At 38.4% G+C, this 144,179-nt stretch overlaps 1 protein-coding gene across 5 annotated transcripts; it reads right to left on the minus strand.

The window, feature by feature from the left end:
- Window positions 1-28,470: 28,470 nt before the first annotated feature.
- On the minus strand, window positions 28,471-109,005 carry FUT8 (fucosyltransferase 8). Of its 5 annotated transcripts, none has more exons than XM_081937725.1 (11): window positions 95,049-95,210; window positions 92,512-92,772; window positions 71,354-71,765; window positions 66,524-66,639; window positions 66,244-66,409; window positions 57,868-57,982; window positions 55,644-55,881; window positions 39,581-39,827; window positions 37,998-38,174; window positions 35,520-35,670; window positions 28,471-30,909 (listed from the first exon to the last, which is right to left on the minus strand). In XM_081937725.1, the coding sequence occupies exons 3-11, from the start codon at window positions 71,554-71,556 to the stop codon at window positions 30,592-30,594; spliced, it is 1,731 nt and encodes a 576-aa protein (XP_081793851.1). In that variant the 5' UTR covers window positions 71,557-71,765; window positions 92,512-92,772; window positions 95,049-95,210; the 3' UTR covers window positions 28,471-30,591. The 5 variants fall into 5 exon arrangements, with proteins under 5 accessions (XP_081793851.1, XP_081793852.1, XP_081793853.1 ...); XM_081937726.1 differs by having other exon boundaries at window positions 92,508-92,772; XM_081937727.1 differs by lacking the exons at window positions 92,512-92,772; window positions 95,049-95,210 and adding an exon at window positions 108,576-109,005.
- Between the last annotated feature and the right edge of the window lie 35,174 nt (window positions 109,006-144,179).

Genomic DNA, 144,179 nt, shown 5'->3' on the forward strand with positions numbered 1-144,179 from the left:
TTATTTGGAACGAGCTAATGAGCTTTTTTTTAACTTTACCAATTTTGCACCTGGAGTACACACTAAACAATACACTAAACTAAATAAGCTACCTGTTTACAACTTGTTTTCCCATTGTGGGAGTCCATTTAATATAAATTACTGTAATTATTTCTAAAGGAACATCAATTTAGCATACATAAATTGTTGGCAATTTTGGGGTAGACAAGAAGGAGGTTCATTAAAGAAGGCACGGGGGATAACTTAAACCATGACTTTTAATACCAGCAAAAATAGGAATAAATGTTCCTCTGCTAATAGTATGAATTGTAGTAACCTTCCAAGCCAAGGGTCCTGCAGATCATTTGACTGCAAAATTTAACAACAATTCTAGACAATAGACCTAGAAGAAGTCCTATTAAACTGTAACTGTATCGCATAATAATGGAAGCAATAACTCATTTAGGCAGAAAAGAGCAAAAACTGAAGAAATTCCAACATGTATCAGTTCATCCTTGAACAGAAGAAGAGAAAAAACGAGATTCATCTTTGACTTTCTAGCTCGCAGTATATAATAGAAGGTAGAGCAAACAAAAAACAAAAAAACCTATGGTTGATCAATTTTCCATTCTTTGTCTTTGGAACCATGTAGCCAAGTCTCATGGTCCTTTGCTCAACTTGAATGGCATTTCTAACTCATTGGCCCACTCAGGTAATTGAAGTGTAGTCCTTAGACTAGGATCAGAGGCTGGATCAAGATCATCAGTCTTAAAAGCTCATTGGATGACTTTAGGGTGGTTATTCTCTCTCAGCCAAACATTTCTCAAAGGATTGATTTGGTGGGGGGAAATGAAGGAAGGATAGGTCTCAACCTGAACCTCTGCAGGAAGGCAGTACACAAATCTAACTAAAGAAACAAAATTAAGATATATTTGTTATGGCACTCCTGGGAGCCATAACATAAAGCTCCCAATTCCCTGCCGAAAGAAGGGAATGCAACGGTATCCCCAAACAGCACCTTCTCCTTACTTCCATCATAACTAATGCTTGCCTGCAACTACTGACAGACCAGATGCTCTGAGCACCATTGGTTGTCACAGGTACTGATGACAAGGGTGACAAAGGGAGGTTTTAAAGTAAACACTGCTATGTTAATCATGGCATTTCCATGGAATACATGGCATCAAAGGAAAAGGTTAGACAGCTCTCACTATTTTTCTTTTTGGGGAAGAAGGAAACAGAGAACCATGAGAGTTATATATTGCTGGTCTTTTTTCAGCATCCTCTCTTTCTCTTTGGTCTGTTATTTGGCAAATGATGGACGGCAGGTGCTTGTTGAGAGTCAAGTCCAAATTAATAATTGTAGACTTGAGGTTTGATCCAAGAGTTAAATTGCTACAACATTCTGGCTGTGAGGCAACATAATGCCTGATTCTAAAGAGCCAAGATAGAAATACAAAAATTAATGTCCACAATTAAAATGCTAAACCACCAAGACAAAACATTTTAAAACTTTAAAATAGTGCTATAGATGTCATTTTGGTCCATATTTAGGAGAAACAATTAAGAATTTTAGGATGTCTATTAATAATAATTAACCCTAACAGATAAGAGACAGTTCTCCAAGTTTCTAGACAAATCTGGGAAATATTGAAGGATCTCATTTGGATCATCGTGCTTGAATAGATTGGGGTCTGATCAGAATGTTACATGGTTATTTATCCCACCTGGAACAGCACAGCACTTCACAGCCTTGTGAACTGATAATATCAAAGAAGTCTTGAGAATTTCCAGAAAGGACTAATTTTTCCTTAGTGGTCACTTGATGCGAGATAAAACATGGAAGGTTCAACTGACATTCACATTTTACAAATGTCTAAATTTTAGTTGCCAATCATTTTAGTATGCCTCCCAGCACAATGTTTTCATAGCTTTCATTACTCACATATCCAGATTTATGCAAGAGTTCTCTTAAACCCCACCCTTCCTTGGTGCTATGATTTGAGGGAAGAAACAAAACATGCTCAAACTCCAAAAAGCATATATGAGACATGAATATGATTTTAATGGCTTGTTTGCACATATCATGCTAAACCAGAATACGGGTCATTTTCTTTTGGTTTGGCACAATGTCCAAAATTGCCCACTGTGTAACAAAAAATAAATAAATCCATAGTTTCTTTCTGGGTATGCTAAGCCAAACACAAACAAGTCTGATTGGGTTTTATTTGCTTGGCTTGTTTTATTTCCGTACTGATTTAAATTATTTGCTATTCACACCCCAGCCAAAGTTCTCTGAGGAGCTTATAGGGAAAACAAACACTTAGCACAAAACATCTAAAGCATAAAAATAATTAAAGTGTAAAAACAGAACATGTTTTTTTTAAAAAAGAGAAATGCAAAAGTAAATTAACCAGGCAGAGCAAATGACAAGCTTTTTACCAGATAAAGAAAAGCAAATCAAGACAGCATCATTTAAAAAAAAAACCTGGGGGAGAACATTCACAAAATGGAATGACCCAGAATTCAGCCTCTGCCTAAGTTTCCTTCAGGTGGTGTGGTAATCCTGGATACCACCCTTTAAGATGCTTTGATGGTTAGGCAGATTCATATACATGGAAAGCTTCTGTAAAATGGAGGGACCTTCCACTGTTCAGATTATATTTCACTTCTCCAGAAGCATCAACCATGAGGCTTGCTCAGGAAAGTCAAGATGATCACCACAATAATGTAATCCCAACCCACTCCTTTTTTACATGCAACATGCATAAAAAGGGACAGGGCTTAAATCACATGGTCATGGCTGTCATGTTGACATTTTTGTCCCCCATGCAATTTTCTATTATTTCGTCTACTTTTTTTTAAAAAAAATAAAGTGTTTAAGTTGCCTCTTCAACCAGGGGATTCACAATAATTTATTGAACACCAAAACAGCAACCAAATATGAATAACACATCTGTACAATTTTTAGGTAGATCAGTATTTTTCAAAGTTGGCAACATTTAAGCTGTGTGGACTTCAACTCCCAGAATTCTGACGCCAGTTGGAAATTCTGAGAATTAAAATTCACATATCTTAAGGTTGCCAAAAACACCGTTGTTGCCTATGGTCCAGGGATAATTGTTTCTACAAGCCACTAGAAAAAGAAGCAGCTCCCATCGACAAAGGTATCTCCAGTATATGTTCAAAAAATCAAGACGGCATCCACATCATAACTCTACTTGTGTTTTAAGTATGCTGAACATGCAGATTTCTTAGTCTTAGCACTCACGGCCACTGCAGAAATTAGCACCCTTTCCTTGATATCCTCACAGCCACCCTGTGAGGAGGGTTAAGGTGAGGGATAATAATGGCATTCTTCAAGACTATGTGGGAATTTGAGCCTGGTTCTATCTGGTCATATTCTGACAACTATATGCTCCTCAACAGAGGTTGCATTCAGCTGGTTCAAACCGGTGCACTCGAACCGGTAGTGGAAATCGCAGGTGGGGCTGCCCTGGCTCTATGTCGTCCTATTTAGGCACATTTTCAAGCCGCACACGTGCGTGCAAGCCACGGTCAAAGCCCATGCGTGGAAGGCTGAGAGCATTTGTGGACGTGCGGCACATTTGTGAACCAGTAGGGAAAGTAAGTGAATACCACCCCTGCTCCTCAACCTCCTCTTCTCTCCCAGTTTAGCATTTGGTAAATTATACACCTTTTCTCATCTATATAGACTCTGAAGAGATTGGTTATTGTCTCGTGAAATCTTTGAGGTTTCCTAAGGTCTAAAAGATCATAAAAATGCCAAGCTTTCATTGATTGTTTCATCAAACCTCAGCAGGAGTCCCCTTCCTGCTAAACCTGCAATTTCTCTGGGGATGTTTCATGAAAAATAGCAGAGTCATAAAAGTATGTTAATTGAATTAAAGTGGCATCAAAGGCAAGGAAGAAAGCTGGACCCTGAATAATTCTCCTTTCACACCTCCCATATGCTAATCGTTAAAAAAAGCCGTCTTTGCCTTGTTGCAGTGTCCAAACAGGCCAAGCCAGCTTGCACTGAACACATGAAGCTTAGCGACTCCATGCCAAGAATTAAATGTGAGAGCTGCTTGATGAACAAGTCATGAATTGCCCCTATTTAGATGCACAGCTTCACCTCTAGAGGCTGTAGCCTATTCTCCAAAGTCTCAGAATCAGTCCTCTGTTTCTAAAAAATGTGATTAACAGCTTGTGTTAAGTACCCTACTTGACCATAATTCGGTCAGCTCTGGGAATCCTAATCACCAGAGTGAAGGAAAACACAGACCTGAAAAGAGTCATTGGTTTCTTTCTTTTCAAATCACTTTATTATTAAATGAAAATTTCCCCATTTTCATCAATTGTGCAAAACTGTCTCAATTCTGGTAAGTGAATAATAAGAAAGATTACACACACTCTCTCTCTCTCGATTTCCAAAATTTTGAATAGACTATGTTAATAGCAAATTTTGTTCTGCAGAATATTAATATTGTTCATTGAAGAAAGGCAAACTGACCTAATTTTCAAGGTAGGAAAAACAGCACTGCTATTAAAAAAATAAATATAGCTTTAGGGAAACAGGAATATCCACTTTATTGCTGAATCCATAAAAGGAAAAAAAAGTTAAACAATCCCTCCCAAGGAACAAATTAAGCATATGTCATGACCTACTTAAATGTGTCATGTTAAAGAAATAGAACTGCTCATTTAAAGGGCCCAGACCATAGAAACTTAATAAATAACAAACTAAAGGCAAGTTAGTCCTTAAAATCCTCCTAGGCACAAAACTTTTGACGGATTCCTCCTTAAGCGCTGCTTAATATGGCTCAGAAGTCAAATTCATATGGACATTTGGGTTTGCTTTTTCTATGTCTAATTGTGCTGTAGAGCAGAAGAAATGACTGTGGGGCAGGTGTACAAGCAGACAGCTGAAGCTCCCTTGTTTTTTACACGCATGTGATGTATACCACACAAGTGAAAAGGGGGCAGGGCTTGGTGGCCTGCCATTTTGACCCTGTTGCCCCCATTGTAGGTGCCCCTATGGCAGAAGAGGAGAAAACAAGAGAGAAAAACCCATTCAGATGTTCATCATAAATTGCAATTTCTCAGCTTTGCCCCCAACTGCTAATGTCACAATATTCTCACAAGTCTCGCCCCTGGAGACTGACCACAAAATTTTCCCTCTCTACGATCATTTTGTAGCAAAAGAATATAATTGGGCTACAAAATTACAGTGTCAAGGGTATACTGACCTCCACATCAGTTTCCAAAAATATATTAATAGGACCTTAGTGCACAATATGGCAATGTAGTATTTTGGATTCATTTCCAAACAGGTGCTTTAGACTATGCATTAATATGAAAATAACACCTGTCTGTGACTTTTTTAAAAGTAACGTTTTTTTTCCAGAATCCCTTGGTAGCCATGCAAAACGATGCAGCTGCTTTGAAGAGTTGCAGACAGATAGTATATTCTCACCTCAAACCACTTCAAAACAAAACTTATGGCAACTGAGTCTGAGGAGCCGCACAATCCATTAAACCCCAAGAAATCAATCCTTTATATATCCACTCAGAAGTCAGCTATGTCATATTCAGTAGGGTTTATTTTCAGACAAATGGATATATCGCCATAGGGTGAATTTTTTTTTAAGAGTCATCAGAAATTCTCAGAATTAGACAAGCATGCTGACTATTCTTCTTTTCCTCCAGAGAGGCGATGCAAGTTATAGTAAAACAAATGTTAGCATATGCAACACCACGTGATCAACAGCTTTGCTTTCTGTGATCCATAACTCTGGAATATGAAATGAGATGTCAATAGCCTCTGTTAACTGTGTGTTGAATAGTTCTGTTAAAATAGTGTGTACTGTTTTCTCCTTACTTTCCCTGAGGACAGCTGCTTCGTTAGCACATCGTAATGAAAGATATTAATGAAAAGTAATTTTAAGGAAAAAAATGCCAGATTGATCCTTGGAAATATGGAAAAGAGAAGTAATAATTGAAGTTGATATTTGTTTTCCGCATTTATAAAGCTGCACAATTTCGTGATTATACTATGTTTAGAGTTATAAAGTGAAACCTAAAGAAAGATAACATCAGAGTAATTGAGTGAAGCAATATAAAAGTTTAATATGTTATTATTATGGTTGACTACATATGGTAGTTAACCAGACGTTTAGACTGGATTTGGCATTTTAATCCATCTATCGAGTTCTTACCAAGGACTTGGGGTAGGCAAATGTTTGATGACATGAGGTGGGTTGTTCCCAGTTCGGCCGAACCAGTAGTGCCAACGGCGGGAGGCTCTGCCCACCCGCCTAGAAGCTTCTTGTGCATGCACACGAATACAAGCAAACCCATAATAAACCGGTTAGTAACCCACCACTGGTTTGATGGTGTGACTGGTACTGTTGCAGGATGTAAGCTATTCCAAGGAAAGTTGCCTATTGCAATTGACTGGTGGTGATTTTATCAATGCTGATGGTGTTCAAGTGGTGCTCCAGTTGTTTTGGGGTTGCACCCAATGTACCATCTTTGTTTTCTAAGTTATTTTGCTTCTATTTGCAATTTTTTTTATTCTGTGATTTTTTTTCTAGTTCTTTCTCTTCTAAGCTGTCTCCAGTAATTGTCACATTCATTATCCAGCTATTTTGCCTTTTAAAAAAAATCAACAATTGGGGTGCTTGTGTGTTTGAATTCAAACGTCCCAGACCAGTTGAGTGTTTTCATTTTCTAATTGTCTATTTTGGAGTCCCACAAAGCTATGTTGCAATCTATTTTGGGGTCTCAATTTTTGCTTTCAGGCAAATGATATTTTTGTAGAATTTCCAATATACCATGTTGCCATTTTGTCATGCATTTGTATGTAGTCAGTCTGTACCAGGGGTGAGTTCCTGCTGGTTCTAACTGGTTCGGTAGAAGAGCTTCCAGAAATCTACCGTACCGGTTAGAAGAGGTTCGTCACAGAGCGCCTGCCCCACCCCCATTGCGCACTTGCTCCGCCCATTTCATTGCCACTCACAGGCAGTAGCTTGTGCGGCACGGCTGGCCTCCTAGGACCTCCCCGAACTTGCCTAGGAGGCATGACCGCCAGCAAAGCATGGGGGTGTTCCAGGGCTTCCCCGCCCCCCACCGGTTCCCTGCCTCCCTTCCTGGTGAAGTTTTCCAAGGGGTGGTTTTCCTCCCATCCCTTGTGCCCAGCTCCCCCTGAGCTCCGGTAAGGAGGAGAAGAGCCTTTGGGGAGTGAAGAAGAGGAGGAGGGAGGAGGAGAAGGTGCGCACATGGGGCCATACAGCTGGGCAACCGGCAGAGGCAGGAAGGTTCTTGGGAGCACTGAGAACCTTCCTGTCTCCGCTGGACTTTGTGCGCTCTTCGTGACTGCAATAGACGTCCAGAAGCAGTGGGGGCTGTTGGGCTGGAAGGCCAAACCCCATTAGACACAAAAGCCGCTCCTGGACATCTATTGCAGGAGTACACGGAGAAGAGCGCGAAGTCCAGCAGAGGCAGGAAGATTCTCGGCGCTCCCCAGTCGTTTTCACGGCCTCCCAGAGCACTGAGAACCTGCCTCCCTCCGCTGCACTTCCACCTCTTCTCCATGCTTCCCGGCGAGCGAGGGAGGGAGGATCAGGCTGCCTGATCCTCACTTGCTCGCCGGCTCACCCGGCTCTGGCTACCTCCCTCCTTCCATGCCCAGCAGCTGCAGCGACATCATCAAGACAAAGTTCGGGAGTGGCGAGAAGCTTTCTGCCTCCGCTGGACTTTGTCTTGATGACGTCGGCACAGCTGCTGGGCGCGTAAGGACAGAGGTAGCCAGAGTCACGCCGAGGCAGCCCGGCAGGCAAGTGAACGAGGATCAGGCAGCCATTCTGGCTACCTCCATCCTTCCACGCCCAACAGCTGCGGCGATGTTATCAAGACAAAGTCCAGCAGAGGCAGATAGCTTCTCGCCACTCCCAGAGAAGAGCATGAAGCTTCTATGCTTAATTTTATGTTAGGATTATTAGCATTATATAAACTTGTTTGAGATCGGTGGCCATAGAAATTGAAAAATAAATAAACAAACATTAGGTTTATATTCCTTTCTCTGATTGGACTCTTTTGGAGTTTCAAGTTAAAAATGTCTGCCTTGTTCACAAATGTAACTCTAGGCTCCAGCCAGGTCTGATTTAAAGCAGGGGTATCTAACTCTGGAAGCTTTAAGATGTATGGACTTCAACTCCCGGGAATGCTGGCTGGGAAATTCTAGGAGTTGAAGTCCACCAGTTTTAAAATGCCAAGGTTGAACACCCCTGGTTTAAAGTGAAAAAAAGGGGGTCAGAGCACAGCAGTGCTTTCAAAGACACTTCCCTGTATTATCTGTGCACAATTTGAAGAAAATCTCTTTCCCAAGGGAGATACATAGCCTCCTGAGAAGCTGCTTGAAGTTCACACAGGAGAGGGTAAGCATTTCTCTTGAGAAAGAGCTTTTCCTCACAATGTGGTGGGACAATAATAAATGGAACAGGACACCACATTTTGATTGGCAGCTGTTTTTTCAACCTCCACCTCTTGTTGTGAAAGGGAAGAAGTCGCCTTGTTTTTAATTTTGGACTGAGACTAAAACTGTGTGGATCCTGATTGGAATATAGATAGAGTCCTTGACTTACGACCATTTGTTTAATGACTGTTTGCTTGCACTGAAAAAAAGGGGGTGTATCATTTTTCACACTTATGACCATTGCAGAATCCTTGTGGTTACCTGATAAAATTAAGACACTTGGTAAGTGGCATGTATTTATGATGGTCATGTTGTCCTGGGGTCATGTGATCACATTTTGCAAGCAAAGTCAATGGGGAAGCCAGATTCACTTAGCAACGTTGGCTAGAAAGGTTGTAAAATGGGGCTAAACCAAGGGTCTTCAAACTATGGCCACAGGCAGATACGGCCTACCAAAGCCATTAATCTGGCCTGCATGGGACCATGAGGCTGCCCCACCTACATTGCCCCAGCTACTCCCCGCCAGCCCCCACCCGCCCTCTGGAGATCGAGGGGGCCAAAAACAGGATGCATGGGCCCGTTTTTGGATGGCAGAGTGGCACTGGAGGCCACAAATGAGACACACAGAGGCCCCCGCCACTTCTAAGCCTGCCAGCCAGGCCACCTTACCTGCTGCCTGGAGGCCAGGTTGGTACAAGGCAGCTTTGCCAGATTTTGTGTGTTTCTGTGTGATACCTGGTTGTTTAGGTAATTGTTGTTCCTGGTTCTGTGAGCTTCCTGGCACTGTTCTTTATATTTTCCCACAATGCCTTGATGGTTTTTATTCCAGTGGCTTTGTCTTTCCTGTCCTTAGAGTTAGGGAAAAAAACTGGTTTCATCTGCAGTCTTTTGGGGGGAAATTGTTATCTTTTGGTGTTTTCCTGGCACTTTCAGAGTTTGTGGGTGTGTAATGTCCCAGTTATCTACACATTAATAATGATCAAGTACTAATAATACTTCCTTATACATTTTAGTGACCTTTCCTTATATACTTGGTGTTTTCTTTCATACTTTTAGATTTCTAATTTCTGTTTGTTAGTTAGCAATTGATAAAACAAATCCCACGTGAAAAAGTATTCAAAGCCTTCTTGATTTTAATCTGAAAGGTTCCTGATGGAGCTTGGGATTTTTCCTGAATCCCTTGCTCACAACTCGACCGAAGCCCTAGTGGAAGCCTGGGATAAGGAGACCACTGGGGCCTTGGATCGCATTGTGCCTTTGTGGCCTCTGACCTGGTGTCGATCCCAGGTAGCTCCCTGGTTTACCGAGATCCGCACAGCCTCCAGGCATTGGGATATCACGTCGAGGGCATTGTTTGGGTGGTTTGGGATAGAGATGAAAAGTTGGGTATCATCAGCATATTGATGATACCGTACCCCAAAACCATGGATGATCTTGCCCAGCGGTTTCATATATATGTTGAACAGGAGGGGTGAGAGAACCGATCCCTGGGGCACCCCACAAGTGACACACCTCGGGGTCGATCCCTGCCCTCCAGTCAACACGAACTGCGACATATCCGACAGGTAGGAGGAGAACCACCATAAAATGGTGCCCCCCACTCCCAACCCCCCGAGTCGTCGCAGTAGGATACCATGGTCGATGATATCAAAAGCCGCCGAGAGGTCTAATAGGACCAGGACAGAGGAACAGCCCCTGTCCTGGGCCCGCCAGAGATCATCGACCAACGTGACCAATGCTGTCTCGAGTGCTGTACCCGGGCCTGAAACCCAACTGAAATGAATCCAGGTAGACAGCTTCATCCAGGTACTGGGGAAGCTGACGTGCTACCACACTCTCAACAACCTTTACTACAAAGTGAAGGTTGGAGACCGGATGATAGTTGGCTAAAGAAGCTGGGTCCAGGGAAGGCTTCTTGAGGAGGGGCCTCACCACCACCTCCTTCAAGGCGGTGGGAAAGAACCCCTCTCTCAATGAAGCGTTGGTAATCACCTGGAACCAGCCTCGTGTCACCTCCCGGGAAACCGAAAATAACCAAGAGGGACACGGGTCCAGCACACAAGTGGCAGCACTGAGTCTCCCCATAATCCTGTCCATGCCCTCGGGGGTCATGGGGTAAAACTCATCCCAGATTGTCTCCACACGATTCATCCCCGTCAATTTGCCCGAATCTACCCAGTCAGAGTCCAGGCCTGTCCGGATCTGAGCAATTTTATCCTGCAGATGCTGAACAAATTCTTCAGCCCTACCTTGCAAGGTGTCTTTTCCAGTTCCTTGGTTAAGTAAGGAGTGGGTCACCCTAAACAGGGTGGCTGGGCAGTTGTCTGCGGACGCGATAAGAGCGGAAAAATGTTGCTGTTTTGCCGCTTTTATCGCCACTAAGTAGAATTTAATATGAATTCTTACTAGTGTTCGATCAGATTCGGATTGGCTGGCCTTCCAACGTCTTTTCCAGCATTTCATCTCCTGGCATTTCATCTCTGATTGAGGCTCAAGCTCAATCCCTCCAAGACTGAGTGGCTGTGCTTTCCATCATCCCGATTTGTGCATCTTGTTCCATCTTTGATGATAGGGGGAGAAATTTTAGCCCCCTCAGAGAAGGCCCGCAATCTGGGAGTCCTCCTGGATACATGGCTTAGTTTAGAAGAATACCTGACGGCCATGACCAGGGGGGCCTTTTACCAGGTTCGCCTAGTACGTCAGTTGCGTCCCTTCCTGGATCGGGATGCTCTGTGCACAGTCACTCATGCCCTCGTCCTTTCTTGCCTGGACTACTGCAACGCTATCTACATGGGGCTGCCCTTGAAGAGCACCCGGAGGCTTCAGCTGGTCCAGAATGCAGCCACGCGGGTTATCATGGGGGTACCTAGGTGCTCCCATGTTACACCCCTTTTAGATGGCCTGCACTGGTTGCCGGTTGTTTTCCGGGTGCAATTCAGGGTACTAATTATGACCTTTAAAGCATTCCATGGCTTAGGCCCAGGGTACCTGCGAGACCACCTACTGCCACCAGTAGCCTCCCACCGTCCAGAGCGATCCCACAGAGTTGGTCTCCTCAGGGTGCTGTCGGCCAGACAGTGTTGGCTAGCGACCCCCAAGGGGAGAGCCTTCTCTGTGGGAGCGCCTTCCCTCTGGAATGAACTGCCCCTGGAGCTTTGCATAATCCCCGACCTCTGGTCTTTCCGACGTGCCCTAAAAAGTTGGCTTTTCCAGCAAGCTGGCCTGGCCTGAACAAAATAAAATAAATGATTGATTTAATTGTTAATTTTAATCTAATTTTTAAAATGTTATTGTTAATATTAATTTGGTTTGTTTTTGGATACTCTATCTAATTTTCTTTTTAACTTTATGTGTTTGTTTTTAATGTTGTACACCTTCCTGAGTCCTTTGGGAGAAGGGCGGCATATAAATCCAATAAACAAACAAACAAACTTCTTAGATGATAAACTATATCTTTCCTGTTTGTTGGGGGACATCCTGAAAAGACTGTACATTGTTGGGTGAAAAGAGAGGTCCCTTCTGTTACCTGTAGTGTAGTCCTCAGCTTACAACCACAATTTAGTCCAATATTGTTCTATTTCTTCTGCAGTTAGTATTGTTTAACAAGATGAAGAGGCAACAGAGTATGACCGCTAGGACAGTCATCTTTCCGATGTAAGTAGCTGTTTTATTGCTTTGTGTGCTTGTTTCATCCTTAATATAGTAGTGAAAGCAATTAAAGTCTTCCCCTCTGTATCTCTTTGTGCAGGCCATTTATTGGAGCAAGGTGGTCAGTGGGTGACTTCAACATACAAACGGACAGTAATCTTCCTTTTCTATTCTTTTGTGTGATGGTTTCATCCTAATGCAGTGCATGCAATGAAAGAGTTCATTTCTGTGTCCCTTCTTTGTGCAGGCCATTCATTGGAGTCAGTGATATTGACGACTGGCAAGGACAGTCATCTTCCTTCTGTAAGTAGCTCTTTTATTGTTTTGTGTACTTATTTTAATCTTATTTAAGTAGTAAGTACACAAAATAATAAATTTCCTTTTTTATATCTTTTTGTAGATCATCCATTCAGTGACATCGTCTTGGCCACTCCCGCATGGTCACATGACTGCCAAGCCACTCCCATCCAGTCACATGACTGCCAAGCCACTCCCACCTGGTCACATGGCAGCAAGCCACTCCCACCCAGTCACATGGCAGGCAAGCCACTCCCACAAAGCAGGCCACACCTATAGAAGAGGTTCCAAAAAATTTTGAAACCCACCACTGGTCTGTACAATTTTCTTGCAACAGCTAAGTAAGTGGTGCACTGTTTCTTCAGCTTCTTTGCAGAGCAACATTTGTGGTCTATTGCTGTCTTCTCGGTTCTGGTTTTGTATGCATTTACTCTTAAAGTTTGGTCTTGTGAAGCCAGAATTAGCTCTGTCTCTTTCTTTCTTTTCTGCTCTTAGCCATTGCTATGCCTTGTTTTATCCTATACCTATTTTTTAATTCACTGGCCATGTAATACTTTGCCTGGTCATGTCTCTTGTCTAGTCTTCATTTGGCCTTTCTTGTAGGCCAGTTTAGTTTCTCAATGCAGAAGAAAGTGGCCTGGAGTTTCAGGAGAGAAGACTCCTTTATAAAGAGCAGAAAGACAGCAGAATTTAGAATGTTGGATGGACCAGAAGAGAGCAATGTTGAACCCTCTCTAGCAATTTACAAAATACTGTATATCTATAGTTATTGCAGATAACTTCTGGCAAGATTCTTTCTGTCTGAAGGTGAACAACAATAAGGAAACTACTCAGAAGTAACTCCATATATTATTCTTGGTTCTTTGGGCCTGACACTGTCAGTACTCAATTACCCTTCATTCTATTCTAGCTTCAATACATCTTTTTACTGTCCTCCAGATATTCTCGCAGTGCCCTTTTTTCTTCTTCAGTTGCCTGGTGTACTTGCAACATTCCATGCCCACCTGTTTTGCTTGGTAAATAGAATCTGTCAACATTACTGCATGGATGAAGGGCATGATTCATTAGCTTTATTTTTCTGGTGTTCCAATCCAGGGCTTTGAGCTCTGGTTTGAGTCCAGTCCACTATTCCAGCTGAGTACCGTATATAATGATTGGAATTGCCCAGGTGTTAATTGCCTTAGTGATATTTCCGCCACTGAGCTTAAAATGTTAAGATCTTCTTTGCTTTCATGATGTCCTCCCTTCTAACCTCCTTCTTGACTTGTTGTCAGCCCAGGTCTTTATAGTGATCTTCTTCATCCAGACTCTTCATGTTATTTCCATAGGACACCTTGATTCCATTAGTCTTCACTTATTTTACCCTGTGGAAGGTAAGGATGACACATTGTTCTGTCCAAATTCCATTGCAATATCTTGGCTATATATATGGACAATGTTGAGCAGTGATTTTTCATACAGCTTAATATTATCCATGTAAAGGTGTGATAGCCAGACAGATGTTTGCTAGCGGTGGCTTGACTTTTCAGTGTTGTTAACAAAGGAATTGGTGCAATAACAAACAGTAGTGGTGATAGTGAGTCTCCTTGAAATATTCCTCTCTTGATATTAATCTCTCCCAGTATATTATTACCACCGACCAGCAACTGTGTCTTCCTTTGTACCATTGATCTTTGCACAAAGCTTCTGATGTTTCTACCAACTCCTATTATTTCTAAGCACTTAGTTAGCCAATCATGAGCCAGGGAGTCAAATGCCTTCTTATAATCAATCCACGCTACATTCAAGTTGGGTCTTCTTTTTCTTGCAGCTTTCCAAAATGATCTTACCAATTAGGAGCTGATCCTTTGTTCCTCTACTGCAGGGGTGTCAAACTCACATCATTACGAGACATATCGGGACTTCCCCCCCCCTCGCTAAAGTGGGCATGAGCATGGCTTGGGCGTGACACATCTGGCTCACGGGCCGGGAGTTTGACAGCGCTGCCCTACTGTTTCCTTTTTGCAGAGGAGCTCGTTTTCAAGTTGATGTTGTTGGACTGCACCAGCTACCACACCAGTCAACAATTTGAAAATTATTGGTAAACAGGTAATTAGGCTGTAGTTGCTTGATGCTCTGCACCCCTTTTGTTGAATTTTGCATTATCTGGTAGGTTTTGCCAGATGTTAACCATTAATCTTCAATTTTACCCCCTTGCAGTATGTTGTTAAACTGGTGGCAATGAGTGGGTGCAGACCAGTCAGATTTTGAAATTCATCTTCACCTGATGCTGACCAATTCTTGCTTTTTCCTTGTTTTTTTTCTCCACCACTTCTGCTGTTATTACAAGTTCTTTCATTTCATCTTTTTTATTCTCATCTTCTCCTTTACCCAAGCTGCTTTCCTGCTGTATCCCTTTGGGTAGTCACAAACAGAACTGCATTGTTTCTTGTTTGTCAGGTATTGACTGGTTCACTGAGCTGATGTGGCTGAAACTAAGTAAGGCTAGCTCCCCCCCCCTCCCCCTTTATCATTATTTTTTGTTGGCTGGAGTGAAAGGAATTCCTTCCCTGACAAGGGGGAGAAATGGAAAGAAAAATATTTATCCACATTCTGGGATGGAGGTGTCCATTTAACTTCAAAAATCGATTGAGGTGTTGTTGTTTTTTTGTATTTTTTTCTACATTATTAGGCCTGGCATGTAGCTCTCATACCCATTGACAAAACTTTCTGAGATGCCTTTAAAAGATGGCAGATGATTGGGAATGCTTCTACTGCAGCAATAAAAGTTTCTTGCCAACTATTCTATCATTTCCCCTAATGGATTTTTTCTGAAAAATGCCAGATTTAGATGTAGGAGCAGGCACTGTCTACCTTCCTGTCAAATACTACAGGTTCATTTCATTATAAAAAGCCTCATATGGAAGTACACTTGATATGGCCACTACCTTTAAGAAAGCAAGGATGGGGGGGGGTGGAAATCTATAGATTCCCTGCAAACTGATATCCTACAAATAGGGGATGAAATTTCTTCCTCATAACTACAGAAGAATAAAAGAGATGCTTACCATAAAGCCCTACAATCCACCACACTGCATATCCGTAGGATCCAGGGAGAGACAACAAAAGGAGGGACGGGGAGGGCAAGTGACAACACGTGCTGTTGTGGTGATGCAAAGTAAATCCATTCATGCAATGTAAAATCCACGTTTTGTTATTTTGCCATGTTTGTGACTAGGAACAAACAGATGCATACCCAATTGTTCAGTCTTAATTCCATAATGTCAGGTGATTGCCATTGGGTCCTTGCAAAAATTCTTTCTCTGGAACCTGGCACTCTCACAAGATGCAGTAAGATAAGTTACTGTAAATCGCACAACTACAAACAGATGAAGGACTGTTTCTAACCTGGCAAAAATTTGATGGTATGCATATACAAAGTGCCACATTGCAAAACCTGAGCTTCTTTCTCCAACGGTTTGGAAAGGACTTCTTGCCACCTCCTGCTAGTTTCTCTTTACAAATTGTTCACTCCATTTCGAGGTTCCTCATTCCAACACCAATTCTCATTGGTAATTTTTGCAAGCATCCTTTAATCAATAGAAAAATAATGACAAAAGGAGGAAACCAAGTAGATCCCAGTCACTAAGAAATAGCCTGAGTGGGTTTTTCATAAATGGTACTGGCATTTTTTAAAAAAATGTAATTGATATAAGGAAGAAAACTTTAGCCAATGTACAACTTGCAATCAGTAAGTTAGCCTTTTTTCCTGCCTCTAAATCTTTACATTGTTGAAAGTGATTCACTCGGCACTGCAAAGATGAATTGAAGTGATGAACCGAAAGGAAAATTAAATTTTCTCAAAGTAGCTTACGCAAAATTACAATTCAGAAGATAAAGACATTTAAAAGAGTGAACAAAGTTTGTACTTCTATTTAAAACTCTGCATTGAAAAATGCATTCACAGTATTTTTCAGTCAGTTCTGCTCATTGGAATATTCAAACTATACTTAAAATACCTTTTTTTTACAATCAAAAGCCACACTCTGAGGGAGATGGGCAGTTAAGAAGTGTGAAGTAGAAACAAAAATCTTCAGAAAATAAGTCTTCTTTAATTTGGAATCCTCCAGATGTATCAACAGTTTACCAACTCCCCATCTTCCTTACCATCATTAGGTGGGAATTATTGTATTAGTAGTGTACTGTAAGTGAAAAGCATGAAACTCATTAAGAAAGAATCATATCCAATACTAATGGTGTTTGTAAAAGCTTATGCGAAAGTATAACAAGATCAGCCCAAACACAACAAACATAAATTGCAAAAATTATTACCAGAAAATAACAACTATTCAATAGACGGAGGGTTTTTTCTTCTTCTGGCAATTGATTATACAGTATTGAAATCAGAGAGCTTACAGTAATTGTACTTAATTTTGTGTTGGATTTATAGAATTATAAATCCATAGAATTAGATGAAGTATTTAGGCTATTGAAGGTTACTCAGGCTCAGCATCCAAATTAAAGAAAATTGCTATATAAGCCTGGCTTTATTTTTTGTTATAAATGAACATTGGTAAATCTTGAAGATTTCTCTGGAAGAATATTCGTATCTCATCCTTTTAAATTTAAATGTTTCAAATGTTCACCTTTGTATTCTTTGCATGATATTATAGCAATCCTTGCCTTCCTTTCTGTAACAAATTAGCATATATCTTTTGTACCATTTGTGACCTGAATCCCAGTTTGATGTTAGAGTTGGACATGGCTTTATTGCATGAAAATGATGTGCACTTTTAACAGCTATTACAAACAGGAGGATGGCATTTGGATGATATATAGTAATGTATAAGAGGCATTATGGACGTTTTTCTTATACCAAAAGAAGTAAATGCTGGAACTGAAGATTTAATGAAAATACCAAAGGATGCTGAGCCCAGAATCAAGCACTATTTGATACCTCTCTTCAGTATGTTAGGGAACACTGTACGATTACAGGATTATTTTGGAACAGGAATAGGGCTCTGAGGCCCTGCAGATCTTTTTCAATTAATTCACCTCTAAGGCAATGGAAGTGTAGTCCATAATAATTTGAGAGAACAGAAGTTTTCCACAGAAGTTAGTATATAGGCAGGCCATTTTCTAGTGCCACATTTTTAGTCAGTAAGACATGTCAAAATGATGACTGATTTTAAACATTCTAATTACATAGCTGGTAAATAATATTAGGAATGGGTTAAAGACTTATAGCAAAGATAGTGGGTTGATCACTATGGAAAACTGGATACTAGACTGTATCACCTGAACAAATAGGCTCCTTTGCATGTTTGTACCTGGTCCCTGGAGCCAAAAGCAACAATTCTGACTTTCTTTCTCAGTCTCAGGCATACCAGGCACAGATACTGAATTCAACAACACAGATCATATTTTCTAATCTAGTTTCACTTTCATTTTTCAAGCAATAAAACACCAATATAGGTCCACACTGAGTTTTACACGCGTCATTAACATACAGTAGTCCCTCAGTCTGCTCAACCTGTGGAAATGTAATTTACACGAGAAAAAGGAGAAAACAAGAATAAGGTTGCTTTAAGTTAGCAGATCATATGATTAGGCCCTTAGACACTGAGAAAACATGAATCTTTGATTGTCACACTTAAGATATTAAACATAAAGAAATCATGGCAACCTCACATGTGAAATATCAAATCAGTTAATATCATTCAGGAAAAATGATTATATTTTTGTGGTGAATCTCCAGCTTGGGGGGGGGGGGGAGGAATGAAGAGACTGGTGGCAAGCTTAGATTCATTGCAGGACAGAAAGTGATGCAGGGCTGATCCTCCCCCCCACCCCCACCCCAATATCTGGCTGTTCCCAAGAGAATACAGTCAATCTGACAAGATTCTTGCAAATAACTTAACAACAATAAAGAAGCAACTCTGATCAGCTCACTCATAGTGCCATTCTGGTTCCTTGCGCCCTGACAATTATTTTTTTCATTAGATATGGGGACAAAGTAAAATTCCTCACACCTGGATTTTTACTTCCTATATCACCTGACTTTGTATGTTGTGATGCATGGACAATCCCTTAATTGGGGATTTAAACACACCCTAATTCTGCTATTATTTTATTGGAATAACATGAAAGAAATAGTTAAATATTTGGAAGAGTGAAGAGTAGTGTTGTCTACCCAAAATCACATATTAAAGTGCTTTACATAGGTTTACCCAAGTTTTAATCTACCCAGATGAACTTATCTGATTTTACACATACTGATATCTTTGTAATACTCAGCAAGATTTTAACAGAATAGGATAGGCAGATAAAATAAAAGGTACCAGGCTCTGTGGGTTTGGATTAGCTTCAATGGCATCTATTTAAGTCTGCATGCTAGTCATATGTTGGACTTGCAAGCAGCCTAGGAAGTACAACAAAAGATATTTCATTGATCTTGCCTAAAGGGCCATCCAAATCTGGAGCTGGCATAAACGACAACTTCTTTCACATGCCAAGTTGATTTCCTTACAGATGTTGTCTATTTCATTTCACTTCCATCAAATACCATTCTTTCAAATGCTCTCCTTCCTTCATATCTTGTTCTCAGGTCTGCTGCCACCCCTTTGCTATTAAAGTGACAAATTGTCTTTGAAGAATAAATGTACTCATCTTTTGGGAAGGTTAAAGACTGTATGGTCTTGTGAAATATTCCAGGAACTGCATAAAGATGTGGCAAAAGACAACAGTATGGATGTGTCAAAGCTAGAAGTAGGTTATCTTGGATCTTATTTTTCATAAGATCCATTTTTTTAAAATCAATTGCATGCTCTTATCCCTTCTTTCTTAGTCTTAAAATGATGAAATTTAATTGTGGTCTACTGAAAACCGATATCACAGATTAAGGGCAGGAGCTCCATCGAAAGCCTCAAGAGAGGCCTGAATTTCAAAGTCCACACCCATGATTTAAAGTTCAATTAATATAGTAGTGTGGGGTTTTCTCCAGGATTTAACTCTATTCTACCAAGCTGTGGGACAAAAGGGCACTGCCACACATTAGGGGGCAGAAAAAAGATTTTTTAAATAAAGCAAGGCAAGGCAAGAACAACAGTCTGGTTACTTTAGGCCCATGATGGTGAACCTATGGCATAGAGCCATTTCTGAGGGAACGCGAGGCGTTGCCCTGTCTGCTCCAGCATGCATGTGAACACTGGCCAGCTGATTTTCAGCCTTGATTTTTGGCAGTTTTTCGCTCTCCGCAGACTTCAGAGGCCTCCGGAGAGAGAAAAACGGCCCATTGGGCAACTTGGAAGTCTGTTCCCAAACTTCTGGTTGCAGTGTTGGAATGTTTTTTCACCCTCCCCAGGCTTCAGGAGGCTTTCCTGAAGCCCAGGGAGGGCAAAAAACAGCCCAATGGGGCCCATTGGAAGTTCGGGAACAGACTTCTGGGGTGCCTGTTGGCCATTTTTCTCCCTCTGGAGGCTTCAGGAGGATTTCCTGAAGCCTGCGGAGGGCATAAAATGGCCCAACGCGCCTCCCAGAAGTCCAGAGGAGGGTTTGTGCATGCATGTGTGGGGGAGAGCATTGCATTATGGGTGTGGGCACAGGCATACGACCCCCCACGCTCTCCCCATTTTTGTCACGCCTCGATAAAAAGGTTAGCCATCACTGCTTTAGACAGTACAATGCCTTGTACCAGCCATGTGGAAATAGCTAGATGTTCACACTTTACATATTTATCCTATCTAGGTTTCCTATAGAAGAGTTTACAACAACATAAAGAGGGTCTAGCTCTTATATTGATAGACATATAGAAAGATAATTTTGGGGGGGGAAATCCAGCCATTTATTTTTCATGGCTTATACAGGTGAAACTCGAAAAATTAGAATATCGTGCAAAAGTTCATTTATTTCAGTAATGCAACTTAAAAGGTGAAACGAATATATGAGATAGACTCATTACATGCAAAGCAAGATAGTTCAAGCCATGATTTGTCATAATTGTGATGATTATGGCTTACAGCTCATGAAAACCCCAAATCCACAATCTCAGAAAATTAGAATATTGTGAAAAGGTGCAATATTCTAGGCTCAAAGTGTCCCACTCTAATCAGCTAATTAAGCCATAATACCTGCAAAGAGTTCCTGAGCCTTTAAATGGTCTCTCAGTCTGGTTCAGTAGGAATCACAATCATGGGAAAGACTGCTGACCTGACAGTTGTGCAGAAAACCATCATTGACACCCTCCATAAGGAGGGTAAAAGGTATTTGCAAAAGAAGTTGGATGTTCCCAAAGTGCTGTATCAAAGCACATTAATAAAAGTTGTGTGGAAGGGAAAAGTGTGGAAGAAAAAGGTGCACAAGCAGCAGGGATGACCGCAGCCTGGAGAGGATTGTCAGGAAAAGGCCATTCAAAAGTGTTGGGGACTTTCACAAGGAGTGGACTGAGGCTGGAGTCAGTGCATCAACTGCCACCACACACAGACGGATCCTGGACATGGGCTTCAAATGTCATATTCCTCTTGTCAAGCCGCTCCTGAACAACAAACATCAGAAGCGTCTTACCTGGGCTAAAGAAAAACAGACCTGGTCTCTTGCTCAGTAGTCCAAAGTCCTCTTTCTTGATGAGAGCAACTTTTGTATCTCATCTGGAAACCAAGGACCCAGACTATGGAGGAAGAATGGAGAGGCACACACTGCAAGATGTTTGAAGTCCAGTGTGAAGTTTCCACAGTCTGTGTTGATTTGGGGAACCATGTCATCGGCTGATGTTGGTCCACTGTGCTTCTTTAAGTCCAGGGTCAACACAGCCGTCTACCAGGAGATTTTGGAGCACTTCATGCTTCCTTCCGCAGACGAGCTTTATGGGGATGCTGACTTCATTTTCCAGCAGGACTTGGCATCTGCCCACACTGCCAAAAGCACCAAAATCTGGTTCAATGGCCGTGGGATTACTGTCCTTGATTGGCCAGCAAACTCGCCTGACCTGAACTCCACAGAGAATCTATGGGGCATTGCCAAGAGAAAGATGAGAGACATGAGACTGAACAATGCAGAAGAGCTGAAGGCCGCTATTGAAGCATCCTGGTCTTCCATAACACCTCAGCAGTGCCACAGGCTGATAGCTTCCATGCCACGCCGCATTGAGGCAGTAATTGCTGCAAAAGGGGCCCAAACCAAGTACTGAGTACATATGCATGCTTATACTTTTCAGAGGTCCGATATTGTTCTATGTACAATCCTTGTTTTACTGATTGCATGTAATATTCTAATTTTCTAAGATGGTGGATTTGGGGTTTTAATGAGCTGTAAGCCATAATTATCACAATTATGACAAATATATGAGACAATGCTTTGCATATAATGAGTCTATCTCATATATTAGTTTCATCTTTTAAGTTGCACTACTGAAATAAATGAACTTTTTCACGATATTCTAATTTTTTGAGTTTCACCTGTATATTGCTGTTTATGAACACAGGAAAGGATTTTATAAATTCTGCAAGATATTGGTATCTTTTTAAAAATGTAGATGGAACAATTTATATTCCAATCCTGGCCCGAAGATTACAGAAGTTATCATCAATCACCCATCCTACACTATCTGGCTTTCTTAAAGGGTGCCAGGTTTCTGATAAAATGAAATTATTGATAGATATTTCAGCAGCATAATCTGAGAAATATAAAATGGCCATAATGGTCTTTTTGGTCATGGAAAAAACCCTTCAATGTTGTACAAATTAAATTTTAGGAACAGGTGGTATTTTTTTTTATTAACACAATTCCTATCATTCTGCTAGAAAACTTTCTAATGGGATTATTTCCCCTCCATTAACATTTATTGTGAAACTCAATCAAGGTTGTTCCTTATCTCTTCTTATAATTTGGAGCTGGAATCATTGGCTTGTCTTATTAGACTCTTTTGTGATATTCAAAGCATGCAGATGGCAGAAATGGAGCTGAAGTTATAGCAAATGGCTTCTCCATTTTGGGCCTTTTAAAAAATAAACCAAGATTTTTGCCAGATTTCTGGAAACTGTACAGCAATATGATGAACACAGTACAGGATATTCTAGTCTGGAATCTATTGCTTTTAATCATTTAGTTATGTCCGATTCTTGCTGACTTTATAGGCGAGTGCTCTCCATGCTATTTTGTCAAGCATAGCTTCTTTCGGTTGTTGTATGTTCAACTTTGCATTAGATTTGAATTGAATATATTACAATCAATCTAATATTTTATCAAGATGCAATGTTTCCTAAGGACCCAGGAAACTTTAGGCTTTGTCAATTGCTTTGATTTTATTATATATTGATAAATATATATTCATAGGAAAGCACTTTTCTTGGTAGCTTTGAATATTTCAAATTGTTTAACATAGATGAACAATTTATTGTTTATTAATCTGATTTTACTAGATTGTTTAAAAATACTCAGCAATTTCTGGGAAAGAGCCAGTGTGAAAATATTGTGAATATCATTTTGAAATGATCTATCTTCTAAGAGGGATGTTGAGGTTACTTCTGCTTAAATTTTGTTAACAAAATGATAAATCAATGATTAACCCCACCCAGTTATAACTTGTATGATTTTTTAAAATTATATGATTTGTCATATTTCTTTATTTCTATATTGTATGGGAACTAAATGTTACTGATTATATATGGGCCCATATTTGGCACATCTGAAATATTGGCCAACACTAGGTTCTGAGTCTGTATAGATGTAAAAATACAGACACCCAGAGACATATGTATATTGTGTGTGTGTGTGTGTGTGTGTGTGTGTGTGTGTGTGTTAGCTTTTTTAATGTATCTACCTCTGAGCAGTTCAAAATTGAATAAATAAAATTATGCTTGTTAACTTTGTGTGACTTCTCATATTTTTTAATTTAATTTAATTTAAAAAATACTGTTTAGATTTTATTTATTTAGGTTCTAAGATAATAGGAACAGGGTTTTATTTCCAACATTGAGGGTGATCAGACACATTTGGACATTGACTGGAAATAAATTAATATTTGATCTTTGCTTTCATTATAAAATGTCCCTTTGGGTAAATTCTTATTTTAAAATACCATTTATATATATATTATATAGGCTGAAAACGGGACAGATAACCTTAATTGTATTTATACTTAAAAGTTAATTCGCCAAAGAATTTATTAGACTCTTCAGTGAACGCTTTAAAAAGATTACTTGTTGAACTTTTTCTAGTAGAGATGCAATCAATTTTAAGGTATATTATTACATATGCTTTAATCCATGCTATCCTGTCTTTGGCAGCTTCCTATTTGTTGAATATTCTTAGTCTGGTGAACAGCCATGTGGAAGGAAATTAAGATTTAAAATTTGAACGTGTTCCTAAATCTTTTTCCAATAAATTGGCACAAATCATACACACATACAATCATACAATAGTAGAGTTGGAAGGGACCTTGGAGGTCTTCTAGTCCAACCCCCTGCCTAGGCAGGAAACCCTATACCGTTTCAGACAAATGGCTATCCAACATCTTCTTAAAGACTTCCAGTGTTGGGGCATTCACAACTTCTGGAGGCAAGCTATTTCACTGATTAATTGTTCTAACTGTCAGGAAGTTTCTCCTCAGTTATAAGTTGCTTCTCTCCTTGATTAGTTTCCACCCATTGCTTCTTGTTCTACCCTCAGAGGCCTTGGAGAATAGTTTGACTCCCTCTTCTTTGTGGCAACCTCTGACAAATGACCAGGCTCAGAGATTATTTTAGTTTGGAAACATTATGCAAAGACCTAGGTCTTTGGAAAAGGCTCTCATGATGGGAAAAATGAAAGAGAAGAGGGAATCAGCAGCAAGGCAGATAGACTAAGTTACAGTAGTCATGGGTACATCATTAGAAGGCCTGAAAGACCAGATTATAGACAGATTGTCATGGAGGAAATCTATCTGTGTGGTTGCTAAGAGTTGACATTGACCTGTTGACACATAATCAATCTATCTACAAAGAATTCCGGATTTACTATGTTTGGACTGTTCTCAAAAAGATCATAATGTCTTCCTGTAGAAAGACAGGTTGAAGAATTGTGTCAACTCTTAAATCTTCAAACTGATTTTTTATTAACTTAGAAGAAAGAGTGGATAATGTCATTCTGTGTGATCAAGGTTTAATTTGTTGTTGAATAATGGAGCCATCACCATTTTTTCAACAGATATAATCAGTGTTGTGCAATATTAGCTTTTGGTCTTTGTTAACTATTTTATGCTTTTTTAGTTATCTATCAAAGCAAGTCTTTAGAAAATCTGCATTTTATGTAGAAGTTCAGCCTCAAATAAACAAGCTATAACATTGTATTCTTGTACTTATAATTTTCAGACTATTTAATATTTTCTTTATTTATTTATATAGATTTAATATAGATATTGCATTTTAGGAAACTTTCATTAAGGAAAAGATTTTTGAAATGACATTTGTTACACAATCATTCAGAGGATGATCCAAATGATGTACCATTTTGGTCTCCATTAGAGACCGCACTGAAAGGGATTAAGAATCACATATAAATGAACCATCTTTTTGTTATCCACCAGGTCATTGTACTTTTTATATTTTTATTGCATAATACTGTGATACTGTACTAGTTGCATAAAATGCACCTGAATCTCTAAAACTATGCTATTTATTGGGAATATTCTTACAGTTTTTGTAAAAGTTATCTCGTTTCAAAGAAATCCACTTTCTGTTCTAATATCTGTAGAGTACACTACTTTCTGCAGAGGTAATGTGACTGCCCACAAGAGTAGCTACATTTCTATGCAACAATCTCTATTCATAAACTGACTCTTATGTAAGCAGCTTGCTATATTTCTAAAACTTGAGTTGTCATATGCCCTTTGGAGAGTCAGATAAATCCAGTTATATTTTAAGAGAACCTTTTAATACCCAGAATCAGAAATAAATATAATTGCATGCCATGTGGGCATGTTCTTTAACTAATGCTTTTTAAAAAATAGCTATTTTTCGGCCCAACTTGCATTTTAAGTTTAAATCAATTTTGAACCTAATTTCATTTACTAGGTAAAGGCAATTCTGTTCACTATCTATGTCAAGTAATGTACCATATTTTTCAGACTATAAGATGCACCGGAGTATAAAACACACATAAGAATTTGAAGAGGTAAATCTAAAAAAAAGGTTTCGGGGGCCAAAAATGCTGTATTCAGTGTATAAGATGCACCCAGATTTTCACCCTCTTTTTGGGGGGAAAAAGGTGCGTCTTGTACTCCGAAAAATACAGTACTTGAATTAATGGTTTTTGTGTTTCCAGAGCTGGAGGGAGAAGTTTTGGGGAAAAGTACTCACCTCCTTTTAGATTTTTGCTGAATATTTGTGTGTCTTTGCCACTGAATATTAAAACGTCATGTAGATCCTACTGATATGCAGTATAAAGGGAATCTGAATGAACAAATAATAGCAAAGTGAAGAGCTGTGCCAACCTCCCTTGCTCAATCCTTTTTAATTGGTAACATCATTTAGAGTTTGGTAACCTCCCAAGGACAATCCTTACTAGTGGAATCCCTGACTGGTGGTACTGAGCCAGACTTATCAGTCAGAATGCCTTATTGCCTCTTGAATGGCAGCTGAGAATCAGCTATGTTGTCCTCTTTGGCCTCAGAGTCAGAGAAGTCTGGAACACTTCCAAATTGCCTCGATGTTTTTATGATTCTCTGGATAATTTTATACTGTGCACTTCAAATAACTGATGAGATTGATAGTGAAACTGCCCAAATGTGGCCATCCTATCTCCATCATGAGATTATGTCTTTCAATCAGTGCAACAGTGGAAGTTAAGAAATAAGTTTCCAGATCTGTTACATCTTTGACTTTTCCACACTGGCAATCCCAGTTGAATAATTTTTTGAAATGAAATAAGCACCAAACGGTATTATTTATCCATTCATTCCCTTTAGTACTACCATTCATATGAAATACCGATAACATTTAGTGCCAAAAAATGCAATAATGAGAATTTCCATTACTGAAGGCCTGGGGGCCAGATCCAGCCCGTGGGGTGCTTAGATCTGGCCTGCGAGGCCTCCCTGGAAACAGGGAAGGACTGGCCCACGATGCCTCTGCCAGCGAAAACAGAGCTTGGGAGGGCTGCACACGGGTCATCCCAAGTTCCGTTTTCGCTGGCAGAGCGTTGCAGGATGCTGTTGCAGCCGAAAACGGAGCTCAGGAGCCCATTTTCTCTGGCAGATTGCTGGGGCCACCACAGGTGCCCTCAACACGAGTGATGTTGAGCTCTCCACGCCCATCCTGGCCACACCCACTCTGGCCTCCCAAGGTCAAACACAGCCCTGATGCAGCCCTCAATGAAATAGAGTTTGACACCCCTGCATTAGGCTCTACTTTCCTTATTCCTGAACATTGGATATAACACAGGTAGTCCTCAACTTACAACCATTTGTTTAGTAGTGGGTCAAAGTTACAATGGCACTAAAAAAAGTGACTTATTACCATTTTTCACACTTACATTCATTGCTGCATTCCCAGGATCAAAATTCAGACACTGGAAACTGGCGTGTATTTATGATGGTTGCAACGTCCTGGAGTCATGTGATTGCTTTTTACAATCTTATAATAAGCAAAGTCAATAGGGAAGCAAGATTCACTTAAAAACCATGTTACTAATTGCAGTGATTCACTTAACATCTATGGCAAGACAGGTCATAAAGTGGGGCAAAACTCATTTAGCAATCGAAATGTTGGCTCAGTTGTGATCATAGATCTAGACTACCTGTATTAACATCACTTAACAACAGCTCTGTATTTAGCCCAGAACCTCTTTGGTCTACAGGCCTCATGATTTTAAAATCTCTAGTCTGCTTTTGGGTATGCCTTACCTCCCCCCACCCCTCTTCTTAGCAAAATCTTGATGAATTTGAAAACTTGCTGGGATTTTTTGGGGGGAGGAACGGGGAAATGTCATTTTGGGTCGTACATCACCCAGTGATGAGTTTTGGACTTTTTTTCTCTGCAAGGGCCAATAGTACTATGATACAGTGGAGTGGTTGGTTTTTTTGGGGGGGAGGGGGATTTCAAGTGGAAAACTATATATTTTATAAGTTTTATATGAAAAGTCTTGATGAAATAGATCATAAGGTTACACAGTTATTCAAACACAATCCATTTTCTACCATCTTCTCAATGAAATGCTATTTTTCAATGGAATGTAGCTAAATAATTTATACATATAAAAAGCTGGCTCCCTGACTTGGAGAGGACCGGTAAACTTCAATGCATATATGAGAGTAAGCCAAGAAATTCTTACTACTATCACGAAGAAAATTATGATAAAATGGCCTTCTTTTCAAGTGAATAAAAAAGGAAGAAATGTATAAATGGGTGACTCGGTTGAAAGGAGATTCATTTCTGAAAAATCTGAGAGATCTGAAAGAAATTCAGTCTCAAAGGACCATGACTGGCATTGCAGCCTTAAATGTTATTGCATCTTGGACAAGGCTGGTGCGCAGGGCATGCTGAATGATATGAGGGGCACTCTGATACTGGTATGAGAAAAGCTAGTCACTTCTAAATAGAATGGCTGGGGGAAAATTGGAAATGTGTGGCTTAAGACTTCAAAATTGAACTGTGTGTTTTTTTTACGCTGATTTCCTAAAGTGGCTACAATATGCTGATGGGAATGATGTAGCCATTAGACTTAACAATTTTGAGGACTTCACAACTTGCTATTATAAATATTACAGGAGGGCACATTTTACTAATCACATTCATGAAAGGGAGACTGAATTAATGTTTTTAATTTTGTGCTTGTGCACAAACATCTATCCTCCCCAACCTGCTGTCCTCTTAGCTAGGAGTGTGTTGATTTATAGTCACAACACATCTGGAGGAATTGCTGATATATTCACTAGGATAGGGCACATGGATATCCTTAACCTAAATAGATGTTATTTCTGAATTAACATGCTGCTTTTAAATTTTTTTCACAATTGAAGTTTATCTCAGAGATGGTGTCTCTCCAGGATAAGATTCATCATTGAAATGTGAACAATTACAACACAATCATAACTTTTAACAAAGTGCCAAATTATGTTTCCCAATAATATTTAAAAATATTTACAGAAGATGATAAAAAACAGAATGCTTTTCTGCTAATGGTAATTAAATTTCATAATTTCATATACAGGGAAAATGGCATATTTGCTCAAATAAAAATACATTGGAACAGCTGATGCTACAAAGTGCTCATATGTTCAAAGAAAATTCTAATATGCTAGAGGTGCTTTTCCATTAATCCTTATCATCAGGTGGGTAAATTACACTCAGCTTTTAATCTCTGTAAACTGCATCAAGCAAATGACCCTTTATTCAAGAATCAGAACATTAAAGCACAGACAGCATAGATGTTTGGGGCATTTGAATCCAAAGGAGAGATGGAGAGATGGCATTCTGACACTGAACTGGTACCAGCATGATCTAAACTCAAAGGTTAATCTTCAATATTGACAGGCACTTAGAAATAGATATATTTTTATAATCAGTTCCAAACAGTATATTTTTTACTATTCCATAGTAATGAACTGTTTTATTTTTCCAATTCATTAGCTAAAATAAATGTCACTTTAGGCCACTGAAGGATACGTGACATTTGGGGTATGTGTGGACATATTTGGCATTACAAAAGCATTCTTGATAAGATTGAAAGGGGTGGAAGGATGACTATGTGAAACTGGTAATTGTGGAGGTGCACAATTAAGCTCCCACTGCTCCTTTCTCTCAGACATGAGGAAGATCAAAGGCACGGAGGGGGAAACACATTCAGAGAGGTAGGGAAGCAAACAGATGAAAAGATGGATAAAGATAGAGAGACTAGTACTGTATGTACCTATGACAGCAGTAACAATAATGATAGAGAAGAGACAAAGAGAGGTAGAAAAAATGTAACTTTTCCCTTCCATATAAATAATTAGAGAAACAGTTCTATTGATATAAAAAGTAGAGGGAAAACTTCCAAACACAGCTAGAAGGTTATGGGAACCTACTCATTCCATTACCTCCAGGCATTCTATGTTGGGACTCTTCTCTACTCTCTTTATAGAAAAAAAAAAATATGTTATACAATTTCACCTATTAACTTTGACAAAATAACTTTTAAAAAAATAAGTGGGAAGGACATGGCAGGTTATATTTACTCAAGAATCCTACTATATCAATGATGCAGGTGGGAGCTTCACTTGATTTTGGGCAAGTTTTTTTAAATAAAACAACACATTTTTTTAAAAAAAAAAACAACACATCAGAAACAGAAAATATTTTCTCAATACCATATTTGTAAGAGAAGATGCCGGGCCTTGTCTCTTTGTCAAACAAGGAATCAATAGACACAGACAGCCCAGTACTTATCAAAGATACTAAAATATTCTGTATGAAATAAAATTTCAGAGCTTTCTCAAGAAAAGAATAGAACATATTCCATTCAACAGTCTTCTTAATTTTAAAGTCATATTACTTGTAGCACTCCAACCATTCATTTTTTAATTTATTTTTTGTTATCAAAGACAATGTCCAGAAACAGTACTAAAGAATCAGTTCATGGTATAGTTTTACAAAAATTTCTACCAGACAATTATTGTATAGTTGGATGTATTTTTTAATTAATGATGATGTGAATTAATCAATGAAATTGCTAGTGAAAAATCCTGCAAAGAAATATGTATTCTGATTGTTTAAATCTGTTGGTTGGAGCATGTTGAGTGCAACATAATTCTTGCCCATCAGGAGAACGAGATATGGCTCTTCTAAAATGTCACTGATCTTTCAGAAAGAGGCACCATATTTCATATTCTGCACATACAAAATATGCTCATGTCACTTAAATTACATAATGCAGCAGTCTTATAGTTTATTAATGGCAAAGAAATGAGCCCCAAATCCATATATGATTCATGGGAGGAACATATTCTCAGAAAGACAAAGAGTATAAAACAATAGTTCCCGTTGAATGTGTATCAGTGTGCATGTGTGCAGTGTGCATATAACAAAGTTCAAACAATGCCGTATCAAATTGTTCCAAGCTGTGCATCCAGGCTGAACAGTAAAAGGCTTTCATTTTAACCATATGTTAAATTGCAAATTCACATCCTACAAAAGTCAACAATATGGTTGGTTGTAATAGTTCAAAGTAAAAGTTGCTATGAATTATTTTGCTTGCCTTTATTTGTCAGCCTCTTCATATATGGGATACTTGACTGTCTCAATTTTCTCTTTTACTTTATAGGAAGGATATAAACCTGTTCTCCCTAATTTTCTATTGATGCCTTTGGAATAGCCATCCCAGTGGTTTCCAGCAACACCAATTATATCTCCAGCTTCCATAGGAATTTCATCAGCAGTTCGAGGATGATGAGCATAAATTGCAATCTGGTTGTGGGCATTCTGTCCCCCAAAATAATAAATATCATCCAAAGAATGAAAATAGGCAGATGCATCCGGATGTAATGTCTGCATGATTTCATAAGCAACTCGACAAACCTAGAAAAATAAAGGAAAAATATTATCAGGTTGGTATTATTTAGCATCTGCCCATTGATTAAACATATCCAAAAGAAGTGTATATTATTAGACTTTACCTCTGTTTATTCTTAACACATATTCAATAATATAATGGAATTCAACTCTCCTTACTCTTTTACAGGTGGTCCTCGACTTGCAACCATTTATTTAGTGATCCTTTGAAGTCACAATTGCACTAAAAAAAGCGAGTTATGACTGTCACAGCATCCCCATGGGCACAAGGTCAAAATTTGGATGCCTGACAATTGGCATGTATTTATGACGTTTGCCATATCCTGGGGTCATGTGATCACCTTTTGCAATATTGTGACAAGCAAAGTCAAAGAGGAACCCAGCTTCATTAACAACCACGTTGCTAACTGAACAATTGCAATACTTCACTTAACAACTGTGGCAAGAAAGGCGGAGCAAAACTCACTTAACTGTCTTATTTAACAATGGAAACGTTGGGCTCAATTGTGGTTGAGGACTGTCTTACTATATTTTAAAATGTACAAAATCCAAACAATTCCAATCCTGAAACAGTCATCTAATGTATCTTCTCTATCAGCTACTAATTTAGGTGATATTGTTTGACCATTTTCAAACCATTCTACTTGTTAATGGTTTGGAGGGTCTGCAAAATATGGTGTGAATGCACAAAATATAAAGCATCACTATCACATCTTATTTTTTTAGAAAGTTTGCCTTGTCTTAATCTACCTCTAATTTATGAAAAATGGATGTTTCCCGCAAATAGTAATGATTACATTTTCAGTGACAACTTAAGTCACAGTACTCTACACTTTATAGGTTATAAGGCTGATATAGTTCCCTATTGATTTCTTTAATAATCCTTCAAAATTCTGCTACAACAAAATTAGCACATATCCTTCATTAAACCCTTCCGAGTGTTAATGGAGCCTACAGAATCTTTATCACATGGTTCTATTGAATCAAGTTCAGATTTTGAGTGGATCATTGTCCACTCATTGAAATATGTTTTCCTGTAAATTAAATGAATTATTCTGTCTTGCACTCTGAAATGAGAGAGAACATGTCTTGACATCCTATGTAAATTATTTTCAGATATTTGAAGGGTTCTATCATCTTACATCAACACCTGACCTCAATTTGTTTTCCCACGACTAAGCTTCCTTCAATCTTTCTTCATAGGGCTGAGTTCCAATTCCTGTTTTAAATAATATAATCTCATTTGTAGTGCTTGGGAGGAAAAAGAAGACTTCTCATTACAATGTTATTAATGTAGCTAATGTCACAATGTATTAGCTGAAATGCATCTTTTCTTTCAGTATTTTACAAAATAAAAGAGCAAGGGCAAAGAATAGAATATGGTTTATGAATTTGTGGGTGCCTTTTAAACCCCATTTCAGTAATGGTCTACTTAAGTGCTTCTCAACCTCAGAGATTTTAAGATGCATACAAGTAGTCCTCAACTTACAACCTCAATTGAGGCCAACATTTCTGTTGCTAAGTGAGACATTTGTTAAGTGAATTTTGCCCCATTTTACAACCCTTCTTGCTACAATTGTTAAGTGAATCACTGCAGTTGTTAAGTTCGTAACACAATAGTTAAGTAAATCTGCCTTTGCTTATCAGGTTACAAAAAGTGATCACATGACCCTGGGACATTGCAACGTCTCAAATATGAGTCAATTGCCAAACATCCAAATTTTGATCAGGTGATCATGGGGATGCTGCAATGGTTGTAAATGTGAAAAGTGATCATAAGTAACTTTTTTCAGTGCCATTGTAACTTTGAACAGTCACCAAATGAACTATTGTAAGTTGATAACTACCTGTACTGGTTGGGAAAGTGTGGGAATTGTTCATATCTTAAAATTGCTGATGCTGAGAAACACTGCTCTACATAAAAATGCCTCTCTTTCCCTAACTCTACTTTGAAGTAAAGTTTGTAATAGATTCTAATGAGGTAATTTTCTTTGCTCTGCTTAAATAACAACTCTAGATGTATCATGATCATGGGAAAGAGAAAATAGGTTAAAATTCTTCTGATTTCTGTCATCTTTACCGAATCATACACCTACTCTATTTTAATTGGAAAATTTTAGGCTGTTCTGAAGTCTACCACCTACAGTTTGAGGAACCCATGCTGCCAGCCCATCTTTCAGCGTTATGTCTGAGATCACTTTAATTTACACTGTACCACAACACACGAAAACAACATTTGGCTGTTTTTGAGCAGATCCAAAGTGTATACCATGTTAAGGTACAGAGCAAGTTTGGTCTACTGGTTAAGTCCACATATCAGACCTTGGGAGACCATGAGTTCTAGGCTTGCCTTAGATACAAAACCAGATGGGTAACTTTGAACTAGTCATCCATTATTCAACCCTAGGAAACAGACAATGGCAAGCCACTTCCAAAAAGCCTGGTCAAGAAAACTGCAAGGATTAGTCCAGGCAGTCACCAGGACTCAAAAAGTTAACTTAAAGGCATGTACACACACACACACACACACACACACACACACACGTTGGTATGATGGAATTTAAAGGCAGGATCCAGAACAGAGGAAGAGATCTGATTGTGCAGTAGGAATTTTCTCTCTTTGCCCCTAACTATGCTTGTTTTATTCTGATGCATGAGGATCAAAGGATTTTCTACTAGGATGTAGCACTAGTGAGTTTTCATTGTTTCTAATAGCTTATTTAAGCACACATTCCAGAAATAATGCAAAGCAACAAACCTATATGCTATTCCTGAGTGAGAGTATTAAGGTTTTAAAAGGCAAAAAAATAATAATAGTCAAGAAATGCATAATTTATGCAGGAAGTTAATTGATATTGTGCCAGAGACTGGGATAGATGGGGAACATCTTCTTGCTATTAAGGAAGTTTTAAATTTATATTACAATTGTTACATTTAATTATTTGTCATTGGGTATATAGAGAATTGTGAGATTCTAGAAAGCAAATATGTATTCTAGCTTTGTTGAAAGAAAAACTTGAACTCTGGCTAAGACTTAAACCTCATAAAGAAGCAGACTAAGATTTGGGAAGAGAGGAAGAAAACCCAAAACACAATGAACTAAAGAGCTAGGAACTAAGAGACAAGGGGGCTGAAAGAAAGACAGAATTGAATCAAGAGTGCTCAGTCCATTCAAGCAAACAAGATATAAAACCTGCCATCAACTATTTTGGCAATAATACTTCTATAACATTCACAGTGAAGCATTATTTTTCAAAAGATAAAATGTTTAAATAATGTGTTTATAATCAATGAGTAATTTAACTGAAATTTAAATAACAAAAAAATTAAAACTGGCATTTCAAAAGAGATATATAATTGTCCTGTAAATAAAAAAAATCAATAGCTGGTGTGATGACTATACTTCAGAATATATTCCTTTTAAGAACAAAATCAATGAATTGTTTGGTAATATAGTACAGTTTTATTTAGTGTACTTAAGAGATATCCAGGACTAGTAAACACAATGTTTCTAGCATATCATCCATAGTATTCAATAAAGGAAACACTTCTATGTTGTTATCATCTGGAGTTGTGTAATACATTTTAAGAGACACATAATACATTAATAAAAATCATGTAAAAATTTAGTACTTTAGATTCAAAAGCAAAAAGTGCTTCATAATTCAAATGTAATACTTGACTGCAGCTCTCTTTATCAGATTCATGGAATATGCAATCTCAGGTAAATATATATTTGGTTTTAAAAAAGTGTAGCAGGTAGTAACATTTATGGTCTGAGCATATTTTTGCTCTTGATTCTGAAACATCAATCTAATAATATCTAAAGGCCTCTAAACTAGTAGCCATTAAGGTAAAGGTAAAAGTTCCCCTCGCACGTATGTGCTAGTTGTTCCCGACTTTGGGGACAGTGCTCATCTCCGTTTCAAAGTCGAACAGCCAGCTCTGTCCGAAGACGTCTCCGTGGTCATGTGGCCGGCATGACTAAATGCCGAAGGCGCACGGAACGCTGTTACCTTCCCACCAAAAATGGTTCCCATTTTTCTACTTGCATTTTTACATGCTTTCGAACTGCTAGGTTGGCAGAAGCTGGGACAAGTAATGGGAGCACACTCCATTATGTGGTGCTAGGGATTTGAACCACCGAACTGCCAACCTTTCTGATCAACAAGCTCAGCATCTTAGCCAATGAGTCACCACATTCCATGTAGCAGCGATTACTAATAGCCATTTTGCAGTTAATACCGCAGATATAAAATGCATTAAGAAATATTTCATTTTGTTTGTTTGTCCCAAACTATAGCAAAATAACAGTAATGATACTAAAATATTAAAATTCTACTTATTCTTTCCAATTTCCATGATTAGTTGGAAAAAGAACCTTTCAACTGTTTTACATTTATTTGCAAAGGATATGTTTTCTTGTTAATTTCCCCACAGAATGTTTAAAATACTGATTTATTGGTAATTCTATTATGTATTACTATTATTAATTTAAAACTATCTCATACACCTCTGGTATTTTTTTTGTGTGTGTGTGTGTGTGTGTGTGTGTGTGTGTGTGTGTGTTATGGATTTCTAATTAGCCTCAAGTTTTGGAACAGAAATTAGCTTACCTGTGAAGAAAAAGTGCACACAAGGAAGTCTACCTGAGACAAGAAGTGTATATCCAAAATAACACCCCGCAGAGAGTTTTCAGTGTATCGATTGTGAAGACCCGCTGACCATGATATGGAATTGTCACTTATGAATTCATAGTTTGGATATCTGGAAACAAATGCATCACAACATCACACTTTTGTTTTCTTAAGGAAACAGTGTAGTATCTCTGCACAATTTATCAAGTAAGTCTGAATTCTTGTTCTGAACTGACACTTAGGCATAATAAGGAAGACCACATAATTTATTGGTACAAATTTTACTAACAAATGGAAAACTACATGTATTTTGTAAGAAGTAAAAACTACTTGTATCTGAAGCTTTTTATACCATCAATCTTGGCAGTCTTTTATACAATCAATCATGGTACTTTTCTGCTGAGAGAGATAACTACAGCTTTATACCATTAATATGCATATTAGATGGTACTTGTCATTTACCAGCAAGGAAGCAATCTGTACAACAACATAGATCGGGAGAAAAATCCGGAAATTAAATCCAGAAATGGAAAAGCCTTTGGTCAACAGGAAAGTGGACACAGGCACTGTGTTCATTATAGGTTTGCCCTTTCTCCATAAGGGCACTGGGAAGAAAGCAGACTTCTAAAGTTGAAAACTATGCTTTCTCAACATGCAAAGATGAATCCGCAAGAAATTGAGTAGAAATATGAAACCCAGTAATTAACAGTCACACTACCCAATGAACTTATTGTATTGAAAATATCTGAAGATAACTCTCCTCAAATTAAAAGAAAATAGTGTATCCCAATGGCTTCCTTCCAAACAGGAAGTGAAACTGTAACAATGTCCAAATATGGATTAATTGGAAATCGCAGTCAAAGTGTAGCAAATTATTCTGCCAAGTAGTGTAAGAACAGAAAAAGGACTAGTTAATTCAGCTCTTGATTCAATTTTCTCTCTAGCATTATTTATTTTATTAATCCGATTTATATGCCGCACCCTCTCCACCAAGGGACTCGGGGCAGCATACAATTCATTACACAACAGATAAATAATATCCTAATATTTTCCCAGCAATTTTCATCTTGAGTGGCCACAAGCTTTTCTTACATCTGCATCTAGGGAAAAATAGTTTTTTTTAATCTTTCTTGAGTAAGAATCAGGGCTATAATTCTGATTTTTTTTTCCTTACAAATTTAATGTGCAATTGAAAATCACTAAGTGATTTACATTGTGATGCATCACTTGAAGTTGGAGAATAATGGGGAACAATGGTTTTATAAGTGTGATTGAGATAGATAGGATTCCAGCAGAAATTAAACATAATGAACTGGATTGAGAAAACAAAGAAACTTTTCATACCAGGGAAGATGTATTCTTGAGGTCCAATCCTCCAGTGGAAAAAAAAATGAGACCATAGGAGCAAGAATACTATTTGGAGGAATTTTTTTTTTAAACAAAGTTTTATTGGTTTTTAAAAAATAATAGGGAAAAAGGTAGAGGAATGGTTACAAATTTTGGCAGTTGCGATATGCGGTAGGTGCCCCCTCCCTCCATACTCATAAAATACATTTACACAAAATTCATTGCTAAATAGTAATATGTAGTCAGCATATGAGTTCAATTAATAATTTCGAACCATTTATGTCAAACAGATTTTCTTATTCATTTTTGTGATCTGAGTTTTCTCGGTATTGCCCCATCTCCCCCCGCCACCAGAGCTCCGGCCCCTCCCGTGTCCTGTATGTCTGTTGTAGAATCATATGGTTTTTCTAGGAAGGCTTTATTTTTTTCCATAAAGGCCTGCGCCTCTATGGGTGTATTAATTCTAACTCTTGTGTCCTCCCAGAATATTAGCATACCTTCAGGCATCAGCCATCTGAACCAGACCCCCTTCTGGTATAGTTTCTTCGCCAATTGCGAATAGCTTTTTCTTTTCTCCCTCACTTTCTTGGGGATCTGTTTCAGGATGGTTATTTCCCTATCTTGGTATTTCAAAGCTTGCCCCCTTTGTGCACTCAGAATTTCATCTCTTGTACTTTTTCTGAGAAATTTAATGTGTACTTCCCTGGGTACGTTGTGTGTTCTAGCATAAGCTGAGTTCACTCTATAAACGAGATCTAGTTCCCACCCCATCTGTTGTTTCTCTTTCTGAATGTATTCAGCCAAAATACTTGTCATGATGTCCCTTATATCTTCATCATCTGTCTCCACCACATTTTGAAATCTAAGGTAAAAGGACATTCTCTCAAATTATTTGGAGGAAATTTTTAATGTAAATAATGATATTTTCTCTACCCTCAATCCTAAACCCCCCAAAAGTTTGGATGATTTCAAATAATGTTGAGATAAATTTACTAAAATTTGGAATACTCCAAAAACAAGATAGTAACATTGAATAAGCCATAATGTTTAAATATGGATCTGGATCATGTAAAACCACTTTTGCAGCAACTGTGAACCAGGATGCCTTACTTGGATTTTGCCTCTTGCAATAGTGAAGGATCATCTGTAGCCAAATAGACTCGCTTTTTGTCAATATGCTTTCTCCGGGAAAGAAGCTGGAAACGTTCTTCAACATGTGTCATGTATTCTTCAATTGGATGAAATGCTGCTTCTGTTCCCACTTTGTCCGTTCTACGGACGTGAATACTGGAAAATAACAGGAAACGGCATTTTTCTTAGACAACTCTTATTAATTCAGAACAAAGAGTCTGTGGCAATTCAAGGACCCTCTCCTTCCCTCAACCAGCAAGATGTGAGTAACAACTCAATCTAAACTACTCCTTTTGACAGAATAAAATTACATAGACTGTTCGGTGTATGAGTCTGCATGTATCTGCATTTTTTTTAAAAAAAATCCAGATATCTCAAATGCTCACATTAAGAAAATGCATTTTTTAAATCTCTTAGGATGGTAAAAGTTAATTCTAAGATAAAAAGCAGATGAAAACAATTTAACCTTATTATGTCAGACAGTTTATAACAAACAAATGGAAATATTACAAAGTCAGAAAACCTTTAGCTAAGCAAACTTAAATGAGAAATGTAACTGAAATATGTAAGTTTCAAAAACTCTTTTGTCTCACTGCAATATCAGGACTGAAAACATGAAAACCCCAAATAAAATTGATTAGGTTAGGTTGTAAAGAAAGTATTTATTCTTATATAAAAAACATCAATTTGTGATATTCATTGCTGCAAGATAGATTGTTATAGCTTATAAGACTTTTTTGACTTATTTTTTTAAAAAAAGAAATATTTTTAATTTATTTATTAGATGATTAACTTTAGTGAAGTCAAGAAAATTAAAGAAATATTCAATCTAGGGATTATAGGCATTTACTTATGAGCTGAAACATAAACCATTCAAATATGCATTTAAATCCCTATGTGATTTATAAAAAATAATGCAATGTCCTTTATTTGATAAAGATTAGATCATAAACAACAGCCTGCAGTTCTAAAAAAGGGGCATCAAATAGAAATTTCAAAAATCCAATTCATATCTCTTAAATGATTAAACTGGCTACATCCTACATCTGCCAACCAGCATAAATACTGATAAGTAGGTGTTTCCAAAACTAAGATCATATAGTTCTGCTAGTTTGTATACCCTTTTTAAGAAAACCATTTAAAAACAAAGATTAGCCACTTGGATGTTGCTGAGAACTATTTCCTAAATAATACTATCAGAAAGCCATAAAATATAACTTTCTTAACTTTTAAACATTTTTTCTGAACTTATTAAAAGGATCAGTGATTATTAATTATAAAAGCTAAATGAAGCCTCCATTGTCAGAGGTATTATACTTCTGAATTAAACATGTTGGGGTGAACAGGGCAGGACCCTCATTCTGTGTAGTGAACTTGAAATTTAAAAAGTGCTTTAAGACTGCTTTCTTTATTCCCAAATAGCATCGATATGAAAAAGAAAATACTGAAATAAGGTAAATTTGAGAGAAATTGTTTTTTCTCAAAAATAAATCCTACTGATTTCAATGGAAAGAAATATGAGTGGGTTTATGACAGTCTTAATAATCTAATAAAACACTTACCCAACAATTGGATGTTTAAAACCAAGTTTTCTTGTAGCTTCTTCTATCTCTTTTTCTAGCAAAGGCTGTGGACGAATTAAGTATTTGACAAACTGTGAGACCCACCATACTGGAGGATCCCCATGGACGCGAATTAGTCTATCAGCCAGATCTTCTGGAATTGCCAGTGGCAAATATGGAGGTCGTGGATGTAGACTGTCAACTATGGGCAATTCTATAACTTGAACATTTTTGTCATTCATTTCACCTGGAAAAGATATGGTTATGATAAATTTTTTCAGAAATAGGTGATTTTACCAATTTTATGAAAAATATAGAAAATACATTGTTTTTAAATATAATTTGTAGCTTTCTGACTGAGATTAAATATCCCTTTCAATGATTGTTTTGAATGCACCTACTGCACAAATTCAATCAATGAGGCTTAAATTAGACATGATTCACTTGATGTTAGTGCTATTTCAGCAGGATTAATCCCATATCCAACTGAATATACCTGCTTTTAAGTAAAGCATCAGTTTAATATTGTAATTTTAATTAAGACACACATGGAAATTCAAAGCACTTCTCAATTCATAAATGCATTTTTTAAAAGGAGAAAATCTATGAACAGAATTGTCACAATGAGGAGAGATATAATTCTAAGAAACTGTATTCCTAAATCGTGAGCACCCTTTTTGCCTCAATTCCTGAAAGGGGGGAGTTAAGGAATGAAATAAATACTTCAAACCTTTTACGCTTACAGACACTTTTTCAAACCGAAAGCGATAACTAACCCTTGAGCAGTATGCCAAAAGCTACATTCCAAAAGATAGGCAGGACACAGATATCAACTAAATTTGATAGAATCTAATATAAATTGTAAATTAAATTTGATTAAATAAAATTTAATATTATTTTCTTTGTATTTTCCTCTTCTGTCACATTATAAAGTACACAGTTGAAGGACCACATCAAAACCTTTTAGCAGCCACAGTTAACTGTAGAGCCTTAGACCAATTGTCCATGGCATAGGATGAAATTGATGGACAGTGAGATGAATCTGGTCCTTACCTACTTTCTGTTAATTTACAATTTTCACCAGTTAACCAGGAACAGGGGCTGTTATTAATATATTAAAGGTAAAGGTAAAAGTTCTCCTTTCCAGTCGTATCCAATTCCAGGGGGTAGTGCTCATCCTCGTTTCTTAGCTGAGGGAGCCAGCATTATCCAAAGACATTTTAAGTGGTCATTGGTCAGCAAGACTATACACCATGGTGCACAGAACGCTGTTACCTTCCCATCAAAGTAGTGCCTATTTATCTACTTGTATTTTCATGCTTTCAAGCTTCTAGATGGGCAGGAGCTAAGGCAAGTAATGGGAGCTCACCCCATCGCATAGCATTGGGTCTCAAACCCAGACTGTCAGCTTTCTAGCTGACAAGCTCAGCATCTTTAACTGCTGAGCCATTGTGCCCCTGTCATTGTATTAATATTTAATGTATTAGGCATGTCTTTAACCAGCAGAACAAAACTAAGCTTGTTGTCTCAATGTTAGGAAAGATTTAAAAATGAGGAAGGAAGCGTGAGGCATCTATCAATAGATAGGAAACTTTTGCAAGGAAGAAGAGGTAATCTAAACTTATGCATAAAGCCTTGCCAGACTTCCCTAAGCCAATTGGAAATGTTCTAAATGCATCTCGCATTGCCTATTTTTCTCCTTTCACTTTTTAGGCTAAAAAAATTCAAGAATGCTTGAAAAATTAGAATAGTTGGAACATGTGGTCCTACAGTAAGATTTTAAAAAAATGAAGTCAGCTTGACCATTGATTAAATACATAATTTTATCAATTATCTACTCAATTAATATTGACTAATCATCACGAACAAGTATTCAGTTTCTTTTCAAAGAATGAAGATTACCATCATTGAATACTAATTTTAAAATGTTCTACTCTCTTGATATTTAAGTGCAATCATTCCATTTATCCTTTTAAACTCCGTTTAGATTGCTTTAATAAGACTACTAATACATTTTTCTTTCTTGCTGCATATATTAGCTTGTATGTCTTTAAATGTGTTTTTCAATCAGTGAAAACTTGTTGTCTCTTTAACAGTGATTCTCTCAAAACCTACAGCTTGAGAACATTAGCCAAAACTTAATACACTTGTTGTACAATCATAGTGTGAAACAACCAGCTGCTTAGCAAAATTACAGGCATTTATGCTGCTTTCTTTCCAATCGATTTAAGCTAGGGGTGTCAAACTCACGACATGTTGTCGTCATATGATATATCACAACTTTTTCCCCCTTTGCTAAATCGGGGGTGGGCGTGGCCAGAGTGTGACGCATCCGGCCCGATGGGCCGCAAGTTGGACACCCCTCCTTTAAGCCCTTCCTCTAATGTCAACTCAGCAAATTGTCTATAAAGCTGAAACCTTGACACAGGTGTAGGAAGACACACGTGGTTTGGAGCTCTGCAGCTACAAGCAATTGGAGTACAGCAACCAAGTGAAAGGTGTCTTCCTTCAGAAGGAGTGGATAGTTCAACAGAGAGGAAAAGAAGTACAGTATAGCAGCCTCACAAGATAAAGCACAACATAAACAAGGTGCAAGAGCTCTTCTTCCTGGTCATTAACACAAAAAGAAGAAATCTCAAGAGAAAAGGGAGTTAAAGCAAAACAGGCTTAAAAAGAAATGGTGATGCCTAGTAGTAATAGTACACAACATAGTGTATTTGTAATTGTAATAGAGTAATTCTGTAGGTAATAGAGTAATAGGTAATAATCTAAACATTGTCCTAGTAATAGCAATTGAAGAGTAATAAAATATTGTAATATTAATTATCATAGTAATAGTGTAGAGATGGCAACAGAATATAGGAAATACTTATATATCACTTTTGTTTGTTTTTACAAAATACTCTATCTCCCCTATCCTTATAGTCAGTATATAGAAACCACCTGTCCAGGGTACAGTTCTTTTGTTTGTCTCTTGAACCTAGGTCAATCTAGGTCAACCTGTGGGCCGGGACCATTGGAAAACACGTATTTTTAAAGAAATACGGAAAACATAAAATAATTTTATGGTTAGGGTCACCACAACATGAGGAACTGTACTAAAGGGTCGCGGCATTAGGAAGGTTGAGCCCCACTGATCTAGGTGGACATGGTTTAAAAAAAAGCCATGACACTTATACACCACCTTTCCTGACCTTTTGGCATCAAGACAGCTGAATATTTAATTGTCATAGTGGGGATTGGATTCTGTGTATTATGACAGTAAGTACAATATACTTTCATTTGGATTTACTCCCAGATAAATACAGAATACATACTGAGATTCAAGCTGAATTCCTTGAAAATACTAAACTGGGAGTTTTTAAACTATTGCGTTTTGAACACATATCTGTAGTTTAGCTTGTTCAGAATGCTAAATCAAAGGATGCATAGTCTATGTCACACTAAGTGAGAAACCTTTGCAGATCTGCTGATCTTCCTGCAGGTTTGTTTGTTATGTATCTATCCTTCTTCAGGTTACCATCTCTACCAATTTGTTAGAAACAGATATGTAATTGGCCTGTAATTTCCTGGAAGTCCACAAAATCCTTTTTTAAAATTTGGTGTCACATTGCTAACCTTTTATTCTATTGGCTCTGACCTTGATTTCAACGGCAAGTTTTGCTGTAAGGTTGTGGTTTCACATCTCAGCTGTTTAATAACCCTCTGGTAGATGCGATCAAGGTGTGAATTGTTACTTTATTCTCTTTCAAGATGTGTAAGAACATCTTCTCATTAACTCAATTTGCATTACTTATTTCATTTTCTTTCCTGAAAATTTCAGTACAGATTCACATATCTGTCACATACTTTTGTAGTAAAGACAGATGCAAAATTTTCATTAAGACTGTCTGTAATGTCTATATCATTCTTGAGCAATCCTTTCACTCCTTTATTGTCTAATTGCACACCCATTTCCTCAGCTAGTTTTCTACTTCAAATAATTTAAGTTATTGTTCTCCTTTATGGGTTCCCCCCCCCATATACTCCTCAAATTCATTATTTGCATTTATTATCGTCGTCATAGGTTTTTCCAATCTGCGTTTGTGGATTTAATTGACTTATTTCTTCATTGTGGAATATATTGTAGATTTTAAACTGTTCCAAGGTAGAGATATTTGAGGCATGTAGAAATTTACTTTCGTCTTCATACCTGAGCACGAATATATCTTCCTTTGTTTACCTTTCTCCCAAGAGACTGAACAAAAATCCTCTATTATTAAAATACATTTCTCTTGCATTTTCCCTATTTTATTTCACTACGTCCAGATTATCCTTGGTATTTTGATCCAGGAGGAAAGCAGCATATCTGCAAATACACTCTCTCTGTCTCTCTCTCTCTCTCTCTCTCTCTCTCTCTCTCTCTCTCTCTGTCTCTCTCTCTGTCTCTCTCTCTGTCTCTCTCTCTCTCACACACACACACAATTTCTACTCAGAAATGATATTATCTCCGTCAGTCTCTCCATATCAGCAGGTTTCTGATCTGCCAACTATATTTATATTTTTATTCACAACCAGTACTCTTAATTCTTCCATTTTGGTTTGGAAACTTTTGGTACTGCCATTGACACTTTAACTACAGAGCGAATGCATTCTGCTTTCTTCATTCCAAATCTTTTTCAGATGGATGACAATCTGAAGCAAATTAACGACACATGCCAAGAATAAACATTCAGAGGATACCCTTTTATTCAAGCATTTTAATACTCTTGGATAAACATTTTGGCATTTCTTTAATGCTTTCCTATGTTCAAAGCATTTTTCATATCATACAAAAAAATTTGGATCAATATATTCCAATAACATAGGAATTATTATTGTTTTTTTAAAAAAAAAACTGATGGAAAAAATAATTAAAATCTGCATAACAATATTTCTATCCTAAATCTCGATTTCCATTGTGCAAAAATTCACTGGTGCAGAATGCTTTGAAGTAGAATGCACTAAATTCTTTATTTCATTGCCTGTGCCTAGTAATTTTAGGATATTCCCATTTTAGAGAAAAAAAGTACTATTTCAGATATTCATCTGCAAAGTTTATATTTACTATCAGCCAAATATCTTCACAGAAATGCTTCTTTATGTGAGTTCCTAACCCATATTTGGGTTCCAAATGTCTCCAAACATTTCATCTCAGCATACAACATAGTGCAAAATAAAAATTCTACTTAAGAGATGGCCTATTCGACATAGTCAATAGTAATATCAAATATATAAAAAATAGTACAATACAATACAATAGCAGAATTGGAAGGGACCTTGGAGGTCTTCTAGTCCAACCCCGCCTAGGCAGGAAACCCTATACTGTTTCAGACAAATGGCTATCCAACATCTTCTTAAAGACTTCCAGTGTTGGGGCATTCATAACTTCTGGAGGCAAGCTGTTCCACTGATTAATTGTTCTAACTGTCAGGAAATTTCTCCTCAGTTCTAAATTGCTTCTCTCCTTGATTGGTTTCCACCCATTGCTATCATCATTTTTTAACCTCTGGCATGTATATTCATGACAATCATATAAATAGGATTTATTAGATATATACACTGCTTCTCTACTGAAAATCTTCAACCCGGCTAACAATAATATTAGTATGAATATGTTGTCATGGATCACTTAAAATTTGTAATGTTTAAATCATTTACAAGACATCATTCCATGCTGTGTATATATAAATAATCTTTTCACACTTAGAGCGAACTGTCCCAAAATCAAAATTTATAGGAGAATAATCAAAGTTGCAAAACCAACTTTACAAATCCTTTCCTTTCTTCCCTTTTCCAGAATATAAAATAAAAATAAACCAATGTGTCCTGACATAAAAATACTAAGTGTAATTGGACACACAAGGAATTTGTCTTTGGTGCATATGTTCTCAGTGTACATAAAAGAAAAAAATAAATTCATCAAGAATTATGAGATATAACACTTAGTTATAGTCATAAGTTACTAAATAAGCAATTATATTATACTAGGAACAAATAAAACAATATAAATCATAGATATACAAGCAACAAGGTTATAGTCATAAGTGGGAGGTATAGGTAATATAGGTAATAGGAAGGATGAGAAGAATAATAGTAATACAGTTTTAGCAAATAATTTGACAGTGTTGTGGGAATTAGTTGTTTAGCAGAGTGATGGCATCTGGGGAAAAACTGTCATTATATCTAGTTGTTCTGGTGTGCATAGTATCATAAGTGTTTTTCTTTATTGTCTCTAGAATGCCTTGGAAAAGTATAGTGGAACTGAAGCTTCAAGAAAGTGACAAATTTTATTTTAAATTGTGCATACTGTTTGGCACAGCTCTTAAAATGCTTTTGAAAATAACTATGGAATACAATTTAAATATATGAACAAATTACATAGACAAGATTTGTTCAAGATGTTTTGCAGTTTTGCAGTGCCCCCAAAAGTCCCTGCAGACCAGCTGATTTTCACTGATTACTACTGATTTTCCAACTATATTCATTTCAAGTTGTTGAAATGTACTTGGTACTTGAACAGGTACTTGATACTTGAACAGATACATTTCAAGTACCTTGTACATTGCTGAAAAGGCTTGGGAAGGTGACATTCTGCAACTAGATAAGCCATAGGTAGACAGAATTGTCAACATTCTTTCCCATATGTTATTTTTGCTCTAGAAATTAATATTCATGCCGGGTTTTATATATTATTAGGGACTATTTAAAGTTATTTATTAAGATATACTACTATTACTTTACTTGGCAAAATTAAAAAACAAATGCCATGTTCTCAGTTTTAAAAGGGACTATACATTCTGACATGAATATAAAATGGTGAAAATGTAACTTTCACTAACAGATAAATATTGCATTTTAACAACCTTAACTGTCGCACATTGTCAAGTCTCACTATAGAAATGTTAACATGTATCTCAAAACACAGTTATTATACTGGCTGTTTTATCATTAGAGATAATCATTTTAACACGATTGATAGTAAGTACTGTAATTTTCTTTCAAGAAATAATCTGAACGGTAAGGCCAAGTACATAGAAAAAAATCATAATGTTTACTTATTTTGCTGAAAAAAGAAAAAAGGCTATTAAAGAACAAGTACTATTGGCAATTATTTTAACAGAATTGAATCCATTTTTCTCAAAAAATGTTAGATGGTTGAATGGCTTTCTTGAATATTCATGAATGGTTAGTTGCACATAAATAGAAAAACTCCAGGATCAAGAACAATTTTAAAGCTCTTAATTATTTTGACAATGGATAAGTATATAAATTGTTTTGGCCATGTTTTAAAAATATTAAAATAATTACTAACCATAATTAATTAAAGTTTTCTAACAAGGAATGTTCAATTGATTAATAAGAAGGTAGACACACAACTTTAATTATATTCTGCTTAACAGAAACAGTTTAGTAACTCTTTATTTAATGTTACCACTGCAATTATTACAGTTACAAGGTACATCATAAAGAATATAAATACCAAACATATTTTATTTGTCTTGGAAGGTGGATTTTCTTTTTTTTTCTTTTTTCTTTTGCTTTCTACATAACTATCAGAATGATTCATTTCTTTGCATAGTAACTTTGCACAGAGGAAGTCAACATCTGATAATACATAAAGATTATGGGCCTATTTGGGCAGAAAATATCCAATCACTAGGTGTCAAAAAAAATGCAGAAATCTCCAACTCTTTGCTTCCATCTACTGATCATGTCTATTTTTCCCAGCTCATATGTGAAAGCTCTAATATCAGCCACACTGATGATTAGGCACAATAAGATCCAACCCTACTTTCTGGTTACCAGTTTTGAGCCATACTCCTCCACATTTACGAAGAGAAAACACTTTACTGGGAGAGTATAAGAAAATATTTAGTAATATTCACCTTTAGATATCACTGATGCTGTTTTGCACCAGATATCCACCTATTAGGACAGCAAGAATCTTGCTGGATAACAACTTCGATCTGCTTCCGGCCTGGATGCAAGAATGGTCCTCTATTGCTCTCCCCCCCCCCCCCCCAGTGTCATAACATGTTTTACAAGTGAACAAAAAGGATTCAATCTATCCCATAAAACCTGGTCATTACTCAATAGGATTATGACTCAATATGGCAGGTGTGCTAGTCTCCTCCATAAATGGGGAAAGTTCTCTCTTCTCCAAAGCAGATAGTGCTACATATTGTGGAACAGTGCCCTTTGAGTGCATTATCAGGGAAACCCCAGAGACTTTCTGGATGCAATCCCATCATGTATTGACTATATAAATACCTATCCTTGAATTTGTAAATACAGTGAATAGTTTAATATTTGCTCATTGAGAATGTAATTGTGATGTGCTTTTTAATATTTTTGCCACATGCTACATAAATAAATCAGAATGCACTTGGGTACCATATGACAGGAGTGATTATTTTGTATACACATACAAAGCCTAGCCTCAAAATACATACAGGAATGTGAACATGGTGTGATACTCATAGGAATGGGAGCTCCTCATGATGACATGACTGCATTTCAGGCAGACTGCAATTGGCTGACATTTATGACTGGTTGTAATATCCTGCCATCATCTGTCCACGATTTGCAATTATTTATTTATTAAACAAATATATATGATCACCCAATTCAACACAGGTCATTCTGGGTGCTTTGGGTCCCAATTGTGGTTGTTAAGTCAAAGGCTACCTGTAATAATTAAGGCATCAGACCAGATTGTGAGTTCCAGTCCCACCTCAAGCAAGAAAGCCAACTAAGTGACTGGGTGATTTTGAGCCAACCACTCTCTCTCAACACAACACGCCTCAACACCACATCTGTTGTGCGAAAATAGAAGTAAGAAGGAGATAGTTATAAAAATAATAAAGACACGGTAAAAATAAGCAAGCAAACAAACAAATAAAGCTCGGGATACAACTTCAGTCCAGTCATTCTCTCTGACTCCAATCTACATCACAGAGTTATTATGGAGAAAAATTAGTGGAGGTTCTATGAATATTGCTTTCAACTCCTGGAGGACATAGAGCTATAAATCTAACATAGGAGGACATAGAGCTATAAATCTAACAAATAAAGATATAAATAAAATTTAAATGGATGATGGTTGTAGTCTAAAGTATCTGAAGTCTACCAGATTACCTAACTAAAAAGTGGTTAGAGCAGGATTGGTAGTTCACAAATTATCATTGCACAAGTTCTCCAACAATATTAAGAAAATTAAGGGAATTTTCTTCAGACTCTATAACCCACTCTTACTATGGAAAAAATTCTAAGGCATCAGAACTGATTAGCACTACCTACTCTTCTTTTTAAATTATTTTGGTACAAAAGGCAACATGAGCGTTGGGATAAACCAGAATAGTTAAGATTATACAACCATTTGGAAGACTACTTGACTGATAGTCACAAAGTGTCTCCTACATGTTTGTGCAAACAGGAAAACCAACCTGGGAAGACTTTGGAAAGACACAACCTCCTTGACCTTTTGAGGAGTGGATTTGGAGGGACAGTTTATTTGCAGAAAAGCAGTCCTCCAAAGAGATAGGAGAAAGACAGCTAATATTCTAGAACAGACATATTAGGTCACATAAAACTATTTTTAAGTAAGCTCACATATTCCTCAAAGATACCTTCCCACTTTTTCTAGCAAAAGGAAATATTCTGGATTTGATTTGTACAGTAATTCTCTATTATATTCAATACCCACACAAAATACAAATTAAAAACCAATGCTAACACTGTTATTTCAGTATGGAACTTCCTGCATGTGAAACCTTTCTTACAGAGCAGAGCTGCAACCTGTAGGACCTTGATTTATGAATCAGGATCTCTGTTTCCTGTATGCTGCTCTAAATGAATGGGTAGGGAACAGCTCTATTTATTTTCCGTGTTTGAATTCTGGCAGCTCCCTCTCCTTTGCCCTGTGACTGATGTTAACCAGGCACAGAAAAACTAAAAAGAGTTATATAAACCCCAATTTCTCATAATGGGACTTGAATTCATTTCTCTTTTGCTAATCTCACACCCTGCTGAAGGCGTGTGTTATCACAATATGGTTGCAGCTTTTTTTTTGTTTGTTCTATGATTTGTATCTTCCTTTCCTTGCTCGATGAAACTATTTTTGTCTCCGAACAGCTATGACCTTTTCCTCAAGGACTCTCAATAGCCTTTTCCTAAGGCATTTGGGTACCATGATAAATAGGCTTATTTCTTCTGTGCATTATAATCCAAGACACAAGAGGATGCAATGAAGGGCTGTTCTAGTTCATCTCAATGCTCGTCTCCTCTCAATGTTCATCTCCTCTCTAAGGAACAGGATCATTGAGAATAAAATTGGGAGTCTATAGGAACTGGAAAACTGCTGCAATACATGTATATTTGGAAAATACTGGGTTTTTAAGAACTATGCTGGCCATTGTTTCATAGTTCTTCATTTACCACGTTAATGCTTTAGACAATTATTCCATGATTTTAATGCTTACTGAACAGAACAGAGCAAGCCTTTAAATTCATTTTCATCAATTTTAACTTCTTAAGTCCTGAGGTTCTTCTTAAATATTGTAACTTTATTCTCCCTGCAGCCCCTCAAATCTGGATGTTTCTATTCTTTATTATTTCCCAGAATCTCTCATTAAATTATCTATTTTTGTTTTCTTATAGGAGCTCAATTACCCAATAGGTAGGAAAATTCAGTTTTAACTATATTTTGTTTTCTAACAGGATGCTTATATTAACAACTCAACTAAAACAATTGCATTTTATGGCAAATGTATGCCATAAAATTGTTTTTATGGCAATTGTAAGCTGTGTAGCAATTATTTAAGTCCAACATTAAGCAAAATTTATTACCTGAACTGCTGTCAACTTAGAGGATTCAATGAGATCAACTGTGTATATTTTGTTTTTCTATAAAAATAATGCAAAATATTCTGGTTAAAACTATGATCTTTATTTCTTCCAGCGCTAAATTAAAGTAGGTGTGTGTGTGTGTGTTTGTATACACACACATATAAATGTATGCATATACACATATACATACACATATATATGTACACACATACACAACACTCCCAAATTTAGTGCTGGAGATAGAGAAAGAAGACCACCCAAAGGCAAAGTATGAACCCACAAAAAGTCATGACAATGGTAGGGCAGTGGTCGGCAAGCCGCGGCTTGCGAGCCACATGCGGCTCTTTACACACTTTAATGCGGCTCTTCTGTGTGCCGGGCGCCTGCTTCCCTCCCTCCTCGGGCGGCCGCCAATGTTCCCTCTAAGCTGTGCAGATAACAAGGAATCGCGGCGCAGAAGTTTTAAAATGTGAGTGAAAATATCCCCCCTCCCTCCCTTCTCTCTGTCTGCACCGAATTCTCTCTTCCATGATTGGTGAAATCAAGGAAGATTCTGCCCGGATACCGATGACGTTGCAGAATGGAGAATTCCTATTGGTCCTATGGGGCTTCATTGGTTCCTGGGAAAACATGATTCACTGGTTGTAGCCTGCTTTTCTCTGCATATCCGGGGTTTCTAACGCATTGCATCGTCTGAAGCCCGTTCTGGACTGGGAAATCTTTCTGCGATCCCTTCGCTTTGGGGAGAGAGGGAACCAGCGTGGAATTGGACTGTCTGAGCCAAAGGGGTCCACGCGATCTTGAGACTGGACTTTTGAGCAGTACCAATTCTTTCCACTCTTTCTTTTCCCTTTCTGTCCTTCTTCTATCTTCCTTTCCTTTTCATTTTTTTCCTTTCATTTCTCCTTTCCTTTCCTTTTTCCTTTCCTTCTTTTCCATTTCCATGGCCATGGAGGGGGGGGGAAATGTGACACGAGGGGCAGAAATGTGACATGAGTGGGTGAAATGTGACATGAGGGGAGAAATGTGACATTGTGGGATTGACATAAAAAGGGTTGATGTGAAAAAGGGGGTGTGGACATAAAATTGCGGAATATCGTAATCTAGGAGCCAGCAAAATAAGTTAGTGGCCAGGTTCTGAGGTCCTCACAGTACCGGTGAGGACTATTTGAGTGTGTTTTCACATACTTTTATATGTACTTTTTTAGTTGTATCTTGATTTTTATTTCATTTTATGTTGTCATTTTTTACTTTTATTCAACTTGACTGCAGAGCCAGTGCAATGTGTGCATGCCTGTTTTATTACTTTTACTTCTTGCCTACAGTTTGGGTGTATCCATCAAGGTGGAGAACCCTGCTTAAAATATCCATGATGAGCCCCACTAATTTTATAATACTATTTACACACACATAAGATGCCATATATGCGTCATCCACAGATAAATACCAGTGCGTCATCCACAGATAAATAACAGTGTACCATCCTATGTATTTTCGGTTTTAAAAATGTGGCTCTCAAAATAAATTTCAATCGTGGTTTTGGCGAGATTTGGCTCAGTTGAAAAAAAAGGTTACCCACCACTGATATAGGGAATGTTCCCTCTAATTTCTGACAAGCTGTTTGGCAAAAAAATGTTTTGTGCTGCTTTGTCCAAACCAAGTACAAATTTGTGAACCACTGTATAAGTATACAAGTTACAAGTAAATATAGTAACAACATGTTAAAATGTTTACATATTTCTTAGTATAGAATTGGTTATGTGCCATGAAGTGTTTTTTGACTTCTAGTGGCAACATAGATGGATTTTCCTAACCTGGTCTTCCAAGACTTCCAATGCTGCACTTATTGCTACTGTAATGGAGTACCATCCACTTGCTGCTAATATCCTTTCTTTCTTTCTTTCTTTCTTTCTTTCTTTCTTTCTTTCTTTCTTTCTTTCTCTATCTTTCTTTCTTTCTTTCTCTTTCCTTCCTTCCTTCCTTCTTCAGCCTTTCACAGAATTAATGCTTTCTCCTGAGAGCTGGGTCTCCATAATGTTCTGAAGTAAGATAATTGTCATTTGGGCCTTGAGTGAAATCTCTGGATTAATTTGTTCAATGACTCGTTTGTTTTCTTGGCTTCTTCAACACTAAAGTCCAACTTTCACTTCCATAGACACCAGCAAAGTGAGTGGAGAACAAAGCAGCAAGGTTGATAGATCCAGCAGAGTACAGGTTGGTAAGGCCAGCGACATTACATAGTGACATATAGTGATATATAACCTATATATATATATAGTGATATATAACCTATATAATTATATCATAAATATAAGGATAACCATGGGTACCAGCTACCTTTACATGTGCTGATGCTTTTCATTTGGTGGATCCTGCAGTCTAATTCAAGGAATGGAACCCAACCTGAAAACAAACCTGGAAACCAGTTCAAGAAAGTACTGTTTCAGAGAAGCAGAGCTAAACCCAATTCAAAAGTATCTTAAAGGTATTGAATTCAAACTGATTTTTTTATAAATGGTTACAAAATACAAATAATCTGTTTTTTTCTGATTTGAGGAATATAGAGTTTTCTGGGACTGCTTTCTCCCTTTGTTAACAACAACAACAATAAACAATCTAACTAAAATATAGGCACATTTAGATCTCTATTAAAAATGTATATTTCGAATTTCATCAATGCAATTGTTTTTTAGTCATCTATCTAGTAATACAGATGATTACCCTCTACTACTTTTCTAATGAAATTCCAAGAAGGGAAGTTAGATCTATTTTGTTTTTACAATGAAACATTAAAAATGAGAACTTTTTGTTTGTAGTAATTGCTAATTATATTTAGCAATTCTGTACTCCTCTTGAAAATAGGGTTTGGCATACAGCATGGACTTATCACTGAAGAAAGGACATGGAGCAGTAATTTCCATCAAGTCCCTTTTTCTATGTTTCAAGAAACCTACTCAGTCTCCAGAAAAGAAATTAGGGGTCTAGATTGCTGTAGTGGAGTGGAGAGGAGAAACTGTTGAAAACGATAACAGACTCTCCTAAGCAGAAGAACAATTCTAAAGTGGTTGTTACTGTTATTCAAACAGTCCCTGCTACTGGTACTGCAAAGGGCACTGAAGACCTGGCTCCTCCACCAAACCTTTGACAAAAGTAATAGATGCTCCTTTCTTGCTTTTCATTCTCCTCCTGAACAAAATTTATTTTCTTTGCCTTGTTGTTCTTTTGTTTTATGTGGATTTTGTGAGGTTTTTGTATTCTTTATTTTGAAATAAATAAAGGAACTAGGACTTTGGAATCCTATTTGATGATCACTTAAACATTAGCCAGCAGTGTGTGGCAGCAGCCAAAAAAGCTAATACAATCCTTGGTTGCATAAACGGAGGTATAGAATCAAAATCATGTGATGTATTAATACTGCTATATTAATTCTTAGTAAGACCACACCTGGAATACTGCATCTAGTTTTGGTCACATTGCAAAATGCTTTGGAAAAAAAGTTCAAAGAAGAGCAACTAAGAAAATTAAAGGCCTGAAAACAAAAACATATGAAGAATGGTATGGCCAGTCTAGAGAAAAGAAGGACTAGTGGTGACTTGATAGCAATATTCCAGTATTTGAGAGGCTGCCACAAAGAAGAGAGGGTCAACTTATTATTTAAACAACTATATTTTGTTTTCAACTAAGATGTATTAGAAAGACTCTTCATTTGTATGGATTTTGAACTCTAGCAAACATACCAAATGCTTCTGTTCAATAATACTAAAAAGAATATTGAAGATTATCCTAAATGCTATTGATAATACAGATAGTTATCAGTCAGAATATTCAGAGGCATAATACATCTTATCCTCAGATGGCATGAACAAATAATGAAAGCTTCCTCAGTTTATCCAAACTACCAAAATTAGAACAGCAGATTGCACACACTTTTACTTTTATGACATATCTCCATTAGACAGTCAATTATATTTAATCACTCCTAACCAAGTCATATATAGACCAGTGATATGTTCCGGATCCTGTTGCAACCGGTACATTGCAATGGGGCCTGGTGTCCACCATGTGAACGCGCGCAGCACGCGCATGCATACTTACTGCCTATGATGCCCTAGCTGCTGGGCAGAGTGTTGCGCAGGTGCCATACGCTCCGTGCGCGAAAGCCCTGATCAGCTCAAATAGCAGTAAGAAGAGCGGGTGGGGGGGTGGGCCCTCCGGAGCACCGTACTAGAAATGTACCTGGTGCTCCCAGCAGGCACCGGTACGCCTGTACCGGGGCGTACTGGTCGTATACCACCACTGTTATAGACCACTGGGATATAATTTATAAATTTTGCAGTACATTTAAACTTTGTCAATTAGACAGGACATTTATAATGTTATGAAATCCTTTTCATTATCTTACAAGGCTCCTGTAAGCCAATGGAAGAATACTTGTATGCACACTGGAGGAAGATAAAAAAAGCATAACAGATTCACATGTACAAACAACATTTGAAAAAGGCATATCAAATAAAGAGTTCAAGGAGGTATACCTCTTTAACTTGGGCCAAAAATGAAAAAAGAATATGGTGCTCTTTTACAATGACATTTATTGTACATGTGATGAGCTTCCAGTCAATAACAATTTTATTGCATAAGTGACAAGATTAAAAAATAATTCATTATGCTTAGCCAATCATGACAAACAACTTCAGTCCTTTGGAAAACTCAACTTCTTAGACCAGGGTTTCAAATTTAAGTACTCTGAACAGCCTTTGATAAATGTCTTCATTAAGTCTTGCTTGGGGGATTACTTTTAATTTTGAAAAGGTATTTCCCTATCTCCAAAATATAAATATGTAAATTTTAGGGAGTACATACAAATCATAGCTTAAATGGAGTCTTCCTAGTAAACTGGGAAAATTAAATACAATAGAAAAATAACAAAATGCTCTCTATTACTCACCTGAACCTCTGCTAGACTTATCTACTCAACCAATAAAAGCATGAAAAAAATTAGACAAAATGCCTACACATAATAACAATAATCATTTTCTCCATTTCTAATTCTTTATTTTAAAATAAAAAATATCTAATATTTTACAACTACAATAAAGAGGTATAATATTTTTTCCCAGTGTTCTTTATTACTGAAATGGTTGACAAAAAAAAAATATTTTAGCCTATTATACAAAGAGATAACTATAATACGTACCAGACCAATGCCCTGTAGTACTTCCTGATCTATCAGTACATGTTTCACTCACTGGCCGAAAAACAGTCTCCCAGCCTCCAGTTGCATAGCGCCAATTTTGAGATTCCAAAATCAGTGTCCTTTCAGTGCCATATGCTATCATGAAGCAATAGACCACGTGATGAAGTTGACAACCATAGCCACATCCTTTGTTGATATTGCATATTAGTTTCTTGGCTTTGCTACAATCCTTGGGATTCTATGAACAATAAAGAGAAAGTGAAAAAATATATGTACAAGGACTTTTTTCAAAATAAATATGAGAAAAAATTAACAGATACCATATATTTTCTTGAAAAATGCCACACTCTAATCTGTTAGATTGTTTTAAATGCTATTTATTTTCCCTCTGTATTTAGTGCTCTGTTACATGATAAGATAACAAAGAAAAAAAGTGCTTTAGAACTGATTTTTTCCCCCTGCACTGAAGTTGTCTAAAAGACTCACAGTTATGTTTAATTTATACAAGACACAGATGGCAACACCATTTTGCCCTTGGAATAAATATTAATAATGTTATCTTTAAAACCTCTTATTTATTCCAAACTATTTTAAAAACATCATTTCACAGGAATCCTTGACATCTGTTATATACTTGCTTAGGATATTTTATTCATTTATTATTATTTATATTTTCCTTAAATATGATGGTATTTAGGATAATCTTTATCTGTGTTCACTTCCAATTCTTATGATGTATTTATGAATTATTAGAAAACAAAAACTGGAGATATGAAGATGGTTGGAGTAAAATGTTTAATTACCAATTAAATTATCTGAATTCATCTAAAACCTAAGTGCTTCCTGAATTGTTTTGAGATTTATAGATAAATGTGAAAAATATTATTTCACCTGGGAAAGTCACTGTGAAAATCTAAGACAAATCTTTCATAAACATTCAGATGAGAATGCTAAATACTCTGAAATAATTAAATGAAGTTTCCCTTGGTACTAGGAATTCCAGAACCTTCCCAAGAAATGAATAATTTTCATGATGTAATCAAACATGGAATATATGATAATAGTGCTCTACAGTGCTTTGGATACAATTTTAAAAAAAGGATTTCTGAGCATTTAGAAACATGAAACAAATTCTCATTGCAAACCTTTAAAGCAAATTCATTTTTTTCCTAGAATCAAACAGTCTTCTGCAATTCATTAAAATGTTTGGCTGCTTTAGGGTAGCACAGGTAGATGCTACTTCCAAAAAACATTTTCCTGAAACTGAATCCAAAGCACTTTACAACCCTACTTGATGAAATAATATACTCTTTGCCAAAGAAGAATAAGTAAGATCTTGTTCTTTCTATAGAATCTGATATATGATTAAAGGGTACTCATTTTTTTGGTTTCCAGTCATGTTTCCATTCATTCATAAATAACTTTGTATACATAAATTTCCAGAGTTGCTTCAAAACTTTGTAAAATGACATATTTTTAGTTTAAGTAATAATAGAATAAAGGCTTGAGGAATCAGATTAATATACTGATTTTTATTACCTAAAGGACTGGAAATGCAAAAAATTAGTGTCCTTTAACCAAATATCAGATTCTATCCAATACAGAACTGGGCTTCTGGTCACATAATGGGACATCTCCTTTCTCTTCTCTAGTTTCATTTATACTCTGACACCTCTCTGAAGAGTCCCCCGAAACTTTTGAGCAGGAGGATGTAGGAACAGGGAAATTCATTCTACCAACAAAGTATATTATTTTATTTACTGAATGGGATTCTTCTTTCTAAATACTTAAGCTTTGAATACTTGCAATGTATTATTATATTGCCCTATACAGGTAGTCCTTGACTTATAATAGTTCATTTAGTGACCATTCGAAGTTACAACGGCATTGAAAAAAGTGACTGTTTTTCAGTTATGACCTTTGCAGCATCCCTATGATCATGTGATCAAAATTCAGATGCTTGGCAACTGTTTCATACTTATGACCATTGCAATGTCCCAGGGTCATGTGATCACATCTCAATAGTGAATCCAGGTCACTTAACAACCTTGTTACCAATTTAACAACTGCAGTGATTCATTTAACAACTGTGATGTGACAAAAAAAAAGCAGTAAAATGAGATAAAACTCATTTAACAAATTTCTCATTTAGCAACATGAATGGTGGGCTCAATTGTGATCGTAAGTTGAGGACTACCGTATAGTTTTTCCCCAGAATTGTTACCTGCAGATAAGTTATTCTCCTCTGCACTAGCTCTGTCAAATCTTTGGCTTCTTTTTCTCGCCAAGCACCTGCTCCATCAGTTTGACTGAGGTAAAACAGATCTGTCATTATTGACCTGTTTAAAAAGAGACTCAAAATCAACCTTTCAGATCATCAAAAAAATTGGTAAGAAAGTATTTCTTGCCAAACTATTCAAAAGCTGTATCTTAACACAAGAAAAAAAATATTTACCACTTTATTGCTATAATGTCACAGTTACATTTAAGAGGCAACATTACAATGGATGGGGATTCCTTTTTCTATTATACAATCACATTCCCACATTATTTAATTTTTCATCCTAATCATTCCAAAGAATATTCATAATGAATGAATTCTTGATGGGCCCTTTGGTGAAATGAGTTACTAGCAACAATACAAAATATACACATTTCACATATTCAAAGTAATGAGAAATATGTAAAGTAAGCAAAATAATAGGAGGATGGTAAAATAATTTCTATATTCTATATGTACTCAGGTTCTTACATAAGGTTATCTTTAGTTTGAATAAATTCATGTTCTAGGATAGGGCTTCCCAAGTCCCAAGCTACAGACTAGTACTGATCCCCGGCCTGTTAAGAACTAGGCCGTGAAAGTAGTGCGCAAGAGAGTGAAGTTTCATTTGTGCATGCATGAGATCTAGAATGCACATGAAACTATCCCTCCCCAGTCCATGGTACACATTTTTTCTTGTGAAACCGGTCCCTGGTCCCAGAAAGGTTGCGTACTGCTATTCTAGGATATCAATATTCTATGGCCATAGCTACTATGGCATTATTTTGTGAATTTATCCTGACTAGCCAGGTCTGGAAACAGACATTGCAAGGATTACAGGAATACTACTTCATTGTTGTGGTGCATAATAACAAAATATTAAAATCCATCCAGAATTTCCCTCTGTCCCTTTATACCAAGCAGAATCAAGTTAGGGTTACAGTATTTTGATGGTTTTGCCTCAAATTTACGCCTTTTTGAGGACTCAAATGGTCTTTAGTTTTCTTTCTTTCTATATTCTGTTTTTTTCTCACAGTCCTCTACAATGGAAGACAAGAGTCTCACAATAAGCATGCTAAATTCTAGAGAAGGCCATCGATCAAAACACACTGAAAACTTCCGGTTTTTAGTATCAATTTCCAAATAAGCAGAATTATATCTTCTATAACTCTTAGTAATCTTTAATAATTTAATAAACTCTTTTAATAATTTAATAAACTCTTTTAATAATTTAATAAATTCTTTTAATAATTTAATAACTGACCAATATCTTAAATTAAAAACTGAAATTCAAAAGACTAGAAAGTATCAGCCACGAGTCACAGTAGATCAAGATCCCACTAATGTTTATTATAAAGGTAGTCCTCGACTTACAATCATTCATTTAGTGACAGTTCAAAGTTATAATGTCCTTGAAAAAAGTGAGTTATGACTGTTTTTTTACACTTATGATCACTGTAGCATCCCCATAGTCATGTGATCAAAATTTGGATGCTTGGCAACTGGCTTATATTTATGACAGTTGCAGTGTCCAAAATATGTGATCATCTTTTGTGATCTTCTGACAAGCTAAGTCAATGGGGAAGCCAGATTCACTTTACAACTGTGTTACTAACTTAACAAGTGTAGTGACTCATTTAACAACTGTCTCACTTAGTAATGGAAACTTTGGGCTCAATGGTGGCTGTAAGTGAAGGACTACCTGTATTTACATGCCTTCTACTTTGAACAGTTCTGGATAGTTTGTAAAATGTAATATATACATATATGACAACCTTTAAAAGTAAGATATAAATTAAAAGGAGGAGGAAGTAAAGAAGGATAGATATAAAACACAAAAGGTAAACCAGAAGTATTAAAATGTCTGGAAAATTAATATGTTTTGACCCCTCAAAAATGTAATAGGAGATTTATTTCAACACCAGTGGCATTTCCCCCCATAATATACACTTTTTACCAGGACAAAAAAGTGCTCTCTGATGTGCAGTATATCTTCAGTGGGATTTGAGGGCTTCCCGTTTGTTATGGTTATTCTGATTTATAATTTTGGATCCTTCCCAAAGGTGGAATCTTCATATTTTCCTACTAAAATCCTAGCCAACTGACAGCTGCAGATGCATTTAGAAAAGGAAAACCTCACCTCTATAAAACTTTAGTGGTTAAACTGAATAAAAAATCTGGGAATTTTAATGTTTAAAAAAGCCAGTCACATGTAACAAGAATTACTCTGTTTAAAAAACAATAAACAACTTGCAACAGATGTGCCAAAGGTTTTAAAGAAAATGAAAATCTCTCAGAGGTGACCTACCTTCAGAATAATTATCACAGAAATATTTTTGCTTACTAAACACGTTACCCTAAGGCAGTGATGGTGAACCTTTTGCGGCTCGCGTGCCAAAAGCGGGGGGAGTGCAGGGGTGTTGTGCACGGGTGTTTCATTTTCATAAAATATAACCACATGTATACTGTTACATAGCCAACATCGTATTATATTATTAAATATTTACATCAATTCGTCTTACCACCAACTCCCCAAAACAATTAAACAATTATTGCCTCTTCTGCTCTCCATACACCATATTTATACCTTATCCGTCACTTTCTTTTCCCTCTCTCCTCCTCCTCCCTACCTCCTTTCTTCCATGTCATCCTTCTCTTCTCTATTTCCCCTTCCTCTCTCCTTCTCCTCTCTCCCCTTTCCACTCCGTTCTCTCCTCCTCTCCCCCCCACCCTCTCTCCTCTCCCTCTCTTCTTCCCTTACCTCTCTCCTCTACTTCACACTCTTCATCTCATTTACTTGGTGTATTTCAGCTTCTGAGCGAGCTCCATTTTATGTTGATGGTATTTATAATTCCTTTTCAATATACCTATTTAATTTTAACATACAGTATATCTTTCTCCTCCTTTTTTTAAAAAAGAAAAAAGTATACATACATAGTAATTGTGTTTTTAATCCCCCTTCCCAGCCAATTTTTGGCCGAGATGTAGACCTGGTTACAATTCCCAGCTATTCTCATTATTGTATTTATATAATTATCCTTACACGCCCCACATTTACGATTCTGTCTTTAAATCTCAATAATTTCCCATTGTAAGTATATTTCATGTTCCCGCTCCATTTTTCCATATCTTGGCTTAGGTTACCCTTAATTGTCTTTAAATAAAAATCCTTACTGTTCAATGTTCATTACAATTTCCTTAATCTATTATATATTATATAGAATAACAAGCGGTACACATCTCACTTTGTTCATCATCTTACAAGTTCTATATATGTTCATGTTTCGTATATTTTAACCCATGCTTAGTTGTCCTTCCATTGTCATATTCAATCAATTTGCGACTCAATTTAATTATCATATATAAAAGTGAATCACAGACCTCTGCTTTACAATCTCTCCATAACAGTTTCATATTTGTCCATATATTTTAATCTTTATTTAATTATCTTTCCATTATCATATTCAAACAGTTAGCAACTTGATTTTATTGTCATGTTTAGAATTAAGCCACATATCTCAGGTTTATATTTCCCCATATAACAATTTCTAATTTTTTCCTAGTAAATCTTTTGTCCCACTTCTCTATTCCTGTCTTCTCTCTTTTCTTTGTTTTGACACGTCCACCCTCTTCAATTTTTCTCAAGCCACTGTCAAACCCAAAGAAAGAACTTTTATAGTTCCCTTTGTTAGGGCATAGAATCCTTCTTCAGTTTTCCCTATGCCACTGTCAACCTCTGTAAGGTCTTTTGTCTGCTTTTTATTTCCTTTTGTTGGGACACATCCCCCCCCCTTTTCAATTTTCCCTGTACCATTGTTGAACCCAATGAAGTTTTTGGTCTGCTTTTTATTTTCCACCATTTTTTATTTTTTTTAATTTTTATTTTCCACCATTTTCCACCCTTCGTTATCCCTTCTGCCTTCAGTTCCTGCTTTTCTGAGTTTAGAATTCTATTTAAACTTGATATTAGTGATTCATGCATATTTTTTATAATTTCACGTAATTCTTCAAATTCCCACCTTTCCATAATGTCCAGTTCCAAAGTTCCAGTTAATTATACAGTTCTTATTTCATAGTTCTGGTCCACCTTAAGTTAGCTAGTTCAACTGACGTGGAGAAGAAGAGCGTCGGGCGCCATCTTAGTCTTTTGTTCTTCCTTAATGCCCAGTTCCAAAATTGCAGTTAGTTATACAATTCTTATTTCAGTTCTGGTCCACCTTAAATTTAGCTAATTCAGCTAAAGTGAAACGGAAGAGCGGAGGGAACCATTTTGATCTTTTGTGGAGAAAAAAAAATCGTATTTTCCCATTTCTTGATTTTATTTTATTTTTTTCCCTTGTTACCTTCCACTTCTCGTTGGTTATAGTTGCTCAAAATATATTAATTGGAACAAACCTGCATACAGTCAAACTCAGGTATGTTTCTCTTCGCCTCCTGCTTTTCCAAGTTCTGATTCATGGCAGTTGATTAATTAAATCTTCCCACACAGGCAAGATTAGGTTATCAGTTATCAGTGAGAAAATAGTACTTTTTTCTTTATTTTTTTTTCCTTGTTACATTCCACCTCTCATTAATTGGAGTTGCTTAAGATATATTAGTTGGAAGAGTTTTGGATGGAGCAAACTTCCTCGGTATGTTTGGTTTCTATTTCAAATCCAAAACCAAATTCAGAGTTTGTATTTGAGTGGGTTTGTCACTTCTTTACTTTCTCCTTTCAGTCCAAATTGTTTTAAGCAAATGGCTGGGGGGAGGTGGGGCTAGTGACTCAACCCTCCATTTTTCTCTTCTTTCTTTCTTTCTTTCTTTCTTTCTTTCTTTCTTTCTTTCTTTCTTTCTTTCTTTCTTTCTTTCTTTCCTTCCTTCCTTCCTTCCTTCCTTCCTTCCTTCCTTCCTTCCTTCTTTCTTTCTTTCTTTCTTTCTTTCTTTCTTTCTTTCTTTCTCTTTGCCAAAATCCAGATCTGTCCATTAATATTATTTATAGTCTCAAGATTCTTTGCCTTTTCCAAGTTTTGATTTATGACTGTGGATTAATTAAATCTTCTTATTGGTCTTTCATCTTGTCCTATACGCTCCTGCTCAGTAGCTTTGGCTGGAAGCCAGCTTCTTGTGCAGCCATGTTGCCATGCTGCCGTCTCTATTCCGATTCAGAGGGCAAATCTCCAACCTGCGAGGGACCTGTTGTCTCCCTCTGGGTCTGATGAGAAGCTGCCCCTTCTTCGCCCCCCCCCTCCGGGGTGGGTGTTTCCGATCCAAAAAGGATCTCAGAATTGGTTTGTCAGACACCGCTCCCCCCCCCCACTCTGTTCAGCTGGAGAACTTCCGGTTGAATCAACATTCATTCATTCTTATGGTTTTATTAAGGATTTTCCAGAAATAATACTGATATACTTATTGACTGTAAATCAAATAATTGCAATTCAATATATTAATCAGTATTATTCCATGATGTGATCATAATTTACTGGACTGAATGATTTTCTTTTTATATAAAGTATTTCCCTTTTTTCTATTATTTTGGGGAAGGTGTACCTTTTCGGTTCTTCTTTTTCTTTTTTGATTATTAAAGTCATAAAAAAATACTTGGTAGGATCTTGAAAAAGTACTCCATTTGGTGACAAGAGCATGGGACATGCTGGCTTAAATAGATGGTGCTGTAAATTGCTTAAGTAAGGCTTCACACACTATTGAGACTGTCCTGAACTAAATTTAGAAATAAAAATAGCAATCAGTAAAGTGATATGGGGATTATATGAACCTTTGATATAAACCCAGATACCATATCAACCGTTAAATGATCTTTTTTTAAATATTTAAAACAAACACAACACATAAGATCTTCCTTTTTTACATACTGTAGAAAGTGTATCAGTTGATTACAAAAGGCTTTCGTGCATCTCTTCCACAGTCATCAAGCATAATTCATATTAACTCAAGTATTTTAACTCATATATTTATACATGTTACCATCATACTTCCATTTACATTTGACTATAATTGTTTAAATGTCCTCCATCATAAAATATACCAAGATTTAATACATAACCACATACTAGCATTTCATTTACTCTTTCTAAAATCCTCGGCCCCTCCCCTCAACTGTTAAATGATCTTAAACAGCTGCATCATCTTCCCATCTCACACTCTTCTATTTAAACAATGGATATGGATATGATATACATACATACATAAACACATACATATGATATGAGATATGTATATGCATATGTACGCATATGTATAATATATGTCTAGAAAACCAATTTGGAATAACTTACCCACAGTCTTAAGATCTAGATGAATCTTACAATGGGCAACTTTTAATAAACATGACCAAATAGATCATGTACCATACTTTTCAGAATATAAGACACACTTCCCCCCCCCCAAAAAAGGGGGTGAAAATTTGGGTATGTCTTATACATCAAATGGAGTCCTGCCCACTCACCGGCCCCCACCCTTTCGTCTCTGCCTCCCAGCAATTTGCCTGTTTCAGTTTCAGCACAGCCTAATTAGCACAAGCAGCTGATTGTCGGTTGGATTGACCTCCCGACCATCAGCTGTTTCAGGCTGCAGGAATTGTCATTGCCTATTGCTACCTCCGCACCCCCCATTATCAGCCTCAACATGCCCCGTTTTCAGCCTATGAGCGCTCAATTTTCTGCCCATTCTGATCCCCACCACCCGTTCTGAAAAGTGGGGTGTGCAGAGGACACAAATGAGGCATGTGGAGGCCAAAAATGGGGTGTGGAGGTGGCATTAGGCTATGACAATTCTGTAGCCTGAAACAGCTGATTGTCAGGAGTCGTGTTGCCTGTTAAGAGACGGCCATTTTCCCCGTTCAAATTTTCACACTGAATTTTCAGAATGACTCAGGAGGACCACCTGAGTCATTGACGGGCATCTCCCCAGCCTAATTTGATCACTGCAGACTGGCCAGTCATCATCCACACCAACGCAGCAGTGGCAGGCAACAGGAGACCCAGGAGCTGCTCAACTTCAAAGAAGGAGGGTGAGTAGCGTGATGATAGCAGGGAGCCGGAAACAAAATGGCAGACCTACTTTCGGAGGCAGAGGGATAACCAGTAGCTTCTCATTCCAGGGCTCATTCTACTCATAAAAAGAAGCCCTCAGTAGGCCAGCAACTTTCTAGGGCATCTCAAAGAGACGAAGTTAGGAGGCACAAGGCTCTGGATAAGCAGATTGCCAGAGCAGAAAAAATGGGAAAAATGGAATCAGGACATGCCATGCCAAGACTACAGCAAAACTCTTTATATGGGGAATGGCCAAAAGCCCATAATGTGACTGTGCTGCAATGGAACAAATGATAGTACATACAGTTTGAGAATCTTTAGGAAATTTCTACAATCTAACAATCTCTTTGAGACTACACCATAAGCAGTTAGATGGTTAGCTTCCTTAGATATTGAGCTATAACATCTATCCTATTGCAACTCTATGCCACCATATTGTGTTAATTTCATCATGGTTTTACCCTAATTTAATACTTTATCTCATTTATTGTATTGTCCATATGCTTTACATACATGTATATGGTGATGCTCTATTTAAACTTAAGTTTGTGTTTGTGCATATGTGTTTTATTAGTGTTGTATACTGTATTAGGGACTGTATGACCTCCGTTGATGCCATATGCTAAATAAGTAAAATAAAATGATGCATTTTTTAAAAAATACCAAATTACACTGAATACTAATTATTCTTTCATAAACAACATTTTACCAAATTGTAGTTGTGATAAGAAGCTCTTTTACTAGTATCTAATAAAAAGTATCTAATGTATAAAATTTGTTTTCAAAACCACCACATTCTATATGTTACATTCTGTTAAAATACAAGTTTTTTCATATAATAGCTATAATATAATAGTTTCACAGTTCATTTCATATTTTCTAATTAATTACAATTAATTGAAATTTATGTCATAATTTCAATTCCATGGAAGTCAGGGGTCTTGGAATTTGGATACATTCTGAAAATTAGATTACTGGAAATACCTTGGTTGAAAAATATTGCCTTATTAGACATTATTTTGCCCAGTTAAAGATTACAGACATGTGAGTTTTAGTAGCATATAGACAGACAGATGGTAACTCCAATAAGAATTTTTGTTTGTATGGGCACTATTTACTCCTACACTGCTATATCACTTCTCAGAATTCTTTGATGGAATTTTAATATTGCATTATTTTTCAACATAGGCTGGCAAATAATTTTGATTTTGTAGACCATTCAGAGACTGCTAGGACTTCAAGAAACACTGATTTAAAATGTTACTTGAAACTGTTACTGCAACAAATATTTAATAATAGCTACTAGTACCTTTCATGATCACCCAAGTCAGATAGAATTTCATCAATATGTTTATGCAATTCATTTCCTTCCAAGTTTTTTAATTTCTTCAGTTCACTCTGGAGAAAAAACCAAAACTCCTTGACTCCATTTTCAATCCTTCTTCTTAGTATTTCATGGTCTTTTCCAAAGCCCACTAATAAAATAAAGGAAAGTGAACAGCAATTAACATTATTAATTCTCTAAACGGAACACACGTTGTGAAATTGAGTACTCATCTAAATATAAAAAAATGCTCTCCTATACAAACCATCTCCTGTTTGTTGTTTGTAATTTTCCATCTGTTCTTTGGCTTTTATTAGCTGTTCTTCTAAAGCATGTACTCTTCCTGCAGCAGGGCCCTGATCAATAGAACCATCTGGTATCCTATAGCAAAAGTAAAAGTGTGTGGAAAAATTAAATGGACACATACAACTGTATTATTGATTGTATGTTAAAAGCTGCAAGAATTAGTACTGCAATTAGGAAATTACCCAATCCATTTTTAAAATGTGTAGCCCAATAATAAATTGCAATATGGTAATCACATTGTCATAGGAGTGAGCAATTTGTACATATTATATTCCAGCCTAAATAAAGTTTTGTTTTGGCCAGCACCACATCTAGAGACTTTGGTCTCACTATAAATGGACAAGAAAAGAGAATTATTCATTTAGCACAATAAAATATGAGGAAATGATACAACTGCCGCTCCTGTTTATAATTGTATGCAGGATATCACATACTGAACAATTTAGTTCAATACAAAAGAATGTCATCTACCCACATTTTGATACAACTTTCCAAATTTGCACTATCCAGATATACACATATCACAAGTAACCTCTCTATTGGACAAACTTTCTGTAGACAGTTATGTGCTATCAACCCTGTAGTCCCAAATGCTTCAATTCATTCAATTCTGATTCACATACATACATAAACAAGAACATAAGTGTTATATTTGGCTTTATTATTCTTATTTGAAATTTAGTAAGGAAAACTTCCCAGATACTATGAATTAGGAGCTGGAAACTACATTCGGTAGCTGAAACACTCAGCCAAGTACAAATAGAATCCCAAAGTAATAAAACTTCATCTGGATTAAGGAAAAGGTTGTTCTCATCCATTTAAAATGAAGGAATAAAAATTAATAACCTCCAATCCCTTGAAGCCCTACAACACCTTCTAGAATTAACACCAAAAAATGATGTCCTTATCATCATGGGGGTTGGAATGCTAAAAGTAGGAAGCCAAAAGAAAACTGGAATAACAGTTTGGCCTTGGAGTACAAAATGAAAGGGCACAGGCTGATAGAATTTTGTCAAGAGAATATGATGGTCATAGCAAACACTCTTTTCCAACAACCCAAGAGATGACTCTACACATGGACATCACCAGACAGTCAACACAGAAATCATATTGATTATGTGCTTTGCAGCCAAAAATGGAGAAGCTCTATACAGTCAGTAAAAACAAGACCAGGAGCTGATTGTGGCTCAGATCATGAGTTCTCATTGCAAAATTTAGGCTTAAATTGAAGAAAGTAGGGGAAAGCACTAGGTCACTCAGGTAGGAAACAAATCATATCCCTGATGAATATACAGTAGAGGTGACAAATAGATTTAAGGAATACACACCTTTTCCCCCTAACCCTAACCCTAACCCTAAAAGAGGGTGAAAACTTGGGTGCATCTTATACACTGAATGTAGCCCAACCCACCCACCGGCCTCAACCCTTTGGCCTCTGCCTCCCAACAATTTATCTCCTTGCAGCAAATGGGGGCTTGCAGAGGCTGCAATAGGCTATAGCAGTGATGGCGAACCATTTTTGGCTCGCGTGCCATGGGGTGCGAGCACAGGGGGGTCGTGCGTAGGCGTGCCGCATCCATAATGCAATGTGTGATCCCTAGTGCGCATGCGCGCATAAGAGGCAATCTCTCCCCAATTTTTCCATGCTTTTTTCGTCCTCCCTAGGCTCCAGAGGCTTTATAGGAGCTTGGGGAGGGCGAAAACAGCCTCACCCGCCTCTTCCCCCGGAGGCTTCAGGGACCTTCAGGAGGCTTCCCTGAAGCCTCCGAAGGGCAAAAAACGACCCTCCGAGCAAACCGGAAGTCACTCAACGTGTAGTCCTCAATGGAACTGCATCTACATGGAGGGAGGTATGCAGTGGAGTACCCCAAGGCTCTGTTTTCGGCCAGTACTCTTCAACATCTTCATCAATGAGTTGGATGGGGGAATAAATGGGGAACTCATTAAATTTGCAGATGACACCAAGCTGGCAGGAATAGCCAACACTCCAGAAGATAGGCTAACAATACAGAAGGATCTTGACAAATCTGAACATTGGGCACTATCTAATAAAATGAAATTCAATCATGAAAAGAGTAAGGTTCTACATTTAGGCAACAAAAACAGAATGCACAGGTACAGTATAGGTCAGTGATGGCAAACCTATGGCACGCGTGCCACAGGTGGCATGCCGAACCATTTGTCAGGGCACGTGAGGTGATGCCCTGTCAGCTGGCCAGCGCGCGTGTGCACGCTGGCCAGCTGAGTTAACCCTTTTTTAAAGACATTTTTCAACCTCCCCAGGCTCCAGAGCCTTTATAGGAGCCTGGGGAGGGCGAAAAGAGCCTCCCCCACCCCTCCCCGAGGCCCTCCGGAGGCTTCATGAGCTTCCCTGAAGTCTCCGGAGCGCACAAAATCGGCCCTACGGCAAACCAGAAGTTCGGGAACGGAACATTTTGACTGCTCCAGAGGCTTCAGGGAAGTGTCCTGAAGGTCCCTCAAGTCTTCGGAGCGCTCAAAACGACCCTCCAAGCAGACCGGAAATCACTTCCTGTTTGCTCGGAGGTTCGTTTTGACTGCTCCGGGGGCTTCAGGGAAGCCTCTTGAAGGTCCCTGAAGCCTTCGGAGTGCTCAAAACGACCCGCTGAGCAAACCAGAAGTCACTTCCGGAAGCAGAAGACTGCTCCGGAGGCTTCGGGGAAGCCTCTTGAAGGTCCCTCAAGCCTCCGGAGGGCTTCCGGGGATTCGGGGGAGACTGTTTTTGCCCTCCCCAGGCTCTTATAAAGCTTCTAGAGCCTGGGGAGGGCCAAAACAACATGCAAAAAATGGGGGAGAGCGTCTGTAGGACTAGAAACTCACAATCTTCCAGCTTCTAGCCTGATGCCTTAACCACTACATCAAACTGGATCTCAGATACACAGAGAAAGGGGAAGGGAAAATGTAATGGCAAGACCAGTCCATGCATTGGCTGTTGGTCCTACTAGTGGCTGGAAAGGGCTGAACTAAAAGACTGCACTGAGACATTGTTCATAGCAGCACAAGAACAAGCACTAAGCACCAGATCCATAGAAGCAGGAGTCTAGGTACCACATTAGATATAACCCAAGGTTTCAGCATTCCAAGTAACACATAGCATTCCAAGTAATACATAGCAAACAGAACTCCGAGGCAGGTAGAGCAGCTTCAGGGTTGATACAAGATACCAAGGGGCCTCAGAGACAGTCCAATACACAGTGGCAGGATTTAAAATGCAGGCAGGAATACCATACATATGTATTTATTAATGCATTTATCTTATTAATCAAATGTATATATTGTCCATCTCTCTATCAAAGTAACTGGGTGCTATACAAGAAAAACTGAATAAATAAAATAAATAAAGTTAAAAAGATGGAAAGGGCATCCTCAAGCCACCAGCCACCCTAGGGGTGCATCACACTCTTGGGTTCCCCATGCTAGTTGAAAGAACCAAGTCGCAACACTCTTCTGGAACACCAGCAGAGTAGGGGCCAACCTCACTGCAAGATGTTCCATAGGGCAGGGGCAGCAGCTATATAATAATAAATCCAAGTAGTATGAATCACAATCATTCCTCAAGGCTATTCCTGAAAATGTTCTGAAAGTCCATCAGCCAGGGTAATTTGTAATCTATTCCACAATGAGGGTGCCATGATGGAAAAGCAGAACCTTGTTTTACTTCACCTCACATAAGTGAAATGACTCAAGAAACTTATCTTGGGTATATTAGGTTGATTCCAAATGGAATAAACAGTTCTGTAAGAACTTACATGTCAAGCCATATAGAGCTTTCAATTCAAAACTAGCAGTTTGACTTACACCTGGAAACATTATCAATCAATGCAGATTCTAGCAGTGGGATATAATATAGGTATAATCCTCATAGTGGTTGATGCCAATTAACAAGTGAGTTATTGTACTTTTCACTCTAATACAATTTTCTATTGTCTTTAAATGTAGTCCCCAACACTATGGAGCATTGTTAATGAATCATTGTAGTCGGATCCTCCCATTCCAGGATGGGAGAATGGATGTGGGAAAAGACCATCTTCCACCTGCTTATCTAGCAAACCCCTAAAATTCGAATCTTCTCCTTCAAGAGCAATATATCCTCTCCAGGTAACTCTGCAGCTACCAGAGAACTGCAAGGAACAAACTGTAATACATTCTGCTTGTGTTCACATTTAGCCTATTTTCTCCCATCCAGACTTCTAAGAGTCTCCAGTGGCTGAAGTGGCTGAACAGCATTTCTAGCTATGCCGAGACATTTTAAATTTTTTAAAAGATTAAAAATACAAACTAAAAAGGAAAAGAAAAAAAATCAATGCAAAGTATTTGCTCTATGGACTATGGAGTAAAGAATGGTAGATGCCATTTACTTATGTCAGTTTCAACTTATTTCATTACAAGCAGGTATTCTTTGGGAAAAGGTGGAAGGGCGCCCTTACACTTTTTAGCCACAACTGTAAGCAGAGCATAGCTGCACATACCTAAAAACGAGAGCATGAAGTTGCTGCACCCTAAAATTAATATCTTTTAAACTTTTCAGTTAGCTCTAAGACCATTGTTAACTGTTCCAAATATAGAAAAAAACATCAACATTAAACTATCCATAGTTTCTACTATTCAAAAAAAGGATCTATATCAGGAAAAAATGTTACAGAATATGGGCATAGCTCTAAATGCATAATTGCAGGAGTATTTAATAATGAATTCAGCTTTGTTCTTATTTTGTATATATACAATAGAATTCCAGAGTACTTATGTTCTGAGGAAGATTTAAAAAGCCTACCTGAGAGACTCTGCCATTCGTCTTAAATCTTCGTTTTGCTGTTTCAATCGTTCAAGTTTTGCTAGTATTTTTGACAGTTCACGGCTAGAGTGGTCCGGATGCTCATTGTCTCTTACTAAGTGTCCACCTATGTAAAAGAGCAATGTTCCCCAAGCAAAAAGGATGAGCATAATCCATCGCCAGGAGCCAGTCCATGGCCGCATTTTCAAATGTTTTGTCCACTACAAAATAGTTTTTGTTCACAAAGTAAACATTGTAATTCCTCAGTCAATACAAAGATTCCAAGGCTTCAGTGCTATTCATCATCATCTTGTGCTTCTCAAGGCATTTATCTTATAGCAGAATTTCAGAGTAGTTATCCAGGATGATGAATATTCCAAGTACTAAGGTCACAGATGTTTTGGCTTTATGCCTGCAAAAAAGAAACAAAATGTGAATGTTATATTTTAATGACAATTATATATTTAGAGAAAGATCAAATTATTAGATATGGAATTGCAAATCAGTTACTGACATTTATACCACTTCAGCATGTCAACAAATTATAACATACTGTGATAATAACTCAAACTAAAAAAGAGAGTTCATCCTTCACTAAGGAATATGCTTTATTCCTTAGTCAAATGTAAATAAGAAGAAACCTATCAATAAAGGAGAATATTTGTAGCCCAGGATTGAAATGAGGGGTCCTTGGTGTTCTCTGAGCTGGGTTGTGGTTGTGGTTGTTTTTTTTGGGGGGGGGGTTGGTTGCAAGAAAACAAGTTCAGAGAGCCCATGAAACCTAATTCAATAGATTAGAGTAATTCAGTAGAGAAATACAATTTATATGGTTGCTAAAAGTTGACAAAGACTCTATGGCATGTAATCAATAATCATAATTATTAGTTTTTATAGAACTAGATATAAATAAAGTCTCTTGAACAAAGACAAACAGTTCTTACGAACCATGGTAGAAAAATACTAGACAAAAACGTCATCAAATCCAAATATATTACCCTACCACTAAAAACAGACAGATATTCAAAAAGACTCCCTGGCCTATCACTATGCTACAATATATGATCAAAGAGATCTTACACTTCATTATAAATATGGAACTCTGTTGAAAGTCTCAATAAATACAAATGGATTTACTTGTAACATGTCCCTAATACAGCAATTATCTTCATAGCAAAGTCTGGAAGAATAGAAAACATTAATTTTGAGACAACAATATTTCACTGAATGCAAAAACATGTGTTAAGTTATTAAAACTGTGCTTATTAAACCATTATAAATAAGAAATAGTTACAGAATATAATAAGCATTATATTGATTTAACCCAGTGTTTCTCAAACTTGGCGACTTTAAGTCCTGTGGACTTCAACTCCCAGAATTCCCCAGCCAGCTAGGAAACTCATATTGACAACAATGTCATGAACCTATTGAGGATAATCTCAGTGTAGACTGATTAAGGAGACAGTTTGATACTTGGGAGGCTCAGGCTCAAGTCCCCATTTGACCCTACAAGACAGGGACTTCAGGCCGGCCTTCATTTCCCCAGTCCAGCTTTCTCACAAGGTTATTGGCAGAAACAAAATGAACACGGTTCAATGAACCAGAGAGATCATAAAGGATGGGTGGGAAAACTATATAACCATTATTGCAATAATATTACACAATATAGATTAAGACAATGTTGGTGTACATTGTCCTGATTTTTTCCTGATGATATAAGCTATCATGTATGTCTTGGGCAATTTCGTTTTCCTACTAACAGAGCATACAGATTTGCATCTAATCTCAGGGACCTGAGCTTGGTTAATATTTCCACCTGAGATCTTAAAGATAGCATTAGGCTAGACAGATGGTACACCTGATTCAATAAAAGAGCCTCAAATATTAAATTGTGCCATCAAATCTAGCAGAACATTGCTAAAACAGGTGTCATCCCCTACTACTGGAAACATAGCACGAAACAGACCTCTCTATAATCTTCTCCCATTCACTTGTATCTTATGATGTTACCTACTGTAACACTTTTCCATCTACTTCAAAATAATATTCTGCAGACCAAACCCAAGAAAGATTGACCACATCTCTTTACAATTTTCTTAAAATATGATAACCAAACTGAACATAGTATTGAAAGCTGGGTTTGACCAATGTAGAATCAAGTTGAATTATTACTTTGGAAATACTTCTATTAAATCAGCATAAACCTGTATGTGCATTTTTGGCAACCACATCACAATGCTACTGGTATTCAATTTGCTATAAACTATTATTCCAAGACCTTTTGCCAAGTCATGTATCCTCCCTATCCAAAATTCTGAATGTGTCTGTTTCATTGCATAAGGTACTGTTATGTTCAGATCTTTTTGCTAACTCATCTGGATCATTTTGCCTTTTATTCCATCTTCTCAGATATTAGCTATTCCAACCTGCTTTTTATCATTTCCAAATATGATAAACACTGCCTCTACCTGGTCATCCCACTTACTAATAAAATGTTTTAGTACAACATCCAGAACTGCACCTTGTGGTACTCCACTTGGTATATTGCCACAGATTAATAAAGAATCAATGAAGAGTACTCTTTACAATTTTTCAAGCCAGTGAATATCCACTTGTCATGCCATTCAGGTGGCATTTGGTCTCTTCCAGCCATTGAGCAGTTTGCCAATTCTCTAAGAGTTCTCAAAAATAATATAAAATGGCTCAGCCAAACTATCATGAAGTTCTTCATGTACCCTCAATACGGAGCATATAGTCCTGAAGATGTAAACTTGTTTAAAGTAAATAGCATTTTCCCCAACATGATTTTATCAATCTGAAACTTCAATCCTGGCCCTGCTATTCTTCAGAATGCCACATAATCTCTTGTTGGTGAAAACAGACAAAATAGGATTCAGTAACATTACTTTTTCTTTGTTATCCATTATCTCTTTGCCAACATTATTGAGAGCCAGTAGAGTTTCACTTCCTTTCTTTTGTATATTCCTGAAGCTCTTTCTGTTGCCATCAATGAATTAAATTTCCATATAGATGCTTCATTTTAAACATAAGTGATGTTTTAAAATGGTAAGTAGAATTAAAATGTTAAAATATTTTGCTCTGTCTATCTTACTGAGAAACAACAGCACTGAAACACAGTGTATATTGTATTACATCTTTTCTTTCATAAGCATATCTTAAATAAATATTTTAAGGAACACAGGAGCTAATCTAACACACAAATTTCATTTTTTAAAAGGCAACCAGTAATCCAAACAGTAATTCACTGTTGATTTCCAAATTATTTTACATAAAAGAGCTGCTCTTCAATGAAATAACTTTCTGAAGTAAAAATTTAAGACTATTGAATAGAACAATTTCCATCATTGGTTTTAACAGTTGGACATTAGATTCAACACTTGTGCTAGCTGCTAATATATCCAGATCCTCCTTTACTCCAATAGCATCTTTATTCTGTTCTCTATTTTGTGAAAGGATATATCATGAACAGAGTATAGGGTTCTGTCTGTGTTGCTGCTGCCCATTTTAACTAGTTTTACAGTGTTTTTTCCAGCCTAATAGTCAGTTCATCTGAGTCTTTTCTTTCATCTATAAAAAACATTCCTGAACCTAGATAATTCTTAGTCTGGTGATAAAAATTCAGATTTTGATAGCTGTAGCCAGGGAAAAGATGCTATCACATTCCTTTTTTTTTTTTGCCACCATGGACTAACATGGCTCTTCTCTTACTGTGGTAAAAGACATAGACTGTTTACCTTTGCTATATCTTTAGCAATTACTATACAGAAAAACTGGAAGATTATTTGGTAGTTACACAATGGTCTCCAACCTTTCTGGCAACAGGGATAGGTTTCGGGGGGGAAAACGTCATCAATGGACTGGGGAGGGATTGTTCCACATGCAACCTAGACCCTGCGTGTACCCATATGAAGCTTCCCTCGCTTGCATATACCAATACCTCAGGATGATCTTCATCCAATACAACATACATGTACATTTTAAACACAAGAATACACTAAGGCAGAAGCTTGTCCACCCCAAGGATAAAACACCCAGACACAAACTGAGCAACACGGTATATGCAGTACAATGCAGTGAGCCATATGCAAATCTATACATTAGGGAAACAAAGCAACCACTTCATAAACACATGGCACAACATAGGAGAACAAACCCATCAGGACAAGATTCAGCATTTCATCTGCATTTAAAAGACAAAGGCCACTTTTTTGAAGACAGCAAAGTCCACATTTTGGATAGAGAGGACCGTTGGTTTGAAGGAGGGTCAAAGAGGCCATCTATGTCAAAGTTGAACAGCCCTCTTTCAACAGAGGGGGAAGGATATCCCCCTCTCCAGTCTACAACACAGTCCTTCAGCAGTTCCAAGAAGGCTCCACACCCATTTGCACTACTTGGGTGACACTAAGGACACAGAAAACCTCCAACTGGCCTCAATGATTCTCTAAAAGAATGCAAATGACCAGCTGTCTGCAAGGTATATAAATCCTTCAATTCCCCACCATCCAGTCAGAGCTGAAGAAGATTCTTGGATAAGAAGCAAAATGTCTTCAAAGAGAAACAAGAAAGTCCAGTTGCCTCTTGAAAAAAGCACCTTTGAGATGTCCATTGGGAGTCTCAATCATCCATGTCATGGTTGTCCTGAAGGTGCTTTTCCATAAGGCAACTGGATTTTCTTGAGGTTTTTTTCCCTTGAAAACATTTTGTTTCTCATCCAAAAAACGCCTTCAGTTCTGACTAATAGAGAGGAATCCCACTCGTCAGTCAGAAGCTTCATTGATGAGAAGCAAAACATTTTCAAGGTGGGGAAAAAAAACAAGAAAGCCCAGTCGCCTTTTGGAAAAGCACCCTTGAGATATTGCTATCTATATTCCTGATTAAAGTCTTCTTTCTTAACCTGATTTCTCATAACAGTCATGAGCTCACAGCAGGGCAAAATTATACAACTGCCCTGAAAAATAATATAAATATTCAAGAAGAAAATATGAATTCTTTAAAACTGTCATATATGATATTTATTCTTATAAAATACATTACTTCAATTCTGAAACAAAGTTTATAAATGCAAATTACCTTGCTACATTTGAAATAAGTATACTCACATTAGAACCATTTACAGATAATTAATATAGTACATAAATTATAATTAAACTAAGGCCCATTATCCTTAGGATAATCATTACAAAATCTTTTAGAGCATAGTTCAAACATTATAAAATTAACAAAGTAAATCTTATATTCATATCAGCTTATATATTAATTGGGATTCATTTAAGAGTTTTCCTGCTTGTCCACTTGGGGGCACTGATACTACATGTTCAACATGTCTCCTGTTTATTCTAAGATGATTCATCAATTTAAACTAATGTCACACAGTCACTTATACAAAACAACCATTCAAGGAATTCATTCTGGCATAATTCAACTGTCCCTCCTGGCAAACGTACTATATCTGGTTATTTTAGGGGTTTTTTAATTTACTGTATTTGTTTTTAGGGGTTTGAATTTATTTTATATCTGCTTTGTACAGTTCTTTTAACGGCATTTTAACCTCCTCCATGTCAACTGTCAACTGTACATATTTAATTTTATTGTATCTTGTTATATTTTGTATGAACTGTACACCGCCCCGAGTCCCATTCGGGAGAGGGGGCGGTCTAGAAGCATTAAATTAAATTAAATTAAAATTAAATTAAAATTCTATTAACCAACACCAGCTTCTAACCAAGTCTTCCAAGGTACAAACTTATATTTTCTAATGGCATTAACTTTCCCAAGTTAAAAAAAAAAGAAACCGAAACAACTAATCTATTACTTTTTCTTCTTGTTGAACACAGTTTATAGCAAACAGATGCCAGGTATGAAAGAAAAAAAATATCACAACATTTTACAGATTTTACAGATTAACAGAGTTAGAAGGGACCTTATAGGTCATCTAGTCCAATCCCCCTTCCGCCCGCCCATGCAGGAGACTTACAACATTTCTGACAGATGGCAGTCCAGTCTCTTCTTGAAAACTTCCAGTATGATTTTATCTTCACAAAACAGGTTCAATAATATCATACCCAGATATGAAACCTAGCACGCAAAAGAAATAATCTCCAGAATATATCTAATTTTAACTTAAGAAACATATCTTTTTCCAAGAATGAAATGAAATGCCCAATAGAAATTTAGATACCTATTCTTAAAATCTTTACCAGATTTCTTGTATAGATGTATACAAGTTTGCATAGCGTTTTATTCATAAACCCAAATAGCCAGGCATCTATTCACATTTTAGAGCCTAAAATTTCTTTATCTGCTTTTTATGTAGATTTTCTTTTGTGTAGATTACTGCATGCTATGGGCACACTGAATGTGAATGCAACTTTGATCTCTTCTGGTATAACTCTCAATGCATTGTAACCTTCCAGTGTAACCTTTTCTCCCTTTGCTGTAAGTCATTCTTTGAAAACTGTATCTTTCTCAAGGACGTTTATAATCACTGTTTGTTACTTCCCTACAAGTAAGGCAGTGGGTCAAACTGTTAAACCAGATTAATAACCAAACACATACTTGCATTTCAAAGCAAACAATCCAGCATTTCAAAGCAAATATCTAGATATTTCCCCAGGATGTGGTGAAACTTTGAAATTACGTTATCTGTTTTCTTTATCAGTGGTAAAACAGTTCCTTTGTCTTTAGAAAATGTCCCTCTACTTTGCTGTATATAAGAAGTGACAACTTTTAGCTGGCAGTCTTCACTCTAGGTGCAGTGTTCAGTGACTCACTGTAGTTTATCAAATTTAATGAAAAAAAATGTTGGATCTACTCCAATTTTTGGTTTTCCTTGCAAGAGATTTCTTTCACATCTTTGAACAAACTGTTTTGGGGAAAAAATCCAGAATGAAAATGTTTTGAATTTATTCCTTCCTATCAAGGTCCCTAATCACATTTTTACACCCAAATGTTTTACTATGAGAAAATAAAAAAGATCTTCAACATTGTTTGTGAAAAAAGTCTTAATGACAGTTCCATGTGGAAGGTCAACTTCACTCTTTAGGAGTTCAACACTTCTAAAATGGCAGGATTAAGCCTGGGAACCAGAAACATTTGATAGCTGAGTGATGAAACACTCAGTGCAGTACATGGTACAATGGACATCCCTTCTTGAATGCCTTTTGCTCAGAATCTTTTTCATAAGAAACTACTGAAGCCCATTCTTGTTTTTATGAAAATTGCTTGGCATGTTTTACATTAATATCAACATTTTTCATCAGTACCTATGATAATTTACATTAAAGAATCTTGATTTATCAAATTGGAGCATAGACTTATGAATGTCACAGAAATTAATTCCTTAATATATATATTAACCCATCCAATAATCCAAGACAAAAGACTGATCTTCTGTTGACCTTGATTTACAAACTCATTTCTTTCTTAAAGTATAATATGCTAATCTGCCCAATTCAGCAATAAGTAACTGATACAAATTTTAGATACCATAATCACAAACAATAAAAATAAAATATTTGCTATTACTACATCATTGACTTATATTTGTAAGTACTGTATTTTTGGAGTATAAGACGCTCCGGAGTATAAGACACACCTTAGTTTTTGGGGAGGAAAATAAGAAGAAAAAAATTCTGCCTATGCCTACCAGCATCCATGGTATTCCGTTGACACATGGTAACAAGGTCAGCCAATGAATAGGCATAGCAATTAAGTCAGCCAATGAGGGCTATTTGAACTCTGAAATTTGCTGTGTGAGCAACAAGGAGACCAGAAGGAGCCTGGCTTAGCCGAGAACTGAAAGTGAAACTGCTTGTGTTTTGCTTGTATTTACTGCTACCTTGCAAAACCTGCTTTTGGTAATGTATTGTATATTATTATTATTTTGAATCATGCTGAATAAGTTTCTGCACTTTCTAAATGTGATTGCTGCTGCAAAATCTGACCAACCAGGTCAGCTTCAGCACTTATTGAAGCCTGATTCAGCACAGCTGATTGGTGGGTGGATCGGATTGCCAGAATACCCCCAATCAGCTTTATTCGATCAATCTAATTAATTGAATGAGTGAATGAATGAATAAACATGTATAAATATAAAATAACCACAAACAACAGGCAATTACAGTCAATACATACAATTCAGTATAACTATTGAAAAGGCTCACTACTACTGAAACCCGAAACACAACTATGTCTTCAGGACCTTCCTAAAGAGAAGAAATGTAGATGCCAATCTAGATTCCAGGGGAATGATGTTGCAAAGGCCAGGTACTATTGCCAAAATGGCTCCCTTCCTGGTCCTATTAAATATTCCATATTAGATAGGACTCGCAGAATACTCTCCTGCCAGATCTGTTGGGGTATGGATAGATTTGGCAAGGGAGAGATGGTCCCTTAAATATCCCATAAATGTGGACCCATTCCAAGTTTTGTAAGTTATTCAACATAGCAAATCTCCAATATAGTTTTCCTATTCTTGCTTTGACCAACATATGTGCTTCCAACCCAAATCATTATTTTATAGATTTCTTTTGCAGTGCTGATGACATTATATCTGTCAGCTGACCTGTGCCTTGAATGAATCAATTACTAATATAAAAATGCAGGTTTGATTAATTGTCATTGTAAGGGATTATATAACTCTACAAATAATTGGTTTTCCTATGCCAATTGATATGACTGGGCTATATGACTTTAGAAGTGTCCAGAAAATTTAGAATATGTTTGCTAAGATATTTGAATTGCATATTATATTATCCTAGAGAATCAGAACCTATCTAGAACAAGTCAATTCCTGGAAGAATACTATCAGAACTCTAAATTAAGACAATTCTATCTTCATCAGCTTCTTTATCTGTATTATATATCTTAGAAAATGGCTGGAAGGTTATGCAAGCAACAATAACTTTTCTGCAATCATTTTGTTACATAGTTGATGTATTTATACTGCATGACCACACCAGAATTCATGCTGAGATGTTCCAAACTATTTATCAGTTCAGAAAACTCTTTTATAAGCCGAGAATACAACTTTCTCAATGATGAGGAGAGGGAGGTGCTACCAGTGGGCTATCGTCAATCCTGATTGGTCAATAGACTGAGAGAAATTGTTGCAGCCACACCTCTACTCCTTATGCCCAGTTCCTCTCGGTCTATGGTCCAAATAGGCTGGTGTCCTTCACTGTTCTGAATTTCCTCAGATTTATCTAAAATTCAGATTAATTTGGCTAATTCGACCTTTAGACAAAAGTTTTATACCAAATTTGAATAGCACGTGAGGGAGGTGTCGGAAACGTCGCCACCTCGTGCGGCACCGGTTTGAATTCATCTGAATCCAGCGAGCTTTTCTTTACAGAATTGATTGCTCCACTGCAGCTTCTTGAGGTAAGATGGTGGCCAGTTTAATTTCCTCTGTGCTGGCTCGAGCGGCTGTATCCCAAGTAAAGGGAGACCCGTGGTTCCTTTTGAATGGTTTTTTTTCCTGACAGTCATTCTCCTTCCCTTTCAGCGAGCCAGCGGCCACCTTCCAAACCACGATTGAAGAGTCCAGCTGTAGCGCTGGCGTGGTTCTTGTATGGGCTCCCTGCAAGCTGCCTGAGCGGAGGTTTTTTTGCCTTCTCACTGGATTTCAAGTGTTTTGGGTAGCCGCCTGACATTTCTAGTGAAGCGGGCGGCCATTATTGAAGGCGGAAGCCATTTTGGACATCTAAAAGACGAATGGTGGCCATTTTAAGTGACACAAGGCGAGACATTTAAAATTGTTCGGCATTGTGACGAACTTTAAAGTAGTTCTTGGGGCCGCATAACAAGTTAAGGGAAGGAGGACCCACTGTGCGGTAGTCCGCAGGGTGGGCAGTGGAGGACGCAGAGGAAGGCTCAAGAGATGGCTTCATCTCTAGAACCTAATGCGGCCCAAATCTCTGAGGGATCAATCACTGGTGCAAGGCCCATATCCACAGCCACTAAACCAACAACAGCCCAGGGACCATCCAGGGCCACGTTGTGGGACAAGCAACGTAGACAAAGGGCGCTAGAGAAACGAGTGGCCTGGGCGGAACGTTTGCTCCAATCTCAACAGGAACAGTTTGGTGATTCTCCTTCCAGGGCGTCTAGTCTAATTTCTTCATTGGCCACGTCCCTCCTAGGGCAAGCAGGGCCAGCCGGATGGATATTTCCCCTTCTCCCTCGGTTTTCCCTAGGGCCATTAGGGGCGTAATGGGGGATCCATTAGAAGGTTCATCACGGGATTTCCTCATTCCGCATCCCACGTTGGCGCCCCAGACTGACATCCCCGACAGGGAGAATATAGATGAGGACTATGAGGAGTTGCAGAATCTGCCTCCTAACATCCAAAAGTTGATTGCTTCTGCAATATCTCATGGTATTGCCACAGGCATAAAATTCCAGAATAAGAAGACCACAGGTCCCAAAAAGCCTCTTTCGAGCTGGACATCTGTAGTGGACAAGGGTCCTGAGGCGGTTCTTCAACTTGAAGAAGTCGATGCTCCAGGTTCACCTTCCTTAGCCAGTGACGGGTCGGTAACTGGGGAGTAGCCCGCACACAGGCTGGTAATGTCAGACGATGAGGATTCTGCTAAGCAGGACACTCCTTCCTTTGCTGGGCTTTTTCAACCTTCTTTATTCAAACAGTTATTGACCAAAGCAAAATCTTCAACTAAGCTGGGCGGCAGCACTTCTGGTACCTCTCCCCCCGAACCCCGTAAAGATCCAATGCACACTATGTTTGTCAAAACAGCCCTAGATAAGGAGGAGGTACCGGCTCCCCCGCTGTTTTTAGAACTGGTCAAAAGTCAGTGGGCCCTACCTGGCACATTCTCAAACCCGGGGGTAAATGACAGGAAGCTTTACAATATGGAACAATCTTTTTCCCAGGCCCTTCAGGTGCCTATGGTTGACACGCATGTCACCGCCCTATCCTCCTCAGCAGCTGTAGTGGCAGGAGATGTAGCGGACAAAGTTAAAACCTGAGGATAAGAAAGCACAACTCATCCTTAGGAAGGGGTTTCAGGTTTCAGCTTGGGTCATTAAGGCAGCAGCCACTGCCTCTTTTTTCAATAGGACAACCCTATTATGGCTACAGCAATTGCAGAAGCGCACACCCCCGGAAGATGCCCGCACTATGAAAGATCTTAGCAAGATCATTGCGGCGACCCAGTATTCTGCGGCGCTACTCTAGATTCAGTTAAATTTGCTTCTCGAGCTTTATCTGCCTCTGTAACCTCAAGACGTCTCCTGTGGTTAAAGAACTGGCAGGTTGACAATAAGTCGAAGTTTCATGTGACACCAGCACCATATGCAGGCGGAAAACTCTTTGGCGAGTCCTTGGATCCTATTTTGGTGGGAAACAAGGAGAAAAAGAAAGTCCTTCCATCCACGACTAAACGCTCAGAGAACACTCCATACCGTACCGCAGACGACAGTTCTTCCGGCCCCCGACTCTGATTTTCACCAAAACAAGTATTGGAGGGCCAGGGGGGACAGGTTCCAATCCAGGAATTTTTTTCAGGACAGGAATAGGGGCCAGAGCAATTCCAAATGGCCCTTTTGAGGGGGAGGTGGTTGCCCCTTCCGCAGAGAGAAGTGAGTCGAATTCCACACTTCCCATTGGCGGCCGTCTGAATCATTTTGCGTCACAATGGGAACGCATAACTTCAGATGCCTGGGTCCTTTCTTCAGTTCAACAGGGCCTCAGACTGGAATTCCTCTCTTCCCTCCCGAATTAACCCTAACCCCCGAACCTGGCTAGGCGTGAGCTGGTTCGGCTGGCAATTCAACACTTATTGGAAATTTGAGCCATAGAACCAGTTCCCTTGGTCTGGCCGATGTTAGGGCAATTCCTTGCAGATAAGAAAGCAGAACTCATCCTTAGGAACCTCAAGGTATTACTGCACATTCTACTCGCAGTGCTGCCACCACAGTGGCATGGGCAACTAGAGCGGCATTCGAAGATATCTGTAGGGCATCTTGGGCGTCTCCTACGTCATTTATTCGACACTACAGATTGGACGCTTTATATAATAATAACTTTCCTTAACCACCTACCTATCGTATTAGATGTCACCCATGCCCCTTGTGTAGATGGCTGGAAGGACACCAAAATAGCTTCCGATTTACGAAAGGAAGCCGTCCGCTTAAGATAAATTCCCAGTGCCCTACGTGTCCCCATTGGGGCAAGACAATGAAAAATTTCCTTTTACCCCAATTACAATATAAATGGCACTAGGATCTTAATTGTATTTTTTATTAAAATGTAAGATTTCACCTAATACTTTTATCATAATGGCTTATCTTACAGGTTGATTAGGTTTACAAAAGGATATATTTCAGAGTTTTACAAATAGTGTGCTACATTTATTACCTTATGACTCATCATTTTCATCTTCAGTTATCTACCATATACGACTTGTGTTCCAATTGATGCTTATGCTTGATTAATTGTGGCATTTCTAAAATAGCAAAACATTTGGTGGACAGTGTAGTCATTTGTACTGTAATGTCTCCTTTTGTTACTATAGATATATGATATGGGAATTTTGCATAAAGACAAGCAGTGAAGTGAACACTCATAACTTCCCACCCCCTTCCTGGGAGGTCTTGTTCCTTTATCCCATTTGCCTCTAAGAGTTACAATAACAAAAGCTTCCACTGGTACCACTGCAAATTTTCAAGATATATAACCAGCAGCAACAAAGTTACTCTTCTGATAAAGTGAAATATTATCATGTACCCCCAAATCTCATACTCATATATACTATAGTACATTTTTCAAAGCTGTATTGTTTGGAGGGCCAAGGGAAAAAGTGGGGGAGGGAGGGGAAATGTGTGTGAGAAGAATTCCAATTTGCTAACAGTGATTGAACATGGAAACAACATGATATGATCAAGCTGAGAAATACATTTTAATACAGATAATCCTCAGTACTGAAACCGATTTTATACAAGAAATGTACTTCTAATCTGGTTAGCTTTTAGGGCCAAATAGGCTATTTCTTATGTAATGTTTTTCTATTGGTAATGATAAATTGTTGTGTTACCCCATATAGGCAGAAGGGAGTGGTGCTCCTGTGAGGGATGTACAAAAAATTTGGAGAGTATATGTCAAGTGTATATATTTCCAATGTGGTCATTCATAGCGTAGCTAAAGTAAACAGGTACCTATATTGGGCAGCAGTGATATAAAAAGATGCCAGAGGCAGTTTAGCGGCAATGGCAAAGGCATAAATTCATTCAATGCAAGAGAAGGCAACTGAAACTACTCCTATATTTTTACCAAGATAACCACATGGAGAAAAAATATAAAATGACTGGCGATAAAGTGCTGGCCAATAGAACCCTCAGGTAGAATGGGACTCAATATGCTACTGAAGAATACCTGAGGCTCTTTTAGAATATTAATAGTGTTTATGACATGGCTAAATTAAAGCCTTTGAGACAACTAACTGCTGATGCTGCCACACAGAAAATGAAAATCCAAAGCTGCAAAGACAGAATTACAATAGGAACACAGAACATAAGATGCCTGAACACAGTATAGATGAAATGACTATAAATTGACATATTAGACATTAGCAAATTAAGATGGAATCAAACACTTTCAGTTAAAAGATCACACAATTTATTACACACGACTTGAAAAACAAAGAGGAAATTGTGTTGTTTTTATAGTTTCAAAATGCATAGCAAGAACAGTACTTGGTTACAGTGCAATCAATGCTGAATAATAACAATTAGATTTTGTGGGCAATCCTTTATTATGACAATCATTCAAGTTTATGTTCCAAACACTGACGCAGAAGAAGTGGAGGCTGATGACTTCTAAGATCAAGCTCAATCTGAAATTGACAGAACATGCAAACAAGATGCTGCTTGTGATTGGAGACTGGCATGCTAAAGCTAGAAACATGAAAGAGAAAAATATACCATATTTTTCAGAATATAAGATGCAGGAAGGTTTTGAAGAGGAAATTTAAAAAAAAAGTTTTTATACTCTGCAAACTTCCCCAAAACGGCCTGTTTCTCACAAAAATGGGTCCATTTATTTTTTCAAAAAAAGCACATGAATAGCCCTTAGGAGGCTTGTAGAGTGTTGGGGGGGGGGGGCAAAACAAGTAAAAAACGGAGTCGTTTTTTGCCAAAAAAAGACATGGATAGCCTTTAGGAAGCTTATAGAGTGCTGCTGGGAGCTGGGAGGGGGCAAAAAACGGCCTGTTTTTCACTCATTTCTGCCCTCCCCAGCCCCTAGGAGCTCTCTGAAAGCCTTCTAAAAGCTATGCATGGCCATTTTGGTGAAGGGGTGGAGTTTCAGGAGTCAAAAAATTCTGCATTCAGTGTATAAGATGCACCCAGATTTTCAGCCTCTTTTTTGAGAGAAAAAGGTAGATCTTATAACTCCGAAAAATACGGTAGTTGAATTATATGGCTTAGGAAACTGAAATGAAGCAGGAGAATGAATACTCAATTTCTGCCACTCCAATGATTTCTTCATAGCTAATACTGTCTTCAAACAACAAAATGATACTATACATAGACATCACCAGATGGAGTATATAGCAATCAAATTAACTATATTATTGCTGAAAGGTAAGGAGGAACTCAATTAAAGCATCAAAGACATGACCAAACGCTGACCTGGAACAGATTACAAACTGCTTGTGTGCAATCCAAGTTAAGCTAAAAAAAGGAGAAAGCCAGTTTCCATAAAATAACCTTAGACATATATCTATCCTTTTAAAAGAGATGATTATGCATCATTTTAACATTCTGAATTTTATTAACAGAGAACCAGAGGGATTATGGAATGAACAAAGACATTTTAAGGATAAATGTGAAAAGATATAATAAAAGATGAAGAAACAGATGAAAGGAAACTGGATGTCAAAAAAAGAATTGTAGAAATTGCCAAGAAGAAAGCAGAAGCCAAAGCCAATTCTCACAAAAGGCACTTAAAAGTGTTTCAGAAAACTGTTAGAAGAGACAGGAAGCAATATGTAAAGACTCCGAAGAAGGAAACAAATGAGGCCAAACATGGAATGCCTTTCAACCTTGTGTTGGTATGATAAAAGAGGCAAATAGACATGGCTTCCCTCTTGCAGTACCTAAAGATTATGGGAATCTGGATGGAGGACAACAGGCTTCAACTGAACCCTGGAAAGACCAAATAGCTTTGAATGAATGGAGCTTTGAGATTCAGGACTTAAGTATCTTTAATTCTGGATAATGTTCCACCAGCCCAGAAAGAACTGTTGTGCAACTTGAGGATTCTCTTGGACTCATGATTCCTGCTTAAAAAGCAAATGGTAGTTGTGGCTAGGAGACCCTTTGCACAACTCCATGTTGTGCACCAGTTGTGATCTTTCCTGTATTTGGAGTCCCGGTGCTTGGTCACTCAAGTCCTGGTCATCTCAAACCTGAGCTACTGCAATGCGCTCTACATGGGGCTACCCTTGAAGATTACGTGGAAGCTACAACTGGTTCAGAATGTGGTGGCATGGGCAGTTCTTGTGATCCCTAGGGTGACCCGTGTTACATCACTCTTGTGAGAGCTACACTGGCTGCCGGCTTTATTTCCAAGTACACTTTAAGGTGTGGGTTATCAGCTTTAAAGCCCTTCAGGCTATTGGTCCAGGATATCTGAGGAACCATCTCATCCTAATGGGATTGCCCCACCACAACCATGGCAATAAAAAGAGCATGCTGCAGATCTTCTTGGTCAAAAGATCCAGGAGAAGAGCCTTTTCTGCCATGTTGCCGATATCTTTCAGACGCCGCAATACTTGGCAAGAATGAGGAATGAACTAATTGTCTCCTGTAAACACCACTCCATTTTCGCTCCTCTTTTATTCCCTATGGGAGGGGCCACTCACTGTCTACCTGTGGCTTTACTCCCAAGTCTACCCTTGTTCCTTAGATGTTCTCTTCATCTGGCAACTCTGCAACATGCGTACACTGGGAACAGGCTCCAGCTGTTCGTCTGCCTCACTGATCTCTGACTCCAAAGGCAGCTGATAACTGTCAGACGGCCCTGGCCCCATCTCTGCCTCCAATGCAGAGTACTTTTCAGAGCCTTCCCCAGACTCCAGGACTCGCCCATGTTTCTCCCCAACCTCCTCACAGTCCAAATCTGCTGATCAGAGAAGGCTCCACCTATATACTTCGTGCTCCATTCCTCCTTATTATTATTATTATTATTATTATTATTATTATTATTATTATTATTATTATTATTATTATTATTATTATTATTATTTAGCATTTTAATGTTGATCAGTTTTAATGTTTGTAAGCTAATCACAAATGAGTCCAAAATTTATGTCACTGAGACATTTGTTAAGTGAGTTTTGCTCCATTTCACCACCTTTCTTGTCAAAGTTAAATGAACCACTGCAGTTGTTAAGTGAATCTGGCTTCTCCATTGACTTTGAATGTCAGAAGGTACGAAAGGTGATCACATGATCCCAGGACACTGCAACCATCATAAATATGAACTAGTAGCCAATCATCTTAATTTTGATCATGTGACCATTTGGGATACTAAAATGGTCATAAATGTGAAAACAGTCATAAGTAATGTATTTCTGTGTCACTCTAACTTCGATCCATCATTAAATGAACTGTTATGAATCAAGAACTATGTTATGACCCGGGGCATGGTACAAAAGGAACACAGCCAGAGGACAGTTCTAATTCCCCTTTACTGCTCCAACTTTGCCCCTAAACGTCCCCATGTTTACTACAAGTCCTGGAGCAAAGCTCTCACATGCATCTTTAACAGCCTCTGGCTGCAAGTAGTTCAGTAAGTAAGGTTAGCAAAACAGTAATCAGAGCAAGAAGTTCAGCGAAGCAGGCAAACCGGGCAAGCCCCACAAGACAATAATCTCCAGGCGTCAGCAAGTGCACATGAGGCTCCACAGATTCAATGCTTGTTCCCAACAATTCTCCCTCCCACCGGCATCTCCTAGTCCCCAGGTGTGCCTTGTGAAGTGGGATGGGGCACTCTCCTCCCTCGTAGCTGTGTTGTTCTTGCCTTCTCTCTTCTCTTCGTGCTCTAGAATCATGAGGGAGTAGTCCTTCCCGCTCTCTCCTGCTCCTCCCTGTCTACAAGCCTTTCTAATCCTGAGAAGCCCTGCCTGGACTGGCTCCGCCCTTCCCCAATTTCCTCCATACAGGGCCGCGGGGTACTTTCCATTGGACATCCGGACTATCGCCATTGACAGGTCCTTTGGACTATTCCTTCGTTTTTTAAAACTGAGCCTCTGAGGAGAGCAAGGGGCGGAGCTACAAGAAATTCGAACTCAGTCCTTGGGCAGCAAGCTGAAGTTAACCCGTGCTTGGACACTCCAAGCAGCGCCTAGGAGAAAGAAATGTATTCATCATCAGTATATACATACTCTCATTGGATATTTTTGTGTGTGTGTGTGTGATTTCTGCATGTATAGGCACACATACACCTCATATATGAATATCCACTGAGTGGATATGTGTGGATATGTGTCATATGTTATTGATATTTTAATCTATAGTGTTTGCACATGTCATTATATAAGTTGCAATCCTCAGTCTCAAAGCATACGTCTATCAGTGTTTTAGTGAACAGTACTTGACAGCTGAATCCATTGGAAGGGCAAGAGCAATCAGATTGACAAAAGTGGCTTGCCCCATAAACTCAACATCTCTTTTACATCCCTCTAGAATAGCGATGGCTAATTATTTTGTCCTTATATGCCGAAATTGTGCGTGCGGCAGCGCGTGCGCACCAACCATAATGCAGTGCACCCTACACCCCCGTGCATGCACGCCGACCCCTCCGTGCATAGGTGCAATCCCCCACTCAGGTTTGGGCCTAGCAAGCCTCCCTGAAGCCTCCCTGCAGCCCATTTTGGGCCTGGCAGGTCTCCCTGAAGCCCCCTGAAACCAAAAAACTCCCCCCTGCCCCACACATGTGTGTGCAACCCCTCCACCCCTGCACGTGTCTCCCGCATACACAGAAGAAACCTGAAAATCAGCTGGCTGGCGACAGGCGCGGGCAGGCATGCACGGTGGAGTTGAGCTGGGCGATGGCTCACGTGCCCGCAGAGAGGGTCCGCGTGCTACCTATAGCACGTGTGCCATAGGTTCGCCATCATGGCTCTAGAGTCTAGACACTGTCAATACTAGACAGATTGAAACAAATCAAACAATTCCACTATTATGCCTAAACATGTATGCGCTAAGGGTCCTTTTCTTAACATCCATGGCAATAATTCTACCATATAGATTTTGCACTATTTTATTCTTTTTAATTTAGTTTATGTTTTAAGATGAAGCATTTTTAATCAGTGTCCCCAAACTAACTAAATCTGTTACCATGAACTCTCAAAACTTATGAACTAAATCAAGAGTTTGTCGATCTTGAACCTAACGACGGCAGCAAGATTGTTGGTGGCGCAATACTGGGAGAAGGAAGAGTTGCCCACTATCCAAGAATGGACGTTAAAAATAGTAAACTTAGCAGAGATGGCCAAAATTTCAGAGTATCTGAAGGATCACTCAGATGAGAAGTACAAGCTGGACTAGAGAAGATGGATTGACTATATTCAAAACAAATACCAGACTAAAAAATTTCAGTTAGTTTATGAATGAAGGCATAAAGAATGTTACAATTTATTCAAAGTTAGTTTAATAAAGGGGGAGTTAAAGCACAAGAATAGTAACTTGTTAAAATTAGCATGTTAACCAAATTAGCTTATGTTAGCGTATGGTTGTTAAATGTTTATACCCTGTATTTTGCTCTGGGAAGTCGGGGGGAGGGAGGGTGGGAAGAGGGAAGGGTAAGGGGGGTGATAATTGTAAAATTTATTAAAAAATTTAATTAAAAAAAGATAAAAGAATAAATCAAGAGTTTGTCCTACATGTATTCATGATAAGTATTTCAATAATGACTTCATTCTATATTACTTCATATTTTGTTTATGAAGTAAAAAAGACACAAAAAGAATTAAAGTATGATAGAAAAAAATCTCTGTAAGAATAGATAGCACTAGCCAATTGGAAAGTAATTAGGAAATGGAAGGAATGGGGGATGACATAGCTGTCCAATGTAACTTTGGGCTAGTTTCGATGTTTTCTCCCTGGGGAAGTAACTGCAGATGGCTGTAACTACTTATTAAGTTAAAGTTTGCCCCAAATACACATGTATTCACAATCCCCTATAGAGATGGGGAAAGAAAAAACAAATTGTTTGTCATAGTTCTTCAAGTATTTTTCCATAATGCAGCAATGTATTTTGCAAAGTTAAGTCATAAAAATGCTGCACAAATCAAATACCAGCTCCCACACTGACTAGTATCATCTACACTTGAATTATCACATGTAATTGTGTTCAACAGTTACTATCAGGATGGACTGATTTAATACAAGGGAACCATCACTGCCTAAATCAGAAAGAAAGCACTGTTTTGGGTTTTTTAATTTCTAACCAAACTTATCATTTGTAGATCTTGCATTTTTCTTAAACAAATCTGATCATTAAAATGTAAAAAGGTATAAATCTATATCAAACAGTGAATGCTTTGTAGTAATGTTGAATATAATCCTTCTAATTTAAATAGCATTAATTAGTATTCATTCATTCGTCAGACTGTAACTGCAGTTCATTAGAAATCTTCACTCTATTGTTTCTTCTAAATCCTCCTCCAATCTTTGGTTTCCTAGTTTGTTTCTCCTAATTCCTAAACTTTATTTGGCTTAACTTGCTATATAAGTATAGAATAACAATCTACTCAGATCTGTGACTTTAAGAAAGTGTAGATTCTACAAATTTAATTTTTTTAAGAGTTTTATATTGCACTATTTTCATGGGCTAATAAACAGAAATAACTGCCCAGGTTTGATTGATATGTAATCAAGTGAGACTGTGATGATATTGGATGGGGCACATACAATGCTTTGAGGGTACATCTAAATATATATTTTAAATATATTTTTAAAATCTGAAATAGCATTGAAACCATCAAATGCAAAAATGATATAGCTCAGATTTTTTTCCCCCAGATTGCTACCTGCAGATGAACTGCACCACTGCAGCTCAAAAATTTGACAATTTAAAAAAAAAAGTTTACTGGTTGAAACCAAGCCATATATTTCAATATGTCAGCAATCAGCAATCACACTGTCTGAGATGTTTTATAATAATGTATGTTAGAGTTACAATGGTTATAGTTTATAATATAGTATGAAGTTTTAAATAATTTAATACAGTAAAGTAAAATTAAAGATGTCCCAGAGAAAGCAGTAAAAATTAATCCAGAAAAACAGATTTTGAAAAACTGTCAAGATTAACAAATTGTGACTAGAACCTATATTTCCATTTTACTTATATTTGTAGCCTGCCAATTCTCTAAGAGCAAAAGGCAGTCTATAAAATTCTAAGGATAAAGGAATTAAAGAAGCAATAAAAATCACTGAAAGAAAACAAAATGGCTTCTGTGTTCTTATCAGAGTTTCTTTTTATACCATTCAGTCAATTGGATAAAATTATTTAGTTTATTACATTTCAACAATTTCCTTGAAGAAGGAAGGAAAGAAAAAATAAACACAGACTCTAAGACATACAATAGCTGTTTTGTTTTTTGCTTGGAACTTCTGTAGTTCTTACCACCTCCATGTAAAGAGTACTTAACTTAAAATGTAGCTCAAAATTGTTTGGTGGAAGCAATGATGCGTAAAAATCAATTCATCTTCACAATGGCAAGTGAAGGTCTACCTGCATGATTATAAAACTGCCTTATGATGAGGAACTGCAGCAAAGATGTCACCTGTTAATACTGTAGGAATAGATTTTCTCTTGAGTTAGTCCCAAATGTTGGAAAGCTCTTAATTCAGAGTTAAGATTAGTTTTCACTCTCCAAGCATTTGGAAAAGAGAATGCATCATTATAAATAAGATGTTTTAAAATCACATATTTTTGTCTGTGTTATTGCTTATTTGTTATATACAACAGTGATAACTTTTGTGTTGTGAGGGACTCCTCTGAACATAATTTGCAATATTCAAATACAGGCAGTCTGGTGCTGCAAACTGATAAATTAAAAGAAGGCCAAGCTAATCCAGTTTGAAAAAGGGACATTTGGGGACTATATACCTGCCTTTTCATCTAAGCCAGGGGTGTCAAACTGGCGGCCCATGGGATGGATGAGTTACGCACAGGCCTTGCCCACTCCAGTTCCTTGAATGGGAAAAACGTCGTGGAATGTCACTTGACGGCAACATGATGCCGCATGTTTGACACCTGCGATCTAGGCAAATACTGTTAACAGTCTGTGATAAAAATAGACTATCTTCAATACTAACTCAAGAGCCAAATCTTAACAGGTGGTTTTTCATCAGCACTTCTGGTTCAACCCAATCTGAAAAAAGCAAATTATTAAATTGAGTCACTATATTTTCAAGATTTTCCCAATTACTGATTAACATCTCAAACCCCATCAGTGACTGTGAAATTAGAATACACTGATTTTTTATCCCAAAGTATATCACTTTAAATTTACTTGGATAGAGCTATATTTGCCACATGTTGCTAATTTACTTAGTTTTGGACATTTTACAATCTGCTTTCACTTCAATAATTTATTGACATCTGTTTATGTGACTATTTCAGTAATCGGGCTAACCAAAAATGATCAATGATTTAAGTTTCCTATGTTTTATTTTACTATTTAATGGAATCTCTCCAGTAAACCCTTTGATGTTATTCTTTATTATTAATCCATATTTGCTCACCTTTCGGCTTTTTTTGCCTTGAGTTTCAAATTTTATTTAGAGTCCATGTGTGGCATGATAGTCTTTTCTAGCAACCTCACAAGTAAGCAGCCTGAAACCAAAACTAGGCTATTACCATAAGAAGGAACTGAAAAGTTCTTCTTCATTTCCATACGCAAGATGCTGTTGAGTCATGCCACATGACAGGACCAAAAGTTTAAGAGAAATCTTGAATTTAGAAAATGAACTTTTAAGTTTAAAAAATATACTTTAAATTCAGTATTCATGACATGCATGTTATATTTGGCAGTATCTAATAATTCTTTAATAATGGCTTCCCTCTTCTTGCATTTAACTTAGTTATCATAGCCTTACATTTCTGAATCATTAATTACTAAGCAGGACAAGTGGAGAGAATTTTAAAAATGTTTTAAAAAGCCAAATATAGCATAATTCCCACTGATGCACCTAAAGAACTCAAAAAAAGTCTGAATTAAATTTGGATACTACAAATTAAAAATTCAGGTCACAAATGTATCAAAGAAAGTTTGTTAATGCAGCCAATGAAAACCCAAATAATTTGGACATAGTCAAATGTTTCTTCTGTAATGTATTTTTGATAATCTGTCCTAAATTACTAATTAATGCATTATGTCTCAAAAGATTTCATTTAGAGTATACTTGAGGTATTCTAAATTAATGACACATTTTAAAGACTAAATAAAGCAAGTGCAAGGATAAAAACATGGTTTCTAATAACAGATTAATGTATCAAATACATACATATCATCAGTGTATTCACTTTCATAGAAAGGAATATGTGAAATGTAAATATGGAAAAGAGATTTTAAAGCAAATAATTAAAATACATGTGATAATAAAGCATAAGAAATTTACTTAAAATTACTTTACACCAAGACCATTCACTACACCTCTCTATACTTTCCTGACATTAAAAATCATCCTTGCTTTTGCCTTTTCCATATACCACTTCACTTTGTTCTTTGAACTTTTTAACTCCCTCTTTTCAGAATTTCATCAACTCTATCCAACCATGGTTTTCAGTCTTCCCCTTCCTTTAAACTCATTCATCCTCCTTCATATAATCCTTTTCCAATTTGATCTTCATTCTTTCCATATGACCAAACTACATTGTTATATTTCTTTCTGTTCACTGACTTTTGAATTCAACCCATCTTCATTCAGCATCCAAGTTTCTTGACCTTTTATAACATAGTTTTTAAGTACTATAAACCTGCTGGAATGAAACTTAACTAAAATATTCTTTTATCACTTCTCTAACTCCTATTTCCACATAACAAAATGGGTACTGTAGAAGCACATTTTCATACATATCTATTTTACAGCAATATTCATTTTTCATCATAAATATTTGCATATTTTAAATCTATTCATCCATTGACACATTTTCCACCAATCCATTAGTCTATAGAACATGTAATTGTCCAGTCCATTTTCAACTGCAACGATCTTGGTTTTTAATATATTTTCAGTTTCATATTCCTCACTGTATCACTGAATGTCTAACATTCACTTCAAATCAAAAAGCCACTTGTTATCATCTATATTTAAAAATACTTGTTCATTCACACTCCAAACACTAATGTCATTAACATTACCACAAGCATTCCTTATATCCATAAATACATTAAATAATCATAAGGACATGCATCCTTGTCTTATTACCTGCTACATGTTGAACCATTCACTAAGCATTCCATTTGTTCTCACATGTGCTTTACTTCCCTTATGTATTACTCTTATTGCATTCTGGAACTGACCTTCAGCATTATGCAAAGGTTTCTTAATTCAAGTCTATTAATTTTATCAGACACTTTGTTTAAATCAACAAATATACAATGAACTAATTTTCTCAGATTCACAATATTTTTCAATAGCTTACCAAAAGATAAAACTCTCCCTTCATAGTAAAAAGCAGAACTGCATTTCCCAAATTTTGCTCATTGCTACATCCTGTGATACCTTTAAATCAGAAATTTACCAAATACCTCCCTGGCGCATTTAACAAAGTACTACCTCCTTTCAACTGTTTTGCTACTCTTTCCTGTAAGTAAAAAATAACATTCTTCCAATTATCAGGCACAGATGCAGTCTTCACACACATATTAACCTGGGCACAGTGCCATTCCATAAACAAAGCAGAATTGTATTAACATTTCTCTAGTTGCACAATCTATATCTACCATTTTTCCATTTATAACTTCTTTGTCATTAATGTTTTTTCTTGGGCACTAATGTTTATAGCACATATTTCCATTCCACTCTTCCAAATATCACTTTAATAAATTATCAAATGCCCCTTCCAATAAGTCCTCAATTCAATTTCATCCCACCTTATATCATAATTTTAACTTTTTAATTCTACTCAGATTTCTCGAGACTCCTTCTTTAACCCTCTTCATCCATTCTTCATCAAAACAATATTTCTATCAAATTCACTCTATATTTTCTCTGCCTCTTTTAAGTTTATCTATTCTTTGCATTCTTGCGTGCATGAGGACCAGGGGAGGGGTGCAATATTACAAGGGGGTAAGAAAGCAGGAGAGGCACCATGAAGGCAGGGAAGATGTGAGGTGGCGTGCAAAGATAACACAGAGGTTTGTGAGAAGCTCAGCATGGGTTGGGAAAGTATAAGAGGCACAAGTAAGGTGGAGGGTGCACAGGGTGTGAGGGCATGTGCGAGAGGTGTACCATGTGAGTCAGGCAAGGAGCGAGTGGGGTGAGAGATACCAATTGGCTCAGGAAAGGTGCATGGGCATGCACAACTGACACATCAGAGAGCAAGGAGGTTGTGTGAGGGTGCACAAGAGTCATGGCACAGGGAGGGTGTACAGAGCAGTGTGAGTGGTCAATGCAATGTGAATGCAGAGGAGATGATGATGGATGCGTATGTGGGGGAGATTTGCAATCTTGCCTGCTGATCTTTCCACTGATTTTCTGGGGTGCTTGACAAGCAGTTGTAAGTGCAAATCAAAATCATGATCACATGACCATGGAGTGTGGTATGGCTGGAACTCCAAGGACCACCTTTTGTCCAGCACTGTCATAACCTGGAGCTGTAAATAGTAAGAAAAAAGCAAAGCTGTTCATAGAACATTAATTGTTTGTAAACCAATCTACGAGAGAGTGAGTAACTGATTCCCCATAAAAGAAAATAAAACTTAAAATTACAGTAATACAGTAACTCAAAATGGGGCAGGGCAGCATCTGAATCAAGAGAAAATTTGTGTCTTGAAAAGTGCACTATTTTATATGTGTAGCAGCATCTTAACGCAGATGCATGTTTTCCAGGCCACACACAGCTACACACATGATCCTGGGAACAGGTATGTTTGAATAAGATGTTTTTGACAGGTATGTTATCTATGGCTATAACCACATTTCTTCTTTTGAATTCAAAGCACTGCATAGCCTTAGTGCAAATTTTATTGATTTATTAAATTTATTGTAAGGTAACTCTGAGCAGCTTACAGGTTATAAAACAAGTAGAAAAATAATTAAAGTATTAAAACATTAAAACTACAGATTAAGATTTTAGAATAGAATAGAAAATGATTCTGTTCTCCCTAAAAATAAGCAACTAAGTTGAAATATCTGCTTTTCTTCCCCTCAAAACTATTTCTTAGATGGTAAGAATTATGGGAGACAAGAAGGTTCATAGCATCTACAGAGCAACTGTTATTAAATGGTGTTCAGAACAAAGCATACCAGTGATAAGTAACAGCATATTGTATTTTATTATTTACTTTTCAACTGAGTACATTCCAAGGGCTTAAGGTGAACGATACTAATATATAAGAGCTGGGCAAATAATTTGAAATACATGCTTTACTGTACGTTACGTGAGAATGTAAGCCTCACTCTTCTCTTCAATCATTAAAGCATCCATATCTTTTCCAAGTCTCACACAATTGTTTCAAATGCTGCTTCCAGCTATCCTGAATGTGTCATATCATCCTGGGAAGTAAAATACCTGTTCATCCATACATGCACAAACACGAAGACATGGTAATTTCCAAAACAGCCTCATGATCCTTACAAAAGACATAGATACTTTAATAATCTGATTACAAATATGATTTAGTTAACTGAAGAGAAAGTTTGGTTCATACTCCCACACACTGTAAAGCACCTCTTCAGAAAGCTTGTTCTGAATACATAAAAAGTAAAACCAACGTACCAGGAAAAATATGTACCTCTCATTGTTATTTCCTTCTAATACTTAATACTATTCATTCTTTTTTCTGTTATTTCCCTCTAATACTATCAGTCAGTCATACTAAGTATAATACCTTTCCTTTTAAAGATTATTATGGTTACTGTGCCTTGTTTTATTATTGATAAGATCAACACAAACTTCTGAAAAAGAAATCCTATTTTCAGATTAATACTATATCGTAGGTTACATACTGGTTAATCCATGTTGCAATAATTCCTGCCAGATGGGCTTACTTTATGTCTCCTAAGGATCTGCACAAGATGAAAAAAGGTTTTATTCTTTAAAGTTATTCTTTAATAACTCATACCAAATATTTTCTGTGCTCTATGTTCTGACAGAACAAGATTTGAAACATTTTTCATATTCTGTTATAATGAACAAGTTTGAAACAACTCTTTTTGATCTCTTATTTTTAATTCTACAGCTATCTGCAAGCATACAATATGTGCAAGTATTCAGAAGATAGTCGGGTAAAGCTCTATCCTAAACTACTCAAAGGGATTTTTTATAATGTTTAAATGTTTTTAAAATCTCCATAACTACAATGAGAACAATAGTTAGCATGTTTTTTGCAATCTGCATTTCTTGTAGATCTAAGCCCAGCAAAATTGCATCAACACAGATACCATTTAACTAATTATCATAGCACACACACAATGAAATAATGATAAAATTATACTTGTCTGGCTCTTGGCTCAAGTTTCTTTCTAATCCATATGTACAGTATACCATTTTTCCATTTAGTAGTCTTGCTGTAAAAGCTCAAAATATCTACAAGTTTATATGTAACAACCTAAAAAATCAGCAATATAACATTATAATGCACATGCATGGTGCACACATTTGAATTTTGCACAATATGCATAGGAACAACATTACAATTCATGAATTCTCACTTATCCATAATTAAAAATTTTAATACGTTTTTTAAAAATGTTACTGAGCAATCAAGCAGAGATTAGAACTAAAATGGTTCTGAATTCCCAAATTAGTTTTATAATTCCACAATCTGTGAATTTGATAGTTTAGCTGGATCTAAGCTAAAATGGTAACTTATTTGAGAGAGAACGTTATATTGTTTGTCTGAAAGGAGGCAATGATCCATATACTCAAGAACTCCCTTTCATTTTTAGAGGTTGTTGAGAAGATGGCAAACCAGCAATTATAGAAAGCTTTAAAACAGATTTTCTAGCCTCTTTCCCACTGCAGTTTAGACTTCTGTACAGGACTGAGATTACATTGGTTATTTGGGAGGAAAACGTCTACCCCAAGCTGAAAATGTGGTCAAAGTTTTGGCCTGGTGCTAACAGGTTTCTAGGATCTAGTTGGGGAGAAAAAGTGATTAAAATAATGATGTATTTGTAATATTTGGGATTTACCTATTATTGATTGTAGTTCTGTGATTAATTGTCTTTTAAACTGAATCATTGGATATAGGATTGCTGCTAAATCTGTGGCCTGAAGAGGCATAAAACTCAAAGAGATTTCTACCTGCAAATGTCAAAATTAGTATCTCATCTTATTTCCATTAGCTGGGATAAGATAGATCTGGCATATGAGGATTATTAAAATAAAATCTTAGACAACAAATCCCCGTTTTCCTCTTAGCAAGGTGTGGAGACACTCAGGAGGCAATGTTTAGAAATAGTGCATTTTGCACTACAGTTAGGTTATACATCTTAATGTTGTGATTGGTACTCTTGGCCCTCCTATGGATGCTCTGCAACACATGCACGCACACCCCATGTTCCCTAGCACCTGTCACAACATCTGTGCATCCACCTACTCTCTTTATCTGGAATTTCTGCCTTTTCCTCCTTAACATCTTGTATATTTTGGGAATATAATGGCAATTGGACTGCCAGGATTGCTATCACTATGTAATAGAGTCAGTTGACATCATACTTTTTAATTTAACGCAGGTAAATTATGCCACTTCTCCTGCCAAAAGAGCACACAAGCAATAATTAAATTTAATGGGCAATACCAATCTTACATGGGAAAAGACCCGAATACAACAAGACCAGCATACCTACATCCGTGAAAAAATATGTGTTTGTGTGTATGTATACAGTATATATATGATGATAATGAGCCGAAGGACAGAAAGGGGGAGTAGTGAGCTCCCTCCCATATTTGGACATACCAGGGGTTGTAACACAAATACATACCTATTTCCCTGGGTTAGCTGATAAAGGAAGAGAGCCTGTGGCTTAGTGGCAATTACATCGGTCTAATATGCAATACAGCCCTAGTTCGAATCCCAGTAAGGGTATGGCTAGCTGATGAGAGCTAAATAGCTTGAAATGGATCCATACTAATCTCCCTTTATTTATTTATCAGCACAAATACAACACAAATATAAAAAGGCAACATTAAAAATAAAAATATGGTTTTCTGCCTGCATGGTCTTCTGTAATGAGCCGAAGAACAGAAAGGGGGAGTAGTGAGCTCCCTCCCATATTTGGCCATACCAGGGGTTGTAACACAAATACATACCTATTTCCCTGGCTTAGCTGATAAAGGAAGAGAGCCTGTGGCTTAGTGGCAATTGCATCGGCCTAATATGCAATACAGCCCTGGTTCGAATCCCAGTAAGGGTATGGCTAGCTAAGGAGAGCTAAATAGCTTGAAATGGATCCATACTAGTCTCCCTTTATTTATCAGCACAAATACAACACAAATATAAAAAGGCAACATTACATTACATTACATTACATTACATTACATTACATTACATTACATTACATTGGTCTTCTGTACAAGTTCTGAACATGCTTCAGTAGGAAAGCTATATGTTTTAAATAAATAAATGGGTTACAATTTGACCCATATACAAACCTAAAATCATTCAATCAAATTACGTAAGACTTTGTTTGGTATCCCAAAATGCATCCCCAAAGCAATCTTGAGATTTGAAGCTAATATGCCAGGTATTAATGCTCAAACCTGAATTAGGTTTCTAATCTCAGGATTTAGAATCATGTTTGACCCCATATGCCTGACTCCTCTGCTGTTGTCAGATACCAATTTCATTGACACTATGTCTGGGTAGCAGAACTTTGCAGTCTTTGCATCTCTCCTGAATATTTACACCAATTAATCCCGGAGAAGGCCAAATCAGTAGTAAAAAAGAAAATCAGGAACATTGATCATCGAAATGTTATCCCCAGTACCACTGAAGTCTATTGCTAAATGTTAGATAGCCGCACATCCTCTACTGTGGGATATCTACACTGTAAATCTAATCAAATATAGATGGGCTTTTCCAGAGTTGGCTTTGATCTCCTCCTATCAGCTGTACTGGTGGGAAGATTCCATGGGATTCCTTATTTGCAGAGACTTTGCCCTTGTATTCCAGGATGGTAGAAACTCTTGTACATGGCCTCATATGGTGATCTTTTTATGATGCCCCAAGATATGCTCTGTTCTCCCAATGGTTTTCAAATATGAGGGCCACACTAATACATTTTATGTCTATTACTTTTTAAGGGAGGCTAACCCCACACATCAGATGGTCAAATATCTTCACTGAGTTATATAACTGCATAAAACCTAATTAGATGTCATTTAATTGTTCAATTGTTTTTGTTTTCCCAATAACAAATTATTGTGCCAAACTATTTCTATTTTTTACTATAAAGGGTGGTCAAAGATTGTAATAAAGAGATTTGATCACATTATTTAGCAATGGCAATCCTAGCCCCATTTGCCCTTGTAATCTGAGGACTAATTGTAGTTTGTCACCTGGATTCAATTATTGTCAGGGGATTGCTAGATGTTATGGTTGCCTTAACTAATCATTCTATCTCTGCTCTTCAATTACCTCAAACCAGGGATGACAGATGGAATATGGACCTATTCATTGAGTAATACACTTTCCAAATGAGTCTGAAGATTTGGGGAGGGGGAGATACAATCATAGACATCAGAAGATTTAGACCATGGAATGAATCTACTTTAGTCCTGAACTTAGAACAAAACTTCAGAACATTCACAAGTATGATTTCAGAATATTTGGCATGCTCAAGTGTTCCAAATGAATTGATGTTGAACAATAAACTAGTATCCTGTCAGAGTTTTGGCAGCATGACTATTATTATGAGATACACCCAGGAGCAAAACAGAACACACAGCACACAGAGCCTTTATACAATTAAAAGTGGTTTATATACAAATATATATAGAACATATAAGTGGAGATAAATTTCTTACCACTCACAAGGAGACACAAGAAGAGAAGTGAGATACAGATGAGAGAGAGAAATGCCCTCTAATGGCTACCTATATAAAAACACCTCACCAGATTCTTGAAGAAGTGATACCATATATTGCTGAATCATCCTCATTGCATCAGTTTACAACCTTACATCAGCTGGCAGCTATTAAGTCCTCAGTACCTGACATATCCACATATCATTTTGCAAAAGGCATATTAATTATTTCATTTAAATTATGTGATAAGTGTTTATATTATATTGATATTGGGCTTTTTTTAACATTGCAACCAAGGTTCTTTAGCAGATGGTAATAGTTCCCCACTTTTTAATGTGGCAGATGGTTATGTGGATTACTAATGCGTGCTAGCATTGTGGAGTGAGGAAAAGTACATACATTATACAATTTCATGGTTACTTTTTTATTGGTAAATAATGACTAAAACCTTTCCATTGTTTTCAAGGTTGAATTTTCTAAGCTTTTTTGTTATTTGTAATAAATACTGAATTTGACACATAATTTTATATTTGGCATAAAAGAAATAACAAAGAAAATGAGAGCCTAGAAAAGTACTGTATCTAAAGTAACATTCATTTAAGACCATCTGTTACATAAAGAAAAACTGGGGATTAAATGGCAAACCAAAATTGTAAAGAATTTGGGTTTACCAAGAAGCTTAAGTCCTCTTATCGTCACAAGTTAAACAAAGCCAGTTGGAACTATCTGTGCTTTGTTAAGATTCACCTGAACAGTTTAGGTTTGATACTTTCCTGGTAAATTGGAACCATAAATTATTTTATTGGAATCTTTAAGTTCTTTTACTGGCTTGTTCACAGTAAGTAGCTAAAACGCTATGCACGTCTGATGACCTCTACATAGAAACATTCCAATCAGCTTCAATCATTATGGTTAAGAGGAACGAACTGTAAAAGCTGTAATCTTGAAATTTACCTTATCCTTGCATAAAGCAAACTAGGAGAAGTATGAGAGTTGATTTAACTGCTTTGAAGAAAGTGTAAAAACAAATAACTTCAAATATTAAGAAATATTTTAAAATTTATTTAATAAACTGACTAGTAGAAAAGATTGTAAGAATATGTGGACAATAGCAATTAGTAAAGTTAAATAGTAAAATTACTTTGCTGTAAATGTTAGTAGTAAATTTAGATGCAGAGTAAATCAGGCTTATAAGTTTAGATTTTTGCAGTTGTATGGTACAGTGTATATTATTTTTACTGTAATTGCATATGCCTCATGATGTATATTGATATTGTTTTTGTATAATTTTAACTTGTTAATTTTATTAAGGTTGGACTACATCCATGTGTGGAGCACACTGAAAATAACATTGTTTGTTTAAATATAAGGACTGTGCAGCACTTTGGATTTAAAGGCAAAGCAGTGTTACAGGCCATGTAGATACACCCTTGTAGTACCTATAATGACATATTTTTAAAAGAGTTGTTATCCCACTTTTATTACTTTATAAACAACTCAAGACCGAGAACATACATAATACTCCTTCCTCTCCTATTTTCCCTGCAACACTATGAGATGAGGTGAGCTGAGAAAGAGTGACTGGCCAAGCTGGTTTTCATGCCTAAAAAAGGATTAAAATTCAATCTCCCGGTTTCTAAGACAGCAACTTAATCTCAAAGAGCACAAAGAACTCTTCAATTCAACCCTGAGCTACAAATATTCTCCTTTATTGGAACTTAACCTCTACACTAAACTAAACCAAACCTAGGATCCACAGCTGTAATACAATCCAAGGAAAATATTGTTTAACGAAATATAAATAAAGGTGTTTACTTAACTGAAAAACTAATTAACAGACGTTTCTTTAAAGAGAACAAATTGAAAGTTTCTTAACTAGATACAAGTTTTAATTGGCTCAGAATTATAGTCAATTCCAAATATTATGGCTTGTTTATCACATCAGATGATATAAACCAGGTCTCTACGTTTTTGGGTTGTTGTTTTTTTTTAAACATGATTAAGACAAACCAGTGGCTTATTGGGATGGGTTAAGTTAGTTATTTTTGAGAATTTAACTTTTATTTTTTAAAAAAAATAGTTCAGATTTTTAAAAGCCATTTTCAAAATTCAGTAGGTTAGGGATATCCTAGCATTCACTCATGGTAGTCAGATTTGGCAGCAACAGAGTCACTGATTATGTCAATTCTTCTTCACTAATGTCTTCTGTGAGTAATACTTTCAATTCTACTCTGTACCTCATAATCACTTTTCAAAAACCAAGATGCCAGCACAATAAATATTATATCTCTTTAAAAAAACAGTAAACCAAATTAAGCAAATCATTAATACAGTGTAAATATACCACTATGCAAACTCAATAACCTGTCTTTTAATAAACGACTATAAGGAATGCAGAGACCAAAACCCAACTAAATTCAAGAAGTTAGCTGAATGAAAATGTACAGTATATGTGGTACCTTGCCCAATAGTAGTAACTGTGATAGAGATCTTGGAGTCCTAGTGGACAATCACTTAAATATGAGCCAGTAGTGTGCTATAGCTGCCAAAAAATCCAACACAATTCTAGTCTGCATAGACAGAGGGATAGAATCAAGAACACGTGGAATGTTAATACCACTTTATAATGCCTTGGTAAAGCCACACTTGGGATACTGCATCCAGTTTTGGTCGCCATGATGTAAAAAATATGTTGAGACTAGAAAAAGTGCAGAGAAGAGCAACAAAGATGATTAGGGGACTGGAAGCTAAAAGAATGGTTGCTAGAACTGGGTATGTCTAGTTTAATTAAAAGGACACGATAAGAGTGTTCCAATATCTAAGGACCACTACAAAGAAAAGGGGGTCAACCTATTCTCCAAAGCAGGGAAGGACAAGAAGCAATGGGTGGAAACTAATCAAGGAGAGAAGCAACGTAGAACTAAGGAGAAATTTCCTGGTAGTTAGAACAATTAATCAGTGGAACAACTTGCCTCCAGAAGTTGTAAATGATAATCATTTGTCTGGAGTGGAGTACTGTATCCTGCCTAGTCAGGGGTTTGGGCTAGAAGACTCCAAGGTCCCTTCCAACTCTGTTATTCTATTCTACTCTAAAATTGAAATAAAACAAGTAATGAGCAATATTAGCCCAGACCTAAAATTTGGCCTCTCTTTAAGAATCTACTTCTTCATCTTCCAACATGCCAACTCTGTTCACAGAACAATCTTAATCATGTGAGGAAGTCAGAAAACTGTCAAGTGATTCCAGTAGCTAACCATTACGGAGAAATTTTAATTTATAACAGTTGAGGTGGTTGGGACAAAATTGATTCTCACAGTCAAGTGTGCTCTCCAAATGAGTATCCCTCCGAATTTGAGATGGTCATAGAAACTGCCCTTCCAAATTTGAGATAAAACCATAGAAAAAAAATCAAAAAAAGAACTTTTGTTAGGAATGCTATCACTTTTTTACCCCCCTCGCCAACCTGCAGCCACAAGGGGAAATAGAAAAGGAGCGTACAAGAATGGAAATACATAACCACCACTACCCATGCCCCTAGCTCCTATATTACATTGATGCTGATCCTAATCACACCACCATAAATCATTACATTTCCTACAAAAAGAAATAAAAGTTAACAGAAGGGTAGACAGTGAAATTTTGCCAACCTTCCTTATGGCATCTGGAAAAAAAAATGGCTGCTTTCTAACCCATTGCATTCTTGGAAATCACGTATCCTTGGAAATCATGTATTTTAGATGTAGAGATGAGTCAATTAAACCAGGAAGTGGTTTAAATTGCATGTTCAATAAAAAGTAAATTTCACTGTAGTCAAGAACTTGAGTCGATTTTGGTCATATAGTCTAAGTTCATGTTATCAGGTTATAAAAGTCTTTTCAATAAAAAGTAGCTTTAAACTGAGAACTTCTGAAAAGAAATTGATAATCATGATGTAGTATTTAATGTTGTTGCCCATTGGAATGAAATGGGATAACAAATTCAATGAAATGAATAAATAAAAAAGATAGAGTTCTGAAATATCCAGAATGCTCAAACTTGTTATGAATTGTGCAATACACTGTATGCAAACTCTTTATTTAATAATGCACTTATTATAATGGGCACTAAATGCAATAATATCAACATTACTATTGTAAGTTGCATAGGGTTTCTTCCCCATCAAACATTTTTATAACAATATAACACAATAAAGCTAGAAAGAAACTTATGTTTTAAAGAGAGAAGCATAAATTTGAATTTTCTTTTGCTTTGGCACTAGCTCCCCCTCCAGACCAACTTAATACTGTAATTACTTTTTTCATTATACGTAAATACCACAGTAGCCACAAATCCACATTTTCTTCAAATCTTGGGATGATTTCAGTCTCAAAAAAATAATATATTTATTTTAAAAGAAAATCATTTATATTATCCTTATCTCTTACACTGAAATGTACTGACAGTCATATTTTTGTTCTAATAGCAAACAACTTGCTTTTAAACTGGAGAATTACCTGCTACATTCAATTGTATGTACATTAATAAAATGCCCTGTAATCTTAACGCATTCCTACACTATCAATGGGTACGTTGATCAGTTTATGAAACTTTTTTTTACAGCCTAAGTGGCTATTGACCAATGTTAATAAAAACTTATCACTTTATATATATTTTACTATGTAGCTCAAGCAACAGTCTCCTAAAATAAACATTGTAAGAATTTATTATGCAGTATTTTACACTGAACTTGAAACAAAACTTCATCTTACTCCAGTTTAGAAGACTCAAGGGAATGGCTGGCATAAATATTCCAAATTACTACATTAAATCTGCAGTCCTATACTATACACACTTACCAGGACATAAATTCCAGAGAAATCAATGAAAATTACGTCTGAAAGAGGGAAAGGGGGTTTTCCTTTGGCATTACAGTATTCAAATATATATATATACATATATATATATATATATATATATATATATATATATATATATATATATATATATATATATATATATATATATATATATATATATATAATCTGCAGAATTCAAATATGAAGTTAAAATAGATTTAAACATGCATAAACAAAACTGTTATTCAAAGTTAAACCACATCATGTACTAAATTAAGGGACAACAGTTTCTTTTTATAAAGTTCGAAGTCCTCTGTTATCAGCAACTATCATCATGATCTCTATCTACTTCTAATAAATTTAAAATATCATGTTATCATATAATCAATATAATTTTGGAAAGACATGGTAATAGCCTTGAAGGTATATTCTTCCAAGATTAAAGGCCATCCTTTTAGTTTATACATACAAGCTGCTGAAATCTGAATATATATTTAAAACATGGATATATAAGTCATAAAATTATTAATTTCTAAAAGAAATATCAGTAACTGTTATTAACATTAATAGCCATCATTAAACAATTTAAATAAAAAAATATTCCCAGATCAAATCTTACAGATATTAATATAAACAGAATTCTAAACATTTGCAACCTGTTCCTCAAGCATATGCTATCAGTTTGTTTCAGATAATCCCACTGAAAAGAACCACTCCCATACTATCAGTTGGCAAATTTTGTATGTAAATATTTGCAGACTTAAGGCCCAATATGAATTACAAAAAGTGTACAGTTTCATATTTACTTCTGAAGTGCTATGTTCAGATCAGTAGACATTAGTGGTTTTGAAAACTTTTCTAGTCAGTGACCCTAAAAAAAGATTTGGCCTTGTAATGTGATACATTATTTTTCTGATATTTTCATGCCATTGCAAAAAACAAACAAACAAACCAAAACCAACCAAAAAAACCTTAATCTTATGTTAAGAATACATAGCAGATGGTTTTACTGAAAATCAATTCAGTGTGTTAGATTCACTTTGCAGATAGCACAATTTAAACTCAAAGTAGTAGACAAGAAAAGATATCCAAAGACAAACAGATATAATTACACGAAGCACAAAAACATCTTAAGAATCAGAACACTGAATAAAATAGATACATCGACAATTAATCTCCCTGGATATCGACCAACTCAATGTAGTTTCTTAATAGGAATCACGAAAAACGAAAATCCCGGCATCCTATTAAGACCCCTTTATCCCGTTCTTCTGAACGGTACACATTTCACTTTCGCTAGCCCCACCCCACCCCCGGTGCATTTCCGGACTTAGGATTTCTCTCTCTAATTTTTTTTTTTCAGGGACGCGGGGAGAGAAGAAATCAGAAAAAGGGGCAAGAACAGCAGTCGCGCAGCTTTTCTTTTCAAGGCACTTTTTCGGCATCTCCGGCCTCCCTTCCCATCCCTCCGCCGCGCGCACTTGCCCCCTCCAGACACGCACCCGCAGCTGGCACACCGGCAGCCGATGGTTTCCGCTTTTCTTTCTTTCTTTCTTTTTTTTTTTTTTTTTTTTGCGGATCTCGACGCGACTCTCTCGGGCGCCTCCTGTACGGATTGATGCTTGAAGACTTCGGCTCCCGCCCGGTCTTTTCCTCTAGGGCACCGGGTTCCTCCTGACGCCCAGTGCAGCCGCTTTCCGGGATTCAGCGCCCACATAGCAACCGCAGCGAGTCATCTCTTCTACCTACCTACCTTATCTCTCGCTCGCTCTCTTTGGCCTCAAGCGCCCTCCTTGCCTTCTTCTCAAGGGAGTCCAGGCCCTGGCTGGGCTGACAACCCTCCTTCCTTCCTTCCTTCTCCCTGAGAATCCTGTCCCGGGAGAGCCCGGCAGCCTTGGAGGAGCCTGCACATCCCCTCTCCTATCCTGCCTTTCGCTGACAAGACAACACCCCCCCCCCCAATACACACACACACACACGCCGGCGCCTTGAATAACCGCTGTTTCTACGCCAGGCCCACCACGAAGAACCGGGTCGAAGCGAGCGAAAGCCGCCTCAGCCCCAAGCGGAGCATCCTCTCAAGTTTCCGAAATCTCCCCCCCCCCACCTTTCGGATCCCTCACAACGGCCTCGCCTTACCTAAATCCGCGTCGGCAACCTGGCTTTTTTGAGGGGATCTCCGCGCCGGCCAAAGCTCCCGCAGTGCCGGGGTCTCCGATGGAGGAGAAGCGGGGAGGGAGGCGCGCAAGGGGAGAAGGCGATGGAAGCGGGTGAGGGAGTAAGCGAGAGGTGGTGGACGGGGGGGGGGGGAGAAGACGGAAGCAGGAACCCCACCGCCGCTTAAGCAGAGCCGCCAGAAGACTGGAGCCGGGGCGAGACGTTGACAGAACGCGGGCGGAGGGGGGGGGAGAGAAACGGCGCGCGCAGACACGCTCTCCCCGCGCGCCCGAAAGCCTGGCCGATAGGGAAGGAAGTACTCCGTGCTAAGGAACTGTAAAGAAACGAGGGCGCGCGCGAGATGGGAAGGGACGCGAAGGCCTCGGCGCCCCGTTGCCTCCAAAAGAGAATAGACCCGAGGGGGGCGTGGATTAGATGCGCGTGATGGGAGGGAAGCGGCCAATGAGAGAAGGGTAGTCTAAAATCTCTATGCGGGAGGAACGTTAGCTTCGCGGCGGCCAAGGAAGCAGTAGGGGGGGGGGTTGGCAGCACGCATGCGTGATATAACCCCCGTTGTCTTTGCTGGTTTCCCCGGGGGTGCCCGCAACAGCTGGAGGCAACACGTGCGTTCTTGCAAGTGAGCAAAGAAGGCGGGGATCGCGCACCGAACTGCAAGGGACTAGTAGGAAGCGAGTTGTCCGATCTCCCCCCCCCCCGCTCTCCGGCCGGGCGTGTGAGTTGGGTCTGATACCCTTTGACGGAGTTATCTAACCACCTTCTAAAATTGGCCAGGTTGACAGCATCTTGCCGGTGGTAACTTCTTGAGTTTAATGCAGGGTTTCTCAGCTTTGGCAACTTTTAAGACGGGTGGACTTCAGCTCCCAGAATTAATGAGATCCATATATGCTTATGCTGTGTTTTCTAAGTGGATCCCAATGCAGTGGCAGATTAATCTGGAGAGGTCAGTTTTTCACGGAATCTGGTCCTAACCGTTCAGGAAGTTAACCATCACATCAGCGCTTCGAATTGTACTGGGGGTAGATGAAAGTCAGTTGCGGGTGTTTCAGCTGAAACCGTGCTATATTCTCTATAAATAACCCTTTTAACAATATTTCTTTATTTTTAAATTTCTTCACCGCTGCCACTCCCTTGACTCTCCCCCGTTTGCAGCAATGGGCTTCTGTAGCTAACTATATGCCACATTGCAGAACGGATAACTTGTTAGTAAATACTGTGTCATTTCCTCTCCAACGGCCAAACCATTAAATTCAAATCACATGCTTATTTTTTGCAATACCTTTTTTCTGTATTATTAAAATACCATATTTGTTATATCCTTCCTGACTGTGAAAACAACGCTCTTCCTTCCCTGTTTTTCGCGGCCCTGACTACTACAGTTCTTCTGAACTGAAGTGTCCAGTCCCAGCACATCTTAATTTCTTGATTCCTAAAATGTTAGTGCTTGCTTATTGCCAAGATGTCAGTCACTGTGTTGACCTTTTCTCTGTTCGTTGTTCTTATGTTTCATGTTCCCACTATAATTATGTCCCTGCGTGACAAGATCAACAATTAAACATCCCAAAGGCTTAAATGTAACTACCTCATAAACATCATTAGTACTGTAAAAGATCCTCAACTCTTTCTCAATAGTATGTTAGTTGACATCAAGGCACCAAGTTGGAAATCGGGGGGGGGGGGGGGGGGGCGACGACCTTGAGTTCTAGTCCTGCCTTAGCTATGAAAGCCAGCTAGGTAACTTTGGGCCAGTCACTCTGTCTCAGTCCAACTCACCCCACTGATTTGTTGTTGTGTGGAAAATAGGTAGAGAAAGGCATACTGGATATGCTCACCAATGTGAATTATTTGTAAAAATAAGGTGGAATATAAATAAATGTCATTCACTTTATCTTACCTATCCATCTGGTCCCAACTACTCAATTGTCTGCAGAGTTGACAAAGTTATAAAGATAAACAAACATGTAATGTTGGTTTATCTCATTTTTTCCAATCTATAATCTGCACTATTTCCATATCTGAGAATTTTATGCAATTTGGACACATTTCTCCTATTAACACACATTATAGATCAATGTTTGCTTAATAGTTGTATTTCTTGTTGCATTATTTTTCATTGTTTATTATTCTGTATCTTCTGTTCGTGCACTTTTCTTCCTTTTTATTGTTGTAAGCCATCTAGGGTAGCCCCAGAATGAGATAGGAGGCAAATAAATTTAACAAATAAATAAATTAAATAAAGAAATACTTGTGCTAATTCTGTTTTTCCTTTTTCCATGAACATGCTAGATGCATTTTAAAAACCTTTAAAGCATAAACAATAAGGTTAACTGCATTATGGCTCACATTTATTAAGGAAGTGCAAATTTGGGAAGCTAGTATAAAAAACAAATAAATATTCTCCCATCCTACTCCCTCTGTAATGGAATACACACATGACTTTGGGAAAGTGAAGCAAAGATGCTGCCTAGGAAACAATCAGACAAGAGAGGCAGGAGCCCTCATGGTTAAGGGTCGGAGAAAGAAATATAGGGAAACCCCTACCTAATGGATCAAGTTTTTAATGTGGCAGCAGGAAGTTGTACTTTCTCACTTGCAAGTGTCTAAAAATGGCAGCAGGAAGTTGTACTTTTTCATTTTAATGTAACTTTAAATAAAGTAGAATAAGTTTGCTTTGTCATGTTTCCTCTCTGATTTACCTGGGAGGGCTGAGATCACCTGAAATTCCACCAAAATATAATTTATACAGTATATCTTCTGTATGCCCTATCTTTTTAAATATTTTGTTAGAATTTTAGAAGCAGAAAATTAAGGACCACCGTCATCAGCCCTCCTCCCACTCTGAAATTAGATTGCTAGAAATGGGATTGTCTTGGTGACACCTTGGTTTTGAAGTGTCTTCTCAGGGTGGTTTGTGTCATCTCTACTTTATATTCTATTTGGCAACAACCAACTTGTTCTTGGTTTGGTTTTTATTTCCCTGTACATGTTCCCATCATAGCTAGGTTTTATCCTGCTGCTATTTTGCTATTTCAGTTTGTTCTAAATTGATTAAAATGTTTCCTAGTTCTGGATTTTATTAACAGAAAGACAGAAATAGTGAAAGGTGTTTTTACTGTTAATAGAAAAGAAACGGATTAGTTCGAATGAAATACTTTACAGATTGATTTTGTATGACTTTGCTTATGCATCAATATACAAGTCTGACAGTCATCTTCTAAACAAATTGTTCAGACAATTTGAATCAAAGAAAACAAATGGAACCCGGAAACAGCCGTAATACCAACATTACAGGAAAATTTCCTGAGACTTGGAAATCTATTCTCTCTGATTTCTCACTGTGAGCTGCCATTTTTAATTTCTTCCCTACACATGGCTCAGTCCATAAGATACAAAGATATCCTGTTATTCAGCCATCAGATATCTCCTCTATATTCAAATGGTACTAAGTAATTTTGTTATAGATCAGAAAAAATATATAAAAGTTTGTCTTCTGTGCTGATTTTAAAGGTGCTTCTGTGTATCAGATATTCCAGAAAAAAATGCTTGTGATGTTTGAGGCACTGTGTATTAATTTAAAACCAAACAGACAAATATATAAAACATGGAAATGAACAATGGTAATCTAAGCTGCAGGAATCATCTCCTTCAATTACTGTAAAGGCTTTGTGGTGAAATTGTCTCACCCAAGGGAGATAGAGTGCATCTACCTTTAGTTACTATTTATTTTCCCAATGTAAAACTAAGTGATTACATCAATGCCAAGGAACCAAAAACTGCTTTAAGAGGATAATCAAGTTGTTTGAAAAATAATTTTTGTTATTTCTTCATACTGTATGTATGGGTATCTGCAAGGGAGAGAATTCTATGAAAGGCACTATGTAAAATATTTGTTATAAAGCGGTTATTGAGCACGCGAGTGTAACCTCAAAAGTAATTCATTATGGAGCTATTGTATATTACCAATATATCAATTAATATGTAAACTAAGGGCTGGAGCCAATATTAAAATTCAACACTTTCTATTTTACTTACAGAGTTTGCTAACATAAAATGAAATCCTTACTGTATAAACAGATTTCTCCTACGATTTCCACAGGTGAAAAATAGTGTACTGAATGAATCATCCATTTTATTGTATGAATATATTTATTCTGGGAATTGTTAGGGTTGGATCATTACCTGCAGTCTGGTATGAGCCAAGTCAAGAACATGAGCAATAGATTGAATTATCCTGGCTAAGAAAAAACTTGACCAAAGGATAAGCATTCTAACCTGTATTACCCCAAAGTTGCACAAAGGTATGGAATGACTATGCCTGATATCCTGAAACTCCTTGTAGGATGGGTTATTTAGTCAATGGCTATCTTGATTAAGAATACATTTTAAAATGTGTGATTTTTTTTCCCCTTTTGGTACCAGTGGGATGACCCATTGCACCACAATTGGAACGAAGAATGTTGCACCATTGATTCGGATAAGATTATTTATTTTAAAATTACAGGATATATAATTGTCCTGTCCTCTTGGTGGTCTGCTCATGACTCTGGTTTCACTATTAATAAAGTATATAAAGGCTTCATAACTATTTCTCAATATTCCTCTTCTGGCATCAATTTATTTAGCTTCAGGCAGCTACCTATAAATTTGCTTGTTAAGCATTGAAACAAGAAAGATTTTAGTTAAGTCAACAGCTTTATTTGATTTACTTTTCTCTTTTCCTCTGGCTTAACTGTAGTTTCATTGTTCTATACCTTGTATATTTTAAGTTAAACCATTTTATGATATCTGGGATGACACAAAGGCCCATTACATTACATATAAAATTCCAAGAGGCTAATAAAATGAGCATTATGGCCCATTTCGAGAAGGATGAAAGAAGGCATATTTATCATAAAAGCAACTTAGTATCCAACATGATAAGAAATTAAGAATACAATTAAGAGTACAATGACAATAAAGATTATACTTATAAAGAATACTAGACTTGAGCAACAGTTAGTTATAAATATAGACACATCTAAAAACTTTTAAAGCCACTGCATATTTCTTTGGGATTGTATAGGAAAACATGGAGATGCTTTTAAGAGTTGTAAACAGGTGCTAGATTTGTGTCTCTGCTCTGAAACACCCTTTGGCATAGAATCTGAAATGCTACATTTGCTTAAAAAAATACACAATAGGGGATAAAGAAACAGTGATTAAGTTACTCTTACTTTGCTAACATGGTTCATAAAGATACCCTTAATTATGAAAAGTGAAACTGAGAAGGGAATCTGTTCATCTCCAATTTTTATTAGACTAGGCATCCCTTCATTAAAATAAAGCATCCCTGACAATTGATTATGCTGTTTGGGGCTGATAGGTATTGTAGCCTGGCAGTACAATACCCATAAGCCTATAGATACAAATAAAGGATCTAGTCTTTACCTGAAATGGTCCTAGATGAAAATTAGGTGTAGGCAACATTCAAAAGCAGCAGTTATCCATTATATGCTTTTGCTTGGTTTTTTTTAAAAGAAGCATTAATTTTATGACTCCAGTTAGGAAAATTTAGATAACAGCAGGATGCTTAAAACTTGTATTACCATGTGTTTTTGTATGCAACTCTGTTCCCCTATTTCAGATGGCACTGTGGTGCCTACTTTGAATGCTTATGTCTACATGAGGAGGAAGCATACAGTGTTGATAGCTAGGATGGATGCCAAGAGAAATCATTGGAATCTATGCTATCTAAAACTGTTTTGTAAATGCTTGCACATTCAAGAGAAAACTAGTCTTCATAACTATATCTCTGTAGAAAGATAACTATATCTTTGCCAAAATTGCCCTTGTTGCACTTCCTTAATCTTCCTTAGCTTGTGTTAATTTCTCTGTTTACATTTACATCAGGAGCTGGCAACCCTTTTGGCAAACATGCTGGAAGTGAAGCTCAAAAATATATGAAGGAGTTACCCTAGTGTAGATTACTGTAAATAGCATAAACTCTTCCTTGGCGTGCTTTGGAGAATTGTTGAGACAAAAAGAGGCAAAATTGTGCATAATATTACAACGGCAAGGGCCCAGACTGATGATATGTAATAGCCAGGTCTACAAGAATGATAAATATTGGACCCAAATTCTATACTAAGTACAGCCACAAGAAGGGTAGGGAGAATGCTTATCATTATAGAAAAATAAACATGTTTATTTGTTACTGTCAGTATCACTCTATCATAAGGTAGACAAAGAATATACAGCAGCACTACAACAGTGCAATTAAAAATAAATGATTAGGCAATTACTGTACAAGATATAGAAAATGCAACAATCAGATAAATGGGGGGATTCATAAAAGAACAGACTGGCAAATTTCCTTACTACAAAACAGTCACTGCCAATTGGTAAAAAGCTCAAACAGCAGACAACCTGTATTGATTCTTCTGACAAAAAAGATTAATCCTGCCTGTTCAGAACTGCAACTGTCCAATTTGTAATATACTAAGCAGGATGGTGGGGCCTTGATTTCTAATACCAGTAGGCCTCAGCTTACAACCAAAATTGAGACCAGCATTCCTGTTGCTAAGCAAAGAGGTTGTCAAGTGAATCATGCCTGGGTTTGTTTGTTTTTTGCCGTGGTTATTAAGCAAATCACTGTAATTCTTACGTGAATCCAGTTTCCTGCCATTGTCTTAGCTCAGGGGTGTCCAAACTTGGGAACTTTAAGACTTGTGGACTTCATCTCCCAGAATTCCCCAGCCAGCCATGTTGGCTGGGGAATTCTGGGAGTTGAAGTCCACAAGTCTTAAAGTTCCCAAGTTTGGACACCCCTGTCTTAGCTCATCGGAAGCTGGCTGGGAAGGTCGCTGATGGTGAACCTGGGACACTGTAACCTTCATAAATGCATGCCAGTTGCCATGCACCCAAATTCTGATCACATTACCATTGAGATACTGCAACAGTTGTAAGTGGGAGGACTGGTCATAAGTCACTTCTTTCAATGCTGTTAAAATCTTGAACATTTGCTGAAGAAACGGTTATAAGTCAATGACTACCTGTACCATATTTTATCAGCCTATGTAATAAGGAACTGTTGCATGTTTGATCGCTGTCAGTAAAATATATATATATATATATATTTTCCTCCCCTTCATGTGACTCTATGAAGTACCGATGAAGATTCTATGAAATATGCTAGCATATAAACTAAAAGCAACAAAAACAACAAGTAGGAATACTGTGAACTGCTGAAGCATAGTATCACGTAGGAAGCCTAGTATGAGGAGTAGATAAATAAAATATACTGAGAAGGCCAAGTTCACATGAGCTCTGCATCAGATTAGTGCAGCAATCACTTGTAGCCAGGGTGTGTTTTCAAGAGCTGAAAGTACAGAATGGTATATTGGCATTCCTCTGAGCTGCAATCCAAGGGTGTGGCTGTGACGGAAAACTCGTTGTTTTTTTTATCATTGAGAGTCATCATTCTTAATATTTCATTACCTAAACAAGGAAACAATGATTACTGAAAGACAAAAAAAGCAGTGGGGAGCTGAAGCGAAGTCCAACTTCCTACCATCTTCCCCACTGAGTTTCCTTGTGGGACACACACACAGCATTCGAACCATTCCTTCTTTCCTTCCTTTTTTTCTTTCTCCCTCTCTCCACCTCCTCCTTTCCTTCTGCGCACCTGCCCTAGGATTCCTCCTTCCCTAGAATTATCTTATTTATTTTGCATATGGAAAGCTTGCAAGGAGAAAATCTTAAGAAAGAGCAGGAAGTTACCAATTTAAGGTCAGCATGCAGGTAAGTGGCTGCTGCTGGGTGGAACAGGGAGTGAGGGGATACGTGAGAGGTGCATGGGATTGGAAGGGTGTGGGGGTGCACTGGAAATCGGGTGCGTTTCAAGGTGTTAATTACCATCTTTAAAGCGCTCCATGGCACAGGACCTAGTTACTTGCGGGATCGCATCCTACCGCATACTTCCCTGCGACCAATTCGCTCTCACAGAGAGGGACTCCTCCTGGTGCCGTCCACTAAGCAATGCCAACGGGCGGCGCCTAGGAGTAGAGCCTTCTCTGTGATGGGCCCAACCCTCTGGAATGACCTCCCCCCCCGATATCAGAACCACCACCGACTTCCGCTCCTTCCGACAAAAACTGAAGACTCACCTGTTCCGTTTAGCCGGCTTGGCCCATTCATAGTTTTATTTTACCTCCTGGCAGATATTTTTAATTGGGTATTTTTAGGGGTTATTTTTAAACATTGTTTTAATTGCTTTACTTTAGGTACAGTTTTTTACAGCCTCCTCTTTTAAGTATTTAGTATTTATTTGTGTTTGTATTTATTTCCTTGTATTTATGTGTTTTAATCTGACTGTACACCGCCCCGAGTCCCTTTTGGGAGAGGGGGCGGTATAAAAGTTTGAATTAAAGTAAAGTAAAGTAAAGTAAAGAAATGGTGCATGGGTCAGAGAGGGCACAAGGGTAGGTGGTTTAGGTCAGGAAGGGTATCTGGGGGCGCAAGAGAAGTACTGCATGGGTCAGGGATGGCATAGAGGGGGCAAGTGCAGGTCAAAAAGGTACCTAAGGGTCATGGTACCATAGTATAAGAAGTGACACAGGATATGTGGGATACATAGGGGGAAATGCAGTTAAAGAGTGCATGGGGTCACAGGTGTGAGGTTCCTCAGGAATGGAACATGGGAGACATAAGCTGGTTGGAAAGAGTGCATGGGGGTGCTTCAGAGTGTGCAAGAAGAGAAAGCATGTGTGGAGTGGTGCATGTCATTGGGGGTGCCCAAGAGGTGCTGCACAGGTCAGGGAAGGCACACTAGCACAGTTTGGGGAAGGCTTGTAGGGGGTGGCATGGTCCAAGATGGATGCATGGGGGTTCCTTTCCTGTCCCTCCCTTCCCTTTCTACCAGCAGGTAAATGACTGCTGGTAGACAGGGATGGGGGTGAGGGATGTGAAATTACCTTGGAAATTTATCACAGAACATTAAAAATGAAAATCACATAATCACAGCAGCAGCACAGCCACAGCCAGTAGCACTAAAGCAGGCACAACTTCCTAAAATTTCATTCCCCTGGGAGCCAAGGGTCCCAGATTTTTAACACATTCTGAAAATTGCCCCATTTGAGACACCTTGGTTCAAAAATTGTTTCTCTATGATACGCTGTTTCATCCAGTTAAAGATCATGAAAACAAACATTTAGTGTTTAGTATATCTCAATTAACGGATTCTCCTAAACTGGTATCATCCAGATGTACTAGTACTCTTAGCAGTTAATTTTAGTCATGAAGTTTTAAGAGTTCGATCCCACAATTCTGAGAGAACTAGTTTGGGAAAGTTCGGATAATCCCATCTAATTTAGCAAGAAAACAAAATAGAGTTATGGAAGTTCACATTGTTATTAACAAACCATGGCACTACTCTTGCTTTCTGTGATGCCTACCATCCAGGAACGCACATGCAAACAATCTTGGCTCCAGTCCTGGCCTGAAGATTTGAGTTGGCCCATTATCTAAACATTCTCCATCCATTTCTTAAAACTGTGATGATCTGTTTCACATCTACACATAGAGAGATTGTAGAGACTCTTAGTCTAGAGAGTGTTTATTCACTGAAAATGTGAATACTGAAACACAAAGGCCCTGTAGCCCTTAAGCATTCGAATTCTGATGATAGTTCAGCCATTCAGGGTCAGCCCAAAAGATGGCAGCTTAGTCAAAGAATGCCTTTGGTACTCAGAGCTTTTATGAATAGATAAATAGTAGTAATTGCATAAATAGCTCATTTCTTTACTACAGACTATGCATGCATGTTGTAGCCCTTTCACATAATAAAAGGACATCGCATTCTGATCACTATGTAACATTCAGGCCATACAATAGTTGCTTCAATAGGCACTGAATTTTTTTTATTATTATTATTCCTTGAGTCACCTGCTCCTTGATACAGCCTCTAGCAATGAGGTCATAAAAAGACTTTCCTGTTATCTTGACAAGGAGGTGAAAAGTGAGACCAGCTTCTTTTAGTGCATGATTATTACCATTCCTTGACCAGAGAGAGGATTCCAGGATTGTCATCCAGAATCCAGTAGCCATTTTATCCAGCCATGGTGACACGGTGGTCAGAATGCAGTATTACAGGCTAATTCTGCTGACTGCCGATTGTCAGCATTTCAGCAGTTCAATCCTGACCAGTTCAAAGGTTGACTCAGCCTTCCATCCTTCCGAGGTTGGTAAAATGAGGAGCCAAATTGTTGGGAGCGATATGCTCACTCTATAAACTGCTTAGAGGGAGCTGTGAAGCATTGTGAAGCAGTATATAGTCTAAGTGTTATTGCTATTGCTATTTTGGAATTTGTTCTGATTTTTGTTCATATACGGTATTCTCTGATTGCAGTTTCAGCTGAACAATAAGCAGCAGTTTTCAAAAGGAGTTCTACATCAGTGCATTTTCAAACAGTAGAGTGATGAAATTAAACACACTGTCCATGAATGTAAAAAAAATAAATATCAAACCTAATTTGCAAAGTTCTCAGAATTCTGCTCCCAGTCTGTGCAGATGATACAAAAGCAAAGATGTCTGATTGCAGAACAGGAGATAATAATCCTGAAGTGCCTCCTTCTTTTGGAACTACTTCGAAGCCATTTCCTCCACTAAAACACACTTGTTACATAACCATGGTTGGAATACTTACATATAATCATTTCAGACAAAAAGCTTTCATATATTGCTAGACTGCTACAATTAGTGTTACTCTAATGGAGCCTGTACCAGCCAGGCACCATCCTGTTAAATTGGAAATATAATTCTTAGAATCTCACATCTAAAGGGTTCCAAGTTGATTGAGACTTTCTATGATGAAACCATTTTATAGGAACTTTGAAAATATCTGTGGTTTAAATTTTGTTCGGTTTTGCTTAAGCATGACCAAAATGGAAATTTTTATAATAATAAGCACGACGGTCTTTTGCGCATGAGCAAAAAGGTGCATATGGTTGTCTTTTTTAGTCTTCATAACAACCTGGTGTAATAGACTGCAAGAGAGTGATGGGTTCCAAATCATCTGGAGGTTTCATGGTTGGAACAAGATGAAACCTTGGTTTTTCTCACTAAGGGTGGAGATAGTATCCATGAATGGGTTAACACGGTCCGTGCTCTGATTGGACTGATTATCTGATTATTAATTAATTATTGGCCTATATAACCTGCCTTGTGAGTGTCCCCACCCAGCTTTCCGACTCAGTCCACTCTGGGACAGTTGTGTTATCCATTCCTTTCTTCAAAGATTGGTGAATTATTCTAACTGCAGCCATTATATTCGTGTGTTTACTATCGCCACCCATTGGCCGCTGGGACTTGTCCCATAGGCCCTGCCTCTGTCTCCATAAAGGACGGCACCTTGCCTTGTGGCCTCTCCGCGGTCTGAGGCACTTTAAATTGACTGGAGGCCTGCCCCGCAGCTCCGGCTGCAAGGCTTGTCACACGCCAGCGCAGGGCGGGACACTTGTCGGATCCAACGATGCATCCCTTGGTGAGGCTGCCCGCATTGCAGCAAGGATCACAGCACCAATGCAAAGCCACCTGACACTTCTCTTGGCTGGCCGAGACCATGCTGAAGGCTGGGATGTTTAATGGGAGGCTTAGCTCTCTTGAATATGAGGTCTGGACATTACAGAGCCAGGGACTGTTAGAAAGAGCGCAAACAGGAGGTGCAGCCGCCATTTTGTATTGGGCAGAGCTTCGCTAACGGGCACCATTTTGAATTGCTTTATTGCAGTCAGAGCGCGATGGCAGACAGTAACGCTACAGCGATCTCTACTGAGGCTCTCAAGGCTATGGAAGAGCCTATCCAGGGACTTCTTCTGGTAGGTCAGGCCCCTCGCTCACCAGCCAAGCCATCACCTACACAGGCGGTCCCGGGGGATAAAGCCAGTAATAAGACCTCCTCTTCCTCATCGCACAGGGGGTCAATCTAAGAATGCAGCCAAGGCCATGACTAAGACCAAACGCCTGGAGAAGCAGGGGCATTCACCTAGGTGCGCATTCCCACATTCTCGCCCCAGTCCATTCTCCCCGCTGCAACTGGACATCGCGTAAGGGTCCTTTAGCCCTATGCTGCCCATTAGTACATCTGGGCTCTGGGGTAACGTAGTTCCACACACACTGAATAGGAACCCCAAAGCCACTTTCACCCCAACCTCAGCTGGCCTTTGGCAGGAGAGACATGTGATACCTATGCCGAGCTTGCCTCCCATCATCGCGATGCCCTCCTCATTGGGCATCCAGGACTTTATTGCTGAGGCTATCCGACAAGGGTTTGCAGCCAGGATCCAACAGAAATCCCAAGCCCCACCTGTGGCCTCGGCCCATGTGCCCCCCCGTCTGTCTCAGGAAGGGGTTGAACATCTCTCCCCCATCGAGCCACAGTGCAGCCCATCGCCAGCTTCTGAGGAGGGGGAAATCAGGGACGCGGACCTCTCAGATGAGGAAGGGGGAACCCTGGACAAGCCCATCTGCACTGGCCTATTTCCCCCCACATTGTTCAAGCCACTGCTGAGTAAGACTAAGGCAGCTTCTGACCTAGGAGCTCAGCCAGAGGTCTCCACTGCCCCACCACAACCTGCCACAGCCAGTGTCCTGTTTAAAGAACACAAGTTAGAAGCCGATGTCATTCCAGCACCTCAACTTTTTGTGGACACAGTGCAGAGGCAGTGGTCACTCCGACATCTGGGCCTGCTCCCTCCGCTAATGATAGGAAGTTCTATAATGTCGCCAAGCAGCTGGACAAATCACTCCTATGGCCAACTGTTGATGCTCCTATTGCAGCCCTGCACTCTGCCACTGCCATGCCCAGGAGGACATTCTCAAGCACGAGGATCGAAGGGCTGACCAGGTCCTTCAGTGGGGTCATCAGGCTACCACCTGGGCGGTGCAGGCCATGTCTGCAGCCTCATTCTTCTCCAGATCTAGCCTCTTTTGGCTCCAACAATTACAAGAACATATTCCTGCAGGGGATTCCAGGGCCCATCAGGACTTAAACAAGATCATGCTGTGGTGCAATTTACATCGGACGCCACCCTGAGTGTCACCAGATTCTCCTCCAAGGCCATGGCATCGGTGGTAGCCTCCTGCAGGCTTTTATGGCTACAGCAGTAGCAAACGGACATGAAACATAAATGGAAGCTTGCCTCACGGGGGGGACAAAGGGGGGAACCTTTTTGGTGATGCACTTACCCCACTGCTTATCGAGGGAAAGGATAAACATAAGATTCTTCCCTCCAACCCTAAAAAGGGTTTCCCCCCCCCCCTGTACCAGAGGAGGCAAACCTTTCGGGCTCAGGAGTATGAGGGGTCGTTTAGATATTCAGATTACTCTCCCTCGGGTTTCTGCCCCCAGACTGGTTAAAGCCAGCGATCTAAACAACAGCCATACTGACAACAGAGGGGTAATCAGTCTAGATGGCCCTTTCGGTGGTGGTGGTAACCGCAACTACCGTAAGTGCTAATCTGGCTCAGGATGGGCTTCCCATTGGAGGAAGGTTACATTTTTTTGCTGACCAATGGGACGCCATAACATCCGATTCCTGAGTCAGAGACTCAGTCAGGTTCGGTCTGGCCGTGGAGTTTCTCTCACCTCCACCCAATTCTTCGTTAGGTGCCCAGTTTCTGATAACCCCCAGAGGCGCCTCCTGATGAGGTTAGCCATCCAGCATCTTTTAGATATTAAAGCCATTCAGGAGGTTCCAGCAACTCAGGTCGGACAAGGCTTTTACTCAATCTTGTTTGTCATACCCAAGGCCTCGGGGGGCTGGAGGGCCATTTTGAATTCAAAACGGTTAAACTGTTACCTTCGATATAGACGTTTTAAGATGCACTCACTAAGTACCATTCTGGAGGGTTTTCGCGAAGGGGATAGGCTTACCTCTGTTGATATCGCGGAAACTTACCTGCACATTCCTATTTTGAAGGAGCACCGCCAGTTTCTATGGTTTTGTTATGAGTCTAACCACTATCAATATATGGCTTTGCCTTTTGGGCTTTCTTCTGCGCCCCTTGTGTTTACTAAGGTTTTAGCAGTCCTGGCTGCATACTTGCACACCTTACCCATCAGGGTCCAACTTTACCTAGATGATTGGTTCAATCGAACTCCCAGGCAACAGCCACCGCTGATCTCACCATGGCATTACAAGTACGTCGGGGCCATGGTTTTTCCATGAATGAGGCCAAAAGCCATTTTACACCTACCACCAAAATTCTCCACCTAGGGGCCTGGATAGACTCGGTGGATGGCCTGGTCTTCCTTTCTGAGGATTGCATATGCAGTTTGCAGGCACTTGTGGCAGAGGTGAAGGGTCCCGTAGGGTATCCCTTGCCATCTTATCCAAACTACTGGGATCCACATCATTCCCTGGGCTCGTCTCCATATGAGATAATTACAGTGGTTTCTACTCCCCTTTCAAAAGAGAAGGATCAGCACGTCACTCACCAAGGTGTCCCTGCCCAAGGAACTGGTTGATTCCTTCCGCTGATGGGAATCTAGAGCAATAGAGGAGGGATGCCATTTCAGGGTACTCCACAGGGTTACTATTACCACGGACGCCGGCCTCTTTGACTGGGGTGCACACATGGGATCCCAGATGGCGCAGGGCCAGTGGAGCCAGGAGGAGGCATCTATGAGGATAAACTGGTTAGAATTATGGGCTATCAGGTTGGCTTTGTTGAGCTTCCAGCATTCCATTGTGGGACAGCATGTGCTAATTCTCATGGGTAATATAACAGCCAAGGCCCATGTTAATAGGCAAGGGGGGGGGACTAGGTCTCGGGACCTGATGCTAGAAGCTAACACGTTGAGTTCCTGGGTGGAAGACAATTTGCTATCCATCAGGGCGGAACATATCTCGGGGGAGGCTAATATACGAGCAAATTGGCTCAGCAGATCCAGAATCAACCAGGCCGAATGGCAATTACACCCTTCTCTTTTTCAGGAGATTGTACAATGGTTCGGAGACCCGATGGTAGATCTATTTGCCTCTCCATGCAACGGCCAACTCCCAAGGTTCTTTTCGAGGTTCCCTGCACCTGATTCAGAGGGTGTGGATGCCCTTCGCTGCCCCTGGCCCAGGGGTCTCCTGTATACTTCCTCCCGTGCCCTTACTAGCCAGGGTGATCCGCAAGACTATCAGTGTGGGAGCAGAGCTCATCCTCCTGGCACCCTACTGGCCACGACAGCTGTGGTTTGCTGACCTTCGAGCACTATCGGTGGAGAGACCTTGGAAGATTCCAGCAGACAGGGCCGTTCTTCGTCAGGGGTCAGTGGAACCTCCGGAACCTCAGTGGTCCTAACTGACCGCCTGGTGATTGAGCGGTGCACTCTCCAGGGGGGTGAACTTTCAGCCAGGGTTATAGATACCATTCAGGTGTCAAGAAGACCGTCAACTGTTTGCATCTACAACGCCACCTGGAAGATTTATTGTAATTGGTGTCAGCCTAAACACATTGTTCCCACTGAGTCCTCCGTCTCCCAAGCCCTGGAATTTCTTCAGGACGGGTTGGAGAAAGGATTGTCCCCCAACACTTTCAGAAGACAGGTGGCTGCCCTTAGCACTATTCTTACCTGGGGGGGACAGCCCCTAACTCATCATCTGCTGGTGAAGAGGTTCCTGAAGGAGGCCACCAAGGGCAGTGCATCACTACCCTTCATGGGACCTCGCACGGGTGTTGGAGGCACTTACCGGGCCCCCTTTTGAAACTTTATGGGAGGTTCTCATGAGGATACATACCTGGAAGGTTGCCTTCTTGGTAGCGATAACATCTGCCAGGAGAATATCAGTGTTACATGCCCTTTCGGTGTGGGAGGATTTATGCAGATTTTATCCCAACCGCGTAGTACTATGGCTGGATCCTTCATTTGTGCCAAAGGTGGGGTCCTGGTTTCATAGGGCACAGGAAGTGGTTCTTCCCAATTTCTGCCCCTCCCCAGTACACCATTTAGAACAACAGTGGCATACGTTGGATCTGCACTGGGAGCTCGAGATTTACATTCAATGCATGGCGGAGTTTCAACGTTCGAAGGCGGTATTTGTTTCCTTTTAGGAAATTGTTTCCTTCTTGGGTAAGAAGTATCGGTGGCCACCATAGGGAGGTGGGTGTGTAAATGCATCACAATGACCTATGAGGCTCGTCAGGAGTTGGTGCTGGAAGGTGTTACTGCCCACTCTACGAGAAATGCCGCTACCACCACGGCGTGGGCCACCCAGGCATCTCTAGACGAGATCTCTAGGGCGGCGGCTTGGGCGTCTCCTTCTCCTTTTATTAAGACTTATAAATTGGACAAGTTCGCATCTGTTGAGGCAGCATTCGGGCGCAGGGTTCTACAGGCTGTTGGTTCTCAGGGTTTTGGTTCGGAACAGTCTACGGCCCACCCGTGAATGGCTAGGCTTGGGTATGTCCCATTCATGGATGCTATCTCCACCCTTATTGAGAAAGGGCGTTGGTACTTACCTGATACAACTCTTCTAATAAGGTGGAGATAGCATCCTGCCCGCCCGTGTCGAATAACTGTTTCTTCTCATTGTCGGTATCTGGTTGGTACAAAGAGTGATTGGAAGTGTTCAATTTCTCCTGGTTGTAAGTTACCTTGGTATGCAAGTAAAGTTTGGTTGGATAACACATTGAGTCTGTGTTTATTTACTTTGCTGGAAAGCTGGGTGGGAACAGTCACAAGGCGGGTTATATAGGCCAATAGTTAATTAATAATCAGACTCAGTCAAATCAGAGCACAGACCGTGTTAACCCATTCGTGGATGCTATCTCCACCTTATTAGAAGAGGCGTATGAGGTAAGTACCAACGCCCTTTCTATTCTTGTAAGAACTCTATCCTAGCATTTGCATTATAGTATACTAATCTATCACAATAGATGTGCAATAGATATCACATGCATATTTTGGGAGTAACATTACTTTCTTTTTTTCTGTCAAGACAAAGGAATTTAAACTATTTCCATATACTAAACCACTGTAAATTATGTCTATTCTATTTATATCTCCTATTTCCTTGAAAATTTGAGAACAAGGTTGTGTACATATTTATTACACTAGGTGACTCATAATCTTTGATGAGAACTGATGAATATGAAGCTAATCAGTTATTTCACTCTAGGAGTGACATCTGCAAGCTATAAGGGTGTGGTACAATCAAGCAAACCAATTTAACACATAAACTTGGTGGGTAGATCTAAAATTACTGCAAACTATTATGGCACTTTTTTTTCTTTCACTTTTGCATTATTCTGCACTAACGAAAGATAATGTCGCCGACAAAAGAAGTACTACTTTTGTTATTTGATTGATTGGGATTGTTCAGTTACAGCAGAAGGTACTGTTAACACAATGTTTGGTGTATATATTGGGTCTTAATGGCTTTGGCCATTTTTCCCTGCTGCTCATTGAGTGACGGGCAACAACAGATCAGTAGTCTTTGTTAGAATCATGGGGGAGGGGCAGGGGTGAGATTTTAGCAACTGTTTCGCTGCCCGGTTGCTTGGTGGGCGTGGCCATGGTGGGCATGACCTACTGCACCGGAGGGCATATTCACCTCCCCGGGCTCCAGAGGCTTTCCTTGAGCTGCTGGAAGGGCGACAGCAGACTCGCCTGGGCTCTGGAAGCCCTCTGGAGGCCAGAAATAAGCCCATTTCTAGAGTTCCGGAACTTCCGGGAGGCCCATTTTTTGCCCTCCCAGATCCTCTGCCTGGGCCCTGAACTTACCTGGCATCCAAAATGGGCCGCATGGAGACTCCTGGGAGGAGCGGGGAGGGGTGGGTGGGGCCAGCCAGTCTTGCAATTACCGGTTTGGTGAACCAGATGTAAAATTAGCATCCAGTTCACCCAAACCGGTCCTAACCAGCTGAATTCCACCCCCGGGTAGGGGGTGGGATTCAGCTGGTTTAAGCTCTGGACATCCATATTGTTTTGAAACCAGCATGCAAATATCTTTCCTGCCTATTTCCATATACCAAGAGAATACCGAAATCTCTGTGAGTCAGTCGGTGTTCCTTCTTTAGCTGATCAATAGGCAAACACAAAGACTGAATAGTTATTCAGTCCATAACCCATTCCCTGAAGTAGGAAGAAACCTAGGGAAGCAAGAGTCTCTACTCTCCAAAAAGGTAGGGAGGGTCTCCTTTCCCAAAAATGGAGCATGGTATTTTGGGAAGGGAGGGGGCAGAAGATAGGTAGATAGGTAGGTTGGTTGGTTTTAAGAGGCCCTGGATCCCGATATCAGTCCTTTCTTACATTTAGCAATCTTCGGAAATTGAAGGAGAATGTACTACTTTTGAAGCCAGGCATTTCCTTCAGTATGTCTAAGTGATGTGGTATAAGAGAAGCTTCAAGAATAAGAGGATGGGTCTTGGATGATGGAGAGGAAAGAAGAAAATATTAATGTTTGTTTGATCCCAGGATGTGGGACAAGCTGGGGATTCCCCCCAATGAAAACCTAAGCCATCCACAAGCTCTATTTAGGTGAGTGAGAGAGAGAAAAATCAAACATTGCCTAGTTTTGAAATGAATCAGCCCAAATGTAGGGTGGGGGATTCCAATTCAGCTCGAAAAAGAAAAGGGTGATGTTGAGCAGTGAGGTGGCGTTAACATCGCCTTTAGACTCACTCAACAGTTCAAAAATACTTAGTCTTCTCATGCTTTTCATAGTGACTTAAACTCAGAAAATTGGCTCAATTTTTTTAAAAATTATCACTTTCATGAGCAGGAGGTGTTCTTACATTTTACTATTCATGGCTTCTTCTTGGTGACATTCTGAAAATGCCATGTATCTATCCCTGAGTATGAAAGGCTTATCTGCTCTGACAAACAGAGCTTAGGTGCTGCGCTCTGTCCTCTGATACAGTTTGGCTGCATTTCCTGAAGGGAATGGAAAATTGAATACGTCAGGTGGTAGCATTTGTTTACCAATTCGTATTCAAATCTCAAGGGCATGTATTGTTTCTGAATGCATAGTAGCTAGTAAGTAATACTGTACAGCATGGCATCAAAAACAGGTTTGTGAAGTATTTGACAAAGCAACAATCTCCATAAGGAAGCTATCTTTGCTGATCTTGAAAAGATAAATACAGGTAGTCCTCGACTTACGACCACAATTGAGCCCAAAATTTCTGTTGCTAAGTGAGACATTTGTTAAGTGAGTTTTCCCCCATTTTACGACCTTTCTTGCCACGGTCGTTAAGTGAATCATTGCACTTATTAAATTAGTAATGATTGGGGGAGGGGTTGAAAAAAAGCCTTTATTGAAAATTTAAAACATTAAAATACAAATATCTTTAAAAATAATTTTGTATAAGTTACCATTCTTTTTGACAGTACTATCATAACCATTTGTTATTCAAATACATTTTTATACATTCCTAATTATTCCTAGATCTGTACATTTAAGTTTCTAAGCTATACATTTCATATTCCTATCATTTATCCATTGATACCAGTTTTCCCAAAATGTATAATGCTCTGAGTCCTCCTTGTCCCTTAACTCCAATGTGAGTTTATCCACCTCTGCGCAATCAAGAATCTTTTGGATTATCAAAAATCTATCAGCATGGTATCACTTTTCCAACATTGTGCAAGGGGTTACGCCCGGAAGCTAAAAAAATATTGGACTAAAATACAAAATTGGTTACAGGAAATCACAAATACCCAGAGTTCAAAGCAGAATTGTTCCTGCTGAGGATTATTAAGGGAAAGTATACGAAAGAGATAAAATATTTAATTTTGCACATAATTACAGCAGCGAGAATACTAATGATTGTTAAGTGAACCTGGCTTCCCCGTTGACTTTGCTTATCAGAAGTTTGCAAAAGGTGCAAAGGTCACATGACCCGGGGACACTGCACCTGTCATAAATATGAGTCAGTTGCCAAGCACCTGAATTTTGATCACATGACCATGGGGATGCCCCAAAAATTGAAGTGTGAAAAACAATTCTAAGACACTTTTTTCAGTGATACTGTAACTTCAAACGGTCACTAAACGGAATGTTGTAAGTTGAGGACTACCTGTACATGAATGATTTTGCTCTCAGTTTAAAACCTTTTTTCTTATAGAGAATATGTCATTGCCTCACCAGTAAGGAAATTAGTCCTTTCAAAGTTCCATAACATGTTTGGGGGAAAGATCATCTAAACAATTTAAAGAACTACCGGTATTTCTTTAAAAACAAAACTAACAACATAATTTTACTTCAATAATAGCCTCATAAAATACCATGCAAGTTAGATTTTTCAATCGCATAAAACCAGCATTTAGAATTTTTTGGATTGTATTCATATATTGTTAATTTCTGTTTTATCTTATCTCTTGGAATTATAATTCTCAAGAAAAGAAAGATTTTAGAATAACAGAATAAAAAAATATATCTGCAACTCAATCTCAGTTTGAAGGTAAAATGAACCAGTGCTGATTTCCACCAAGTGTGTTGGTATATTCTTTTGCTATTGATTTTGCTTGAACTCTCCAAGCAATCAAGATATGATCTATTGCATATTTGGAATTGTATGGTAATTTGGGACACTGATTTGGAAAGAAATAATCAAAATCCAGGAACATCTTGGGATGAGATAGTCTTATTCTTTGGTACACTCACAGGCAGTTGTTAACAACAAAACAGGCTAAAGGAGATTAACAATAGAGGAAAAAATAATATTTAAAAAGCATCTTATTGCTTTAGGTAATTCTGGCACACATGTACCTGTCCAAAATAATAAAATATTAAAATGTTGAACTCTTCTCAATACTGGTAGAATTGTTAATATGATCAGTGTAAGTGTTTACATCATTCGTTGTTTTGCTATTTTGAAGCATAATAAGCTTTGAAAGACTGTGTTCTCTAAAATGGCAATAGAATTTATTTCCATTTGCAGTAGCTTGCTTAAATCTAATGTGAAGTTAATTGACTCTATTGCAATTTTGATATGTGACTTTCTTCTTGTCTTTTTCAACAAAAAGTCAAGAAGAGAACATCACAACACAGTTTATTCATTTGTAGACTCTTGAAATGTGTAAAAGATTTTTTTAAATGCTTGGAGGTTAATTAATATGGGCATTAGCCAAAAGTGAAAATGTTTTAATGAAATTGAAGCAGGCTACCATGCTGTTGTAATTGTTTTCTAATGTTATAGGGAAATTGCTTGACCAAAATTATCTGAAGGTTCTTCAGATCATTTACTGCAAAATTCTGCCTAGCTACAGAGGAAATTGAGGAATGAATGAACATTACAGATGAACGATATATAGACTTATGAACATTTAAAACTCAGGACTGAAATCAGTTTAAGTGTAATTTAATCCTTTTATTTAAAACTTGATTGAGGATTATGGGAATAGTAATATCACAAATATAGAAGAGTCCAAGTTAGGGAAGGTTTAATAATGAAGAAAGTAATGAACTTTTACTTGAGAGAACAGGGTTCAAACATCTAGACAAGCATTAATTTACACATATGGCCTTTAACAGTTATATGGTCTTTTTAGCTTAATTTACACTGTGGCTTGGAGAAATGTCATAATCTCATTTAGTTTGGATTAATAATGCAAAGGGAATTAAACGGGGAGAGAAAAAAAATCCTTAAAATTATCAAGCGAAACAGAATACCACAGATGGGGAAGGGAATTGTGCTGTTTGATCAGTGTTGTCATTTTCTAGCTCCATTTTCGTCTGACCTCTGGATTGGTTTTGGAACAGAAGTTGTTCTGATCACCCACCATGAACTTTCTTTACACACAAAGAGTTTTTGTGGTGAATAGAATAAGAGAATAGGGAATAGAGAATAGAGAAAGAAAATCGAGAATTGAGAATCGAAAATTGAGAATCGAGAATCGAGTGTAGCGTAGAGCAAAGCAGAGCAGAACAGAGCAGCTTTACTGGCCAAGTGTGATTGGACACACAAGGAATTTGTCTCCAGTGCATAAGCTCTCAGTGTATGTACAACAACAAAGTAATATAATCATAAGATACCAATAGTAGAAAATATGAGCCTAGCCCAGCTTCTTTTTGTCTTCAAACTGATATATACTGTAAGGTGCAGCTGTGTATGGCAAGAATCGTGTATCATCAATTATGCATGCTGTGAGATTACAATCAGTTGTATGTGGGTTACTTTTAAAGGCAGTATGCACATTTCAGACTGTCAAAAAGGAGCTGCAAGGTATGACTGGTCCATACGAGGCCAGTACTTTGTCACGTTGCTTGTCTATTTTCAAGTCCCAAATGCTGTAATGTATTGTTTCTTTAAGGTAGTTGTAAGTACAGTGATTGTGACTTAGCAAATGCACAAGTATGAATTAATGTCTTGGCTTTTTACCAAAAAGTTTGCTTCTTAGCTATTCCCCTTCATTCTTGTCCTTCAGGCCTTGATCATAAAAATTTATCTTGAGAAGGCTTGAATGCTTCAGGCTTCTTTCATAGTTGCGGAAGCAATAAACTTCATAGTGTTGTCTTCCAAAGCCCTGGGTAGCTTGGGGTCAAAATATCTCAAGATTACTTTCATCCCTCTACCAGGGCTCATTCTCCAATTATTTCCTCTGGGTACCACAGCCAGCTGAAGTGGAGCGAGAAGTTTCCAAAGCCTTTTCAACTATAGGGCCCAATTACAGAATATTGTCCCCAGGCAAGGGTATTATTTCTATGCATTTCAATAGTGTGGTACTCAGTGGGACGTTGAGTGGCCCACTTTGTACTGGGCCAATGTATTATATACTTAAAGAGTTCAGGACTGTAACTTCATGAATTTTTTTTTTAAAAAAACCTTCAGCTACTAGAAATTATGTCATAACTGACTGGCATTAAGGGGAAAGCATTCAAAAATTTGGGTTAATACTTTACATCATGAGCTCCACACTAGGATTTTTTTTAAAAACTAGAAATGTTGTCATAAAGCCAGATTTTTTAAAAATAAAAATTAGTATGATTGTGTTCATTTAGTGTTCACATTTAATGTCTAGGCAGTATAAATGCAAATAAGCTTATCAGGTAGTGAGCAAAATCCCAAAGAACCTCTTCATGTGCTGCTGCTTGAGTGCTGAAAAGAGGTAATATATGCATTGGAACATAAGCTGTGTTGATTGGACATCATTCTCCAGTTGAAGTTCCATCTGAAAATCAAACCATCAATCCAAGACCCATCAGTTATGCTCCCTCATTTCCCCTCAAGAGCAATTTATTCCTTTGAGGCCTACCTAGTCACTGAATGGTGCTCATGGCAGTTTATAATAGTGAAGTACAAATCAAATACATCCCAGAAACCATAACGTGGAAACATTTTACCAGACTGATGTAAATTATCTACTCACTATGATATTTAGTGCTTGGGATTTTATTTCAAAGCACTTCCTTCAGTGATAACTACGTGAATTCCTACATGAGGGCAGGGTATTATGGTGGTTATGGTAGTTCTCCTTTTGGTCACCATGGTTCAGTGACGTGCGGTGAGGTTTATGACTGGTGAGGCACTGACACAGTGCTGGGTTTCAAATATTTTTAGACTTGTGGACTTCAACTCCCAGAATTCTACAGCCAGGCATGCTCAGTTCCAATTTAAAGCAACAGCATTTGTTTTTTTCCTTTGCTCCTTCTTTCTTTTTCTTTTTCTTCTCCTTCCCCTCCTTCCTCCCTCTCTCCCTTCCTCCCCCTCTCAAACACACACACACACACACACACACACACACACACACACACACACACACAGAAGTTGGATTGGACTATCTCTCCTACCCCTTCCCTCTCTCACTCACTATCAAACAAACCCCCCCACACACAAAAGTTGGATTGGATATCTTTTCCAGTGGCTTGAAAGCAGCTTCTCTGCCATCCCCCCTGCTGCCTTTCCCAAACACCTCCACCATTGCAAATGCAGCCTGCTGTCTGGGTGGGAAATGCCTGGAACACAATAAAGCCCACCCACCACCTCCTGCTGGCAGGCTGGGGTGAGAGGAGAGGCAGAGAAGCCGGAGGGGAGCCGAGCTGAGCCTTCCAAAAGAAAGATGCTGGGGGGAAGTGTGTGTATTACAGCATGGCTCTTTGCCTGGCTTCCTGCCTCCTCCTGTGGTCTCCTCAGTGCTCGCTTGTGCTCTCCCTCCCCAAGTGTAGTTTGATTGTAGGTGGAGCCCCGTTGCCTTTTCAAACTTGTAATCAGTGAAGCTGGGCTAGATTTTTATATAGTTTTATCCAGCTGTGTGTGTGTGAGAGAGAAATGAATGGGGGCCTGGGGAGGAAGTCACTACACTTGGGGAGGGAGAGCACCAGTGAAGTTAAGCAGAGTCATCCACGGTGAGGCAGCAACTAGCTCAGCTTTTTCCTTTTACTTTTTTTTCATGATGAGAGTGGTGAGGCTGTGCCTCACTTGCCTCACCTGACTGCACGTCACTGCCATGGTTGGTGTTGGGGTGGGGGAGAGAGATGTCAAACCAGCCCTCAGATTCTTACTTGAGGGGAGTGGCTTGGGGTTCAACTATCTTACCTTTCCTGATGTCATCTACATGACATTGCTGAGTGACATAATCTGCTGCCACAGTATCTAATAGCATTTGCATAGTAATGGTACTCAGTTGTTCATCTCAACATGCTCTCAAGCAGTGGTAGGATTCTTTTTTTTTTTACTACCGGTTCTGTGGGCGTGGCTTGATGGGTGTTGCTTGGTGCGGATGGCAGGGGAAGGATACTGTAAAATCTCCATTCCACCCCACTCCAGGGAAAGGTTATTGCAAAATCCCCATTCCACCCCACTCCAGGGGAAGGATACTGTAAAATCCCTATTCCCTCCCAATCAGCTAGGACTTGGGAAGCAGAGAACAGATGAGGGTGGGGCCAGTCAGAGGTGGTATTTACCAGTTCTCCGAACTGCTCAAAATTTCTGCTACCAGTTGTTCAGAACTGGTCAGAACCTGCTGGATACCATCTCTGCTCTCAAGGTCATGTCCCAATGACTGGAAGCTGCAAAGGATGGGGGAGGAACAGGCTTAAATTCATTACTGATAAAATGGCTTAGCTGACAGTTTTCAACTTCCCTGGTATGAGGGACATGCCATCTTTTGTTCTGGATGGGCTACTTCAGACAATACTGGTGCACAATTTTAGGGTCCTTCTGATTGTCAGTCCAGCTTGAAAATCAGTTAGCAGCTGCTGCCAAGACAGTCTTGAACTATGTCTGTGGTGTGAATTCCATTTTTTCCTGGCTCAGGACTTTCTTCTCACAGACACTCTTGCCTTAATGTCCTAGTGTTTAGACTGTTGCATACCCATGTGATACCTCTGCTGTACAAGTTGCGCTGTTGAGCTCCTCGATACAAATCAATGTGTAGATAGAAAACTATAAAGCCCATCATAGCATACAGGCTGGTTACCTGGGGGACTGCTTTTCTCCCATTGTTTCTGCCCATCCTATGAGATCCAGCAGAATCCAGTTCTCATCCTTCAAGTTCTCTGGCCCTGGAATGTGGTCTTGTTTTTCTTGGATGTTCTCTGTGATGAAATCTTCTTTTTGGTTTCTTCCTGAGAATTGTGGGGAATTGTGGGGAGCACTGTTTGATTTATTGTAAGCCACATAGAGTTATTTGAGTTGCGCATTTCTATAAATTTGATTTAAAAAGTAAACAAATATAACAACAAACAAACATTCTGGAGAACTGGTAGCAGAAATTTTGAGTAGTTCGGAGAACTAGTAAATACCACCTCTGACTGGCCCCGCCCCCATCTGTTCTCTGCCTCCGAGTCCCAACTGATCAGGAGGAAATGGGGCTTTTGCAGTATCCTTCCCCTGGAATGGGGAGGGAATGGAGATTTTACAGTATCCTTCCCCTGCCACACTCACCAAGCCACAGCCACAAAGCCATAATATGCCCACCAAGCCACACCCACAGAACTGGTAGTAAAAAATATTTTAAGCCCACCACTGACCTTATATAAATCTTTGAAGTCAGCTTTTCCCAGGCTCCTGGACAAGAGCATATGTGGAATTCAGCTACCAGTTATCAGGCATTTGTAACACACACCTCCTCATGAGCAGAATCTTATTTAGCTTTGCAACCATCACCAAACGACAGACACATGCAGTGATGAAGAAGTCTAATCCAGGCTTAAGAGTATATGTTCAAAGAAGGAGACACATTGAACAGGTGGCAGCATAATGGTTATCTCTAAATCTTAATCATGAAGAGAAACATGATTTGGATCACGACCCTATTATTACTGTGATTATGATTATGATTACTTACTAATACCACTTCTAATGAAAAGCCAAGAATAGGTGAGGCAGAAAATTGCCTATAAAGTGGCTCAGCTGGAACCTAGCCATTTCAGAAGCAATATTTTTCTTATTATACTCTACACTGGACACTACTTCTACTAATCTGAATTTGTATCCTTGACTCCCCACCCCCACAGACTACTCTGAAGACAGAAGTTTTGAGTGGGGAGTGGGGGTCGAGAATAATGTGGCTTGAAATGCTACAATTAGGGATCACATGTAGTTTAGCTTAAGCCATTCCTGCTTCCCATAATGGCAGTTAATACAGACGCCACTGCTGGAAATTCTGGGAATTTACCACTAATAGGAGTGCGTGTCAGGAAAACATATCATGATATATTAGTGATGGCTGAGTAATCCGAGTGAATATGTACAAATGCCCATTGTTCATGTAGAATACTATATTTTTCTTTAAAAGAACAAACTATACCAATATAATTCTCTTATAACTATTGTGGAGAATATGAAGCCACTTCTCTGGATCTTTTTTCTTCTTCTGTTTTTCTTCAACTTTTTCGCTTTGTCTTTGCTTTTTTCCCCTTCCTTACTTTATCTTAGTTTTTATTAGCTTTTAATCTTCTTTTTTAATGTTTAAATAAAAATCTTACAGGTATAAATGACATAGATATACAGTAGGCACACGTACCTATATTAATGTGCCCGTCTTCTTAAGAGGCTCTTGAAACGGGCAGACGTGATAGGCACTTGGTCATGGATGAGCCACAGTATTGCTGATGAATCAGGTAGTGTGATTGAAGAGCTCTTTCATATTGGGAATAAGCCAAGATGAAGTCATCTTCTGCCAGCTTTCCCAGGTAGATCAGACAGGAAATTCAAACAGATGAGTTAATTCTATCTTATTGTAAGGCTACATTAACAGAACCTTGCAAGTCTGATAGTACAAATCTCCCTGATAAGTTAGGGAAGTTCCTTTTTGAGTTTCTTTTTCTGCCCATTATGCAGCTGTAGGCTATGCCCTCTCTTATCTGCTTGTTTCCTAGGCAGCATCTCTTTCCCCCATCTCCACCTCCCCAACTCCCAAGGTCATTCCCACGTAGAATCATAGAATCACAGGGCTGGAAGGGACTTTGAAGGTCTTCTAGACCAACTTCCAGTGATAGAGCACCCACAATTCCTGGAGGCAAGCTGATCCATTAATTGTTCTTACTGTCAGAAAATTTTTCCTTATTTCCAGGTTGATGAGTTTCCACTCTTTGCTTCTTGTCCTACCTTTTGGTGCTATGGAGAATAAATCAATACCCTCTTCCATGTGCCAATCCTTCAAGCATTAGAAGACTGCTATGTCTCCCCTGAGCCTTTTCTTCATTAGGCTAAATATATCTAGTTCCCTTAGCTGTTCATCATTAGTTGTTGTTCCTAGGACCTCAGCAACTTTATTTGTATTGTGGGACCGGAACTGGATGTAGCATACCAAGTTTGGTCTTACCAAGGCAGTATTTTGCAGTACTATCATTTCCCGTGATCTTTACAATATTCCTCTATTAAAGGTAAAGGCTCCCCTCGCACATATGTGCTAGTCATTCCCGACTCTAGGGGGAGGTGCTCATCTCCATTTCAAAGCCGAAGAGCTAGTGCTGTCCGAAGACGTCTCCGTAGTCACGTGGCTGGCATGACTAAATGCCAAAGGTGCATGGAACGCTGTTACCTTCCCACCAAAAGTAGTTCCTATTTTTCTACTTGCATTTTTACATGCTTTCAAACTGCTAGGTTGGCAGAAGCTGGGACAAGTAATGGGAGCTCACTTCGTTACACGGCGCTAGGGATTCAAACGGCCGAACTGCCAACCTTTCTGATCGACAAGGTCAGCGTCTAAAACATATTGGTTTGTTTGTTTTTTAGCAGCTGCAGCACACTTCTGACTCGTACTTAAGCAGTGATCCATCAGGATACCTAGAACCTCGTTACAGTTACTATTGTTAAGCCAGATACATCCTATTCCATTTCTATGCATTTTGTTTTTCCTGCCTAAGTGCAGGACCTTACTTTTCTCACCACAGAACTGCATCTTGTTGGATAGGGCCCAATGCTCAAATTTCCCAAGATCCTTCTGAATCTTGAGTCTATTCTCCACAGCATTGGCAGCTTGTTCTTGAGGGATGAGGGATGAGTTTCCCTTCTATCCCCTCATCTAAATCATGGGCCCGGTCCTCTTCAATATCTTCACTATGAAGATATCGAAGAGGACCGGTCCCAAGACAGAACCTTGAGGTACCTCACTGCATGCTTCCCTCCATGTAGATGTAGCTCCCTCAAGGACTATGTGCTGAACGTGGTTGATCAGCCAACTGAGAATCCATCCTGCAGTAGTATTGTCTATTCCACATTGTTCTATTTTACCAAGAAGTACTGATCTGCTTTGTCAAATGTCCAAGTAGACTACTGTATATCCACAACATTTTCCTGATCCACTAATTTAGTCACTTTATCAAAGAAGGCAATGAGGTTTGTCTAATCTGTTGTGTTTTTTTTAAAGAAAACCATCCAGTAATCACCTTGTTGATTTCTAGATGCTCACGAATGCTCCGCTTGATTATTTTCCAGGATTTTCCCAGGTCTGTATTTCCTGGATCTTTTTGCCCCTTTTGAATATTGGAACCACACCAGCTCTTTCCCATTCCTCTGGTAGTGCCTCTACGGTCCAGAAGCTCTGAAAGATACCATTCAGTGGTCCATCTGCCTGCTCCTTCAGTACCCTGGGATATAAACCATTTGGTCTCGGAAACAAAACATTAACCTTCTCAACCCAAACCTCAGACTTGCCACAGAGTTGCAATAGGACCATGTCAAAGAATTACTGCCCATATTAATGCACATCTCTCCAAGTTGTTAAACATTTCTCAGTTCCTATTATTAAGATTATGTAAGAGACTCCATACTTGAACCCATGTAGACAGAAGGTTGTGTTCTGTTTTTCCCACAAAGACAATAGCTTAACAGGCTTCTCTGTGGAGACTCCTTTCCACTGAAGCTAGGCAGATGTTCTTCTAAATTGCTTGCTTAAATGTCAATGTGTTTGTCTTGGAGCTTGATTCACATATATAGTTCTATGCAAAAGTTCAGTTGCATCTAGTCAAATTTATGTTTCAATGCATCCAGGGCCGGATTTAGATGAAAAGAGGCCCTAGGCTATTCCACTTATGGGGCCCTTTCACCTCCCATTTTTAAGTTTGTAAATTACATGAGAGATAATAAAATACATCATTACTGTGATATATATCAATATATTAAATGAAACATTTTGTAATTGGTACTAACCTTTATAAAAAAATGTGGCACGGATAATAAATAAAAATAAAAGGCCCCTCTTGATCTTGAGGCCCTAGGGCTGAAGCCTAGTTAGCCTATAGGAAAATCCGGCCCTGAATGCATCCCGCAGTGCAAAGAAACTGACAAATTCTCTACATGGTACTAAGTTAAACATTAGATCTTTCTGCAGATTTCTTTCAGGAGCACTTTATATTTTCAAAATGTGAAGGTAATAAATATTGCAGGTGTAGAAGCTCCACCTACAGTCAGCACCCTATAAAATGTCCTTTATGAGAGATTATGGAAAAGTTCAGCTAGAAAATTTTATACGGGAAAGAATTAATAAAACTGAATATAGGATGGTAGGATATTGCAAAATCCTCCCATGCACTCCTTCCCCTTCATATCCTCCAATCTGCTCTGAGAGAATGCAGACCCTGTTAAAGACAATTGATGAAATGAATTATGATGAAATGGTATTAACCAGAAAGGTAACAACGATGGTATACGGAATTGGCTCCATACCAGAATGGTCACAGAAATAGCTCCAGATGGTGACAGGCAATGATCTTGGCTTTAAATGAATATATTTCCCCTTAGGTGAGTGCCAAGTGAGAGTGTAGGGGAATTAATCAAAGTGCAGATCAAAGTGCAGAAAATAATAAGGTTTTATTCCCTGGAAGTGAGAGTCCTAGTGAGAGTGGGGGCAAGTTAGGGTAGAAACCTGCTAAAAGGAAATTCAAGGTAGGAAGTTGTGGCAAATTCAGATTCAGGGGATTCAGAATAGACACTGAGGATGTTGATAAAGGGGATGCTTGGTGTGTAAGGCATTTGGCCACCGGAATTAGAGAAGATATGAGATCACACCAGGAAGATCATTCTATTAGAGCAAGCACTAGATGGGCCATTAAAGAAGAAGAGGAGATGGAAATTTGATGCCAATCAAAATTTGTTATTTACATTTTCCCAGGGTACTGTGCATCAGATAATTGAGAGTCTTGACTTCAAGCTAGTGTTGTTAAGCTAATGTCTGACCCATCATGCTTCTCTTAATTGTGGAGAACAGGTTAGATTAGCTTGCATCACAAGGATTTGGTTGGATGAGGATGATGAATTCTCAAAAAGGAGAGATGGGAGCCTTGAGCAGGTCAATCTATGTTTCTTCAGGGCATGGACTCTTACTATTTTGTTTAACATTCCAGCATCAATGAATAGCAATATATTGAGAGAGAGAGAGGGAGGGAGGAGGGGGGAGAGAGGGGGGGGAGATCTTCTTGCACCAGTTGATGTGCAAGTTGATGTGATACATGGCAGCATTTAGCTAACCTGAAATGAATTCTGAAGCTAAGCAAAATTGAGTTCATTGTTCAGATGGGAGGCCACCAGTAAATGCCTAGACCAGACTGGAAGCTGTAACAAATTATTTCCATAGGGTTGTGAAGCAAACTGTATAATTGTGCCCATGCAGTCATTATTTATACAACTCAACCGAAGGGTGCTTATTTATATGTACTTACTAATTTTTACTTCATGCAGGTGAAGAAAATTGATGAAGGTTTATGATGAAACATGAATCTGTTTTCTTTATATTGTGAAAATGTGTCTAAAACATTCAGATTTTTTTCTCGAAAAATAGAGGAGGAAAAGCAATTGTTTCCTAAACTAAACTTGGTGGTGCTACTTCTATTCAGCCATGAAATTTTGAATATTTTATAAGACAAAACCCTGGACAAAGGGACAAGAGGCCTTTCTCCATCCTGGTGATGCTAATGTTTGTAATGGGGACACTGTTTGAATCAAGCTAATCCTGAGTGACCTTCTTTTCCTCGGGCTTCATTCTGTTCTTCAATTAGCCACAGTGAGAAAGTACTGTGTCCTGGGGGCATTGGCATGTTTAATTTCTACAACATACTGGGAGGTTAGTTGCTGTGAGACAACTGGAACTGAACAAATTAAGAAACGGAGTCCAATTAATTCCATAATTAAAACCAAAAGCATAACAAAGAAATGGATGGAAATGATGGTCTGCTTCTTCTTCCAATAGACACTCAGGAGGTCTGACAAGTGTGACAACTCAACTCTCATGGAATCAAATTCTCAGTTTGGGCCTAAACTCCTCACATGTGTAGTGTATGGAGACGGGAGGCCTGATTTTAACTACAAGAACACACAACTCTGCCACACCACACTCACTTTGAAACAAGGAAGACATTTGGACATTAAAATCGAAACTGTCGCCTCTTTGGGTGTAACATATTGAAGACTGACTGTGTACTTAAGTGACAATTATACCATCTTAGTTCTTAGTCACTGTTTCCTCTTGACATGATCAGCAGGCAACGTGAGGGAAAGCTAGAAGCAATGCTTTTGCCTTCTCCTTTCACAAATGTAGAAATAGACACAGTGCTTGTACCATGAGAGTATAAATAAAGACATCCAGAAGAAAGGTGTATAAGAAGGCACCTTACATCACATCTTACTTTTTGTCCTAGTGATGAGCAGCTGCTCTCCACTCAGGCAAAGCTTTTTCTCTACTTGCTGTCTATCCTTATGACATGTAAAGATATATCTACTGTAGGGGCAATTCCCGCCTTTCTCCATGTTCCACACCAGTGTAAATTTGGAAAAATAGCAGACATTTCAAAACTCTTTTCAACTTCTTCAAAGAACTCAGGGAGCAAGTATAAATTAATTTTAACTGGGAACTTTAGAACCCCAAGTTTTAAAGAAACTGCACCTACATAAACTTCAGATTCACACACACTCCCCAATACATCTCCTTTGACTACTGTATGTTTTATACATGCTTCCATAGACATGAGCTTCAGCAAAAGGCACAGAAATTTCTTTCCAAACCCAGAGTTAAAAATGCTTATGTAAGATTTATCGACTCAATTGCTGTATTTTGTTCAAGAACTGTAACAAATGGTCAGCCCACCAATTGTGGTTAACCGATATGCCAGAAATGTAATGAATGGTTTTTCAGAAGAAAAAAAATTGCCCTATTATCTGAAAATCTAGCTTCTAGGTATGAACACCTCAAGCTTTATAAGTAGAATAAAATGGATGGTGAGTCAAGAGCCTTGAACTTTTAAAGTTGAAAATTGTTTTGGCAATTCAAGATATACCGTAGTTGGTTTTGCAGGGGGAATGAGGGAAGAGACATTGTCCCAAACAATCCTGCAACACAGTGTTGGTAGAGGGTTGAATTTTGATTAACCATGGACATGAGCCATAAACTGATCTTATTCAAACTCCCTTTAAATTTTGTGAAAAGGAGAATGTTCAAACCAATATCCTGTCCAAATTCCATGCTGGATAATTACATTCAGCCCACCTACACAGATTGGCAGCTACGGAGAAATGCACTGAGTTGTTGAAACTGTAGGGAGCCAAAAGAGCATGGGCAAATTAAATCACTGCATGAAGAAAGGCTTTTGTCTTAAGCTTTCTCCATGAGAAATGAAAGATCCTCTTTTAAAAGAGTGACATCAGTGGAAAGCTTCTATGCTACAAATTCAAGACACACTCCTTTGAACTATAGATCAAGGTGTTTTGCATGTCTCTCCCTGTTCAAAAAAGGGAAATGGAGGTAGATATGAAGGGAAAGGTCTATTAGGCAAGGTAAGCACTTGACTTGCAGGGTGGGGAGATCACCTCTGAACAAATCAGAGGGTTTGACAAGCAGGATTAAACTCTTGTAGGAGATAGGACTTGATTAACCATCTTAAAAATTTAAGTCAAGGAGCTGGCAAGCAGCAAGAAGTCTTTGAAAAATAGCAGTAACTTTGTCTGACTGGCTTAGCTTAATTAAGTGGAAGAAAGATTGACAAGTAATTTGTTGGAAAAGAACATTATGGATACAGCTAAATGAAAAATGTCTTTTACCTCCAATTGTCAAGACGTTTTCCTTCTGTTTCCAGATGATTTATGTTAGTTTGTAAGTAAACAGATGTGTTTAGATGAAGCAGTCACTTTAGCAATGTGCCATTGTAAAGGAGGAGCTGCATCTAGCACCAACTTGTTTGTACCACTCAGGAGTGTTTTACTTTCAAGTGTGCTTAATTCATCTGGTTTCCTTAATCCTCTTCATATATGGAATATTCAAGCAAGTCTACATTTCAGGTAGCAGATTAAATTTACCTGCATGGATATACGTATTTGTATACAGTTGCCCTGTTTGCTTTTTGACGTTTTATGCCATCAATTATGCAAAATTTGCCTCTGTTGTGAAATGAGTTTTTTGGGTTGAGTTGGAGCCAGGTAACACCTAATTAAGAATCTCAAACTGCTTAGAGACACCAGTATGAATACAGCCTATGTCACATATTATAGTAATGAGATGTGATTGGTATTGGCTTATGTGTTCTTTGAACCCAGCTGTTACTATTTGTGTACCAAGATTTACGACATTGCATGTTGCACAATCCTAGTCAGTAATGCCTTAGTGCCATGATGGCGAACCTTTGGTTCTGCAGGCCCACCAGCTGTCATCCCAGCCAGCTTCACTGCACTCCCCTCCCATGCACAGTTTTGGGCCTGGAACACCTCCTGCACCAATCTGGAAGGCAAAATGAGGCACGAGGGCACCACGCAAGGCCCCCTGCACCCCGTTTTGGGCTTGGAAAGCCTCCTGCACCAACCAGGAAAAAATGGGCAAGAGGGTGTCGGGACGCATGCATGGGGGGGGGGGTCATGCACACAAGCTTAGGGGGAGCAGGGGGTTGCACACACGCATTGCATTATGGGTGTCGGGGGCGCTGCCATGCCCATATGCCCATGCTTTCAGCACGCAATGACAAAAAGGTTAGCTATCACTAATTAGTGAGATACCCAGATCTTTTTATTTCATGACACTTTGCCCTTCCTTTTGACAATAACTAACCAATTTCACGCAAAGCATCCCAAAAAATTTAATAGAGTCCAAGGAATTCCATTCCCAATATAGAAACCAAAGGGTATTGCTCAACAAAAGCAGATTGCAGCTTTGAATGGCATTATTACTATCATGTCCTTGAGCCGATTGCAAAGATTTAAGTATGATGGAGAGTTAAATGAGTGAAGGTGTCATTGTTCTGACCAGTGCTCTCAATCAGGAGATAAAGAAAAAACATCATTAGTTCTCATTCTTTCTCCACTCTCACCTTTTATGCCGATGACAATAGGAGGATATGGCTGACACAAATGGGCCATATCTTATTTCTGTAATTAAGATATGCATACAACTTGAATTTCTTCATATTATTCGACTGTTTCGGAAATCTAGGCAGAGTGAAATCAAAGGGAGATTATTTAGAAACCACAGACAAAGTGGCAACTGACACGGAGACAATTTTGTAGTTTTAGTTTACATCCTTCCAGGGGAGAGCTTCAAAAATTTCAGCAGCGGGTTCTCTGCCCGGTTGCTGGGTGGGCGTGGCCATGGTGGGCGTGGCCTAGTCAGGCTCCTACACCACGAGGAGGGGGGATTTTCGCCTTCCCCAGGCTCTGGAGGTGCTGGAGGCCCTCCAGACGCTGGAAACGGGCCCATTTTTGACCTTCCAGAACTTCCAGGAGGCCTATTTTCCCCCCTCCCTGAGCCTCCGCACGGGCCCTGAACTTACCTCACATCCCAAACGGGCCAAGTGGAGACTCCTGGGAGAGGAGGGGAGGGGAGGTGCGGCCAGCCAGGGGTAGGATTTGGAGGTTCTCCAAACCGGCCATAACGTTAGCTAAGGGTTCTCCCGAAACCATGCAGACCTGTAGCAGCCCACCCCTGCATCCTTCTTGCTGTTGTCTTAGGTGGGCATTGCTCTTCTTGCCCCCTGCTCCTGGGTAAGATCCTGGATATGCATGCTGCAATAAGCCACAAGATGGATTGTTTGTGTCTGAGATTACAAATCATGTTTATGGCAAAGATTAGATGCCTAATTTTTTTCCAGGGCCACAGCACACTTCTGAGCACTGTGTTGGAGGCTAAAGTCCCAAATTAGTTGTTGGAGCCAGGACAAACATTTCATTTCATTTCA

Source organism: Natrix helvetica (genome assembly GCF_964273705.1).
Source record: "Natrix helvetica genome assembly, chromosome: 1".
NCBI lineage: Eukaryota > Metazoa > Chordata > Lepidosauria > Squamata > Natricidae > Natrix > Natrix helvetica.

Excerpts from the sequence above, each read along its gene's own strand:
- FUT8 (XM_081937727.1), bottom strand. The coding sequence starts at position 71,556 with ATGCGGCCATGGACTGGCTCCTGGCGATGGATTATGCTCATCCTTTTT. Across the intron at positions 66,640-71,353 it reads CGAATGGCAGAGTCTCTCAG|GATACCAGATGGTTCTATTG; the intron begins GTAGGCTTTTTA and ends CTTTTGCTATAG. Across the intron at positions 30,910-35,519 it reads TGTGCACTTTTTCTTCACAG|GTTTGTCGAGTTGCTTATGA; the intron begins GTAAGCTAATTT and ends TTATTTTTCTAG.